Source organism: Bufo bufo, chromosome 2, assembly GCF_905171765.1.
Source record: "Bufo bufo chromosome 2, aBufBuf1.1, whole genome shotgun sequence".
Taxonomy (NCBI): domain Eukaryota; kingdom Metazoa; phylum Chordata; class Amphibia; order Anura; family Bufonidae; genus Bufo; species Bufo bufo.
In genome coordinates, this window is record NC_053390.1 from 39,882,177 (window position 1) to 40,026,355 (window position 144,179).

Consider the following 144,179-nt stretch of genomic DNA (forward strand, 5'->3'; position numbering starts at 1 on the left):
GGAGAGGCGTGTCCCTTCCTCTTCCTCTGATAGGCTGCCGGCCTAGTACCTGCAGCCTATCAGAGGCCGGCGCAGGCGGCGCAATGACGTCATCGCGCCGCCTGAGCTATATAGCGAGGGACACAGGCCGGAAGAGGCCTGCATCGCATCGCTGACATGGAGGCAAGTATAAGTGTTTTTTTTTTTTACAATAGTTTTACAGGCACATTAGGGGGACTCTTGTTACTGGCACGTGATGGGGGGGCTTATTACTGGCACGTGATGGGGGGGCTTATTACTGGCACGTGATGGGGGGGCTTATTACTGGCACGTGATGGGGGGGCTTATTACTGGCACGTGATGGGGGGGCTTATTACTGGCACGTGATGGGGGGCTTATTACTGGCACGTGATGGGGGGGCTTATTACTGGCACGTGATGGGGGGGCTTATTACTGGCACGTGATGGGGGGGCTTATTACTGGCACGTGATGGGGGGCTTATTACTGGCACGTGATGGGGGGGCTTATTACTGGCACGTGATGGGGGGGCTTATTACTGGCACGTAATGGGGGGGCTTATTACTGGCACGTGATGGGGGGCTTATTACTGGCACGTGATGGGGGACTTATTACTGGCACGTGATGGGGGGCTTATTACTGGCACGTGATGGGGGGCTTATTACTGGCACGTGATGGGGGGCTTATTACTGGCACGTGATGGGGGGCTTATTACTGGCACGTGATGGGGGCTTATTACTGGCACGTGATGGGGGCTTATTACTGGCACATGATGGGGGCTTATTACTGGCACATGATGGGGGCTTATTACGGGCACATGATAGGGGGCTTATTATGGGCACATGATGGGGGGGCTTATTACTGGCACATGATGGCGGGGCTTATTACTGGCACATGATGGGGGGGCCCTTGTTACTGGAACATTGAGGGGCTCTTGTTACTGGAACATTGGGGGGCTCTTGTTACTGGCACGTGATGGGGGCACTTATTACTGGCACGTTATTGAGGGCACTTATTACTGGCACATTATTGGTGGGCACTATAGGGGCATCTACTGAGGCCACAAAGAAGGGGTATTTTATATGGGGGGCTCTGTACAGTAGCATTTTATACTAGGACACATTATGGAGGGTACTATGGGGAAAGGGGAGAGGAGTACTATGGAGTCATCTACGGGGGGCACTAAGAAGGGGTATTTTATACTTGCAAATTATGGGGGACACTGAGGGCATCTACTGGGGCATGATATATGGGGCATTTTATACTGGTACATTATGGGGGGCACTAGGAGGAAGGGGGGAAAGGAGCACTATGGGGGCACTATATAGGGGTATTTTATACTGGCACATTATGGGGGACATTAGCTCAACTGGGGGCATTACAAGGGGGTATTTTTTGCATTGTCACAGGAGAATTATTTCTACTGGGGGGGGGCATTATGGTGGGCTTTATTACTCCCCCAGGGTATGAGCCCCCAAGTAGCAGCACCAGCCTCTCTCTGCTCTGCTATCCCTCTGCCCATTCTCCAAATCCTTATTATGAAATCTTTCTTATTAGGATAAAACACAACATCAGCTCTGCCGAGCCCCCGGCCAAAGTGTTGAAGTGGTGTCCGAGATCCCCAAGGGCCAAGCCAAGTAATTGTACGTTTTAATGTGAAATATGTTTATGTTATACACATATAGCATACACTGTGCCACACAATATACAGTATACCGCTACACTGTGCCACACAATGTACAGTATACCGCTACACTGTGCCACACAATGTACAGTATACCGCTACACTGTGCCACACTATGTACAGTATACCTCTACACTGTGCCACACAATGTACAGTATACCTCTACACTGTGCCACACAATGTACAGTATACCTCTACACTGTGCCACACAATGTACAGTATACCTCTACACTGTGTAGTCTGTTCTATAAGCACCCTTGTTCTGTGGTGGCGGACAGAAAATAATCTGGAAGTGCCCCTCCCGAGACCAGGATCTGGATCCGCCACTGGTCTGGACCGCTCACAGGAGTGTACATTTCTTCCAAACTGTAATCCGTATGCTCTGACCTGCAGAAATCAGCATTCGCTCGGTAACTAACAGGCAGTACCTGTAGCCTGGCCCTGTTACTGAAGCTAGCCGAGTGGTGTAAGGTTAAGGTACTAGTAGAGATGAGCGGCCGCTTAATCCTGATTTAAAGTTAAAGTTACTGCAGGATATGGATTACAGTTTAGAAATGTCAAATGTACACTCCTGTGAGAGGCGGGAAGGGAGATCTGTGGATGACACTGTTATGGACGGGGAAATGGGGATGACACTGTCATGGGGTGGATCTGTGGATGAGACATATAGCATAAGATTCTATATACGGTATGTGTCATCCACAGATCCCCCCCCATAGCAGTGTCATCCACAGGCAACTAGGACATGTTGAAATCGGAGTGATTTTTTTTTTAAACCACAGACAGCAGGACTTTTCTTCCCTGTTGCGGTTTTAGGTATTGGGTAAAAGTATCGCAGCATTTCTAAGCGTACTTGTGTAAATGTATAGTTGTTATAGCTGCCCCCCCTACTTTTGTCCTGGCCCCCAGTGTGCCCCCCCAAAATTTGAAAGCTAGAGACGCCACTGTCTGGATATAATTTTTTGACTTGTTTCTTGGGCTTTAGTAGACACATTTTATATTTTTATCTGTTTTCGGATTTATAAATTTAATTTTCACTTCTAAGTCTTTCTCACACATTCTGAAATGCCTATTTGTATTTTGGCACTTTTTGTATTTTTTATGTATTTTTTCAAATACAATTTCAATTCTCTATCAGTTCTAAAATACAATTTTTTTAGCTTTAGCATAATTTTTATTAAAATGTATGATAAGGTCATCTTTCTTGATATATTCAAATATTTTTTTGAAAATTGGAACCAAAAACAATGTGACAACAAATTATATTCTTTTATAATCTATTTTTTATTGAAAATATACCTACAAATTACAATTCTTCAATCCACACTGGGTACATGAAAACAGAACCAGTAAAGTACATGTGGAAAGAAATTTCTATTGTACCCGATTCATGAAAACAGTTAGTTATATGACAAAAAGACAAATTATTGTTTTAAACATTTTTAACAAATAAATGGCAAATTTCCACATTAGGACTTCACAAAATTCAAAAACATAGTTACTCTCTACAGTTAAGTTTTGTACATTGTTTTGCATCTAATATAAAAATCTCTAGTTAAATTTTATAAGATCTGTGTTTCTCTAGTCATATTAGCAAAATATAACATTTATATTGTACTGTATATCTCTGACTTGCAATGCCTGTAGATTTTTTTTTTTAAGTACCCAGTTAAAAATTTCTAGCATATGAAGATAGTATATACTCTGCACTTTAAAAAAATGATCTCTTATTTCACACATTTTATATACACAGGTATTATATAACTTTCAACAGAGACTGAGATACATTTGGGTTCAATGTCTGGTGAGTATTTGTATCACACTCCAAAAAAAAATGTTAAAGGGATTTCTCCAGGATAATAAAAACATGGCAACTTTCTTCTAAAAACAGTGGCACCCAGTTCACAGGTTGTCTGCTGTAGTACAGCTCTGTACTATTCACTTCAATGGAGCTGCAATATCCCACTTGTGTATATATATATCATGTCTTGGATTTCAATAAGGGCTCATGCACCTGGCGATTATAGGGTCCATTTTTTATTAATTCGTAAGACGGTGCCCATAAACTACCTTACACCCAAAATGTCTGATTTTATACATGGGTACACACAGAGGTTTCATGCAGAGAGGATTCATGCCGTTTTAAGGAGATATTCTTCCCTGTGCATAGACCATCTCATTAATTTTGTAACCATAAGGCTACGTGTACTAGGGGCTCTTATAATAATACATTCATACCCACATGTGGGTATGGCAGGTCAAAATTGCACATGAAGGACACATGCTTTCTTCTAGATTCTATTTTTCCACTGTGTTGCAGTCTACGTGAAAAATAATATTGCAGCAAAATTGCAGTGGTCACTGAATAAGGACTTGTGAATTCTAAGGGTTCATAGACATAACTATACTCAAGGCAAAATTAAGGTTAGTGTAGGCCCCTTGGCAAAAATAAAAAAAATTGTTGTGGGCCCCAATTCTACCTCTGGGACCCAGAGTATCTAAGCTTCCTATCTCAGCCACGTATAAGAAAGGGGGCTGTGCATGACTTTTGACACTGAAGTCTATGGGAGTAATGGAGACAGGTAAGCAGGTCACTCTCTTAGACTTCAAAAATAAGTCACACTCGTGTGGAACCACTGAACCACCTATATTTGCCTGGATAGGATCAGCAAATGACCATCGGTTAGGGAGGTGGTGGATGGACCTAGTTCTACATGGTTGTAGAGGCCCCAGGCCTTGTGCCCTCCCTAAAATATGGCCCTTGCTTTATATCAGATTGCTATTGACCCATACTGCATCTCTATCAGGATTCATATATAATCCATGAGAAATGGTGGCAATTTCAATGTGTAGACAACCATGGAGGTGTTCTCCCATATGGTGGCATATGTAGTCTAGAACCAGAGGACTGTGTGTGACCCCATATAGGGCACGTGGCATGACGTTGTTGGGTCCTCCTACTTCACCAACATCACACATCTAACCATAATGGTAAAAACTACCTTCAAAAACATTAATATGAGGTCACATATGAATATGTTCAAAAAATATTTCTACATGGATCCAGTTGGCATATACACAATAAGAGTCAATTATCGAAAATTTCCCAATTTAGGACCAAGTCGAGGCCTAAGAGGTCGATGTGTGGATTCTGTATGAAAACTCATCCTAATGGACTGGTGCAAAGTTTGAGTCTCATATATATGATTAGGATCCAACATGATTAGGTGAACACACACTACAATAATTTTGACTGAGAGCAGCATCAATATATCAAAATTAAAAAAAATATATATATAAAAATAGCAGTAGCCTTGGCTGTCAACAAGTGTTATTGTACTCTGTAAGGAAAAGACAGAGGAGTGTGAAGCCTTCAAGTAAATATAGTAGAAATTAATAAAATAAAATCCAGCCTCCAAGTAAATCTAGTAGAAATTAATAATAAAAAAATTCCAGCAATAATACAATAGTAATAAAATCTATTTTTATATTCGAGGACCCACAAGTGTGTATCCGATACGGGGCATTTCGTTTAGCAAAAACCTAGTATATCCCTTTTAAATGTGTACAATTCACAGTAATAGTAGCTCACATTTAAAGGGGTTGTCAACAATCCCTTTTGATTGGAAGAATCAGCTTATCAGAATAAGCTTATCACAGTGTGTTCTAATGCTCCAGGAATCCACCAACAAGTGTTCAATTCCACAGCAGCACCACCACAGGTGAAGCGAAGCATTGCACATTACCTATAAAAATCTGTGGAGTTCTTCTGTCATGTAGGGACGTGCTGGGTCCTCCAAAGACAGATACACTCTTTAGAGCCAGCCAATTGGTCAGGGTCCTAAATGGTAACATTTTCTCACAGTAACACTTAAAAGTTTGGTCCTCGAAATGTATTCTCATTTGTTACATTTAGAAGAATTACTTCAAAATACTTTTGACATCAGAGATACCCTGTCTAAGGGGCTATCAGTGTTAGCTCCCTCTTTAAAATCTAGGGGGTACTTTGTAATTAAAATTTAGGTAGCCCAAAACGTTAGGTCAATTAACCAGACTTAGGAAATACAGTTTTTGAGAGAACAGGGGTCTATGTAAAGAAGATGTGACCCTATAGCAAAATGGGGCCACTTCCATGCCTTGACCCCTACCATAAAATGGTATCAAGAGTGGGGTCAAGAGTGCTTGTCCTAGATTGTTAGGTTGTTAGGTTTGATCTAGTGTTCTACTCCTTGTTTGCTAATGTTGAAGAAAAAAAAGAGCCCTTTTCAACTTCACTCCACCCATTTGGGAAAAGTTGGATGGGACCCACCTCCCCATTTTCTCCCATAGAAGTTGTATTGACAGCGTCTATGGCATGCAATCATTAGAGAGTAAACTTGAATTTATTCCCAATAAGTCCCACCCCTCACATTCCCAAGAGAGGCAACAGTAACAGGCCCCTGCTTATCATGTGACATTTAAAATACTGGTGTCCCATTAAGAGGCAGGGCCCAGGTGTGATTGCTTCCACTGCCCCCCATAGCTACACCTCTTGTTCCCAAATCATATAAAGACATAAAAAAAACATAATAAAATAAAACTCTTATACAAACATGGCAATATCATCACCTGGTTAGCACAAACTGGTCAAAGCCACGTTGGCAAAATATTATTTAAAAAAACGGGTATTGTGGCACCTGTGTTTGGTGGTTGTCTGGATACACCCAGAGTCACACTGGCACCAGACGATATGTTTGAAAGTTAAAACAAAATGGAATGGATGCATTTCCAGTCAGAAGACACTGGAGGTCACCTACATCTTAGTTTCACTGTCTAAGGGTTTCTCGGTTTCGTTTTCCTGGGAGACCAGCTGGTATGGTTTCTTCATTTCATTTTCCTCAATCACTGAGTTGCCCATTTCTGTATCAGCCTGCTTCAGCTCATGCCTGGACAGATGTTCCACTATTCCAGCACCAAGAGAGTCCCCAAGCACGTTTGTGGTGGTACGGAGTCGGTCCCTGTAATTATATATGCAGGCTATTAGAGACAAGACTAATATGTACTTTATATATACACACAAGACAAAAGTAATTCTCAGTCTTTCAGCAACATATTTTTAGTTCCCACTTCGTCCATCCACTTGCAGACAAAGCTAATGAGTTCTGCTCCCCAACCACTTACAGAGAAAGCCTGAGTCCTGCTTCCCCTGACCACTCAGAGAAATCCTGTGAGTCCTGCTTTCTCCACCCACTCATAGAGAAAGCATGTGAGTCCTGATTTCTCCACCCACTCATAGAGAAAGCATGAAAGTCCTGATTTCTCCACCCACTCAGAGAAACCCTGTGAGTCCTGATTTCTCCACTCACTCAGAGAAAGCATGCGAGTCCTGCTTTCTCCACTCGCTCAGAGAAAGCCTGTGAGTCCTGCTTCCACCACTCACTTATGCCCACATGTTAGTCCTACTTTCCCTACTCTTCTGTTGCATATGTCATGTCACAAACACTACTATATAACTCTGGAAAGGGCTGGACAAGATCATCCTTGCTGGTGTTCTGAAAACTTGGGCTATTATTGCATGCTACAAATTATAGTAAGTTGTCTGGCCGCAGGTGAGGCAGAAATTTGGTCACCAGACTGAAGCTCCTCAATTTTACATATCAAAGTTTCTACCATCGCATACGGCTGCCAGTCCCCAGAGTTGAAGAATGGTATGATGGTATGGAAGCCTATGTCTACCGTTGCATACGTTTTTTCTTAATGCATCTATAATATAAATAAAAATGAAGTAACTTTGCAAATAGTTTTGATTACATAATATCCGACTACCATGGGGACATGCGTGTCTGTATAGGAGCTGTAGACAAAGTAGACTATTTGCAAAATATTTGTCATTTTTACTTGATATGCATGGTTGTACAGGTGGTCTTGGGCTGTAGGATTAGTATGACTTCTTTTGGGGTGGTTTAGAGGAGGGCATGGTGGATAAGACCATAGATAAAAATATTCCATGGATATCCTTGAGGTTTGATACTAATCTCGTTGTCACAGTCCTTGATCCTGCGAATTAAACTTTGGTACTTACAGAAACCAATCAACTGCAATGATCAATGTGATGTCTTCTGTTGGCAATCCCACCGACGTCAGCACAATAACCATGGTGACAAGGCCGGCTTGTGGGATTCCAGCGGCTCCAATACTTGCAGCTGTGGCTGTGATGCTACAAATGGAGAACAAATACATTACATACTGGGAACATTGCCACAAAATGATGGTAAATCACCTGAAACCAGAAAATACATTACTGGTCAAAATGCCATGTAAGAGGAGTGCTTCGATATTGTGACAAAGTTAGGCGTTTTGTAATTTATCTGTGTTTCCTCCATAATGTCCGGAACCCTACTACTTGTCTCACTTGTTACTTTGTTGATGTTGTTTTTTTGTTTTTTTTATCGTTTAAATGACGCTGTAAGAGCTCCAATCTGAGGACAGCATATATTTGGGGGGGGGGGGGGGTGAGGTGATTTATTGATACGAGTTAGTGATCTGATTTAGTGGTTTCATTTAAAAAAAGTTGTTTAGCTGCTACCAGGACTCTTAGAGAAAGCTCGAGAGTCCTGATTTTCACATCCATCAGAGAAAGCCTATGAGTCCTGCTCCCCCCTGCCCACTTATAGACAAAGCCTACAAGTCCTGCTTCCTCTAGCCCAACAGAAGACAAAATCTGTTAATCCTGTTCACCCATTTTAATCATAGAGAAAGTCTGTGAGTCCTACTTCACCCACCCAATTTAACATAAAAAAAGCATGCAAGTCATGCTTACTCCACCACTTATAGAGAAAGCCTGTGAGTCCTGTTTCTCCCACCCACCCATTTAGAACGCCCGTTAGTCCTGCTTTCCCCCACTCTATTATTGCTAAAGCCTGAAAAGCATGAAAATACTGAATCAAATCCTAGATTCATCCCCTCCCCAACTATTCTATGCTGCCTACAGGTATAGACCTGACAGAGCCACTTAAAGGGGTTATCTGGGATTTACATATGGATGACCTATCCTCAGGATAGATCATCAATATTAGATCGGTGGGGTCTAACTATCAGCCCCTACCTTCAAAACAGGACAATTTTTTGCTCACACTACAATCAGCCTGTGTAGTATAAAGAAGGAGTTGCTTGTACATTATAAACACCATCCTTGGGCCACCTCTTCTGCAATATCCAGTGATTGTAGCCTAATGTTCAACAGGTATTACTCAAATAATGGATGACTATAGCCAATGAGTTATTTCTTATTAGTTATTAAATTTGGCATGTTTGCAAGGAATACTGAGAGATTTCTGCTCTGAAGTGTGCAAAATCGTAAATGCCTCTCTAAAGCTGGCATGAATTACCTGATTGTAATAATCTGTCCAAAATTAAGGTCATAATTGTTGACTTGAGCAATGAAAATAGCAGCTAGGGCCTCATAGAGGGCTGTGCCGTCCATATTGATTGTAGCTCCCACTGGTAGCACAAATCGGGTCACCCTCTTATCCACCTTATTGTTTTCTTCGAGACACCTAAATGTAACCGGTAAAGTTGCTGAGCTGGAAAAAAAAAAAAAAAGGGAACATGTGAGTAGCATGGCATGAACTGTATTTATAAACTGCTGAGATTCCACAATTTGTGAACATATTGCATTTTTCACTGTAATTTTGTGTAAATCACAAGAAAAGAATCGGATATGACTAAAATCAATGAGGAAACCAACAAAAGAAAATAGACATCTCTTTTAGATTGTTCCACTTCCGATCGGTCTCTAGTGTAGACCTTGCACAGTGGAAGGGTTCTTTTCTTCAAGCTGCTACCCAACCAGTGGCTTAGCACCCTAAAGGTGCCCATTAGATGGACTTAGGCTGAACCAGCCAATTTCAGAAGGACTGGCCGACCATCTTAGGGTGTCTCAACTTTCCCTATTACTTCAGATGTTGGGGGAAAGAAGGATTGGGCATCTTCCCCACATTCCCCTCTTCCCACTGAGAACTCACATATGCTTAGCCGAGCCCATTGCACATGTGTATTGGGGCACTGGGATGAATAGCTAATAGCCAAATGAGTGGATGGAATTTCATTTGGTCCACCAGAGGAAATTAATCTGGAGGCCTACCCTCTGGTAGACCTTAGCAGCCCTGTTTTATAAAGGGCCCATTAATGTGTCAGAGCTTGGGCCCATCATAGGATCCTCAGGTACTTCTGGTCAGTCCGACCCTGGTCAGAAGCGAAACTTTAAGCTCTTGGGGCCCAATGAAAAATCTTCAACAGAACCTACCACATGCCATAGTGGTGTCTTTTTATGTGGCAAAGGAGCCTTTTGGTCCCTTCACCACCTTGGCCTGGATGTGCCTGCTACCTCTGCACCCCATATAGCTACGTCCATGGAAGTAGGTCATGACCTACTATTGGGCCAAGTAGGGTGGATTTTACATAGAGTCTGAAACTGGCTTTGGGCCTTTGCCATTTGAGGTAGTATGTGACGGGTGCCAATGGGAGTGTGGGACCTTTATGGCTGACGTATGGCTTTGTGGGTAGTGGGTAACTTCTGGAGGTCTTATAGGGCCCTGCCTCCACCATATGCTTCCAGAGACACTGTACCCATTGGATATTAGGAGGACAGGAGTAGAAGTAGAAAGAAGGCTAGTACTTTTACCTCGATGAGGTGCCCAGAGCTGTGATTAAGGCTTGAATCAATCCTCCGATGAACACCCAAGGGTTTTTACGGGTGACAAGAAAGTAAAGGAGAGGAAGGACAATGACGGCGTGGATAAGCAAGCCTATAATAACAGTGATGGTGTACATGCCAAGCTGTCCTCCAACCACCCCCATATCTTCCATCTCAGCAATCTTCCCAGCAATCAAGAAGAGGATTCCCAATGGAGCATACCTAGGAACAAAGCGATCACAGATTATACACCAAGTTCACAATAAACCAACAGAACCTGTAAAAAAGGCTGTAAGGTTTGACCAAGTCTAAGGGGTGAAACTTGTAGACCAATCACATTCATTGTTATGCAGCAGTGGGGTCCCAGGACATCAGCATGCAGTAAAACGACTAAATGATGTACTCTAAGAGGGCTGTACAAGGCCGGAGAACCTTATAAATACGCAGCCATTTTTTATTTAGTGTAAATTATATGCAGAAAATAACCCCAACATTTCTATACAGAATGAAAAAACCCCCATAAAAAACAGCATTCTGGGGACAAAATCTGAACTGGAATTTGGAATAATCCATATTTTAAGCCTCATACACACCAATCCTATAGAAGATCTATGTGCCTCCAATTTTACACGGAAGTAATCTATGAAAAAGGGAGAATGCAATGTCATGTGCCAGACGACGCCAGCAGGGGGCACATGCAAAAATGAGGCCCTTATACAATAGCCCATTATAGAGCACTCCTCACATACAATCATAATTAAAAAAAATTATCTAATAGACAGCGAGAACTTGCTTTTAAGTTGCCAGTGGGTCCATTAGGGGACCTCTACCCCTGCAGTGTTACACTTTTGGTATGTCCACCCTAGTCCCATGACAAATAACAGAGGTATCTTGTAGAAGTATTGCTTCTAACAGAGGACATACTGTAGTTCCCCATGGAGGTGCCATATGGTGCCACATGAAGAAACTACACCATAGATATCCATGCTATCACCATCAGTCCTCATGTATCATCATATCACCATACAAATCGATACTCACCACATAATTACGGTAACCAATCTCATAATTGCCTCATTGAGGCAGTCAAAGAAGTCCTTTAATGGTTTGCCTTGTTCTTTCATGTTTCCAATCACCAGACCAAAGCACATGGAGAACACCACAAGTCCCAGTGCATTTACTCCATTCACTGCCCCCGGAACGGGCACTACCTCCTCTCGAAATGTGGCCAATGACGCCATGGCATCTGAGACGTTGTTCATGACTTCAGTGAAAACTGATTCATTTTTCGGCACATAAATCTTGAACTGTTTCTTCTCGTAGTGTGTCTTGAACTGACCAACAAAAACATCAACGTTTAGGAATACAAAAAAAATAAAAAATCTAAATCTAAAAATGTGTGTATCCTAGGAAACATAACTACAGATAATCCTTTTTTTTTAATTATTGTTCCCTTGTCTCGAAAATTAAGCAATTGTGGATGAAGAAAAAGTATATTTTTTGGGTCTATAGATCCTATTCAGAACTGAATGTCTCCATGGTGACAGACTACCAAAAATCTTGGTGTAGTCTGATTGTGCAGCAACACTCCCATTCATAAACCCTACGTCCTGCTAACACATTGGGTGATACATGCAGATGCATACAGAAGCTATGTCAGACCCATACATTGGCATGGTATATGTGCTCTTAGGCAATAACCACAGTTCCAAAAATTTATCTAAATAAAACCCAAGCTTTTATACCAGATAAAACCCAAGCTACTTTAGGATAGAAATTATGAGATCAAGATGAGCTATCGACTATATTATGCACAATTGTTTTAATTATTTCTATGCTATATATTTTTACTATATATCACAATTGATTTTGAAGTATTCCTTTAAAGGACACACACCATATAGGATTATGTCTCTACATAAATTTGTATGGGTTTTGCTATCTATTATGGGGGTATATCCCCCCTTCTTTCACTATTTGTTCATGCTTATCACTTTTTTCACTTTTTCCTAAAGATAGCAATGTTGTAGATCTTTTTCCTTTATCACATAGTCTAATTATAGTAGTGTGGATATAAAATATAGAAAACGCACATGAAGATTAGAAACCAAAACGCAACTAAACCGCAAGGATCAACTTTTGCTCCAGTCCTGCTTTTGAGTACTACTGGGGGGGCTATAAAAGGATATGACAGACTAACGGGGGTAGAACCACTGAGGAAGGGGAAAGAAGTCCCCGAAACGCGGCATGATCCACCCCTGCACCTTTACTAACCGGAAACATCGATCAACATTCTCGGATGGACTGATTAAACAACAAAAATTGGAGTGCTCCAAAGTTTTACGTCTCTAGGACTGTCCTACCTATAACTGGAATCGAAAGGCTGTTCTCGCGATCTTTGACGGAAACCATGTGATATCCAGTGGTGAGCGAGGATGCCGATGGGGGGGGGGGGCATACAGTCGCATTGGTGTGGTGAGTAGAAGTTTGCGGTACGTAACCAACAGTCACCGGCTTTGATATTCTACCGGTAAGACATATAGTACCACTCTACTTAACACCTGCACCCGATCGCCAGTCACAGACTTGGCGCAAACCAGCCCTGATAACAGAAAATGTATTGTGCCCGATGGACTGAATTGTTGCATGTTTGGACGAACATAGGTTCACTGTGCACTCCCTGTGGACTGATTGCCTCCCCCAGGTGAATATCCGGAGAACTGAACATATTGCTGTCAACATATTGTTGTCCACAATTAGATATCCTCAGAATTGAGAGGAGGACTTTATACTACAATTGTAGGATCTGCTCTTTTGCACAGCTATTTAAGAGACTCTATACATACGGTTTGAGAGTCTACTGGGATTCATCTTTCTTTATCTCTCTGTCCCTGTGCAAGCACTCTGCCTCCACTTTATTTTAGCAACAGATATGTATCATCATCTTGAATTGTGAAAGATTAGAGGTGGCTTAAGTGGAATCACGCAGTATCACTTTCATCTTTTTTATTTTATTTTTACTGTCATTTTTATTGTCAGTTTTTATAATATCAAATTTTATTACATTTTCATTGTCGAAAAATATACATTAATAAATTGTGATCTTTTGTATATGACCCACATAAATTGAGTGCCAGTCTTATATATTTTTTCTATTTCTTAATTATCTTCTGATTGGGTGATCAGCTAAGACTAGAGCACCTATTCCATACTGAGAAGGTGGTGAGCTATCCACGCTAATTACATCCATTCCACATTTGCAATTTGGTCTTGATGAAGAAATTACCGTAACTACCATTTTGTGTCTACAGATTTTATGGAGATCTGAATGCCTCCACGGTGACAGACTACTAAATAATCTCTATGTAGTCGATCTGTGCAGCAACACTTCCTTCCATACCCACTACATCTTTCGAACACATTTTTGGTAATTCAAGACGATGCATACAGAATATCAGACCCATACGTTGGCACGGTATATCTGCATCCAGGCATCAACCAATATGGCCACCATTACAGTTCCAACAGGGCTTTTCACGCAACTTCCAACATCTAAATATCAGATAAACAGCCAAGAATACAGATCATTAGAAATCTCATACCTGTTTGAAGCAGGCTTCCACCATATTTGGAGGGAACATGTTTCTGTCAGAGAAGAAGACGACATAGCCAAATGTTACAAAATGCAAAAACCTACTTACCACAAACAATGTCTAAAGCTTTCAAGTCATGTCTGAGGACCAGGAATTCTATAGAATTTTGCTTAGCAAATTATATCTCGCTTATTTTGTGGGGGGTTTTGTGTGCGTATTTTTGAAGAATTTTGGGGGTCAATGGACTTTCTAAAAGGACTTCAAAAATTCCTGGAAAAACTCTAGCACAAATTAAAAAAACTAAGTATAAAAAAAAAAGTGCTAAAACCTGAAATACAGACATAAAAGTGTGTAAAAGGGAGCAAAAACTAAGCTAAGGGGTGTACCAGCCACTGAGGCAGACCATATGAATGCTATGGGTGAGGGAGGCCCAACTCTGAACTGCTTCCCCTGTTCCCAACATACATTCAGGAAGCCACATATAGGGAGACGTCAGTGCAAAGAAATTATTTACAGCTTCCATTGATATCAATGTTAACTGTATAAATTCGTATGCACTGAGCTCCCTCTTGTGGTGGCTGCAGGCAGACAGTTTTATATTATATTGTGTGAAGGAAAGCAGGAGATTTATCATTAAAATATGGTGGTCAGAATGAGTATCTTATTTATAGAGCATCTGTTCCAATTTTTTTGCCATGCAAGTCAGATAAAGTTTGCCCATAATCTAGGGAGTCACGCTTTGTTTTCCAGAGTGGGGTAGGTGGGCCCATACCATGTTTGCTATGGGGCTCTAAGACATCTGTGGATGCTTCTGAGTAAGATATAATGAAATTCCTTTAATATGGTGTCCAATAATCCAGAAATCCAGCATTTCTTTTGGGGATTATTTTTTCCCCACACACTTAGTTGTTTTCTATACATTTTTATGACTGTCCCATAATTCAGAATAATGTGAAGAATCCCACCAGTGCCGACTTTAACTTTGCCAAGAAAATGGCAGATGCTTAAAAATATTAACGCACCTGATTAAATCCATAAAAGCATCGGCAGCTGTAACTGGTTCGATTTTTCCCTCTCGATGCATATTTTCTTTGGTGCCCTTTCCGGGGTGGATGACGACGACGATGATGATTCCAATGATTACAGCGATGATCGTTGTCGTCATGTAGTAGACAACGGCTCTTAATCCCATTTTCCCAGAAGCCTTACTGTCCAGGGCGGCCATACCTAAAAGTAAAAAAATAAATAAAAATTGATTACCTATTAGTAGTGTACAGGGTGCAACCGGGCCCTGAGCGGCCCCAAAGATCCTTTTGTCACATAAAATTACACCAGTGTTATAAATGCCACATTGGCAGGTGGGGGCCCTGAAATAAAAATTCTTGGACCCCAGGGCAAATTCTATTTCCTTTGATTTTTGTTATTTTTGCACATTTTTTAAAACAAGGGAATGAGATGCTGGTTGATATTTCAGATTTTTCTATCCAATACAGAAGAGTATTGTGTTGGTTTTCTCCTCCACAAGATTTCTATGACATTTTGGCCCCATCTCTATGCCCTTCCCTTATTTCCAACAATGTAGGTCCTCTGGGGAGGGAGTTTTGGACAGGTCCTCCCTCCCATTAGCAACAAGCCCCTCCCTCCAAGGGCAGCGGCCTTTATAGCAAAGGCCTTCCATCCAGCTTTTCACCCAGCTGGATGAACTGCTCCACCTAGTATAATAACATTTTACATAGCAGTTCTCATATTACATATATGAACCAGGAAGCTAAGGATGAACAGTGTTCTAGGACCTTTCCAGATTGATGCAGTGGGGAGATAAAAAAAGATCTATGTGAGCCTTGACTAGCTATCTTACTGGACTGCAAGAGCACATATCAAGGTAGGCTGCCTGTCAACCAAGATTGAAGGTTTGCAATTTTGTGTTTTACAGATTTAATGCATACTGAATTTTCGTTGCGTTTTGCCACAGAAAAAAAACAGAATTACCTTGAGATGTCCACAGTCTCTAAAGTGCAAATGTGTGCAGGACCTTTATTACTGCTGAAGGACCTCTGATCGCATGACCAAATGTCCGTAGGTCCTCAAGTTGAGCTGCAACACTGCACAGAGACAGCATGAGCTGCTATGTAAGTGTCTGGAATCTGGTCTGGGGGTCTATATTTTTTTAGGTAATCTAGAGGGCTTGGATTTAAAGTGTCTGGCTATGTTTCTGTATTTAAAGGGCATCTGTCAGTAGATTTGTACCGATGACACTGGCTGACCTGTTGCCTGTTTGCTTGGCAGCTGAAGGCATTTGTGTTGGTCCTATGTTCACATGTGTTTGAATTGCTGAGAAAAATGATATTTTAATATATGCAAATGAGCCTCTAGGAGCAACGGGAGCATTGCCATTGCACCTAGAGGCTCCGCTTTCTGCAAATGCAGCCCCATCTGCACTTTAAATTGACAGGACCAGGCAGTGAATTCTTTGTCACGGCAGGCCCTGTCAATTGATGGTCTTTTTATTGTGGGGTCAGAAATGGGTTTTGTATATATGCATACTTTATATTCACGGGTTTGGCACGAGGGATGTATTTTTCCGGGGGTCTGTATTTATTCAGGGTTCTGTATTTTGGGATCTAAACTGAGGTATGAATTTATTCTGAGATATATTTATTTAGGTCTCATCTGGGTATCATATTTTAAGGGGGTCTGGTCTGGGGCATGTAGGCAATTTTTGGGGCCTGAATGTATTCTGAGGTCTACATTTATAAATCGAGGTCTGGTCTGAGGTCTGCATTTATAAATCGAGGTCTGGTCTGAGGTCTGCATTTATAAAATCGAGGTCTGGTCTGAGGTCTGCATTTATAAAATCGAGGTCTGGTCTGAGGTCTGCATTTATAAAATCGAGGTCTGGTCTGAGGTCTGCATTTATAAAATCGAGGTCTGGTCTGAGGTCTGCATTTATAAATCAAGGTCTGGTCTGAGGTCTGCAATTAAAATCATGGTCTGATCTGAGGTCTACATTTATGATTGAGGTCTGATCTGAGGTTAGCATTTATATTGAGGTCTGGTCTGAGGTCTGCATTTATATCAAGATCTGGTCTGAGGTCTGTAGTTATATTGAGGTCTGGTCTGTGGTGTGTATTTATATTGGTGTCTAGTCTCAGGTCTGTAGCAGACCATGCAGCTGCTATGTGGACCTAGGAGGACAACCACTTGTTGGTCCCATCCCCTTTTTTACTGGGTGCGACAATCTGTGCAGGACTCCCTTCTACAGGGGAAGTGCAAAAAATGTGAGAACTGATCCAGTAGAAATGGAGGGGAAACTAAACACTAGGCCCTTTTGTTTCTGCCGACAAATGGGGCCCCTTCATGCAATTTACTAACTAGACTAAACATACTAACTTTTTGGGATATTTTCATTGATACACTGAAGCGCTGGGTAATATGGTTGTTTGCCTGCAATTTACCATATGGGCGGTGAACACTCAAGGGCTGAGAACTCTTAGGCGAGGTCGTCCAAATAGAAAAACATTCTGTTCAGTTTCTATTCATCCGGCTTTTGTTCTGGGCTGATGTAGAGTAAAACTGGATTTTTTCCCTACCCCGCAGCCCCCAGAAAGGGCTTGTTATGTCTTTATCTCGGCACAGTGTGACCATTTCACACTCGCTTAAGGAGAAAGGGGCCAGGAGCCGAATAGAAAGAGAAGGGATTGAGGGAGATTTTTCTTGTTTGCAAGTTCTGTTTGTCCCTTCACGTCATCCCTTTCACCATTTGAGTGTGTGTGAGGCAAAAAAAAAAGTCGCCCGGGCTTCATTTGGAGTTGCTGTGGCAACAAGAGAGGCATCCTTGTTTGTGGTGCCCATTGGCACTGCAAGTTTCCCAGGGCCTGACACAGACGAGAGGGGGTGGGAAGGTGGGGGCCACCGTGCATGGCGATGAATACAATATTAGGGATGTGGGAGAGAGAGATTTGCAGGGGATTAAAAGGAGAACATACATCTACTCACAACAATGGAGGCTTTTGCTCGCTGCCTGTGAAAGAGTGAACGACGGATACAAAGGTCCATGACACATGACGGATACAGAACTAACTTTATTGCACCTCCATCAAGTATCCGTGTCAGGTATCCATTCAGCGCTGACCGTGATTAGTACCACATAGAACACTGGGCTTCTGTGACAGTCGCAGGCACTACACAACTCCGAGTTGTCCGCCACAATATACAGTACAATGTGCAGGGACTTATTGATGGGCAGGTTTAAAGGGAGGTTCCGGTTTTACGCATATAAAACATGATCATTAAGCACTAAAAATATAAAGCAACTTTATAATGTAGTTCGTTTTTTAAACCTTTTCAGTGAATAAGAAGACCCTTGTTTCCAATCACAGGCAGTAATCCGGTCCATAGCCAGTCCTGCTCTCAGCTGAAAAGTGGATACAGTTGTGTCCAGTCCAGACAATGCTCTGTGAGCTAAACAGCCCGGACTCCAGACTGATACATTGTAACAAACTAGTACAGTTGTGTCCAGTCCAGACAATGCTCTGTGAGCTAAACAGCCCGGACTCCAGACTGATACATTGTAACAAACTAGTACAATTGTATCCAGTCTAGACAATGCTCTGTGAGCTAAACAGCCCGGACTCCAGACTGATACATTGTAACAAACTAGTACAGTTGTGTCCAGTCCAGACAATGCTCTGTGAGCTAAACAGCCCGGACTCCAGACTGATACATTGTAACAAACTAGTACAGTTGTGTCCAGTCCAGACAATGCTCTGTGAGCTAAACAGCCCGGACTCCAGACTGATACATTGTAACAAACTAGTACAATTGTATCCAGTCTAGACAATGCTCTGTGAGCTAAACAGCCCGGACTCCAGACTGATACATTGTAACAAACTAGTACAGTTGTGTCCAGTCCAGACAATGCTCTGTGAGCTAAACAGCCCGGACTCCAGACTGATACATTGTAACAAACTAGTACAGTTGTGTCCAGTCCAGACAATGCTCTGTGAGCTAAACAGCCCGGACTCCAGACTGATACATTGTAACAAACTAGTACAATTGTATCCAGTCTAGACAATGCTCTGTGAGCTAAACAGCCCGGACTCCAGACTGATACATTGTAACAAACTAGCACAGTTGTATCCAGTCTAGACAATGCTCTGCGAGCTACACACATCAGCAGAAGCTGCACACACCTCTCTGCTAGTTTGTTACAATGTATCAGTCTGGAGTCCAGGCTGTTTAGCTCACAGAGCATTGTCTACAATGGTCTCCACTTCTCTGCTGAGAGCAGGACCAGTTAAGGACAGGATTACTGCTTCTGAATGGAAGCAATAATGTGTTCTCATCCACTGGCAGCCAACAAAGATTTCCAGGACATCCTATGGCAGCACAACTTTCGTGACTGTAATGCCTACGGACTACAAGAAATACATTTTCATTTTTGATAGTAAGCCAAGATCTTGAAAGTTGGGTGAACTGAAACAAAATGTATTTTGCCGATTCTACAGTAAAAGCAGTGCTGCAGTACCGTTCATGGCCACTACCCAGCGTATGGAACACAAGAGCAGCTGATTGGCAGGTGTGCCGGACTGCCACCGATCTTATACTGAAGACCTATCCTAAAGATAGAAAAAAAAACTTCAAATAATATTATTATTATTTATTATTATTATTAATAATAAATTATATTTATGGACTTCTTATTGAATTCAGGAGGAGCTGTTACAAAATTCACATTGTCAACCAATGCCTTATAATGGGATCTGTTGGGGTCTCCTTTAGCTTATAAAGGGGTCTGTTGAGTTCTGCAAAGGAGTATGTCATTTTGACCGAAAAAAACCCAGCTATTTATTTTCATCAAAGGTGGCGCAATGTGTGACGGAGCCTCATACGCAGATGTAAGCAGAGCGTACGTCCTCAGTAAGCTCTCCTATTGGCAGCTGTTATTTATTAGCCATATTATTCTTGTGCCTATTATCTACAGTATTCAGTCTTGCTAGTATAGGTCGTGTGAATACACAGAAGTCCCTAGAGCATTTAAAATGTCCTGAGGATAGATTTTAGATTCTTTACACATCTGTGCTATGGGGTTCCTTGCTATCAGGTAGTTATCGGTTCAGCGTTGGTTGAAAATAAAAACTTTGGTTTCCCATGTGTGTCCGAGTATTTAATACGGATGACCTAACCTATCGGCCTAAGGCCGATGAGCACCACGGCCTCTTAGCCATGTAACATCATGTTCATCCTTCACATGGCCTAGGTACAGCCCTGTCCATTCAAGAGAATGGGGCTAAGCAGCAATACAATGGACGGCGCTGTGCTTGGTATGCTGTTAGGAGGCCGCAGTACCTCTCCTGAGGATAGGTCATCAGTATTAGACACTCAAAAAAAAATAACTATAATTTACTGGGTGACAACTCCAAACCTGCATAGCTGTGTGAATTCTGCAGTAGTCTCTTACAGGGGGTTCTCTGAAAGAATTGGCCAAAATGTTTGTTTCTGTTCTTCCATCTCTCCAATAGCTTATGTTTTGTTTCCTTCTCTCTGCATCTTGTGGGGTCTATCCTGCGCTCTTGGTTGCTTAAATGCCAGTTTTGGATGCTTCTAGCGAGAGCTCCCACCATCCAAACCTTGCAACCCTAGTACTGGACTTGCATCCCCCCACTAGCTCTGCCCATCCCAAGCTTCTCCGAGCAGCCTTCCTGTCTGCAATGCATGCAATGTCAGTGACGATGCCCATACACTGCAGGATGCTGCTACCGGATCGGCACATCGCAGGATGGTCCAGAATCCAGCATGAAGGAAGAGGGCACTTTGGAAAGGTAAACATTTTTCTACAGTGCTTCCTTTCACAGGTCTAATAAAACAAACTATTAACCCATTGGGCACAGAGAACCACTTAATCTCCTCCATGCTGCTTCCGGTTTCTTGTAGCTGATGTCAGGCTATTGCCATCCTAACATCTCGGCCGCTCCCTGCAGCAGGATAGAGAGTTTGCACCCTGCATGCGACTTGCTGCACAGTGCGCAGTCTACAGCCTCTCCTGGGCTTTACACCAGAATCTTTAGCTCTTCAGAAACCTCATCATTTGGAATCATTACATCTTCTAAAAGTTATTATCTGGCCCGACCCCCCTATGTGATGCATGGAATTGTGGGAAAAATAGTGGATATTACAATGGACCAAATGGTGGAATCTCCATGTTCTATGGCACAAAAATGTATTTGAGGGCTTGGGTTCCTGATTAGCAACGCGCAAAGAGGCAAATGGGTGATGCTGATTTTTATGCTCCTGTGAAGAGTCACTCCACCAGCTTCTCTGCTCCTCTGTGTACTTCATGGAAAGGTGGCCACTGATAGTGTGGACATACCTACCAATAATTTTGGTAAATTTGGGCCATTTAAGCCCCACCCTGAGAATGTCAAAACCCACCAGAGATGCCTACTTATGGACAGGCTTATATAAGCCCCACCCATTTTGTCCGGGACAGCCCATGCAAATTCAGGACTGTTGGCAGCTACGGTAGTGGAGCAGTATGACAGATACCGACTCCCCCGATACGTTCACCATCATTCATAGACATTTAATCTTTACTTCATTTCTTTAACAATATTTTGGCTGCTGAAAATTCCATTCACCCCCTCACCCTTCAAGACGTCAGCAAGAACGTAAGACAAGGACTATCTCCTCCCGAGACAAAAATAAGTTTGGGATTAGTCACGAAAAATAAATCAGCCACTCCCATCATCCTCTATTTTCATGCCCTTGTGATCAACCTAAAAACACTTTGAGTCAATTCTACTAGGAGCAGGCATATACATTATATAACTTGGTCATCATTGCGTACATCATGCCCTCGGCACCGAGGAAGAGATGTCCTGGAAAGTAAATACCATGGGCAAATCTGGAGAGGCAAATTTTATCTGAAGAAACCTCCATGATGGTCTGGGGACGAGCAGAAGAGAATGGGGCTGAGCAGCAATACCGCTGAAGTTGCGGTTAGATGCTCCTTTCTCCTGCAGCGGCCACTAGAGGGGAAAAGTGGTATTACATGTATGAATGTCTACATCCATCAGCCATAATGTTAACCACTGACAGTTGAGGCGATGGAAGCAGGAAAAAGGGGAAAGACTAAAGAACTGAGTAACTGTAACAAGGGCCAAAGTGTCCACCGCCGAAAGGGTCTACAATAGGCGTGTGAGCATCAGAACTGGACCATGGAGCAATGGAAGAAGGCAGCTAGTTCTGATGAAACACGTTACATCATGTGGAAGGACGGGTGCATGTGCATCACTTACCTGGGGAAGAGATGGCACCAGGTGCACTATGGGAAGAAGGCAGCCTGGTCTGATGAATCAGGTTACATCATGTGGACAACCTGGTGAGTGGGTGTCACCTACCTGGAGAAGAGATGGCACCAGGTGATCTGGTCTGATGAATCACGATACACCATATAGAAGGACGGGTTTTTGGTATTGTCAAAATGAGACTAAAAGAGTTGACACTTTTACAGAGGCCATAGGGTAGGGCGGTCGTTTTTAACGCGGGTGCCCCACACTAAAAAGGTAAAGAATTATTGCCTTAGATGTCACCTGCCTCCCAGTGACGTGTCCATACCCCCCCTGCCAGCCTCCTCTTCTCCATCCTTCTCCCATGTCTTGTACTTCTGTCTCCACTTGGTTATTTTTCTGTAAATCCGTGCTTTCCCTGCAAACATCTCTATTTCTTTTACAAATGTTAGCTTTTAAAAAGCCAAGCAGACATTTGTAATTCTCTTGACATGTGGACAGTAAGCCATAGTTCTATACACTATGCACGAAGGTGTCATCCCAGTTCTGCAGAATGTGGTTGTTTGAAATTAGGATCAGATTAAACAGCGTCGCTCATAGGCTCAGTCCGGTACTGCAGCTCAGCTCTACTGGACACCATATTGTGTGGGGGAATACATAATGGGGGGCCGTATTGTGGTGGAGGTACAAAAGGGCACAATAATGTGTTGGGGCACATAAGGGGGCAGTATTCTGTATTTTGGTACATAAGTGGGCAGTATTCTGTATTGGGGTACATAAATGGGTAGTATTCTGTATTGGGGTACATAATTGGCCATTATTCTGTATTTTGGTACATAAGTGGGCATTATTCTGTATTGGAGTACATAAGTGGGCATTATTCTGTATTGGGGTACATAGTTGGGCATTATTCTGTATTTTGGCACACAAGGGGGCATTATTATGTGTTGGGGACACAAGGGGGCACCATATTGTGTTAAGGATACATAAGGGGCACATAAGGCTGGTATCAGACCAGCAGATGTGCCAGACGATTCTTGGGAAGGAAGCGTTCGTCAGAGGAGGATACCGCTGCTATTACATGCAGCAATATTGATTGCCCAATGAACAAGCGAGTTTGCTCGTTCACTGGATAATCAGCGGCACGTTTAGGGCTGTATTACACAGCCAGTTCCTATGAACGCTCATTAGCGATGATTTGCTAGACATCTACAGGTCTAATATAGGCCTAAAGGGATGCCATATTGTATTGGAGGTGCAAAAGAGGCATATAAAAGGGCACAATATTGTGTTGGGGCACATAAGGGGGCATTATTCTGTGTTGGGGCACAAGAGCCATTATTAAGTGTTGGGAACATGAAAGGGACCATATTGTGTTTGGGGGGGGGGGGGGGAACATAAGGCGGCATTATTCTGTATTGTTGCAGACAAGGGGCATTATTATGTGTTGGCGACATAAGGGGCACTATATTATATTGGAGGTACATGATAGGTCATTATTCTATATTGTGGCACACAAGGGGCATTATTATGTGTTGGAGACATGAGGGGGCATCATACTGTGTTGGGGGGGGGGGGGTAGACACATAAGGAGGCATTATTCCGTATTGGGGGCACATAAGAGGACATTATACTGTGTTGAGGGTATATAAAGGGGGAGTCATACTATGTTAAGGGGGCATTATACTTTGTGAGGGGCACATAAAGTATTACAATATTAGCAGTGTAATGGGGTGGAGGTTAGCAGTACTACAGGACAGACCTCAGTGGTGTGACAGGGGCACCCAGACATCCGCTTGGGGCGCCAGAAATGCCAAATCTGACTTTGCATGCACATTAGATAGAGACTGTGGGAAGATTGGATGACTATGTTCAGATGGTTTCCATGAGACATGAATGATATTGGTCCGGCCAAAGAGAAGATAATGGTCCATGGAAATGGTCCACGTTACTTATTTGACCAATCACTGTCCATTCACCGCACACATATTTTCATGCAAATGACCGCCGACGGACAATTTGTCACAATTTCTTCTGTTTTTTTTGGCCGGTGGTCAGCTGGTCAGATGTTCCTGAAGTCAGAAGATAATCAAAGGCAAGAGAGACACCGATTGTCTCCTGTGCCTCCGGAGGTTCAAACATGTATTTCAATGAAAAAGTAACACACTGTAGAAATTAATTACAAATACATTTTATACAAGTTTCTTTTATCCACATCATTATTTTTCCACATAACCAAGCTCTAGACGTGAATGCAGGTACGCCAAGAGTGCGGCACCCGAAATAGCCATGGCCAGAAATAACTAATTGTGCTTTGTCAACTGTTTGTGTTCAGTGATCCAAAACTAACATGTGGCAGAGGACCCGAATGGCAATGTTCCGAAAATTCACATAATGTCAGGGCGCAAGTGGAGGGAGGGGGGTTATATCTCATGCGCTTGCTGGAACTATATTTACATTATTGTAATTTTATCTACGTTACTAGGGGCAGGGGGTAAGAGCCGACCAGGGCTGCAGCCACAGAAGGGGCAGAGGCAGCCCTCGCCCCCCAGCATCCTCCACCAAATAAGACTCCAGCATTAGAAAAGATGCACCATTCATTCTTATATTTTTCCATTTTTGTTTTTTTACTCCCCTTCTTGCAAGTGCCACAACTTTTTTTTTTTATTATTTTACTTTTGTGGGGCAAGTTGCACTTTTTAATGGCACCGTATAATATTCCATACAAAGCTGGAAAAAATATAAATGGGGTCGAATTGAAAAAAAATTCAAATAAAAAACACAATTGCTCCATAGTTTTCCGAGTTGCGTTTTTACAGCATTCACCGTTCAGTAAATGACATGTTAATTTCCTTCCCCGACTCAGTACGATTACAGTGATAGCTAATTTTTATGGGTTTTATTGTATTTTAAATCTTAAAATAAATTTAAAAAAATGTCCTCTTTGTATCAACATGTTCGGATCACCAAAACTTTTTATATTTGCGTCTACGGAGCTGTGTGAGGATTCGTTTTTGCGGGCTGATCTGTAGTTTTTACTGAAATAATTTTGGGGCACAAATGACTATTTGATTACGGTTTATTCAATATCTTTGGGAAGGCAAAGTGACCAAAAAAACTGCAATTTGGACCTTTTTTCAGTTTTTTTCTGGGATAAATTCTTTTATACTTTTTTAAAAATAATTTGGACATTTTCCTGCTGGAGAGAGTAATGATCTTTATTTTTTATTGCTTTTTTTAATTGTAAAATGGGGAAGGGGGGGGATGTGTGAATTTTTATTAAACTGAAATTTACATTATACTTTTAGCATTTTTTTTAGCCCCCCTAGGGTGTTTAAACATGAGATTTAATAGATCACTTAGGCCCCTTTCAGATAAGCGAGTATTCCGCGCGGGCGCAATGTGTGATGCGAACGCATTACGCCCGCACGGAATCCGGACCCATTTATTTCAAAGGGGCTGTGTACATGTGCGTTGGTTTTTACGCATCACTTCTGTGTTGCGTGAAAATCGCAGCATGTTCTATATTCTGCGATTTTTATACGCAACGCTGGCAAGCAAGTGCGGATGCGATGCGTTTTTCACGGATGGTTGCTAAGAGATGTTGTTTGTATACATTACGGTTTTTTATCACGCGCATGAAAAATGCATCAAAACGCATTGCACCTGCGCAATAAAAACTGAACAACTGAACGCGATCGCAGGCAAAACTGAATGACTTTGTCTGCGAAATCGCGCATTTTTCACTGAACGCATTCGGACCTAATCCGGACACGCTCGTCTGCAAGGGGCCTTATACTATTGACTGCAGTGGTTTCTTATGTTCCTATTAAACAGCTGGTCTTCGAATGCTGTACTCAGCTATCTCTGGCACTCCAATGGAAATGAATGGAGCGCCTTTCATATGTGTGACAAGCTGCTCGGAATACCCCTTTAAGGGGGTTTTCTGACTTTTTTTATACTGATGATCTATCCCCAGAATAGATGCTGCTGTAGGCAGACTGGGCATGATGGGATTTGTAGTTTTACAACAGCTGGAGAGCCGCAGTTTGCCCATCCCTGGCCTAGGGTAATCAGCAAGAAGGCTGCAAGGCTGAAGTGGCCTTCTCAAACAGCTGATCAGTATATAAAAAATAAAAAAAGTTACAAAATCCCTTTAATAGTAACTTAAAGGGATTTTTCCCATGACAAGAATCTTACACACTAGATAGGCAATAAATATCTGATCAGTTGGGGGTTCAATCTGATCAGTTAGGAGATAGAGAAGTTGTACTATGACAGAGACGGCTAACCTCTGGCACTCCAGCTGTGGAGTTCTGAGAACAGCCAAGCAAATGTACTGCAAAAGTGCCAGAGGTTAGCCATCATAGTCCTATGACATCAACTTCCATTGCCATAGCAGTCAAATGTTTCCGAGATCTCATCGCCGGGGGCCTATTTGGTTACCGGGAACAGCCCACTCCCGGTAAATGACTGCTCAGATGCTGTTGTCACAGCTGACCAAAGCTTCTGAGTGGTCAAAAGTCCATGATTGGAGTGGTCTCCTATCATGGACTTTACCAGTAGGTGTCTGTAGGCTATGGTGCCCACTCAGCTCCTGAGCAGGCTCCATCTTTAAAGACCTGACATCCCCTATATAAGCCTGACAGATGCCAGGACGAGGTTGTCATTGTGTTGTCATTGCTAGCTCTTGGGGTAGTAAATTAAGCGCCAGGAGACACTTCAGACGTGTTCATATATTTCAGTAACCCAACAGAGGCCTAAAGAGTGTCCTTTTGGCCTGTGTTGGGCTAGTATATGTATACTATCGGGCTGGTACTTTGCTTTCATTATTGAAATATGAACGGGTGGGTGGTGTTTAAAGGTTTATTCCAGTTGTTTGATGTTATTCTGTGGATAGGAGATAACCATTAGATCGGTGCAGGTCCTACCGATGGGACCCCCACTGATCACGAGACTTTCGATTGTGTGGAGTCACCCGAAATGAACAGAGCGGCTGGTTGGGCATGCATACAGCTGTCCACTCATTTCTATGGGAGTTCTGGAGAGAGCAGTGCTTGGCTATCATTCATTTAAGGTACGAGGTCCCCGATCTCGCGATCGGTGGAGGTCCCAGCAGTAGGAACCCCGATCTAATAGTTATTGCCTATACTGTGGCTAGGGGATCATTTAAGAAAAACTTAATCAGCATTGGATTGAAGTCCCATGGGCCCACCCCTTTAGGACCTTCCAAAGACATACTGATAGGGAATTTAGATTGTGAGCCCCATTGGGGACAGAGTGATGATAATGTCTGTAAAGCGCTGCGGAATATGACCAGCTCTATATAAGTGAGCAAAATAAATAAATATATAAATTAAGGGACCATTTTTTATTAGGGGTCCATTACTGTCAGAGCTTGGATCACCAGAAGATCCTCTGGTACTCTGGAGGGCCTGTCCAACCCCTTAAGCAATAGTCAAAAACAAGAAATTAACTGGTTTTCAGCAGACGATGACCACAAATGGAGCTGAGGTCAGGGGTATAACTATGAGGGTTTTACAGGTAATAAATCACCTCTAGGCCCCAACATTTTGGGGCCCGTAGTCAACCAAACCACATGAAAGAGCACACAATGGAGGAAATTTACTGCATCAGTAAAGGTTTTGAGAATTGTGTCAAACATTTTTTTGGGGGGTTTAAAAAAGGTTCTAACATTGGAGAAAAGTGTGAGCCAAGAGAGGACGTAAGGAAAAGTGTCTGACATGCTTTGCAAGTTGCACAAAATGTATAATTCCATGGATACAATTTTGATACATTTTGGGCAACGGATACCATTGCATTTTACAACATTGATAAAATTTAACCTAATGAGAAGTAGATATCTAACTATTCAAATATATTTTATCATTTCTATCTAAAACATGCTCTTACTAGATTCCAGGAAAAAACCTGTTTTTCACACTCAAGAACGAAGAGCCTGGAGTCATATTTGTCTTCACTTAGAAAATAAAGCAAAACATTGAGATGTGCTTCTCACAATGTCTAGAATCCCCTGGAACCTCCCTCTGTGTCTTTCTCCTCCGTAAGCCTCCGCTTGTCGCAGTATTCACCTAGAGCCTTCCCCTGGTCACTCCCTGGGTGATCTCCTCTTCTGCAGCCTTCTAATGGTCACTCCTTGGGTTTCTTCTCCTGGAGGCTTCCCCTTGTCCCTCTAGAGGCATCCTTTCCTACAGCATTCCTCTGGTCACTCCCCAGCTTTCCTCCTCTGAAGCCTTACCCTTATCCCTCTCTAGATGCTTTCCTCCTCTGCAACCTTTCCCTCATTCCTATGTTCCTTGTTCTCCTTCTTTATGACCTTCCCTTGTCCCTCCTTGGATGTAATCTCCTAGAGACTACCCATATTCCTTCCTTGGATGTCTTCTCCTTGTTCCTCTTTGGGCGTCTTCCTCTTTGGCAGCCTTGCCCTTGTTGCTCCTTAAACATCTTCCCTAGAGCAGAGTTTAGCAACCTCTGGCATTCCAGCTGTTGCGAAACTACCATTAGTCGAATGCACGCTTTCTTGATTTTTCCCAAAACTCCCACAGAATTGAATGCAACATGCTGGGAGTTGTAGTTTAACAACAGCTGGAGTGTCAGAGGTTGCTGACCCCTCCCCTAGAGTTTTCCACTTTTCTCTTCCTAGATGTCCTTCTGTGCAGCTTTTCCATTATTTCTCCCTGGGTGTCCTCCTGCTTCATGAACTTCCACTTGTAGCTCTTTGGAGGTGTTAACCTAGAGCAGTGATGGCGAACCTATGGCACGGGTGCCAAAGGCGGCACTCGGAGCCCTCTCTGTGGGCACCCGCGCCTTGGAAAAAGTCTATGACGTACCAATATGCTTTAGAGACTTTTCCTGCCATTCATCAGCACAGGACGCACTATGAACAGCACAGGCAGCACACTGAATGTAGGCTATTAAGCTATTATAGCTAAATGATAAAGTACATGGAAGATATACTATATTGGTATTCAGGTTAAATTGCCGTGTTGGCACTTTGTGATAAATAAGTGGGTATTTGGTTGCATTTTGGGCACTCTGTCTCTAAAAGGTTCACCATCACTGCCCTAGAGGCTTCCTCTTGTCCCTCCTTGGATGTCTTCTTTCTCTGCAGCCTTCCCCTTGTTGCTCCTTATAGGTATTCCCCTAAAGTATTCCACTTTTCCTGCCCTTGACGTCCTTCTCTGTAACATTCCCCTTGTCCCTCCCTAGGTGTCCTCCTCTTCTACAACCTTCCTCTTATTGCTCCTTAAGGACCAATTACTCGGGCTTACATGGGTTCATTGGAACACTCATTAGAAATTATCTGGCGGTGTAAATGTACCGCTGATTAACTGAAGAACGGGTAATCCAATGGTTTGTGTGTACACAAAAATTATAATTTGCCGGCAGTAGATTATACTGTGTAAACACGATCTGTTGTCGGCAAACAATGAGTCAGTATGGCGAAGAGCGATGGCAATAGCGATCACTTCTCCCCATAATTTGGAGGAGATCGCTGCATGTAAATGCAGCGGTCTCCTCCACCAGCAAGCAGCAGATTGTCGGGAAGGAACACTTCCTTTCCGATAATCTGCTGCACTGTCATCCCATGTAAAGGGACCTTTAGAAGTCTTCCTTAAGCCTTCCCCTGGTCCCTCTCTGGGTGTCCTTCTCTGCAGCCTTCCCCTTGTCCCTCCCTGGGTGTCCTTCTCTGCAGCCTTCCCCTTGTCCCTCCCTGGGTGTCCTTCTCTGCAGCCTTCCCCTTGTCCCTCCCTGGGTGTCCTTCTCTGCAGCCTTCCCCTTGTCCCTCCCTGGGTGTCCTTCTCTGCAGCCTTCCCCTAGTCCCTCCCTAGGTGTCCTTCTCCGGGCCTTTCCCTAGTCCCTCCCTGGGTGTCCTTCTCCGCGGCCTTTCCCAGTCCCTCCCTGGGTGTCCTTCTCCGCAGCCTTTCCCTAGTCCCTCCCTGGGTGTCCTTCTCTGCAGCCTTCCCCTTGTCCCTCCCTGGGTGTCCTTCTCTGCAGCCTTCCCCTTGTCCCTCCCTGGGTGTCCTTCTCTGCAGCCTTCCCCTTGTCCCTCCCTGGGTGTCCTTCTCTGCAGCCTTCCCCTTGTCCCTCCCTGGGTGTCCTTCTCTGCAGCCTTCCCCTTGTCCCTCCCTGGGTGTCCTTCTCTGCAGCCTTCCCCTTGTCCCTCCCCGGGTGTCCTTCTCTGCAGCCTTCCCCTTGTCCCTCCCTGGGTGTCCTTCTCTGCAGGCATCCCCTTGTCCCTCCCTGGGTGTCCTTCTCTGCAGCCTTCCCCTTGTCCCTCCCTGGGTGTCCTTCTCTGCAGCCTTCCCCTTGACCCTCCCTGGGTGTCCTTCTCTGCAGCCTTCCCCATGTCCCTCCCTGAGTGCCCTTCTCTGCAGGCATCCCCTTGTCAATCCCAGGGTGTCCTTCTCTGCGGCCATCCCCTTGTCAATCCCAGGGTGTCCTTCTCTGTAGGCAATCAAAAAGAGTGAGAGACTGGAAGTGGAGGCAGGAGGAGCAAGGATGCACAGTGGCTTTGGCCCACCCTCAGTGCATCTAACTGCTCAATCGTTTATGGATTTTAAGTACTTTTTCTCTAGAATGAAAAGAATCTTTACATTTATCAGTGCTACCCCTACAAGACATAGTGCCTGGTTTATCAATTTCCTGATGACCGACAACCATTAAGGTCCAAACAGGCCCAGGCCTAAAAGAGTCAAAATCATTATATTATAATAATTCAAAACAAAAAAAATGAATATGTAAATAAAAAACAAAAACAAAAAACAAACACATTGTAACCAACTGAATACAAACTACTCAAAATAAAAAAACAAAAAGTAAAAATGGGTCTCGGTGGCTGTGGCGTATCTTAGGTCTCACGATCCAAAACGTATTTCATTAAAAGCATGACTGCCACATTACATCAATGGAAAGAGATCCAACCAAGCGTGCAGAATTTTTTTTTTTTTATATAATTGTCACCCCTCGGATGTTAAGATTTACTCAAATAAAAGCTCAGTAGGAGAAACTGTAAAAACTCTGGCTCCGTCCACGGGCGATTAATCATTTCAAAGAGCCGTGTTGTCATCGACAAAAACGCCGGTTATTTCCTGAATCCCAAATTTTACCAGTGGGGGGGGGGGGGGGGGGGGATCTTCATATTCAAAACTTAACTTATTGAAATATCCTAATATTAAAATGGGGACATTTTTTTGGGGGAAAAAAATAAAATAAAAATGATAATAATATGTGCGGTCGGGGGGGGGGGGGGGCAGTGGTTACTCATTTCCTTATTGGAATAAAAGAGAGCGAGCGGGGCACTCTCAGCAAGCCGTGATTAGTAACAGCTGACAGTCTCAGGCAAAGACTTTTTTTTTCTCTTTGGTTACCTCATTGGAATCACGGAATACAATGGAATGACTGTCCCCAAGCCAGGAATTAAAATCCTAAGAATACAAAAAAAAAAAAAAAAAAAAGTAGCAGCGCAGATTCCTGTAACGAGATAGCGCCGCTACTTGAACAATGGCGTCCCCAAATGATACCTTTTTATGTATTCACGCTACCCGAGATACACAGGCTTTCCTGAGGCTACGGAAGCCATTGGTGATTGAATAGACTTATTATCCTGCGGTATATTAGACCCGACTTCTTAATTATTTGCAGAGCAGATGAACGGAAGTGTATGTGTCTTTTGTGGCGGGCCGTGCACGCATTGGCGCAATGGAGCCTGTAATATCGGATATTATATTTCAGGTTTGCTCTCATTTTTCGGGGGCATTCATATATTAGGCTCCAAGCAAAAGGGATCTGGAAATCATGGAATGCAGAAGAAAAAGGGTTAACCGTAACGCCAACAAAAGTAAATTGGAGAGAAATTTAAAGTTTTCTGTAAATAAAATCGTAATCTCTGTATAAAATGTTCTACAATTTTCCTATGCATTTTGTTTCGTGTTTTCCACTTCCAATAGGTGGTGCTTGTCCCATGTTCATATTGAGAAAAATTAAGTTTTAACATATACAAATGAGCCTCTAGGTGTAATGGTAACGCCCCCTTTGCTCCTAGAGGCTCATTTGCATATAATAAAACATAATTTTTCTCAGTAATGCGGGCACATATGAACATGGGACCAACACAGATGCCTTCAGCTGCCAAGTGCACATGTAACAGGTCAGCCGGTGTCATAGGTACAAAACTGCTGACAGATGCCCTTTAAGGAAATAAAGCTTAAAGGAGTATTTGATACATTTCTGATAGATGTTTGTCCCAGAAGTCCCACATGTATCTCAATAAGGGTATGGTTACATGGCAACATTGCTTATAATATGATGCAACAGTTGCCAAAAATAATCTGAATTTTTTAAAAAAAAAAATCAGTCGTGGCATGTCATATGTCACATTTCGACACCATTGAATGACATTACATGAAATGTTATATGACTTTATCACCATGTAGACATACCCTGACAGAGGTCTTCAAAAAAAGTGACCAAGCTGTGAAAGCAGAGGGGCGGCCAGGATTGAGGAAACGCTTTCGCTCTGCTATGCTGGTTACATCACATTTACTTCTATGGCACAATGCGCTTGGCTGTTTCTGTAATCCCAGCCACCTCTGCTTTCACTTACAGCCTGGATGTGTCTGCAGCCGCTACCTGGACAGGGATGGGGGACCTCTGTTCTAAAGCGTTAAGGGTCCCGGAGGCGGGATACCAATCTATAATTTATGGCAAATGTGATGAAAACTTTGGTGAGGTCCCACAAAAATGGGTGGAGTTTATTAGTAGGGATGGACGCCCTGCAAAATGACTGGCGGAAATTAAGAATGGACCCCACTCATCACCACTATTACCACCACTTGGAAGAGCTCAATGCATATGGATTTATACAGCCACCACTAGGGGGAGCTCCCTGCATATGGATTTATACAGCCACCATTACTGCAAGCTCACTACACCTAGATTAATACAGCCACCACTAGGGGAAGCCCACTGGATATGGGTAGATACAGCCATCGCTAGAGGAAGATCCCTGCATATGGGTTTACACAGCCACCACTAGGGGGAGCACACTACACAGATTTATTCAGTAACCACTAGAGGGAGCTCACTACATATGGATTTGTACAGCCACCACTAGGGGGAGCCCACTACACATAGATTTATACAGCCAGCACTAGGGGGAGCTCACTACAAATGGGTTCATACAGCCAGCACTAGGGGGAGCTCACTACACATGGATTTGTACAGCCACCACTAGGGGGAGCTCACTACATTTGGGTTCCTACAATACTGAACTCAATTGCAGCTATTTAAATTCTGTATGCGCCCCCGGGTAAAGACTGAAAGGGCTAGAGGACGAGGCAGTGCAGTGTTTGGTCCTCTTACCACCGGCCCCATATCAATCTGATGCCCCACCTCCACTGGCGCTGTGCCAGAAAAATACCATGTGTAACCAAAGACTATTGGACATGAGAAGTGAGCGCGACTCAGCACAGGGACGCCCCACGTGTTCTGGCAGGGGAAGCTCTCTAGTGGCTGCAGCATGGAGGATACATTAGTCACGGCTCTCTGTACCTCATCCATATGTTTTAGACTTATAGAAAAGCGCTTTAACCCTATTACGGACGGTCATGGATCTTATTAGTGTGTCCCGTGCCCCTCAATGCTGCTGTTGTTAATGTATGTTTGTTTCCGTGACCCTTGTATGAAGCATGAAGGCCTCGCTGGTGTCTGATGGCGCAACAACTTTACCACATGCAACGCAGCTCCATACTACTCAGCCATAGAAACTGCATGTGCCACCACCTGCTTTTTACTATCAAAGGCCAGCGTCCACTAGGCCTGGAGCCTATGAGGTAGTGTATTTGGTCTTAGGAGTTTGTGATGACGTCATTGCACCAGGACAGGTCGCTATAAAGTAATCCCACCATCTATGTCCTGGTGCAATGACGTCATCGCAACTTCCTGGTAACTCAGGTCACAGGCTGGAAGAGACCTGTAACCGGCTTTGGAGCAATACAGGAGAGCACTATAGAAGTGCCTTATTATTACTGGGGGCACTTTAGGGGGACTTATTATTTATTTATTGTATGCACTTATACAGCGCTACTATATTCCGCAGCGCTTTACAGAGATTAGCATCCAACTGTCCCCAATGGGGCTCACAGTCTAAGTTCCCTATCAGTATGTCTTTGGAGTGTGGGAGGAAACCGGAGAAAACCCACGCAGGCACAGACTCCATGCAGATGTTGTCCATGGTCAGATTTGAACCTAGGACCCCAGCCGTCAACGCCAGATCTCTGAGAAGTTTTGACAGACGTTCTTTAGTACCTCTTGCATGATGTTTTGTTTTGGTTTCGTTTCGTCATCTCTCCTCCCTCTCCCAGCTGTCATCTATTAGCAGTGATCGCCTCCCTTTATATTCCCTCCCATACTGCTTCACTTTGCGGTTTATACCATTTCCTGGATTGTGCTCACTGCTAGATGCTACAACTGCTGGTTCCTCAGATAAGTCTATTCCTTTATTTGTGTTTTCCTGTTGGCTTGATTCTAGGTGACCCTGACTCCCTCCGTATTGAGTGCAGGGAGCCGGTGGTCATGTCCCCTCACTATTATAGGGTTTTCAGGTGTTACTCAGTCTAGGTACGGGGGCATGCAACTTTCTATCATTAAGATCTTTGCATGGGCTGAGCAGTCAGGGAGAGCTCTAGGGCTTTTTGTAGGGCTCACCCATATGTTCCTTAGTTTGGGATCAAGTCAGTTGGGTCTTTATTTGTGACTTCTAGTTTTCTGCAACACCATCCGTGACACCAGCGCTGCAAGGCACCAGTGCTAACCACTGAGCCACTAGTCCGTGCACTCTGGGGAGCTTTATCACTACTGAGGGCACGATAGGACATTATTACTACTGGTGGTATCGTGGGTAAAAATATGGAGAGAACTAATACTAATGTGGGCACTCTCTAGGAGCACTATTACTAATGTGGGCACTCTCTAGAAGAGAATTACTACTACTGGTGGGTCTTTGGGGAGCACCACTATTATCTGGAGAACTATCCGTATGGTACTGTTTTTGTAGTATAGTATTTAGGGGCATTGGGGAGCAAAGTGGGCACAGTAATGGCGTCAGCGGCAGGATAACAATGTTTGGTCACCAGGAGGAATGGAAGAGTGAGGAACCTAAGATGTCAGTGTGATAAACTCTGCAGAGACGAGGCGATGCTGAAAGATCATGGTTGTCTGCTCCCAATAGAAATGATATGGAAATGTCCACATTAGAGGAGAAATCACTGAATGTAAGAGGCGCTGTGTTCTCCTGTATGTTTGGTAGTGCTGAATGTAAGGTCCATCCAAATGTGCCATTAGCACTAGGGCGGTTGGGGGAACACAAACATATTTCACATTCACCACACAGTAAGTGGGCCTGGGTTGAATTTCAGTCCCAGTCTGGCCCCCAATTAGAAGCTGTGCATTGAAAAAAGCAGATACCCCCGGGAGGTTTCCAAACTTTTGCTCGAGCCCTTTCACTTGGCTAGTAAGGCTTCTTTCACACTAGCGTTAGGCTTGTCCGGCAGGCTGTCAGATCCGTACTAACGCTTGCACACATGTGAATGAAGCTGGGCCGGACTTCCGGCATCACACGTGTGCAATCGTTAGTACGGATCCATCAGGCTGTGTGAAAGAAGCCTAAAATATGGTTTAACTGCTACAGAGCTTGATACTGTATTATCAGCAGCTGCACTTGTCCTGAGGTGTGCTACAATGTATCCGTGCAGGTACAATGTATCAGTCTGGACTCCTGATTGTGCTGCTTGGAGGATTGTCTGCTATAGATTTGATGCAACTGTAACAAAGCTGTGAAAAGTATTAGGTCTATACGGGTTGTCGGCCTCAGGATGTATACATGAATGCTTGCATTCACTAACAGCAAGCAGAGATCTTAGTGAGGATTCGAAACAAAGCATAGTTTTGCAATTGAGTAGGAAACTATTCATCCTACAACCCATCCTATTACATTACACTCCGATCCCAATGAAAGTTGACAAGGAGAGGTGGGGGCAAAGGAATCAGCTTACATACGTGACTGTAATATATAACTGTATGGGAGAGATTTTACTTCCCTAAGCGGTTGGCAATCTGCTATTGTACGGGAGCGATGTGATACCTGGACACCACGACAGCTGCTGAACGGCCTCACTGTAACATTGGCATTTATATGACACAATGCACTGCTCTCCAGGAATTATAGAGACAGGTTTGTACACTACTTCTGGGCTGTGAGAGCCCTTACATCTAGTCACAGTGAGAGTCCTGATTAGAATTAAACATTTCTTCTTCTAAATATGTCCAACATTCTGTGCTGATAAAATGTATAAAGTGGTTAGATCTCCATTTTCAGATATAGAGCTCCAAATCCCCTGCATAAAGTTACATGACCCATTTTTGTCTACCTACAACCACCACTAGAGGGAGCTCAGGAGATTACACTGATAGAGGGCGTTCACTGCATACAGATATATACAGCCAACTCTAGAGGGAGTTTAGGAGCTTAATGCTTACAGATATATACAACCACCACTAGAGGGAGCTCAGGAGCTTACTGCATACAGATATATACAGCCAACACTAGAGGGAGCTCAGGAGATTACTGCATACAGATATATACAGCCACCACTAGAGGGAGCTCAGGAGATTACTACATACAGATATATACAGGCACCACTAGAGGGAGCTCAGGAGATTACTGCATACAGATATATACAGCCACCACTAGAGGGAGCTCAGGAGATTACTGCATACAGATATATACAGCCACCACTAGAGGGAGCTCAGGAGATTACTACATACTGATATATACAGCCACCACTAGAGGGAGCTCAGGAAATTACTGCATACAGATATATACAGCCACCACTAGAGGGAGCTCAGGAGATTACTACATACTGATATATACAGCCACCACTAGAGGGAGCTCAGCAGATTACTGAATACAGATATATAGAGCACTCCTGCTGTTGTGATACTACAACAACTCCCAGCTGGAAGTTGCTGGCCCCTGGTCTATACATTGAACTCAATAACAACACAGTATACAGACAGTTATACACAACCTCCTAAACCACAATAAATTGCAAAGGTAATATGCTGTATAGTGGCCAACTAGCAGTGCTCCACAAAGCAACCTCTCCCTACACTGGCAAAACACATAATGTAAAATGGCTGCCACATCGGGTTCTGTGATAGTTTGGGGGTGTGTCCATGTGCTGAAACGTCTCAATTGGCTGTCCTGTCCCACCTGATGGATGTGTCATGGATCAAAGTTCGGCGCAATGCAAGACAATATGGCGCCGGCGGACATCGCCATATGTTCGGCGAACGCGAAACGACTGCCGGGCGAATTGCAAGGCCATCTCTATTGATCGCGAATGTTCTAATCGCAAATTTTTATCGCGAATATCGGCACTTCAAGAAGATGTAGAATATAGTGCTATTTATTCGTAATCGCGAATATTCTATTTTTTTTTTCCCATCGGTAACCTCCCTTCTTGCTTGTGGGCCAATGAGAAGGCTGCAGTATCTTTGTCAGAGCTTAGCAACATCCCTAGCAACCAATAGGAAAGTTGCCTACTCCTTTACTATATAGGAAACTCCCCAGCAGCCATTTTCTGCAAGAGAGAGAGAGAGAGAGAGAGAGAGAGAGAGAGAGAGAGAGAGAGAGAGAGAGAGAGAGAGAGAGAGAGAGAGAGAGAGAGAGAGAGAGAGAGAGAGAGAGAGAGAGAGAGAGAGAGAGAGAGAGAGAGAAGTGACATTGCTGTGCTCTGTGCTTTCATCTGGATCCTATTCCCTATCCAATTACATTAGATAGTTAGTTACCTCATATATATATAATACAGATAGTTAGTGGGAGATAGTCAGTGTAGGTTAGATAGCGATATAGTGTAGCTGATAGGGATTACTGCAGGGAGTTAGGTAGTGCGATAGGGACTACTGTTTCTCTGCTGTCCATACATACATGCTACAGACATAGTGCTGTGATGTCACAACAATACTGCAGCACCAATCAGACCTGATAAAATGTGAAGTTGCATGTATTGCGCAAAAAATATGCACATCAAATCGTGCCGATTTGCGCAATCGCGAAAATAATGAATATTATGCGACAAATTCGCGGAAACGAATATGGCCCATGCCGCTCATCACTAATGCCAACGTCCATTCATTTCATGAAGAAGAAAATGGGACTTATAGGAGAAGACCGCCCATTACCAATCAGCGGAGGTCCAATTCCGATACTGCCATGAAAATTGAAGCCTTTGTTATCAGAGGAGCAGTGACCGTCCGTCTGCTCTGGAGCCACGTACACAGTAGGGGGTCACTGAACTGCTTGTCGGGTAGCCCCTGGTTCATTTCAGTGGTGAGCAGTAGTGTGTTGGTCCACCCTGGCGTGGAGCTTCACCTCTCACATCAATGGCACTTGGTGCTCCACAGTTTCCATGTCTCATTCACAATGCTGCCATTTGTCCACCCAGAAATACTGCCACCTGGGGCCTGGAAGCCGATTATCATCCCTTCCTGCAACTCTGATTAATCACTCCTTTTACCCATGACAGCAGTGAGGGATATGTGTGCAGACAGCCTATTACACACCGAGCTAGCTCAGCACACCTTATATGCCTAGTGAGCCAGTTCACCACACCCTATATACCCACCGAGCCAGCTCAGCACACCTTATATACCCAGTGAGCCAGTTCACCACACCCTATATACCCACTGGGCCAGCTCAGCACACCTTATATACCCACCGAGCCAGCTCAGCACACCTTATATACCCAGTGAGCCAGTTCACCACACCCTATATACCCACTGGGCCAGCTCAGCACACCCTATATGCCTAGTGAGCCAGCTCAGCACATGGGATGTCCTTCATGAGCTACACGCTGCCAATCTCAAAAGTAGAAAGTGGTCAGAATAATGGAAATCACACCCAGTTATCTGAGGGGCCCAAAAGGTCCTTCTCCCACATAAGGCAACAGTATTAGGGCATGTGCCGGCTGGGCCAGTGCTGTGTACCACAAATTACAGTCCGCAATTCATGGGCACCAGCTGTGTGCCCACCATCTGCGGACGCGATCTGCATCCGACGTTCCGCACCGCAAAAAGAATAGTGCATGGGGTTCCGTGCCTCCGTTCTGCACCGCACCTTCCAAATTGTGAACCCATTTAAGTGAATGGGACTGCATCCGTGATGTGGTGCACAAACGACCAGTGCCCGTATTTGCAACCCGCTGTTTGCTGACCGCAAAAGGGGCACGGCCGGGCAACAGATGTGTGCATGACCCCTTATAAATGGCACATGGCAGGGGGGGGGGGGGGCCCTGATACAGATTTTACATTGGGGTCCAGAAGCTTCATGTTACGGCTCTGGTGTGTGTATACCAGGGGTCATCAAAGTATTTGTCAGCCATAGACCCGCACATGCCGCCAGGAATCCGCAGGATTGTACCACTGCAGCATCATCCCCATCATATACATTTCACATATTTGGCAATGGGTATGAACAGCTGATGCTGAAACGGATCCAAGGGTCTTCACTATAGCTACATATGGATCACAGCTGGTGTCTAGGGTCTCCATATAATGTTACATACATCAATTCTAAGCAACTCAGGCCCGAATATATAATATGTGATCGTATAGGGATTTCTGCATAAGAAAAACATTTCAAAATCTATTACAAAATTCGAAGAGTACCCTAACTTAGGACCCTAATCTATTTGCCCCAGCAGAGAGAGTGACCTCAACAGGCTCTGGAGGACCCATCACATTTATGCATTACCCAGAAAGCCTATTCATTTCACTGGACCTGATGTAATACTTCATTTACCCTGTGGTGGTGCTATAGGGACACTTGCTACTGGATTCCACCACAGATTACAGCTGATCGCCGAGGAACTCAGAAACAGGACATCCTTCAGGTCCTACTAACAGAAGGGGATTGTCTATAGTAAGAGGCAGTGTGTGCTCAGTGTGGCTAATGTGGCTGAAGCAAGGGCGATGGGGCTTTACCCCAAAATGTGAGGTCGGGATATGTGGTTGAAGTTGTCAGTAACTATGGGTATACAAGTCAGTGGCATATAAAGAGGAGAGCGGGTTAAAACCATAGAGGCCCATCTAGGTCCACGACCAGTAGAGATGGCCTTGCGGTTCGTCCAGCGTTCGTTTCGCGGGGAACTTTACACATTCGCGATTCGCAGAACATATGGCGATATTCTCACGCGCCTTTTTTTTTGCATAGCGCCGAACTTTGACCCATGACACATCCATCAGGTGGGACAGGACAGCCAATTGAGAAGTTTCAGCACATGGACACACCCCCATCCCTATAACAGAACCCGATCTGGCAGCCATTTTACATTCTGTGTTTTGCCAGTGTAAGGAGAGGTTGCATTTTGGAGCAGGGACAGGCTGTTAGGGACACCAAACGCTAGCTAATAGGGCCACAAAAGTCCTTTTAAGGACTGGTATAGGTGTGCTATCGATAGGTGTGATATACTGAGGGGTGTGATATACTTATAATATACTTTCTAACATAGAAATTATGTTAGTGTATTTGTATTGTGCAGCAGTTGTGTGCGGTTCTGCTGCGATACCGCAGGTATATAGAGGGACAAACACTATTGGAGTAACTAATTGCAACGGGTGTGATATGTACCTGTTGCCCCAAAAAAATACTGATTGAGGGTTGCGATATACCTTCTTCCACAAATACTGCTCTTCTCTACGTACTTAGGCAGAGGGTCATTTAGAAAATGACAGGCAGAGGAAGAGGCAGACCATTCCGCAGGGGTGGTAGGGTCGGGCAGGTGCACCAGGCCGGAGCCTAAGTGGGATGTTGGAGAAGGCGTGTGCAATTACTTCAGAGGGCGCACCAGAGTTGGTTGAGTGCCTCACTCAGCCTTCGGCTTCTGCACCCTCCTCATCCTCTGTATCTGGAGGTCACATCTTGCTCTCCCAGGACGCTGGCACATGGCTCCGCAGTGTGGGCTTTTTTTTAACATGTCCGCTGCTGATAATAGTGTTGCCATCTGCAGCCTGTGCTGTCAACGCATAAGTCACGGTAAGCCCAACACTCACCTAGGGACGACCGCCTTAAGAAGGCACCTGGCCTCCCATCACCGAGCCCAGTGGGAGCAACGCCGTCAGAACCCACAAAGTCACACTCCTGCGCTCCACGTCCAGCCTCTTCTCCTTCTCTCCTCCCATTTGTCCTCCACTCCACCGTGCCGTCGTCGTGTTCATCTGGCGCAAGGCAGGCTTCCGTGGCCCAAATGTTCGAATCCGATTGAGCATGTATTTCACTTGCTGAAGACAAAACTGAAGGGAAAATGCCCCAAGAACAAGCAGGAACTGAAGACAGTTGCAGTAGAGGCCTGGCAGAGCATCACCAGGGATGAAACCCAGCGTCTGGTGATGTCTATGCGTTCCAGACTTCAGGCTGTAATTGACTGCAAAGGATTTGCAACCAAGTATTAAAAAGTGAAAGTTTGATTTATGATTATTATTCTGTCCCATTACTTTTGGCCCCTTAACAAGTGGGAGGCACATATGCAAACTGTTGTAATTCCTGCACCGTTCACCTGATTTGGATGTAAATACCCTCAAATTAAAGCTGACAGTCTGCAGGTAAAGCACATCTTGTTCGTTTTATTTCAAATCCACTTTGGTGGTGTATAGAGCCACAAATGTTAGAATTGTGTCAATGTCCTAATATTTATGGACCTGACTGTATTTATCCTGTGACCGCCTAATGCACCTCCAGCCACAGAATCCAAAGTTCATTGCTGTCAGGTGAATGCCTATTGCCTAATTTCTGGGGCCTGTACTGGCCGACAGTTACATTTTTTATCTCTAGCCGCATAATCACACCCCTGTCTCACTCCTCTGCCTCTCATTATGGTGGCATATGAAACACATTCACCATAAGGACCTTTTAGTGTCATGTGACTGTGTTCCCCACCCCGTACTGTGCCCCCCACCCCGTACTGTGCCCTCTTACCACACCCTGTACTGTGCCCTCTTATACCCTTGTATCCGGTCACTCTACAGAGATGTTATCCGGCCAGTGTATGGCGGTGGTATCCAATAACTGGATGGCCATAACTGTATCCCTTTCCCTGCCCACGCCATCCTTTTTTAGACCTGGCATGAGCAGGAAAAATATGCAGATTGCGGTCCTAAGGACCTTTGCGCCACAATCTGTGTCAGAAATACGCCTAACAGATGTATTTCTATATAATAAATGACCACCTAATTGTATTATTATTCGGGGGTAGGGCTAATATCTTTATATTATATAGATTCTAGTGTATTATACTGTGCCCTGTATTTCCCAGTAGAAAATTATCCTTGGGAGACACAGTCCTCATCCCTGACCACCAGGACCAGGTAGCGCTCTGTCAGTACATGGCGGCCTCCCCTCTCCGCCATGCTGCTCCGCTGTGTACTGGGGCTTAGTCTGACACTAGGGCTGGGTTCACATCACATTTTTGCCGTCCATTTAATGCATACCAAAAACGTATGCGTTAACAGATGCCTCAGACTGATGCCGTACAGTGGCGTCCGTTCACCATACAGTTCCATGGTAGAAAAAATAATGTACGTTAACGTATGCATTTTTTTTATGGACTCTGCAGGATACAAAAACGTGGAGTGCTGCACATTTGTATACATCAAACCGATAGGAAATAACATTTTTCTAGGCTCCAGCAGGGCACATTTTTGAGAGTTTCCCTTTAAGACCCCGATTAAAAATACATATTTTTTGTGGGAATTTTTGCCAATGATCCCCCTCTGGTATATCACTGTCCATGTTGTGGGACTATTTGCGCACTTCTAGGAAGTGTTTGCTGGCTGCAAATATGACATGAAGGTTTTTCAGGTTCGCCTGCCATTAAAGTATATAGGGCCCGCCGCGAACGCGCGGTTCGCCAACATTTGATCACAAACGCCCGTTCGTGAATCGTCCCGGCCGATGTTCGTCCATCACTAATGACCAGACGCCCCTTTGCCGAAGCAGGAAGGCCCAAAGGTGTCTTACTGCCCATCCCTTCCTTTGTAGACGAGAAGGCCTCTGTGGATAACGTCTCCCTTGCTTTCCAAGGTTGTCACATAGGCGAAGGGTCAAACCTGAGCCTCGGCCCCATCCTTTCCGTAGGTGCCCAGTGCCCGCCTCTGTGGGCGGTACCCCCTGGTACTATACGAAAGTACAAACAGAATTATCATAGTCTACAACACGTTCATTCATAGCCAGGATCAAGATAAAGCGTGTGTGGGCACCCCGCCTCAATCGCTACTATTGTAAATCTAGTCATTTTTTTTTTTTTTTTTAACGGTAGTTTGATACTTTTGTAAATACAAAGGCAGACCGAAACATTCTGGGTCCCAACGGCAGCCAGCTAATCAGAGTAGACCACCAAGAGGGTGGTAAGGGGTTAAACCTAGACTGTAACTTATCATAATATAGCGTTTCATTTAGTTACTGTGTAATCTTAGTCCTGATTTAGGCAGTTTCCTTCCAAAAATGGCGCCACCCCTATCCACTGGTTGAATGTGGTACTGCAACGCATGCCGATACACTTCAATTGAGGTAAGCTGCAGTAACGGACGCATCAGACGAACAGGGGTGGCGCTGTGCTCGGGAAAAAAAGCAGCCATGTTCTTCTAACCATGTACAATTCTTTTACATGGTAGTCACCCAGACAGGAAGTGAAGTGGTTGCTAAGCAACTTCAATGCACCACATTGTAGAATGTAAAAAAATAAAATAAAAACCATTGACAAGAAGTAAACTGAATTCTGCAAAAAAACAATGACATTCTAATAAAAAGGGGGTATTTTCACACGAGCGAGTTTTCCGCGCGGGTGGAATGCATGACGTGAACGTATAGCACCCGCACTGAATCCTGACCCATTCAATTCAATGGGTCTGTGTACATGAGCGTATTTTTACGCATCAGTTCTGCGTTTCGTAAAAAACACAGCATGTTCTATATTCTGTGTTTTTCACGCAGCTCTGGCCCCATAGAAGTGAATGGGGCTTCAGTGAAAAACGCATTGCATCCGGAAGCAAGTGCGGTTGTGATGCGTTTTTCACTTATAGTTGCTAGGAGATGTTGTTTGTAAACCTTCTGTTTTTTTTATCACGCGTGTGAAAAACGCATCAAAACGCATTGCACTCGCGCGGAAAAAAACTGAACAACTGGACGCAATCGCAGACAAAACAGACTGAACTTGCTTGCAAAATGGTGCGAGTTTCACTGAACGCACCCTGAACGCATCCGGACCTAATCCGTCACTCTAGTGTGAAAGAGGCCTTAGACAAGTGGTCCAACCACTGAGACCCCCACTGACCACGTGAATGCTTATCAAGGAGGTACTTTTATTAAAATGAAGAGATATGGTAACAGCCAAGCGCGATGACATTTCTTGTTTTCTGCAGCTCATTTGTTCACTTTGCTGCAAAGACTGGGAGAGAATGAGCAGAGTCATCTCCGTAACATTAGAAGGAGGGGGGGGGGGGGGGGGGGCAGATTAAAAGGGTTTTCCAAGACTTTTAGGCCTCATGCACATGACCGTTGCTTTGGTCCGCATCCGAGCCGCAGTTTTTGCGGCTTGGATGCGGACCCATTCACTTCAATTCACGCAACGGATGCGGACAGCACACGGAGCGCTGTCCGCATCCGTTGCGTGGCCCCACAAAAAAAAATAAAAAAATTTATATTATATATATATATATATATATATATATATATCTCTATCTATCTCTATCTATCCTGTCCTATTCTTGTTCGTTTTGCGGACAAGAATAGGCAGTTATATTAATGGCTGTCCACGCCGTTCCGCAAATTGCGGAACGCACACGGACGCCATCCGTGTTTTGCAGACCGCAAAACACACAACGGTCGTGTGAATGAGGCCTTATACTGATGACTTATCCTCTGGATGGGTCATCAGTATCTGATCGGTGGGGGTCCGTCACCCGGGATCCCCGCTGATTAGCTGTTTAAGGCGGCACCGGCGCTTGCAGTAGAGCTGTGGCCTTCTCTCTGCTCACCAAGCACATCGTCCTACATTCTATAGTGGCTGTGGTATCGCAGCTCAGCCCAATTCACTTCAATGAGTGAGCTGCACCTCGGCCACGTGACTGATGACCGTGACGTCAAATGGCCTAGGAAATGCTGCAAGAAGGCCACGGCACTACTGCGAAGCCAGTGCTTACCATTGATTATACAGGGAGATGTGCTGCTGATCCTGATAAAATGTGCAAATCAGTAGACAAATGAGCGGCTGACGGGTGGTACAATTATCGTAAGCGAATGTTCCTATGGATGCTTGATCCCAATACCTGACCTGAAAATCATCCTGTCTAATACACTATACACACACACACACACACACACACACACACACACACACACACATATACAGGGAGTGCAGAATTATTAGGCAAGTTGTATTTTTGAGGATTAATTTTAATATTGAACAACAACCATGTTCTCAATGAACCCAAAAAACTCATTAATATCAAAGCTGAATATTTTTGGAAGTAGTTTTTAGTTTTAGCTATTTTAGGGGGATATCTGTGTGTGCAGGTGACTATTACTGTGCATAATTATTAGGCAACTTAACAAAAAACAAATATATACCCATTTCAATTATTTATTTTTACCATTGAAACCAATATAACATCTCAACATTCACAAATATACATTTCTGACATTCAAAAACAAAACAAAAACAAATCAGTGACCAATATAGCCACCTTTCTTTGCAAGGACACTCAAAAGCCTGCCATCCATGGATTCTGTCAGTGTTTTGATCTGTTCACCATCAACATTGCGTGCAGCAGCAACCACAGCCTCCCAGACACTGTTCAGAGAGGTGTACTGTTTTCCCTCCTTGTAAATCTCACATTTAATGATGGACCACAGGTTCTCAATGGGGTTCAGATCAGGTGAACAAGGAGGCCATGTCATTAGATTTTCTTCTTTTATACCCTTTCTTGCCAGCCACGCTGTGGCGTACTTGGACGCGTGTGATGGAGCATTGTCCTGCATAAAAATCATGTTTTTCTTGAAGGATGCAGACTTCTTCCTGTACCACTGCTTGAAGAAGGTGTCTTCCAGAAACTGGCAGTAGGACTGGGAGTTGAGCTTGACTCCATCCTCAACCCGAAAAGGCCCCACAAGCTCATCTTTGATGATACCAGCCCAAACCAGTACTCCACCTCCACCTTGCTGGCGTCTGAGTCGGACTGGAGCTCTCTGCCCTTTACCAATCCAGCCACGGGCCCATCCATCTGGCCCATCAAGACTCACTCTCATTTCATCAGTCCATAAAACCTTAGAAAAATCAGTCTTGAGATATTTCTTGGCCCAGTCTTGACGTTTCAGCTTGTGTGTCTTGTTCAGTGGTGGTCGTCTTTCAGCCTTTCTTACCTTGGCCATGTCTCTGAGTATTGCACACCTTGTGCTTTTGGGCACTCCAGTGATGTTGCAGCTCTGAAATATGGCCAAACTGGTGGCAAGTGGCATCTTGGCAGCTGCACGCTTGACTTTTCTCAGTTCATGGGCAGTTATTTTGCGCCTTGGTTTTTCCACACGCTTCTTGCGACCCTGTTGACTATTTTGAATGAAACGCTTGATTGTTCGATGATCACGCTTCAGAAGCTTTGCAATTTTAAGAGTGCTGCATCCCTCTGCAAGATATCTCACTATTTTTGACTTTTCTGAGCCTGTCAAGTCCTTCTTTTGACCCATTTTGCCAAAGGGAAGGAAGTTGCCTAATAATTATGCACACCTGATATAGGGTGTTGATGTCATTAGACCACACCCCTTCTCATTACAGAGATGCACATCACCTAATATGCTTAATTGGTAGTAGGCTTTCGAGCCTATACAGCTTGGAGTAAGACAACATGCATAAAGAGGATGATGTGGTCAAAATACTCATTTGCCTAATAATTCTGCACGCAGTGTATATCTCTGTATCCTTCTTCCCTGTAACTCCCTGTCTAAGCACACTTACATTTCCAGTTTCTGAAAACCGCAACCATCTTTCTCTAACCTTGTGCAACCCATTTAAAGGGAACCTGTCACCTGGATTTTGGTTATAGAGCTGAGGACATGGGTTGCAAGATGGCTGCTAGCACATCCTCAATACCCAGTCCCCATAGCTCTGTGTGCTTTTATTGTGTAAAAAAACCGATTTGATACATATGCAAATTAATCTGAGATGAGTCCTGTACGTGAGATGAGTCAGGGACAGGACTCATCTCAGGTTCATTTGCATATGTATCAAAACGGTTTTTTTACACAATAAAAGCACACAGAGCTATGGGGACTGGGTATTGCGGATGTGCTAGCAGCCATCTAGCAACTCATGTCCTCCGCTCTATACCCAAAATCCAGGTGACAGGTTCCCTTTAAGTCTATGTTTCAATGTCTTCTAGCTAGGTCTGTCTTGGAAGAGAACATCTGAAGCAGAAGTATAGAACTTGATTGATTGTCTGCAAGTTTTTGAAGTCAGTCTGTCCCTTTTTCACCCCTTTATCCTTAAACAACTCCAATTATAATGTGATCAGTAGTACTTGCAATTGATAGCGGGTGGCAAATGTGGGGGGCGATCCTTGCTTTTCTGCTCTGTCCTTGTATTCAGGATGGTACAAAAAAAAAAAATTCACACGGTCTAAATCATTGTGAAGAAAGATCCGGACAATGGGCATTCCTGAGTGAGTCACCACCACCTCCAGTAATGGGGCCCCAATTCAGCTTTGCTTTCCCGGAGCACCAATTGCAACCGCTGTTCATTGGTGAGGACCATTCAATGTGGAGGTCATGACTTTACAGCTGGTTAAGCTCCTGATGAGGAGGTCACGTAAGATCAGAGGTCAGGTAAAGTTTTTCTTATGAATCTTGGTAAGATGACGGATGATGCAATGCTATCGGAATGCTTTTCTCCTTTGTTGCAACATATTATATATTTTTTTCATTATGGCCACCATGACCTGTCCTGGGCTCTGGAGTGTGTATTTGCTTAGCTGGTCTGGTCTCCGTATTGGTCTGGTCTAGACTATTTAGTTAGAGTCCAGTCTCGAGTCTGTATTTGTTTAAGGGGTCCGGTCGGGAGTCTGTATCTGTTTAAGGGGTCCGGTTGGGAGGGTCTGTATTTGTTTAGGGGGTTTGGTCTGGAGTCTGTATTTGTTTAGGGGTCTAGTAAGGAGTCTGGATTTGTTTAGGAGGACAGGTCTGTAGCCTCTGTTTGTTTAGGGAGTCTGTATTTGACTGGGGGTCTGGTCAGGTGTCTGGATTTGTTAAGGGGGTCTCGTCTGGAGTCTGTACTTATTTTGAGCTGTGACAAAGGGGCTCATAGGAACCACTTAAATGGCACAGGTTGAGGATGTGCCCTATAAACATAAGGTAAATAATGCTATGCTTCGCCTCACTTAGCGCCTTCTTGATGTTCCTTCTCAAAGGTTGGCAAGTACTGTGTGTGTACTGGGATTGTTACCCAGTTTTCCCAAACTTATAGACTATGGGGGAGATCTATCATCTCCTTGCACCACTTACCTGGCATTAAAAAAAAGTTGCGAACCTCATGCTTGTGACTTATTAAGCGCCTCTTGCAACCAATTTTGCTGCAAGTGGCGTTCCTGCACTGCCCTTGACACTTTCTGAAAAAGGGGCCGTGGTGAGGGTGAGCCAGGGAGTCCGCCACATTTATCTTCATTGGTGCCTCTTTTCAGAAATGTAAGGCAGCTCCGACCTGCGCATGGACAGCTGATGGATGTACCCAACATATGACAAGGCTGACCAGGAATAATGCTATGTTATGACCTGCTTTACAACGGGCAGGTTGTTAGATCACGACTATTTGCCACATCTGTCCACAGGTTGTATGTGGTATTGCAGCTCTGCCCCATTCAGTTTCCAGTGAGTCTAGATGCAATATCAGGAGACAACCTGTGGACAGGGGTGGCGCTGTTTCTGGAAGATAGTGGGAATAAGAAGATGAGGGAGAATTTTGTTCCTACCTGTAACCAAACTGGATACAATGAGAGGAAGGACGAGCATTTGGAGCATTCTCATCAGCAGCTCTCCAGGAAAGGAGAAGTACTTGATCTCCCGGAAGGACATTTTATACGATCGGACAGAAAATCCCAGGATGATACCTGCAGGAAACAACGAAATGAGTCACGCTGAAGAACTGCTCCTTATATTACCCAAAAAAATAATAATATATCAGATCTGTGACTGAAAATAAAACTTCTGCATAAATATCCTCAAGATATCGTCATATTTATAAAAAAATAAAAAAAATTCATAATGGGGGATGGTCATAGTCGCTTACAAGAAATGGTAAGAAAAGCCCCTTTAAAAAAGGATCTTGTGTTACAGGACGCCTTTTAAAGGGGTTAAAATATCATCTGTCTATGCCAACCCCCATGCTGCATTCAATGGGTGTTCCAATCTTACCCGTGAACGGCAGAGATTAGAATCCCCCTTTAAGCTTACTTACAAAGATCTGCAGTTAGCAAAGTTACCTTATAGTATTTTTGATGCAGCAGTCAGGGAACTACAGAGGGGCCCTGGAAGCCGAGATATGAGGAGTGGTTTGAAAGTCCCAGATAGATCTGCTTATTTGAGACATATGTCCCCTGTTCCATCCTACATGGTACTGAAAAGCCGCTGCAGAGACAACCGCATTCACAGGTATGCGGCTGGTGTGCAGTTTGAGAAATCACAGCAACAACCCCATTAGTTGTCAACAGTCGTCAAGTCTGGATCACTGTGTTTATTATACCTGTACTGTGACATCACTGTGTTTATTATCCCTTACTGTGACATCACTGTGTTTATTATCCCTGTACTGTGACATCACTGTGTTTATTATCTCTGTACTGTGACATCACTGTGTTTATTATCCCTGTACTGTGACATCACTGTGTTTATTATCCCTGTACTGTGACATCACTGTGTTTATTATCCTGTACTGTGACATCACTGTGTTTATTATCTCTGTACTGTGACATCACTGTGTTTATTATCCCTGTACTGTGACATCACTGTGTTTATTATTCCTGTACTGTGACATCACTGTGTTTATTATTCCTGTACTGTGACATCACTTTGTTTATTATCTCTGTACTGTGACATCACTTTGTTTATTATCTCTGTACTGTGACATCACTGTGTTTATTATTCCTGTACTGTGACATCACTGTGTTTATTATTCCTGTACTGTGACATCACTGTGTTTATTATTCCTGTACTGTGACATCACTTTGTTTATTATCTCTGTACTGTGACATCACTTTGTTTATTATCTCTGTACTGTGACATCACTGTGTTTATTATTCCTGTACTGTGACATCACTGTGTTTATTATTCCTGTACTGTGACATCACTGTGTTTATTATTCCTGTACTGTGACATCACTGTGTTTATTATTCCTGTACTGTGACATCACTGTGTTTATTATCCCTGTACTGTGACATCACTGTGTTTATTATCCCTGTACTGTGACATCACTGTGTTTATTATCCCTGTACTGTGACATCACTGTGTTTATTATCCTGTACTGTGACATCACTGTGTTTATTATTCCTGTACTGTGACATCACTGTGTTTATTATTCCTGTACTGTGACATCACTGTGTTTATTATTCCTGTACTGTGACATCACTGTGTTTATTATTCCTGTACTGTGACATCACTGTGTTTATTATCCCTGTACTGTGACATCACTGTGTTTATTATCCCTGTACTGTGACATCACTGTGTTTATTATCCCTGTACTGTGACATCACTGTGTTTATTATCCTGTACTGTGACATCACTGTGTTTATTATCCCTGTACTATGACATCACTGTGTTTATTATCCCTGTACTGTGACATCACTGTGTGTATTATTGCTGTTATCATGAAAGTTACATATTATCATAATTTAACCTTTAAAAAGTGTCATTGGCTTAGAAATTAGAGCAGGGAGGTGACACAGAAAACAGGTACACAGCCACATATCAAAGCAGGTGTTAGCAGCAAAATACAAATGTCATATATGGCAGTCAGTATTATGTCAATGCTGTTCCTACAGGGACTGGCTCTAGGAACCCGAAGTTTCTAATTACTTCTTTGGATAAGCAATTTTTCCTCCCTGCTTTTGCTTGAAAAATCTGTGTGTGGGCAATTTATCAGAACTGGGGGGTCGTCAGCAGTGAAAGAGCTGTCCATCATAAGCAATTAGGTTGTAGCTTTCAATTCCCAAACGTAAGTAATGACAGCCGATATCTGATTGGTTGCTTTGAGGTCCACTTTTTTTCTTGACTTGGTCAAAGCTGATTTCAGCAGAATATGGTGCTGTTGATAACAATCTGTATCCTGTGAATGGCTTATTTATAGGGATGAGGGGACCCGTGGATGTTCCGGTTTGCCGTTTTCGGACGAACTTCGGGTTCAGGACCCAAACCCTATTGAAGTCAATGGGGACCTGAACTTTGGTGCACTAAAATGGCTGTAAAATAGTCGTAGTAAGGACTAGAGGGCTTAAAAAAGGAAGCAAAATGGGGGTAAGAGCAGGAAAATTGCCCTGCAAACAAATGTGGATAGGGAAATGACATAAAATAATCTTGAACTAGGAGGCGAGGGTCAAAGTGGAGTAGGAGGTTGAGGTGGAAGAGGTAGCCAACACTGTTTTTGTTGTTTTTTTATTCCCCCCCCCCTTATAAATTTGGGAAGATCCCAAAACATTGGGAAATAGAAAAGAGAATGCAAAGAGAAAGTGCGCTGCAGTATAACAATGGCTGGGTGCGGCCGGTATACTTGTCTACTCTGCACAAGGTACGGACAAGTCCTGTGGGATCCATGCCTGGTTCATTTTAATGAACATGAGCTTGTCCATATTGGCTGTGGACAGGCGGCTGCGTTTGTCTGTGATGACGCCCCCTGCCGCGCTGAATACACGTTCAGACAAAACGCTGGCCGCCGGGCAGGCCAGCACCTCCAAGGCGTAAAGGGCAAGCTCAGGCCATGTGCCCAATTTGGAGACCCAGAAGTTGAAGGGGGCAGACCAGTCATTCAGTACGTGTAGGCGTGTGCACATACTGCTCCACCATGTTGGTGAAATGCTGCCTCCTGCCAAGACGTTCCATATCAGCTGGTGGTGCTGGTTGTTGTGGCGTGCTGACAAAGCTTTTCCACATTTCGGCCATGCTAACCCTGCCTTCTGAGGTGCTGGCGGTGCCCCAGCAGTGCGTCTACCAGCGTGCGCTTGCACTCACGCATCTTCCGATCACGCTCCAGTGACGGAATTAAGGACGGCACGTTGTCCTTGTAGCGGGGATCCAGCAGCGTGGCCACCCAGTAATCAGCACTGGTTAGAATGTGGTTGTTGTGCAGACACAGTAATCGCTCATGTGTGCCAGGCTGCCCAGAGGCAACGACAAGCTGTCCTCTGTGGGAGGCGTATCGTCTGCGTCCTCTGTATCCCCCCAGCCACGCCCCAGTGATGCCCATGAGCTGCTTTGGGTCCCACCCTGCTATGGACACGGTTCTTCCTCCTCATCCTTCAGAACTGTGTCCTGGCTGGACAGTTGTGTACCTGGCCTCTGTTGGTGCAGGAACCCACCCTCCGAACCACTTGTGAATGAGTGGCCTGATAACCGTGGAAATGATCCCTCTTCCTCCTGTGCCACCTCTTCTTCCATCATCGCCCGAAGTGTTTTTTCAAGGAGACATAGAAGTGGCATAGTAACGCTGAGGACTGCGACATCAGCACTGGCCATGTTGGTGCAGTACTCGAAACAGCGCAACACGGCACACACGTCCCGCATGGAGGCCCACTCGTTGGTGGTGAAGTGGTGCTGTTCCGCAGAGCGACTAACCTGTGCGTGCTGCAGCTGAAACTCCACTATCAACTGCTCGCACAGTCTCTCCAGCATGTGCAAGGCGGAGTTCCACGTCGCATATGAGGCGGTGAGCGGGAAGGTCGAAGTTACGCTGCAGCGCAGACAGACGAGCACCAGCAGGCTGAGAAGGCCGAAAGCGCGCACAGACGGACCGCACTTTCTGCAGAAGCTCTGACATATCGGGGTAATTTTTCAGTAAGCTCTGCACAACCAAATTCAGCACATGCGCCAGGCAAGGGATGTGCGTTAAACTGGCTAGCCCCAGAGCCACTACGAGATTTCGCCCATTATCGCACACCACCAGGCCGGGCTTGAGGCTCACTGGCACCAACCACTCATCGGTCTGTTATTCCATGCCTGTCCACAGCTCCTGTGCGAGGGGAGTGTCAAAACAGCCTGCTGTCGTTTCCCCCTGGCTGTGCTGAAGGTGTTACGCTGACCGGATGAGGAGCTGGTAGAGGAGGAAGCAACAGGAGGCAACGATAAGTGTTTTGCAATCCTCGGTGGCGGTAGGACATGTGCCAAACTGCTATCCGCCTCAGGCCCAGCAGCCACTGCATTTACCCAGTGTGCAGTTAGGGAGATATAACATCCCTGCCCATGCTTACTGGTCCACGTATCGGTAGTTATGTGGACCTTGCCACAGATGGCGTTGCGCAGTGCACACCTGATTTTGTCCGCCACTTGGTTGTGCAGTGCAGGGCAGGGATGGCTCGCCTAAAGTAGTGGCGGCTGGGCATGACGTACTGTGGGACAGCCACCGCCATAAGGTTTTTAAAATCCTCTGTCTCCACCAGACCAATTGACAGCATTTCAAAGGCCAGCAATTTAGAAATGCTGGCATTCAGGGCCAGGGATCACGGGTGGGTAGGGGGGTACTTCCTCTTCCGCTCCAGTGTTTGGGGGATGTACAGCTGAACGCTTCTATGGGACATTGTGGAGATGCTTGGTGACAGTGGTGGAGGTGTTGGTGTTGCTGGCAGGTGCCACTGTCACTCCAGAGGTGGATGAAGAGCCGAGACTGCAGCAGAAGAGGGACCAGGAGGAGCCTGAGACCTTTCGTGGTTTTTGAGGTGTCTACTACACTGCAGCTCATACTTTGCATTTAGATGCCTGGTCATGCAGGTTGAGAACATTTATGCCTCGCTTCAGGCTCTGATGGCACAGCGTGCAAACCACTCGTGTCTTGTCTTCAGCACATTGTCTGAAGAACTGCCATGCCAGGGAACTCCTTGGAGCTGGCTTTGGTGTGCTCGGTCCCTTGGTGCGGTGGGCAGCAGCAGGCGTACTGTCTAGGGGACGGCCGCTCCGCTTTTGCACCCTGCTCCCTCTTTTGCTGTGCGGCTGGCGCTGTGTGACCACCACCTCTTCCTCCGAACTGCACACTTCACTCGCATGACCTTGATTCCATGTGGGGTCTAGGACCTAATCGTCCTCCACATCATCTTCCACCCACTCTTCACCTCTGCCCTCCTTGCCGGTCTGCACACTGCAGAAAGCCACAGCAGTTGGCACCTGTGTTTCGTCATCATCCGAGACGTGCTGTGGTGGTCCTCCCATGTACTCATCCTGAAACATAAGTGGTTGGGCATAGGTGCACCCAATCTCTTCCACTTCTGGGGCAGGGCTATGTGGATGGCCCTTGGAAACCCTTCCAGCAGAGTCATCAAAAAGCAGAAGAGACTGCTGCATGACTTGGGGCTTAGACTGCTTGGCTGATTTGCAAGGGGGGAGGTGAAAGACTGATGCCCATGGGTGCCAACTCTGAAGTTTCAGCAGGAGACAATGTGAAGGAACTGGAGGCACTGTCAGCCATCCAATCTACTACCGCCTCTACTTGTTCTGGCCTCACCATTCATACACCGGTATTCGGGCCTACAAAATAACGCTGAAGGTTCTGTCGTCTACTCGCACCTGAGGAAGGTGTTTCATTTTGGCGTGTAGCCGGCACAGATCGACCACGTCCTCTCCCTGCAACAGGAGCTCCACCAGCACCACCACCACGACCTGGACCACGTCCCTTATTTGATGCTCTCCTCATTCTTTGAGGTCACCCACCGAACTAACAGACGGATTAACCATATTAATTTCCCTGTCACGTATGCAGTGCAGGTCTACCTCACACAATAAACGAGTATATGAAGTGCACCTAACTAACAGACCGATTAACTATTATATTTCTGTGTCAGGGGTACAAGGATGGTGCACTGCACCCACAAAAAAATAAAAAATAAAATCACTATAGGTCATCCACAGAATTAACAGCCAGATTTTTTATTATATTTCTGTGTTAGGGGTGCAAAGCTTGTGTATTGCACCCACAAAAAAAAAAAATAGCCAGATTCCTAGCACTGTCCCTCACTTCAGCTGCCTGCTTCCTGTCCCTGCACTACTCAGAGCTGATGGGCGGTGCTACAAGTGATCCAGCTTGTATAGAGGCTGGGTCACATGATGCACCGGCCAATCACAGCCATGCCATTACTAGGCATGGCTGTGATGGCTTCTAAGTGCCCACAGCTTAAAAGCTTGTTGATAGGCTGCCCTGCAGCCTTTCAACAAGCTTTATTAAAATGCCCGAACATCGAACTAGAACCCAAACTTTTCTGGCAAAGTTCGGGTTCGCTCAACACTACTTATTTAGAAGGGGATCACAGATGCAATAATAGTCATCAGAAAATGGTGCAGCCTGTATTCTGTAAATGGAGCATTTAGAAGGGGATCTGAGACCAGGCTCGGGCTGGCCCACAGGGGGAACAGGTAAATGCCCCAGTGGGCCCCTGAGCAATGTCGGCCCCTAGTCCCTCACCTCTTTTACAAGTGGCACAGTAGACTAACAGCACTAGATATAGAGAGGCAGCATAGAGCATCTCAACCAGCCTATGTTTATATGAAAACATGGGCACATTATTTAACAAAGCACTCGGTTTATGCTCGACACGTTGGGTGGCTGAGATGACTTTTAGATATAGAGTCACGCTAATTATGTCCTCTTTCTCCAGGAACCTGCCCTCTCGTAGTCACTGCATGGGCCCCCATAATAATATTGTAGCGTCTTGCTGCTGCTGCCACTGTATGGGTGGTTAGTATTCGCATGTAGCTTTATAGTGGGCCCCCAAAATGAATTTTACTGGTGGGCCCTGGGCACCCCAGTCCGACACTGTCTAAGACGCACTGACAGTCATCAGAATATGGTGCCAGCCTGTATTAAGGCTTCACTTTAATCCGCAGTAGTGCAGCAGTCAGACGACCGAGGAACTACTGTGCCCAAGCCTTGCAGGCAGACATTCATCACTGGCCTCAACATAAAATAGCATTTCCAGACTAGTAAATCCCACATTTCACAAAAAAAAAAAAAAACACAGGGCAAAGTAAATCCCACAATACACATGCGCCCCAGTCCTGAGCAGGCCCAACATTCCCATTTTGTTATTCTGCAGGGAGAGATAATCGGCTGCTGGAGATTTTTTTTGCAGCAGCTTAAGGTCCCTCTCGGTTTTTGAATAAGCATGGTCAGATGTCAGGTCATGCAGTTTTAAAGCCAATAAGAAATGCAGCTTTGGATGGGACTAGTGTATAAGACACAATGCGATTGTGAGATGACTGCATTTTCTAGTGAATGAGGCTCTTCTCTCTTTCAGTGAATTAACTTTGGCCGCACAAAACATTAAAAAACATCATAAAACATAAAAAAGGAAACCTAATAAGCTGGCATTGTGACGGCCGCCTGCAGCGAGAGCCACAGGACTTACAGAGTAAAGAGACAATCTACCATTTTACTTGCTGGCTACTTTTGTACATAGTCTGGATGTTTGCATAATATTCGGGGGCACTCTGAGTCATTATGGGTCTGCATTAGGACCTGTAAGTGCTCCATGTGCTACCTACCTGTATAAGGCCTCCACAAGGGACTATATCATCCCCCAGAACTAACATTTTACACTGGGTTCAGACCTGAGCGTATTTGATATGCGCGTTTAACACTCATTTTTGTCGCGCATTTTTGTCCATAGTCAACGCGCGTATTACGCGCGTTTGTGTGATTGACAGCAGTGTCCTATGGCCGCAAACGCGCGACAAAACGCCCCAAAGAAGCTCAAGAACTTGTTTATGCGTCATGCGTTTTTCAGCGCGTTCGAACGCGCTGTAAAATGCAAAAATGTGAACCAGTCCCATAGGGAAGCATTGGTTTGCATCGGTTATGCGTTTTACAGCGCGTTCGAACGCGCTGTAAAACGCGCAAGTGTGAACTTAGGGTTAGAGAAAGGCTTTATAATGCACGACCCCATGGCACATGTCTGCATACAGTAGATATGTAGCGGTGCCGTGTTATGTATCTGTATCACAGCAGTGTGCATGAGGCCCAATAATACTAATAAAAGTCCCTACACAAGCATACATGTCATATTATGACCTGCTGACCTATGGAAGGGGCGAGGGGTCCACTATGGCTCTTGAAAATGGAGGAACCCCGAGTGTCACTGAATGCAATGGTTAGTAGATAGAGATCTAGAGACAGACAGCTATTCTAGACAATGCTCTGTGAGCTCAACACTCCGGACTTCAGACTGATACATTGTAACAAACCTGCAGAGAGATCTGCGCAGCTGTTGCTGATGTGTGTAGTGCACAGAGCATTATCTAGACTGGATACAGCTCTGCTAGTTTGTTACAATGTATCAGTCTGTAGTCCGGGATGTTTAGCTCACAGAGCATTGTCTAGACTGGATACAACTGTGCTAGTTTGTTACAATGTATCAGTCTGGAGTCTGGGCTGTTTAGCTCACAGAGCATTGTCTAGACTGGATACAACTGTACTAGTTTGTTACAATGTATCAGTCTGGAGTCCGGGCTGTTTAGCTCACAGAGCATTGTCTAGACTGGATACAACTGTACTAGTTTGTTACAATGTATCAGTCTGGAGTCCGGGATGTTTAGCTCACAGAGCATTGTCTAGACTGGTTACAATTGTCTCCACTTTTCAGCTGACATCAGGACCAGCTATGGACAGCTTTACTGCCTCTGGAAACGAGGGTATTTCAATTCATTGACAGAGAGCAGAGATCCTGGAAAGTGTGAAGAACTGAAATACAAAGTGTACTAGAAAGCCGTGGAGTTTGCCATTTATACAGAGATTAACCTTTAGTTATGTAAACATCAGAAGATCCTACTCACCGACAATGACAGCGATGACTGTGAACAGGACAAAGCCATTCTTCGCGAAGAAACGTTTCACGTCGTCCTTCGTGATGTTCTGCATCTTCTTCTTGGCCAACATGGAGCGTTGGCGCACACCTTGCTGGAAGCGCTCCATCCTGTTCCCAGATCTCGGGTCTTCTCCGTTGCTTTTAGTCATCTGTGCCAGTCATAGACCACTCTCCTCCCAGTCTAATGGCCACTGGAAATTCCAGTGGATGATCAAAGGCAGCAGGTCGAGCCGGTGAAGTAGAGCTGTAACACAAGACGTGAATGAGCTTTTATAGGGATCCAGACACAAATCTGAGCCCTGCCATCTACCGCAACCAGGCTCCACCGCAGGGACAAGACCGCTGGGCAGTGAAATGTGAAGGAAGACATGAGATAGACTTAAGTAACCGTCACCTCTCCGAACTCGTCTGACTAAATATTTACATTCCCCATGAAATAATAATTCTGCAGCATCTTTTCTGTTATTTTTACTAGAAATGTATTAATATGTTGGTAACTGGGTGTTAACCTCTTATCACAGGGGTGGGCAATGTCAGCACTGATTGTTTTCAATGTAGTCATACATTTCCAGGAGGAATAACAGAGGAACGGCACAACGTAGCATTATCAAAATAGATGATCTGCAATTGTTATTTTATGAGGAATACAATGATTTCCTGAGACAGACATGTCAGGAGAGGGACGGTCAACGCACCTGTTGTTATAATTAGAGGGTCAGCACCGAGGATATTTTAGAACGTTCCATCCTTCCATGGATAGAGTCGTTTCTAGTCTTGCACTGTAGCCCTCCCGCTGTAGCAAAACTACAACTCCCAGCATGCCCTGACAGCCACATACACCCCTTAGGCTCTAGTCAGGAGTTTGTCAATTGGCTTTACATAGGACTGCAGGAAAACCTACTAGACAGCGGAAAGTTGTCAGGCTCCAACAGTCCAACCTGAAGGGTTAAACATTTGCTGAGATGCGGCAGAGCTGAACGTGCATTTGCATAGCGCTCTACGTTAGAACCATGCAGTGCGCCTCACGTCCAGCATTATAGGAGGATGACCGTCTGAACTCTGCTACATCTCTACACATGTGCAATTCATAGGAGATGTTTGGCTTCAAACCAAAGCTTCGTTTTCATTCAGAAAAAATAATATGTAGCAACACGAGTGACGTGATCATCGCCTGGAGCTCTCCAACCGAGCACACGCTGTCTTTTTCATGGAGCTCATGTAGCAGAGCCGAGTGATCACAGCCTCCTGCCTTATCTTATCATGACTGCCTTGAGGTGACAAACTCAAGCCTGCTACACCAGCAGAGGCGGTGGCCCTCATCAGCAACACAGGGCGGATTGTTTGAGCTTGAGCAGCAGATTTCAAGCAAACTGTGAAGGAATGTGCGCTGCGCTTTGATCTGCTAAACAACTGATGAATGAACATGGGGGGGGGGGGACCTATTTATTATCATTCAGAGTGAAAATAGATGCAGATGTAGCAGAGCCAGTTTTGTCATTGCACATTGTAAAGTGACTTGCAGTTTCTGCAGACTCATCACTACTACATCTGAAAAAAATACAAATAGAAATCGCTGCCATTCCTGTCACCTTGTGAACAGGGGCTGGGCGTCCAAAAAAAATCATGAAATAAAAAAAAAAAAAAGTAAAACAGTAAAAATAAGCAAGTAAGTAATCTAGAATATGGTGCAATGATACAAGTATGTGTAAACTGGATACTTTGGGGGTCAGGCTGTGAGCACAGGAGCTTGCAATCTAACCCATTCTTACATCACAGTCTTCTGCTGAGAAGGAATTTGCCTCCTTTGTCCACCCATGAAGTTCTTTTTGAAGGATTTGGACTCACCTCTGTGTGCAGGAGGCTGGAGAAGGGGCGAAGAACCCTCCAAGGAGCAGAAGTCTCACAGAGTGGAGTTAGGGAAGGAGCATGTGTTCTCCAGCAGCTCCGTCTGTCTGACTTAAGACAAGGGGTGGAGACCGCTCAGCCAACGAGAGGGGGAGAGGCTGCAGCTGAGGAGGAGGCCCGGCCTCCACAAGGCTCAGCAGCCTTCCTGCCCCTCGCTTCTAGCTTCACCCCCTCCAGGGTGTCAGGTCCTGGGGTGTCAGATCCTGGGGTGTCAGGTCCTCGGGTGTCAGATCCTGGGGTGTCAGGTCTCGGGTGTCAGATCCTCGGGTGTCAGGTCCTGGGGTGTCAGATCCTCGGGTGTCAGGTCCTCGGGTGTCAGGTCCTGGGGTGTCAGGTCTCGGGTGTCAGATCCTCGGGTGTCAGGTCCTGGGGTGTCAGATCCTCGGGTGTCAGGTCCTCGGGTGTCAGGTCCTCGGGTGTCAGATCCTCGGGTGTCAGATCCTCGGGTGTCAGGTCCTGGGGTGTCAGGTCCTGGGGTGTCAGGTCCTGGGGTGTCAGGCAGTGGTGGCCCCTGCAGGAGGCACACACTACAGGCTGCTCAGCAATACCCCTGATTTCACCCAAATATGCAGATTTATCAGGGACTGGAGGGGCCGGTTATTGGGGAGAGGCCACAAATACATGGTAACTAATGTATCTAAAATATGCAGGGGGGATACAATGTATCCATCAGAGAGGTCTATAGACTGCAGCAATGCTAATATCTGTCTGTCTAATTATCTATTTATATATCTTTCTTTCTATTAATTTCTAAAATATCTATGTAATGATCTATCTCTACACATATCTATCTGATATCTTTCCATGTCATATCTATCTATCTATCTATCTATCTATCTATCTATCTCTCTCTCTATCTCATATCAATTTTTTATCGCATATCTATCTATTAGGCCTCATGCACACGACCGTTGTTTTACTCCGTGTCCGTTGTTCCATTTTTCGTGATTTTCTGCGGACCCATTGACTTTCAATGGGTCCGTTGAAAACTCGGCTAATGCACCGTTTGTCATCTGCGTCCGTGATCCGTGGTTCCAGTCCGTCCAAAAAATATAACCTGTCCTATTTTTTTTTCATGGAAAACGGTTCGCGGACCCATTCAAGTCAATGGGACCGTGAAAAAACCCGGAGGCACACAAGATGGTCGTCCGCGTCTGTTTTTTTCCTATCATTTGCATGGCAAACTTGACTTAGACTTTTTTTTACTTTCCTTTATGTCTGGTGATCCTCCAAAAATAAAGGAAGACACACGGAAACAAAAACGGAAACGGATCACGGAACAACGGAAGCACGTTTTGCGGAACGGAACACAACAACGCTCGTGTGCATGAGGCCTTAATCTATCAAATATCTGTCTATTTATCTAATTATCTATCTCTACACATATCTACCTCATATCTATCTATCAAATCAAATCAAAAAAGCTTTATTGGCAGGTCTAAAATTATACATTAGTATTGCCAAAGCATATGGGAAATAGGGGGTTGAGAAATGGGGACACACCCATCTATCTATCTATCTATCTATCTATCTATCTATCTATCTATCTATCATCTATCTATTATCTATCCATCTATCTATCTATCTATCATCTATCTATCTATCTATCTATCTATCTATCTATCTATCTATCTATCTATCTATCTATCTATCATCTATCTATTATCTATCCATCTATCTATCTATCTATCTATCATCTATCTATCTATCTATCTATCTATCTATCTATCTATCTATCTATCTATCATCTATCTATTATCTATCTATCTATCTATCTATCTATCTATCTATCTATCTATCTATATCTTTATCTATCTATCTCATATCTATCTATTTTCTATCTATCTATCTATCTATCTATCTATCTATCTATCTATCTATCTATCTATCTATCTATCATCTATCTTCTATCTATCTATCTCATATCTATCTATCTATCTATCTATCTATCTCATATCTATCTATCTATCTATCTATTTATCTATCTATCTATCTATCTATCTATCATCTATCTATCTATTATCTATCTCATATCTATCTATCTATCTAGAGATAGAAAATCAGCCAGCAGCACTCCAATTTTGCAAGGAAAATCGTATAGTTTATTGACCCAAAGTCAAGCGATTTTTCTCAGCTGCAGCCGCTCTGGAACACAGAGGACTGAGGAGTAGTCAAGTGATACCGATGCACATTTCATTTTTAGGGCTCATGCACACAAACGTAATTTTCTTCAGTTTCCGTTCTGCTTTTTGACAGGTCCGTATGCGGAACCATTCATTTCAATGGGTCTTCAAAAAAAATGTTCCGCAAAGGAAAAAAGAACATGTCCTATTCTTGTCCGTTTTGTGGTCAAGGACAGGCACTGTTACAATGGATCCACCAAAAAAACGGATGCAACGCCGACGTCATCCGTTTTTTTTTTTTTGTGGATCCATGTTTTGCGGACCACAGAATACATACGGTCGTTTGCATGAGCCCTTATTGGCATATTTATACAGTGAAATATTAGTATCTGCAGGGCCCCCAGCCGCTCATTGCACCCCAGGATCGGGTTGTTTGCTGCCACAGGGTTTATGTGACAATTATTGTATATTATTGATCTATTTTAGCATTTTATTTTTATTATTAAACCATTTGTCCCAGTATATGTCTACAGAGCCTAGATAGATAGATAGATAAACCTTGGAAAACGAGGAGGCAGCACACTGTAGAAGCGAGGGGTGCACGTCCGGCCAGTGAGGACCAGCACCTAGGTCCAATGAACTAGAGATAGAAAATCAGCCAGCAGCACTCCAATTTTGCAAGGAAAATCGTGTAGTTTATTGACCCAAAGTCAAGCGACGTTTCAACAGCTTGTTGCTGTCTTTATCAAGCCTCGTGCACATGTGTTACAAGCATGCTTTATATAGGGACATTGATCAACTAGTAATTTAACACCAATTAATAGAACATAGTGAAAAGCAATACATATAGTGATGCAAGCAGTTACATGGATATATAAAAATCACTGTCACAATCTGACAAGTATAGTGAGGATAAATGAAAATTCATTATTACAACATCCTTTACGTTGTGTACAAAAGATCTTAATAAGTGCAGGTGAAAACAATAATTGCGTGAAATTAAAACACTCACTGTCAGCTGGGTGACTGTATGTAGTTCGAATCGTGTGCTCCGCGCCGTTCCCATTCACTAACCGCGCATGCGTGAGAAAAACAAATATCGCGTTTTTTCTGGCATCTAAGAACTCACTGGCAACCACAATCAGGATGGCCGAGACAGCCTCACAAGTGGTATGCGCATGTCGAGACCGTAGTAGGAGCCGCCCATCAGTCTCTACGTAATCGTAGTCGCATACATAAATAATTAACTAGGTATAAGGAACGGGATTACGAAAATATTATTTAATGAAGGAACTTGTATAGGAGGTAAGGTCTAGGACACTGTCAACCCGTGACCTACATGGTATACATATAAAGTCGCTGGATTGAGCGTCTTATCAACCTATGGAACGGATATAAGGAGGCTGTGCAAATGGTGAAAAGAGAAAGATACCCAACACTGGCAGGTCACGTTAGTGATCCATCAGTGTGAGAATGGCAGAGAAGTAGGCGTCGCCAGGTTGATCCCACGAACCGCCACTAGTCATACATAAGGGTGCATCACTCTACCACCAATGCATTTCAGTCTCCCAGCTGTATGTATAAAAAATATTACAAAGAATTCAAGTACCCTAAAAAATATATATATAAATATTTATTGAAGATATGAAGACTGTTTGGGCGGACAACTAGTACAGGAAAGACAGCATTCCGCATTGATATTGCAACAGCAGTCCAAGCATCATGATGTGGATCCAATGTGTACAATGTGGGTAGCCAACTGGAGCCGCAATAGACTTTGCATCATACAGCACCACAGTTATGACCTTGAGAGTATTCTTTATCTAAAAACAAAAAGAGAGAGAAATTATATAAAGTTCTCATTAAAAAAAATTTTTTTGCTTGGTTAAACGCTTTAATGTATATACATGTGCATTCACCATACAATTGGGAATATGGATCAAAAGATTAACGGAATGAGGCAGTACTAATCAACCCTAAAGTCGACATTTAACCCATTGGGTTTTAGAGTCTTTAAAGTGTAAATCCAATATAATTCACGTTTTTTGAGGAGAGCTTGTCTATCTCCTCCCCGTCTCCCTAGTTCTATCTGTTCCAAAATACGAAATTTCAGATCATTCTGCGTGTGTCCTGCATCTTTAAAATGTTTGGACACAGGCAAGTCCATTTTCTCCTTCCTGATGGAAAAGCGATGCTGATTAAGCCGTGTCTTTACATCCCACGTGGTCTCGCCAACGTACCACTTTCCACAGGGGCAGGTCAGCTGGTAGACCACGTAGGAGGAGTCACAGGTAAGAAATTGAGTGATTTGAATCACTCCATTAGTGGCCGGATTAAAAAATGTGTCTCCCTTGATCATGAGTTTGCAGTTTATGCAGTGGTAACAAGGATAGCACCCAGTGCGAGTAGAACCACACATTTCTCTCACACTAGTTTTGGCACTGCCCACGTCCGCTTTTACTAATCTGTCTCCCAGATTTCGTCCTCTACGATATGAAAACAGAGGGGGTGTATTAAATTCTACAATGTGAGGAAAACTATTACCTATCAAGCTCCAATGTTTCCGAATGATAGTAGCGATTTGCGAGCTATCAGTGGAAAATTGGGTAATGAAGGGAATGCGTGGATTTTTGGGGGCAACCTGAGACTTGATATCACTGGAGTGATTCTCTACTCTCGTAATGGTATCCATAACTAATTTTTTTGGGTATCCACGTTTGACAAATTTGTGGCCCATTTCTTTAAATCTGGTATATCTCTTTTGTTCATCCTTGACTATCCGCTGAACACGGAGGAACTGGCTGAAAGGTAAGGACCGGATCATGGGACGAGGATGGTGACTCTCATATCTCAACAGAGTATTTCTATCAGTTGGTTTCACAAACAGATCTGTACTCAGACCTCGTCCCATGATCTGGACCTCCGTATCAAGGAACTGCAGTCTATCCGTGGAATAAACCACGGTAAACTTCACGGTTGGATCGACCTCATTGAGATATGCGTGGAAGGCGAGGAGGCCCAACGTGTCGCACGTCCACACCAAGAAGATGTCATCAATATAGCGCCACTACCCCAGAACATGTCTGAAGTGGTGGCTGCCATAGATAGAAGACTCCTCAAGGTGGGCCATATAGATGTTAGCGTAGGAGGGCGCCACGTTGGACCCCATCGCCGTCCCACGCAATTGAACAAAGAAGTCGTCCTGGAACAAGAAGTAGTTTTTAGTCAAAACAAATCTGAGCAATGAAAGCAAAAAAGCCTGGCAAGATTCGGAATATTCAGAATTGGCAAGACATGTCTCAACCGCCCGTAGGCCAAGCTCATGGTCGATCGACGTGTATAGACTACACACGTCGAACGAAACAAGAACTGCGCCCACAGGGATCTCAAGATCGTTGATCTTAGATAAAAAGTCACTTGTATCTCTAATGAATGATTTGGTGGAGATAGCAAAACAGCGCAACATCTTATCAAGGAAGATTGCCACATTATAAAAAAGGGACTCTCTGCCCGACACGATTGGACGGCCGGGAGGGGGCATCACCCCCTTATGGACTTTAGGCAGTGTGTACAATATGGGTGTGATAGGTTTATCTCGATATAAATAACAAAAAAGTTTGTCATCAATGATGTCAGCCTGACGGGCCTGATTTAAAATATCACGCAGTTCCCTCAACAAATTAAATTTGGGGTCCTGTGTTACCCGTTTATACACCTGTGTGTCCTCAAGTTGGCCATGGATCTCCCGGATGTACTCTCTGGTGTCCATCACCACAACCCCACCACCCTTGTCCGCAGACTTGATGGTGAGGCTGTGGTCGGAGGCCAGAGAGCCCATCGCGGCGATCTCATCAGAAGAAATGTTACCAAATCAGAGATCATTGTTCTCAGAATCATATTTTAATTTGTCGAGGTCCCTTCGTATGGCTAAAGAAAAAGCTTCAACACCAGGATGATCAATTACAGGGTTAAAGTTACTTTTAACATATAATCCAGTGTTAAACAAAGATAATTCCGTTAGCTTATCACCATCACATCTAGAGGCTTGACTCTGTGTTGAGAACCAAATCTTAAGCCTGATACTCCGTAAAAATCTATGTAAGTCCAGCTCCATGTTAAACCAATCCGTCCTGGACACAGGGCAAAATGAAAGGCCCCTGTTCAAGACAGATTGCTGTGCTTCATTCAGGGTAGTAGAGGAGATATTTACCACTATATCGTCTATGTCCTCTTTCTGTTCACAGTTTTCTGACGCTGGGGTCTGAGTTGTTTGTTTCTTTCCTCGCCATTTGCGGTGGCGCTTACCGCCCCTCCTGGTTCTATTGGATCCGTGTCCAGTCCTAAAAAAGGTTTCTGGGTTGTAGCTTGTGAATTAGCCTCTCCCCGTTCCTGACTCTTACTTTGAGATTGTGAACGTGTGTATCTTTTAACAGAGGAGTGATTCTGTCTCCTATCACCTCCTCTAGAATTCTTAGGGTCACGTTGCCACACGTATATAAAACCACGTGTGTAGTCCTCCATATCTCGAGACCATTTTTGACGTTTCTTGTCTTGCAATTCGGATCTTAGTTTCTCAAAATGTGGTACACAAGACAAAGTATATGTTTCATGCTCGTCAGTGGACATTAATTCAATCAATAGTGATGTAGTTTTCTGGAGAGATTCTTGTATCAGCAATATCTCTTTCTGTAAAAACTCAATGTTAAGCAATATCATGTCAAAAGAAAATTTGTTACAAATCTGGGAAAACCTAGTACAAAATTCAACGTTATTGGGAAATAAATCCGGTCTTAGCTGTGACCGCATGCCACGTGGAATCCTGTGGTTTTGGTGGTATTCGCATAAAGTGAACATATGGAGCTCCAGGTTAATAAGACGTCGAGAGTCATATTCAAATTGTTTCTTAGTGTCCAGCAATGAAGGGGTGAACAAAAAAGTAGTGTCTCTATCCGTACCTCGCAGGATCCTCAGTTCGTCCTCCCTGCTGTAAGTGAAGACATCTGGGTCCAGGTTTTCAGACGGTGTAGCCATGTTAGGTGCAAAGCGTCCTCTGGTGCAATAATGATAAACCTTGGAAAACGAGGAAGCATCACACTGTAGAAGCGAGGGGTGCACGTCCGGCCAGTGAGGACCAGCACCTAGGTCCAATGAACTAGAGATAGAAAATCAGCCAGCAGCACTCCAAATTTGAACAGGTGCCTTTCATTTTGCCCTGTGTCCAGGACGGATTGGTTTAACATGGAGCTGGACTTACATAGATTTTTACGGAGTATCAGGCTTAAGATTTGGTTCTCAACACAGAGTCAAGCCTCTAGATGTGATGGTGATAAGCTAACGAAATTATCTTTGTTTAACACTGGATTATATGTTAAAAGTAACTTTAACCCTGTAATTGATCATCCTGGTGTTGAAGCTTTTTCTTTAGCCATACGAAGGGACCTCGACAAATTAAAATATGATTCTGAGAACAATGATCTCTGATGAGATCGCCGCGATGGGCTCTCTGGCCTCCGACCACAGCCTCACCATCAAGTCTGCGGACAAGGGTGGTGGGATTGTGGTGATGGACACCAGAGAGTACATCCGGGAGATCCATGGCCAACTTGAGGACACACAGGTGTACAAACGGGTAACACAGGACCCCAAATTTAATTTGTTGAGGGAACTGCGTGATATTTTAAATCAGGCCCGTCAGGCTGACATCATTGATGACAAACTTTTTTGTTATTTATATCGAGATAAACCTATCACACCCATATTGTACACACTGCCTAAAGTCCATAAGGGGGTGATGCCCCCTCCCGGCCGTCCAATCGTGTCGGGCAGAGAGTCCCTTTTTTATAATGTGGCAATCTTCCTTGATAAGATGTTGCGCTGTTTTGCTATCTCCACCAAATCATTCATTAGAGATACAAGTGACTTTTTATCTAAGATCAACGATCTTGAGATCCCTGTGGGCGCAGTTCTTGTTTCGTTCGACGTGTGTAGTCTATACACGTCGATCGACCATGAGCTTGGCCTACGGGCGGTTGAGACATGTCTTGCCAATTCTGAATATTCTGAATCTTGCCAGGCTTTTTTGCTTTCATTGCTCAGATTTGTTTTGACTAAAAACTACTTCTTGTTCCAGGACGACTTCTTTGTTCAATTGCGTGGGACGGCGATGGGGTCCAACGTGGCGCCCTCCTACGCTAACATCTATATGGCCCACCTTGAGGAGTCTTCTATCTATGGCAGCCACCACTTCAGACATGTTCTGGGGTGGTGGCGCTATATTGATGACATCTTCTTGGTGTGGACGGGCGACACGTTGGGCCTCCTCGCCTTCCATGCATATCTCAATGAGGTCGATCCAACCGTGAAGTTTACCGTGGTTTATTCCACGGATAGACTGCAGTTCCTTGATACGGAGGTCCGGATCATGGGACGAGGTTTGAGTACAGATCTGTTTGTGAAACCAACTGATAGAAATACTCTGTTGAGATATGAGAGTCACCATCCTCGTCCCATGATCCGGTCCTTACCTTTCAGCCAGTTCCTCCGTGTTCAGCGGATAGTCAAGGATGAACAAAAGAGATATACCAGATTTAAAGCAATGGGCCACAAATTTGTCAAACGTGGATACCCAAAAAAATTAGTTAAGGATACCATTACGAGAGTGGAGAATCACTCCAGTGATATCAAGTCTCAGGTTGCCCCCAAAAATCCACGCATTCCCTTCATTACCCAATTTTCCACTGATAGCTCGCAAATCGCTACTATCATTCGGAAACATTGGAGCTTGATAGGTAATAGTTTTCCTCACATTGTAGAATTTAATACACCCCCTCTGTTTTCATATCGTAGAGGACGAAATCTGGGAGACAGATTAGTAAAAGCGGACGTGGGTAGTGCCAAAACTAGTGTGAGAGAAATGTGTGGTTCTACTCGCACTGGGTGCTATCCTTGTTACCACTGCATAAACTGCAAACTCATGATCAAGGGAGACACATTTTTTAATCCGGCCACTAATGGAGTGATTCAAATCACTCAATTTCTTACCTGTGACTCATCCTACGTGGTCTACCAGCTGACCTGCCCCTGTGGAAAGTGGTACGTTGGCGTGGGATGTAAAGACACGGCTTAATCAGCATCGCTATTCCATCAGGAAGGAGAAAATGGACTTGCCTGTGTCCAAACATTTTAAAGATGCAGGACACACGCAGAATGATCTGAAATTTCGTATTTTGGAACAGATAGAACTAGGGAGACGGGGAGGAGATAGACAAGCTCTCCTCAAAAAACGTGAATTATATTGGATTTACACTTTAAAGACTCTAAAACCCAATGGGTTAAATGTCGACTTTAGGGTTGATTAGTACTGCCTCATTCCGTTAATCTTTTGATCCATATTCCCAATTGTATGGTGAATGCACATGTATATACATTAAAGCGTTTAACCAAGCAAAAAAAAAAAATTTTTAATGAGAACTTTATATAATTTCTCTCTCTTTTTGTTTTTAGATAAAGAATACTCTCAAGGTCATAACTGTGGTGCTGTATGATGCAAAGTCTATTGCGGCTCCAGTTGGCTACCCACATTGTACACATTGGATCCACATCATGATGCTTGGACTGCTGTTGCAATATCAATGCGGAATGCTGTCTTTCCTGTACTAGTTGTCCGCCCAAACAGTCTTCATATCTTCAATAAATATTTATATATATATTTTTTAGGGTACTTGAATTCTTTGTAATATTTTTTATACATACAGCTGGGAGACTGAAATGCATTGGTGGTAGAGTGATGCACCCTTATGTATGACTAGTGGCGGTTCGTGGGATCAACCTGGCGACGCCTACTTCTCTGCCATTCTAACACTGATGGATCACTAACGTCACCTGCCAGTGTTGGGTATCTTTCTCTTTTCACCATTTGCACAGCCTCCTTATATCCGTTCCATAGGTTGATAAGACGCTCAATCCAGCGACTTTATATGTATACCATGTAGGTCACGGGTTGACAGTGTCCTAGACCTTACCTCCTATACAAGTTCCTTCATTAAATCATATTTTCGTAATCCCGTTCTTTATACCTAGTTAATTATTTATGTATGCGACTACGATTACGTAGAGACTGATGGGCGGCTCCTACTACGGTCTCGACATGCGCATACCACTTGTGAGGCTGTCTCGGCCATCCTGATTGTGGTTGCCAGTGAGTTCTTAGACGCCAGAAAAAACGCGATATTTGTTTTTCTCGCGCATGCGCGGTTAGTGAATGGGAACGCCGCGGAGCACACGATTCGAACTACATACAGTCACCCAGCTGACAGTGAGTGTTTTAATTTCACGCAATTATTGTTTTTACCTGCACTTATTAAGACCTTTTGTACACAACGTAAAGGATGTTGTAATAATGAATTTTCATTTATCCTCACTATACTTGTCAGATTGTGACAGTGATTTTTATATATCCATGTAACTGCTTGCATCACTATATGTATTGCTTTTCACTATGTTCTATTAATTGGTGTTAAATTACTAGTTGATCAATGTCCCTATATAAAGCACGCTTGTAACACATGTGCACGAGGCTTGATAAAGACAGCAACAAGCTGTCGAAACGTCGCTTGACTTTGGGTCAATAAACTACACGATTTTCCTTGCAAAATTGGAGTGCTGCTGGCTGATTTTTCATTTCCAGTTCATTGGACCTAGGTGCTGGTCCTCACTGGCCGGACGTGCACCCCTCGCTTCTACAGTGTGCTGCTTCCTCGTTTTCCAAGGTTTATCTATCTATCTATATATCTATCTAGGCTCTGTAGACATATACTGGGACAAATGGTTTAATAATAAAAATAAAATGCTAAAATAGATCAATAATATACAATAATTGTCACATAAACCCTGTGGCAGCAAACAACCCGATCCTGGGGTGCAATGAGCGGCTGGGGGCCCTGCAGCTACTAATATTTCACTGTATAAATATGCCAATAAGGGCTCATGCAAACGACCGTATGTATTCTGTGGTCCGCAAAACATGGATCCACAAAAAAAAAAAAACGGATGACGTCGGCGTTGCATCCGTTTTTTTGGTGGATCCATTGTAACAGTGCCTGTCCTTGACCACAAAACGGACAAGAATAGGACATGTTCTTTTTTCCTTTGCGGAACATTTTTTTTGAAGACCCATTGAAATGAATGGTTCCGCATACGGACCTGTCAAAAAGCAGAACGGAAACTGAAGAAAATTACGTTTGTGTGCATGAGCCCTAAAAATGAAATGTGCATCGGTATCACTTGACTACTCCTCAGTCCTCTGTGTTCCAGAGCGGCTGCAGCTGAGAAAAATCATGGTAATAAGTTAAGCTTGTAGCCAAGTCTTTAAATGTTTCTCCTTAAGATGTTACAAATTAAAGTTTCGCCACGTTGGGTATGTTATTTGACTCACCGCTCCTCATGCAGGATACATTGGCATTCAGCGTCTCCCGTCAGCGAACGATCCAGCACTTGCGTAGTGAGGCCTTGGAGCTGTCTGTGCACTCTAGTTGTACGACTGTGCTTGTAGAACTGCAGAGCGTAGCCAGCTCCACAGCCTCACTGCGCAAGCGCAGGCTTCCTTCGAGATGCCGGCAGGAGACGCTGAATTGTGCTCCACGTCAGGAGCGGTGAGTCAAATAAGATACCCAAAGTGGCAATACTTTAATACATCACACCTTAAGGTCTCATGCACACGACCATATTTTTGATCCGTGTCTGATCTGCATTTTTTGCAGTTTGGACGTGGACCCATTCATTTCTATGGGTCTTCAAAAAGCGGACAGCGCACGGATGTGATCCACATGCGCGTGGCCATGCCACAAATGATAGAACCTGCCTTATTCTTGTCTGTTTTGCACGCAGCATTTCTAGTAATGCTTGTCAATGGTGTCACAATACAACACACGTCGCTTTTTATGTTGCGTTACTTTTTTGCGTCTTGCTGTAGCCGAACCCGAATTCTCTCTGTCCAATCTCGATATGTGGCCCAAATCTGAAGAAATAAGCTTAAGCTTTCATTTTTTGCAAATTAGCCCTTGGTGCTATGAGGGCGTTACCGCTGCACACCTTTGCACCTGAGGCTCCGCTCATTTTACTCTCCTCTTTGACTGACAAGGTAGTGTAGAGGTAAGTGCGCCTGGCCATGACGCCTTGTGGCTGCACAAGTTCATCCGCCCAGTGACCTTCAGTACTGCCCAGAGATAGAGGGACAGGCACAGACGCGGGATTTCAGTGCAAGGATTAATTTTGACTACCCCGCCGGTCCTGTCAGTCAAAGCGGTGGGGTGCGTGTCCAGCAAAGAAAATGACTGGAGCCTCGGGTGCAACGGTCACACTCTCATTGCACCAATGTGTTAATTTGCATAAAATTGAAAGGCTTTTTTTCTCCGGATCTGGGCCACGTATTAAGATGGGACAAAGAGCATTAGAATCTGCTGACAAGGACAAGTCTGCTGGATTTATTTCAAGGTACGTGGTGACAGATTTCCTTTAAGGAGAAACATTTATAGAGTTGGCAACTTATTACCATTGGTTTTCTCAACTGCAACCACTCTGGAATACGAGCGTGTCCAGTGCGGAAAACACACGTGGTGACATGGTGTGGGAGCCTGACTTCCCGTTACGGACACTGCTCCTTGTAATGATTTATAATGCTGTGTGTCTCTGCCCGACCTTGCATCTACTGAACTGTACTGACATAAATTGTTTGTCCCAGTATATGTCTACAGAGCCTACTTGATTGATTTTTGTAGCTTACTAGCAAGATGACCCGGCTTCGCATGGATATACAGTACAGACCAAAAGTTTGGACACACCTTCTCATTCAAAGAGTTTTCTTTATTTTCATGACTATGAAGGCATCAAAACTATGAATTAACACATGTGGAATTATATACATAACAAACAAGTGTGAAACAACTGAAAATATGTCATAGTCTAGGTTCTTCAAAGTAGCCACCTTTTGCTTTGATTACTGCTTTGCACACTCTTGGCATTCTCTTGATGAGCTTCAAGAGAATGCCTGTGCATCTTGGCAGCTGCACGCTTGACTTTTCTCAGTTCATGGGCAGTTATTTTGCGCCTTGGTTTTTCCACACGCTTCTTGCGACCCTGTTGACTATTTTGAATGAAACGCTTGATTGTTCGATGATCACGCTTCAGAAGCTTTGCAATTTTAAGAGTGCTGCATCCCTCTGCAAGATATCTCACTATTTTTGACTTTTCTGAGCCTGTCAAGTCCTTCTTTTGACCCATTTTGCCAAAGGAAAGGAAGTTGCCTAATAATTATGCACACCTAATATAGGGTGTTGATGTCATTAGACCACACCCCTTCTCATTACAGAGATGCACATCACCTAATATGCTTAATTGGTAGTAGGCTTTCGAGCCTATACAGCTTGGAGTAAGACAACATGCATAAAGAGGATGATGTGGTCAAAATACTCATTTGCCTAATAATTCTGCACGCAGTGTATATATATTCACATGAGCCATTCACTGGATCACTATATCTGGATATGAAATCATTTTGAAATATTAATCACTTTTTATACTTTGTTAAATCATGTTTATTTCTGAATTGATGCCAATTATGCAATTTTTGATACACAGTCCTATATACACTCACCTAAAGAATTATTAGGAACACCATACCAATACGGTGTTGGACCCCCTTTTGCCTTCAGAACTGCCTTAATTCTACGTGGCATTGATTCCACAAGGTGCTGATAGCATTCTTTAGAAATGTTGGCCCATATTGATAGGATAGCATCTTGCAGTTGATGGAGATTTGAGGGATGCACATCCAGGGCACGAAGCTCCCGTTCCACCACATCCCAAAGATGCTCTATTGGGTTGAGATCTGGTGACTGTGGGGGCCATTTTAGTACAGTGAACTCATTGTCATGTTCAAGAAACCAATTTGAAATGATTCGAGCTTTGTGACATGGTCCATCCGCCTCAAGGTTGTGCGTGTTGTGGCTTCACAAATGCTTTGCTGCATACCTCGGTTGTAACGAGTGGTTATTTCAGTCAACGTTGCTCTTCTATCAGCTTGAATCAGTCGGCCCCTTCTCCTCTGACCTCTAGCATCCACAAGGCATTTTTGCCCACAGGACGGCCGCATACTGGATGTTTTTCCCTTTTCACACCATTCTTTGTAAACCCTAGAAATGGTTGTGCGTGAAAATCCCAGTAACTGAGCAGATTGTGAAATACTCAGACCGGCCCGTCTGGCACCAACAACCATGCCACGCTCAAAATTGCTTAAATCACCTTTCTTTCCCATTCTGACATTCAGTTTGGAGTTCAGGAGATTGTCTTGACCAGGAGCACCCCCCTAAATGCATTGAAGCAACTGCCATGTGATTGGTTGACTAGATAATTGCATTAATGAGAAATAGAACAGGTGTTCCTAATAATTCTTTAGGTGAGTGTATATATGTATTCAGAGCACTGTGGTCACTGCTTGACAAAGGCTCCATTGAGATGAGCTGGAACGTTGCATTTGCATTGGGTGTAATACAGATCCACTTTTTTTCACGGAACACCGGAGTGCGGCCTTGTTATCTTCTCTAGATAGATAAATATTAGATAGATAGATAGATAGATAGATAGATAGATAGATAGATAATAGATAATAGATGTATATGATATAGATAGATACTATATATAAATATGAGATAAATAGATATGAGATAGATAATAGATATGAGATAGATAGATAGATAAATATGAGATAGATAGATATGAGATAGATAGATAGATAGATAGATAATAGAAAGATAGATAAATAGATAGATAGATAGATAGATACTGTAGATAGATAGATAGATAGATAGATAGATAGATAGATAGATAGATAGATAGATAGATAGATAGATAGATACTGTAGATAGATAGATAGATAGACAGAAATTATCCTTAATTTTTGCTTTTTGTTCTGGATTGTTATTCATGTGCCCATGGTCCTGTTACGTAGTCCTGCGGCTCCACCGCCACTATGTATGACTGACTGAGTTTCTTGATGTGGAATGTTGTCTTTGCTTTACCCCGGACATAATGGGAGCAGTGTTATCCTGAATTCCTTCTCTCCATGGACCATTATACAACGTTCTCTGGGGATTATCCAGGTTTTTATTTCAATTGTTAGATGACCCATGTGCCATGTTCTTCTTCCTCCTTGTTATTCTCCTATAATTCCCACATCGCCCGTTTTCTTCTGATGTTGTGTCATCAGAAGAAGTGAAACCAGAAGTTCCTGGGCCTCAGAAAGATCCATAATGGCCCCCAAAATATGAAGTGTCTCCTCAGGTTTCAGAGTTTCCCTCTGTACCGCCTATAGATACAAACCTGGTCATGAGCTGAAGGTGAGGGGGCTGCAGGTCTTCAGATGCTTTTCCGGTATATTTGGAGATTTCTGAGGTCAGTAATTGCTGCAGATCTATATGTCTGCTGTAAAATTATGCAATTGTAATTAAAGGGTTCTTTGACAGTAAGTTGATCACAAAGCGTCCTCCTGCTGGAATCCCCACCAATCTACTGTAATCTTTGGGGAAAGCTGGCAGTAAGGGTTCCATTTCCCCTCAGCTGTCTATTCAATTCAATAGGAGGACACGTCCTCCAGACTGAGACACTTTCTTTGTAACCGCTGATCATGAGATGAGGAACCTGAACAGGAGCCATTATTACTTCATGACTGTATTAAAGGGTGTATCCAATGATTAATGTAATGAAATCAGATATCATATAGGAGATGACAACCTCTTTCTAACAAAGCTAGAACCAACCCTGTCTCTAACATGGGTCCAGAAATCTCCACATTAATATCCCAAGTTGTTCTGCTAGATTTACAGTGCATTGAAAAAGTTTTCATAACACCTTGAACTTTTCCACATTTTTTCACTTTACACCCAAGGTGATAGACCAACACAAAGTAACAAGTATGTGTGAAGTGAAAAGAAAATGATACAAGGTTTTCAACATTTTTAATAAAGAAAACTCTGGAAAGTGTCACATGTCAACACTTTGTAGGACCACCTAAGGGCTCTTTCACACCTGCGTTCTTGTCTTCCGGCATAGAGTTCCGTCGTCGGGGCTCTATGCCGGAAGAATCCTGATCAGTTTTATCCTAATGCATTCTGAATGGAGAGAAATCCGTTCAGGATGCATCAGGATGTCTTCAGTTCCGGAACTGAACGTTTTTTGGCCGGAGAAAATACCGCAGCATGCTGCGCTTTTTGCTCCGGCCAAAAATCCGGAACACTTGCCGCAAGGCCGGATCCGGAATTAATGCCCATTGAAAGGCATTGATCCTGATCCGGCCTTAAGCTAAACGTCGTTTCGGCGCATTGCCGGAGCCGACATTTAGCTTTTTCAGAGTGGTTACCATGGCTGCCGGGACGCTAAAGTCCTGGCAGCCATGGTAAAGTGTAGCGGGGAGCGGGGGAGCAGCATACTTACCGTCCGTGCGGCTCCCCGGGCGCTCCAGAGTGACGTCAGGGTGCCCCAAGCGCATGGATGACGTGATCACATGGATCACGTCATCCATACGCATGGGGCGCTCTGACGTCATTCTGAAGCGCCCCGGGAGCCGCACGGACTGTAAGTATACCGCTCCCCTGCTCCCCGCTCCTACTATGGCAACCAGGACTTTAATAGCTTCCTGGCTGCCATAGTAACACTGAACGCATTTGGAAGACGGTTCCGTCTTCAAATGCTTTCAGTACACTTGCGTTTTTCCGGATCCGGAGTGTAATTCCGGCAAGTGGAGTGCACGCCGGATCCGGACAACGCAAGTGTGAAAGAGGCCTTACAGCTACAGGACTTTTGGGGTATGTCTCTACCAGCTTTGAACATCTTAGAGGCTGACATTTTTGCTCATTCTTCCTTGCAAAAATCTTGCGCTCCGTCAGATTGGAGGGAGAGTGTCTGTGAACAGCAATTTTCAAGTGTAACACATGAATATGCTTTGATTTAAACCCTTCCATTGTAGCTCTGGCTGGATGATTAGGGTTGTTGTCCTGCTGGAAGGTGAACCTCCGCCCCAGTATCAAGTCTTTTGCAGGTTTTCCTCCATGATTACCCTGTATTTAGCTTCATCCATCTTCCCATCAACTCTCACCAGCTTCCCTGTCCCTGCTGAAGAAAAGCATCCCCACAGCATGATGTTGCCACCACCATGTTTCATGGTGGGGATGGTATGTTCAGGGTGATATGCAGGGTTAGTTTTTATCCACACGTAACGTTTTGCGTTCAACTTTGGTCTCATATGACCAGAGCACCTTCTTCCACATTTGCTGTGTCTCCTACATAGCTTGTGGCAAACTGCAAAGGGATTTCGTATGGCTTGCTTTCAAAAATGGCTTTCTTCTTGCCACTGTTCCATAAAGGCCAGATTTGTGGAGTACAGGACTAATAGTTGTCCTGTGGACAGATTCTCCCACCTGAGCTGTGGATCTCTGCAGCTCCTCCAGAGTGACCATGGGCCTCTTGGCTGCTTCTCTAATTAGCGCTCTCCTTCCCTGGGCTGTCAGTTTAAGTGGACGGCTATGGCTTGGTAGGTTTGCTGTTGTGCCATACTCCTTCCATTTTCGGATGATGATTTGAATAGTGCCCTGTGAGATGTTCAGAGCTTAGGATATATATTTTTTTTATAACCTAACCCTGTTTTACACTTCTCCGCAACTTTATCCCTGACCTGTCTGGTGTGTTCCTTGGTTTTCATGATGCTGTTTGATCACTAATGTTCTCTAACAAACCTCTGAGGCCTTCACAGAACAGCTGTAGTTATACTGAGAATGCATTACACACAGATGGACTCTAATTAGGTGACTTCTGAAGGAATTTGGTCACATTGGATTTTATTTAGGGGCATCCGAGTACACGGGGCTGAATACAAATGCACACCACACAAATTTATATTTATTACAATTTTTTGAAAAGCATGAATCATTTTCTTTTCACTTCATTCATACTTGTTACTTTCCCAATCAAATAATTCAAGTTTGTGGGTGTAACGTGAAAAAATGTTCACGGGGTAGGAATACTTTTTCAAGGCACTGTATCTGCATGTCCTTTCTCAGGGGGTGTGTCTTGTTGGCAGTTAAATGTAGAAGGATGGCACGTGTGTCAACCTTGACCATCCTGCAAAGTGTCTTTGAGTGAATCATAGAGGAATGTGTAGCATTCAATGATCAATCACCAAAAGGTACACTACCCAAAAGTAGCCTCTGAGAGCTGGGATTTTTGTCAGTGAGTGTATGTGTGTGTGTATTGTGGGGGGTTAGCTCTTCTCCGGGGGTGATTCACACAAATATCGTCGCCAGACACCAAGTTTCTGGTCCAAACATCACTTTATTTGGCTCCTCAGCAATCCAAACATAAATGGTACAAAATAAACACCTGCCCGGCTGGGCTCTAACTAAACATATAATATCCTGACTCACCTAAAGTCACAGTTCACACCCTGTGAACACATGCGGCTTTGTCAGCCAATGTCCCACTGCAGCGTACTCAAGTTGTGTGCAATAGGTGTTTCTGGGTGATGTAGTGCAATAGACACTAACCTGGTACGGCTGACTCTCTGCAAGGGCAGGTATAGGTAGAAATAGTTCGTGACGCCAGTGCCAAGTAAACGGTGGCACGCCGTTTGCGGATGCAGGAATAAATTGAGGAAACGTAGTATTAAAACAGAACTCCAACTTTAGTAGTTTTCAAGCAGAGACAATATTGGAATCGCAGTTCCTTGGCATACAGTCGATTTTGCAATTCGGTCGATGCAGGCAATTCAGTTACAGCAAGGTGATTACAGAGTGTTGAACACAGGACTTGCAGCACAGGAGCTTGCACTCTAATTCTGTCTGATCCTGGAATATAGCATATCTTCACCAAGGCCCATTAACCTAGTTCTGGCTTTATATCCTTGGCTATGGCTTTTATAAGTACCTCCTCTGTCTTTCTGAGTACCTCTTGCTTTCCTGATCTTTGCCTCTGTCTCTCTCAGCTGCTGGAAACTTCCTCAGGTTCTTGATCTAAGATATTCCTGTTTCTGCATATGGGAATTCAGGAGGGAATCTTCTCCTGAACAGCAGGCTTCAGGCCTGGACTTGTCTCAGACATTGTCTAATCTCCAACTGTAGATTACAGACACTAGACTCCGTCTGCCTTGCACTTCCCTGACTGGGCCTTATATAAACTAGGGCTCCCTAGCTCCCTCTAGCGACTAGAAGCTGGAATGACACCCCTGCAGGCCTGTACATGCAAGTTTCAGTAACAAGAAAATACATACATTACATGACATTTTATAAAACTGACATATACCAACTTCTCCATAATTAGGAGGGATGACAGCACACCAAGTGACACTTTGGTAGTGACGGGTATTACAGTTCCCGTACACTACATACCCCACTGCTTTAAGCTGAGTACGACCTCGTACTCCATCATGGGTCGCCCAACTGGAATCTCTACCTGAAACAGAAAAAAGAGACATGCAGGCATACATACATGTAATTCATCTGCATTTACATTTACATCAGGTCCAATTGGCAAAAGTGAAGGGTAGTGACAAGGGGCGTCGTTCTCTTCTCTCAGGATAATGAATGGAACGGGGGCGCTGACCTGGTACAGCGTAACATTATAACCAGGATAGTCCATGACAATGAATAAGTCCATGATAGAACAGTAGAAAACGGCATAAAAGTTCTTGGAGGCTCAAAGAACAAACATGAGTCCGTACCCAGGTTATTTCTTATTAAATCACAGAGGCTCTCATGCGGTGGAGTCCATCCCTGGGCACAATACTTTTAAAAGAGTAAGAATCTCAGAGGCTCAGGTACTTTTGAGTCTGTCTCCGGGCACGGTTCCTTAATATGAAGTTGCACAATAAAAGGACAGCAAGAAAAGTGCTGTAATACCCCTGATCAACCTGAAAAGGGGGTAAAGGGTAAAAGGTGCAACAAAGGAACAGGCACAACTTGGCGTGGGTAGCAAAAGCAGGCAGGGGGTCCTGGAAACAAACTTGGCCTTGTTAGCTTTGTGATATCAGTGGCCAACACCTACCACTGAGCCGTGGACAAACTGGCAGCCGCAACAAAGGACCAGAAACGTAGGACTCCTGTCCTGGAAGGGTTAACATCAAAACTTCTGCAGTGAAACAAATCAAAGGCCTAGCAGGCTGATTACAGTGGCATATCATATCCACTTGGCTCCGCTGGCAGGTATCGTCTATAGTATTCTTCTACAGGAGGGTGTGCCCACATAACTGTGTCAGGGGGCAGCTGTAGGGTAAAGGGGCCCCTAATAGGTATTGGCCCCATAGGCCTAGGGGTGAACCCTCTGGTGGACCTTGCCGGTCCTGACATGATCACTGCAGGGTGTAACGTGCTTGGCACCGCCGCAGCAAGCGGTCCGGTGCTCTGGGTGCAGCAGTTTACGGCAATCGCGGGTCCGGTCTGGGGCACTGACGGAGCGGTGGCAACAGAAGGCGGTTTACGGGTGGTGACAGGCACCCTTACCTCATCCTTCCTCGGCGGTGTCTGGATCCTGGCGGTGTATGTCTTGCGCAACTCCCGCAACTTCTCCTCCAGCCGGACGATCTGCTCACCGATGCTCTCTGTGTCGGAGTCGCTGTCCTCTGCTGGCGTCGCCGGCGCAGGTACAGTCACCGATGACGCGGACTCGGCCTCTGCAGGTTCTGGCGATGCGTCTGGTCTCCGTCCCATCCGGATGTTCTGAAAGGTAGCACTAAGTCCTTTTAACTGCTCCAGCTCCGATATTGTCTTCTCCCGACGAGGCAGTTCGGGGGAAGGATAGGGGCTCACCCATTTTTCCAACACGGTTGGCTGCCAGAAGACGTTTGGCCCAATGAAGGAGCTCCGCTCCTGAAAGGCGTGATGGGCCGGCTCTGGAGAGCGTTCCGGTTCCCGCTCGCAGCCAGAGTAGTCTTCTCCTTCTTCTGCCTCCCAGTCCTCAGGACCTCGCTTGGGACGGGTCACGGCAGTTGCATAAGGGCCTCGTAGGCTCTCGGCAGGGGTGTACTCCACTTCCTCTCCCTCGCGGAGGCTGTGCTGGTACGAAGGGAGGTAGTCTCTTTTGACAGACCTTCGATTAACATAGAGGTCTCTGCCAGTTAGATAGTCCTGAATAAACCCGTAGCCCCGGGGTTTGTCGAATGACAGCACCACTCCCTTTCTCCTTTCCAGGCGGGGTTGGGTGTGCGTATGCTTCTCATGTATGGTCTTGGTTAGTTCCTCATAGATGATTTTGGTCTTTGTATTCCGCTTGATAGCGGCCTCTCGGATCTCCGCCATCAGGGAGGACCATTTGAAAGATGGTTGGAAAAAGTCCCTCCACGAGCCATAGTAGGGCTCGGGTTCTTTCTCCCTTGGGCGGCAGGCGGGTTGCTCCGGTCCCGGAGAGTAGGCCGGAGGAGCCTCTTCTGGCTCTACACCGATGTCAGTCATCTTTGCAATTTCAGGTGCGGACGCTGCAGTAACACTCTGCTCACTATCCAACATGCTCGATCCTTCTGAGGAGAGCGACAGGGTTGCGTCAATTAGAGTAGCCAGCTCCTCCCACTGCACTGGGAGGCCGCCCCCCAGGTATTCCAGTATATGGAAGGCGGTGTCCACGCTGGCAGACATGCAAATGTCCAGATAAGCCGTGGCGCCTGCCCTTGACCTTCTTCCCGCTTTTTCCTCAGAAAGGCGCCAATTTTTCCCGCCTTTTCGGGATGAAGGTGACGCAGCAGTAAATTCAGCCAGCTCAGCGGCCATCTTTGGGTACAAACGCTGTCTATTCACTGACAGCAAGCAGGATTGTAAAAAGTCCACAAAACCAAACTCCAATGTGGCGATTTTCTTCCTCTGTGTAGCGCAACACTGCACAGCGCTTTTTGGAGGTTTTTGGTACACTTTGGGTATGATTTTCAGTCCACAAAGTCCACTTGCAATAAACAGGCAATTTGTCACTTTGGTCACAGGGCAACTGTATAAGGCACAAAGTTCACGCTTCTTGCACTAGAAAGCGTGCGTATCCTGTTCGTGACGCCAAAAGAGAGGTGCAGCGTACTCAAGTTGTGTGCAATAGGTGTTTCTGGGTGATGTAGTGCAATAGACACTAACCTGGTACGGCTGACTCTCTGCAAGGGCAGGTATAGGTAGAAATAGTTCGTGACGCCAGTGCCAAGTAAACGGTGGCACGCCGTTTGCGGATGCAGGAATAAATTGAGGAAACGTAGTATTAAAACAGAACTCCAACTTTAGTAGTTTTCAAGCAGAGACAATATTGGAATCGCAGTTCCTTGGCATACAGTTGATTTTGCAATTCGGTCGATGCAGGCAATTCAGTTACAGCAAGGTGATTACAGAGTGTTGAACACAGGACTTGCAGCACAGGAGCTTGCACTCTAATTCTGTCTGATCCTGGAATATAGCATATCTTCACCAAGGCCCAATAACCTAGTTCTGGCTTTATATCCTTGGCTATAGCTTTAATAAGTACCTCCTCTGTCTTTCTGAGTACCTCTTGCTTTCCTGATCTTTGCCTCTGTCTCTCTCAGCTGCTGGAAACTTCCTCAGGTTCTTGATCTAAGATATTCCTGTTTCTGCATATGGGAATTCAGGAGGGAATCTTCTCCTGAACAGCAGGCTTCAGGCCTGGACTTGTCTCAGACATTGTCTAATCTCCAACTGTAGATTACAGACACTAGACTCCGTCTGCCTTGCACTTCCCTGACTGGGCCTTATATAAACTAGGGCTCCCTAGCTCCCTCTAGCGACTAGAAGCTGGAATGACACCCCTGCAGGCCTGTACATGCAAGTTTCAGTAACAAGAAAATACATACATTACATGACATTTTATAAAACTGACATATACCAACTTCTCCATAATTAGGAGGGATGACAGCACACCAAGTGACACTTTGGTAGTGACGGGTATTACAGTTCCCGTACACTACACCACAGCCTCCTGGCTGTACAGAGCACAGTACGCCCACTGTCTCCAGTTCAGTATTTCTTGTGGGGGATTGGGGCTCAGTAGTCCTCCTGACTATGGCCCTGCGACCCTCCCAGGCGTCGCTGTGTCCCCCAACTCCAGGCTATCTCCCAGCCTTGTGGTCCCTCAGCTTTGCCCAGCTGAGACCACACAGACAGAGCCTCCAGGCCTCTGTCCACAGGTAACACACTACCCCCTTTCTGACACTCTGGGAGGTGCCTTATGTCAGGCCGATTACCTCCAGCTTGTCTCACCTGAGGTGGAACAGGGGTGTGGACCACACTATCCACCCCTTCCATGCCTCTAACCTGAGTGAGACCTGTCACTGTCTCACATATCCCCCCCCCTTTGTTCAAGCCCGTGAGGGTGAACACCTGCATAACCACGGGAGGCTGGTGAGAGGGTATCGACCTGGCCTGGACGTGGGGAACAGCCACCCACCCTGCTCTTTGGCTGCTCCCAATAAGAACCGGCCCAGATTGGCTTTACAGCCACACTAAGTAACCCAGTGTCAGCGAGCACTAGCTGCCGCTGACACAGAAAATTACCGGTTCTTATTTCACCGAGGCCAGGAACCTCAGTGACACGTACCTTCCCTTTGTTCTGCCAGACCCACGCCAGCAGAGCTTGGTTTATCACCAAAACCAACATCTTGCCTAACCGAAACTGCCTAAAGGCCTCATGTGCCCATCTCATGGCCAGATATTCTTTTCCTACTCTTTCCCGAGTCATAATGATGCGCTGTCGTATATTTTGATCTCTCTCTCTTTTTAGATCTTCTGGCTCCTGTACATGCACCTCACGTCCTTTCTTGGACTGCTGCAGCTCTTGCCTGAACTGTTCCGAGTCATGGTCATATCCCGACACTTTCTCCTTTGCTTTGCAGGGCTCCTTCTGCAGAGCATGCTTGCCCCTACTCGCTTCTTTTACGTGCATCTGGGTCACTTCTTCCTTCTTTCCAACAGTAGTTACGCTAGCTACTATGACAGTTTTAGAGACCTCTGCTTCTTTAGCGGCTTTTTCCACTTCGGCCGCGGCTCCCTTTGGCTTAACTTTGGTCTCTGTAGAACCTGGGGACTTCATGTCAACCAACATATCGGCTTTAACTTTTTCAGTCTTTGTCTTCTTGAAGTCTCCAGTCTCTTTGACCGCCTTCTCATCCTTCTCGGACATGGCACCATACACTTGCCCTGTTAACCCCTCCCCCTCATCGAGGCAGGAGGCACCAGGGTCTTCAGCAGACTCCTCGTCTTCTGTCATTTTCTCCAGAGGCTCACCCAGGACCCGGTTCTCATTTTGTGGAGGATTCAGGAGATACAGCCCATTGTAATAGCCCGGATCCGTAAACTGATCGTTCACCTCCTCGTACTTCTTCCCCAGCAGGCTGCTGGCTATTTGGAAGGCCTTGTATGCAGAGGGGACGTCTTCCAGGCCTAGGCTACACGCTACCACGGGTCTGTGGTCTTCGGCATCCACATCAGCCCCATCACCTGGTTTAGCAGAAGCATCTTCCATCTTCTCTGCCACAGCCAGCACCACAGTGCCACCCTCTCCAGTCCCATTTTTAACAGGCTCTGGCTTCTTGACATCTTCCAGAGAACTCTCCTCTTCAGGTTTCTCACCTTCCACCTGCTGTTTGAGAGCACACTTAGATTTCTCCAACTCATCTTTTAAGCTCATGAGATTTTCAGTCTCTGCTCTGAGTTGCTTGTTCAGCCTCTCCAATTCAGCATGCTCCTCAAGCGCTTTTTCCAGGGCTTTAGCCAAGGAGAGGGCCTTGGTCTCCTTTTCCCAACCATCAGTCTCTGTTTGGTCACGTTTTTCACCATATCGAGCCGAGATGTATTTCTCTTCAGCTAGGAGCCAGTCACACTTCTCCTGTTTCTTCGCTGGATTAGACATAACTTGCTTCTGGTGGTCCAGGTCTACCATCAGATCATCCAATCCTCGCTGAAGTTTGTTCTTGGTTTTCTCCCCCTTTTTGTATGTCACACCCTGTTTCTCCAGGCGCTGAACCACCAACTCCATGTTTTTCAGCAGTTTCTTTTCAGCTTTTTGCACAAGCTTGTGGGAAGTGCCCCGCTTTTGGGCCTCCGGTTCCAGCTGCTCCTTGCTCGGCTCTGCTGCAGCAGATGTAGGAGTATCACCATTCTCTTTCTTTGCCCTTTCTGAAATTTTCTTCAGTTGCTCTGTGAAGACAGCTAGTCCCGTCTCTAACGTTTCTAGGGAGTGTGAGGAGAGAGAGAGAGATCATTCTCCTGTTTGCAGTTGTACTGTCGTGTCAGGTCATCTACAACTGTCTGGATATGGGCTTCAGACCCTAGGATGACGTCACCCGACTTAATTCTCATCTCGTCATATATAACTGTCTGGTCGCTACTAGTAACCACCTTTGTTTCACAGGACCTTGACATGGTAGCTTCACTCTCTGGGTTGCTATCGGTCACAGCACATACGTCACCTATACCGCTTGTGTCATTATTAATTCTGACCTCTAGGGGCACCGATGAGCTAATCCCCACCTGGGACACTTCCTTAGTAACCAACCAACATTGTGGGGACTGCATTTCCACCTCTGGTCCGTGCGGTACACCCTCTAGCCCTATCATATTTTCCTGCACCTTCAAACACTGAGCTGGAGCTGGGCTTTGCTCCACACTACTTATATGCATGTCTTCAAACCTTTCGATTACGACATATCGCGCTTCATGGAACATAGCAGATGCAGAAAATAAAGCTTCATCATCATTTACATTTTTACCACCAGGGGGCGCTTCTCCCCTGACCACAACCTGCAACGGAAAAGTTATATCACTGTCACCACATATTTCATCATATGGCATCATATTTTCCTTATGCATTTCCGCACTTTTGTCACCATCACTTTGCACTTGACCAGCCCCATTGTTTCCAATGGTCAATATTCTTTCCCCATGCAGGTCAAAGTGCAGCTCCCTTAGATCCTCACTTAAAGGGACAGGTACAGGTTCTGCAGGAGTTTCGTCACTATCTGCAGAAGTGTCTCCATTACTCCACAGAAACAACCCGATATCACGGCCCAACACTCCCTCATGCATGAGCGTATCTGTAACACCAAATTCATCAGTCTCTGTTCTCATTGGAGTCTCACGCGCAGTGAAAATCTGCGGATAGTCCTTTATCGCACGACTGTCCAGCACCTTTAATATTTTACCAGTCTCAGGTTTCAATATTGTGCTATCTCTTACCCGGGCTAGCATGGGATCCCGGATCCTTGTCATCCCAAAACTAGCTTTGGTCATGGGCAACTGAGGTAACACAGAAACCTTCTCCCCTGTAGATTTCTGCGAGGGAGCGATCACAGCAGGCTTATCCGCCTGTCCAGACACAGACTTATTACCTACCGGCCCAGCAGGTATCCCCTGCCACCGGCTCACTGTCACTGGCTCTGCCACATAGTTAGTAACATGAACAGTCTTACCCTTTGTAATCAACCATTCTGGTAAAGCAGTGACATTCTCTCCCGCAGACTCATCAAGGTTGTGGTTGCTCCTAGCAACAGCTTTACTGCACCTCCGCCCTTCCTCTCTAGGACTCCGGACACAGTCGCAGGGAAGATATGCACTCCTGAGAACCGCGCCGCTCTCCACCTCTTTGTCTTCCCGACGGTTGCCCTTGGCAACGGCATATCTTTGCCTTTTATCAGGAACTCCGCTCCACAACTGCCCAAACAATGGAAAGTCCTTGCCCAGTACAAATTCCACTTCCAGTGTCTCACATTTTAACAGCTCCCATTGCACCGAGCCATAGTCCGTCACAAAGGTCAGTGACACCGTAGTTTTGGTCTCTGGCCCCCTTGTTACAAAGTCCAGAATTCCAGGCAGGACCCGAGACACTTGCTGGCGGGAGTCTAGAATGACCCCCAGCGGGATTCCGCCGATCACTAACTCGCAGGATTTCTCCCACGGGCTATACCATTTTGCAGCCATTTCCACTGCTCAGTCTCTTGTACTGGGCTTCTGGCCCTTTAAATCCTGCACTGTTTGCACCACAGAAAAAAAAAGTCCAGTTTAACACCAGCAGTCTCTGCTCTGCAAACTAGCAGGATTCCAGCATTTTTACTTATCAGCAGGGACACCTGCCCGCATCCTCCACCAATTGTGGGGGGTTAGCTCTTCTCCGGGGGTGATTCACACAAATATCGTCGCCAGACACCAAGTTTCTGGTCCAAACATCACTTTATTTGGCTCCTCAGCAATCCAAACATAAATGGTACAAAATAAACACCTGCCCGGCTGGGCTCTAACTAAACATATAATATCCTGACTCACCTAAAGTCACAGTTCACACCCTGTGAACACATGCGGCTTTGTCAGCCAATGTCCCACAGCCTCCTGGCTGTACAGAGCACAGTACGCCCACTGTCTCCAGTTCAGTATTTCTTGTGGGGGATTGGGGCTCAGTAGTCCTCCTGACTATGGCCCTGCGACCCTCCCAGGCGTCGCTGTGTCCCCCAACTCCATGCTATCTCCCAGCCTTGTGGTCCCTCAGCCTTGCCCAGCTGAGACCACACAGACAGAGCCTCCAGGCCTCTGTCCACAGGTAACACACTACCCCCTTTCTGACACTCTGGGAGGTGCCTTATGCCAGGCTGATTACCTCCAGCTTCTCTCACCTGAGGTGGAACAGGGGTGTGGACCACACTATCCACCCCTTCCATGCCTCTAACCTGAGTGAGACCTGTCACTGTCTCACAGTATATATATATACACTCACCTAAAGAATTATTAGGAACACCTGTTCTATTTCTCATTAATGCAATTATCTAGCCAACCAATCACATGGCAGTTGCTTCAATGCATTTAGGGGTGTGGTCCTGGTCAAGACCATCTCCTGAACTCCAAACTGAATGTCAGAATGGGAAAGAAAGGTGATTTAAGCAATTTTGAGCGTGGCATGGTTGTTGGTGCCAGACGGGCCGGTCTGAGTATTTCACAATCTGCTCAGTTACTGGGATTTTCACGCACAACCATTTCTAGGGTTTACAAAGAATGGTGTGAAAAGGGAAAAACATCCAGTATGCGGCAGTCCTGTGGGCAAAAATGCCTTGTGGATGCTAGAGGTCAGAAGAGAATGGGCCAACTGATTCAAGCTGATAGAAGAGCAACGTTGACTGAAATAACCACTCGTTACAACCGAGGTATGCAGCAAAGCATTTGTGAAGCCACAACACGCACAACCTTGAGGCGGATGGGCTACAACAGCAGAAGACCCCACCGGGTACCACTCATCTCCACTACAAATAGGAAAAAGAGGCTACAATTTGCACGAGCTCACCAAAATTGGACTGTTGAAGACTGGAAAAATGTTGCCTGGTCTGATGAGTCTCGATTTCTGTTGAGACATTCAAATGGTAGAGTCCGAATTTGGCGTAAACAGAATGAGAACATGTATCCATCATCTGATGGCTACTTCCAGCAGGATAATGCACCATGTCACAAAGCTCGAATCATTTCAAATTGGTTTCTTGAACATGACAATGAGTTCACTGTACTAAAATGGCCCCACAGTCACCAGATCTCAACCCAATAGAGCATCTTTGGGATGTGGTGCAACGGGAGCTTCGTGCCCTGAATCTGCATCCCTCAAATCTCCATCAACTGCAAGATGCTATCCTATCAATATGGGCCAACATTTCTAAAGAATGCTATCAGCACCTTGTGGAATCAATGCCACGTAGAATTAAGGCAGTTCTGAAGGCAAAAGGGGGTCCAACACCGTATTAGTATGGTGTTCCTAATAATTCTTTAGGTGAGTGTATATATATAATATAAAAATTAATTTCTGTCTGTTCTTTTTGCACGGCCAAACCACTGGATTAAGCTGCACCACATTTGGCACACAGGTACATCAGCTGTCTAGGACACACTGTTCTTAAGATATTCCCAAAAAATGCAAATATGGCACCATAGAAACTCGCAGGTCTAGGCCACACACAGTTTTACACCAGGTTTACATAACAACTTAGACATTTTTCTTCAATGCTTTAGGTCACTGTTAAGGGAGCCATGAGCTGCGGAGGTGACTGTCAAGGGGCAGGGCTCTGTGGAGGTCACTGTTAAAGGGTGGGGTGCAATGGAAGTCACTGTTAAAGGGTGGGGTGCTGTGAAGGTCACTGTTAAGGAGGTAGTGTTGTGGAGGTCACAGTTAAAGGATCGGGCCGATGTGAAGGTCAATGTTAAGAGGTGGGGTGCTGTTGGGGTCAGTGTTAAGGAGGCAAGCCCCTGTCGAGGTCAATGTTAAGGGGACAGGGTGCTATGAAGGTCACTGTTAAGGGGGCAAGGTGCTGTGGGGGGTCACTGTTAAGGAGATGGGCCACTGTGGAGGTCAATGTTAAGGCAATGGGGTGCTGTGGAGGTCACTATTAAGAGGGCGGGGTGCTGTAGGGGGGGAAGGAGGTCACTGTTAAGGAGATAGGCCGCTGTGGAGGTCAATGTTAAGGAGATGGGGTCCTGTGGAGGTCACTATTAAGAGGGCGGGGTGCTGTTGGGGGGTAGGGAGTCACTGTTGAGGGGACAGGCTGCTGTGGAGATAAATGTTAAGGGTATGTGGTTCTGTGGAGGGCACTGTTAAGGGGGTGGGGCACTCTGGATGTCACTGTTATGGGGAACACTGTGGATATCTTTTAATCCCACACATAAACATTAAATGAAATAGATGAAATACAGTACAGACCAAAAGTTTGGACACACCTTCTCATTCAAAGAGTTTTCTTTATTTTCATGACTATGAAAATTGTAGATTCACACTGAAGGCATCAAAACTATGAATTAACACATAATTAGTAGGCAACTTAACAAAAAACAAATATATACCCATTTCAATTATTTATTTTTACCAGTGAAACCAATATAACATCTCAACATTCACAAATATACATTTCTGACATTCAAAAACAAAACAAAAACAAATCAGTGACCAATATAGCCACCTTTCTTTGCAAGGACACTCAAAAGCCTGCCATCCATGGATTCTGTCAGTGTTTTGATCTGTTCACCATCAACATTGCGTGCAGCAGCAACCACAGCCTCCCAGACACTGTTCAGAGAGGTGTACTGTTTTCCCTCCTTGTAAATCTCACATTTGATGATGGACCACAGGTTCTCAATGGGGTTCAGATCAGGTGAACAAGGAGGCCATGTCATTAGATTTTCTTCTTTATACTCTTTCTTGCCAGCCACGCTGTGGAGTACTTGGACGCGTGTGATGGAGCATTGTCCTGCATGAAAATCATGTTTTTCTTGAAGGATGCAGACTTCTTCCTGTACCACTGCTTGAAGAAGGTGTCTTCCAGAAACTGGCAGTAGGACTGGGAGTTGAGCTTGACTCCATCCTCAACCCGAAAAGGCCCCACAAGCTCATCTTTGATGATACCAGCCCAAAATAGTACTCCACCTCCACCTTGCTGGAGTCTGAGTCGGACTGGAGCTCTCTGCCCTTTACCAATCCAGCCACGGGCCCATCCATCTGGCCCATCAAGACTCACTCTCATTTCATCAGTCCATAAAACCTTAGAAAAATCAGTCTTGAGATATTTCTTGGCCCAGTCTTGACGTTTCAGCTTGTGTGTCTTGTTCAGTGGTGGTCGTCTTTCAGCCTTTCTTACCTTGGCCATGTCTCTGAGTATTGCACACCTTGTGCTTTTGGGCACTCCAGTGATGTTGCAGCTCTGAAATATGGCCAAACTGGTGGCAAGTGGCATCTTGGCAGCTGCACGCTTGACTTTTCTCAGTTCATGGGCAGTTACTTTGCGCCTTGGTTTTTCCACACGCTTCTTGCGACCCTGTTGACTATTTTGAATGAAACGCTTGATTGTTCGATGATCACGCTTCAGAAGCTTTGCAATTTTAAGAGTGCTGCATCCCTCTGCAAGATATCTCACTATTTTTGACTTTTCTGAGCCTGTCAAGTCCTTCTTTTGACCCATTTTGCCAAAATCACAACAAAATCACACAAAAAATAAATAAATGGAAATCAAATTTTCCAACCCATGGAGGTCTGGATTTGGAGTCACACTCAAAATTAAAGTGGAAAAACACACTACAGGCTGATCCAACTTTGAAGTAATGTCCTTAAAACATGTCAAAATGAGGCTCAGTAGTGTGTGTGGCCTCCACGTGCCTGTATGACTTCCCTACAACGCCTGTGCATGCTCCTGATGAGGTGGCGGATGGTCTCCTGAGGGATCTCCTCCCAGACCTGGACTAAAGCATCTGCCAACTCCTGGACAATCTGTGGTGCAACGTGACATTGGTGGATAGAGCGAGACATGATGTCCCAGATGTGCTCAATTGGAGCATCAATGCCTTCGTCATGCAGGAACTGCTGACACACTCCAGCCACATGAGGTCTAGCATTGTCTTGCATTAGGAGAAACCCAGGGCCAACCGCACCAGCATATGGTCTCACAAGGGGTCTGAGGATCTCATCTCGGTACCTAATGGCAGTCAGGCTACCTGTGGCGAGCACATGGAGGGCTGTGCGGCCCTCCAAAGAAATGCCACCCCACACCATTACCGACCCAATGTCAAACCGGTCATGCTGGAGGATGTTGCAGGCAGCAGAACGTTCTCCACGGCGTCTCCAGACTCTGTCACGTCTGTCACATGTGCTCAGTGTGAACCTGCTTTCATCTGTGAAGAGCACAGGGCGCCAGTGGCGAATTTGCCAATCTTGGTGTTCTCTGGCAAATGCCGAACGTCCTGCACGGTGTTGGGCTGTAAGCACAACCCCCACCTGTGGACGTCGGGCCCTCATATCACCCTCATGGAGTCTGTTTCTGACCGTTTGAGCAGACACATGCACATTTGTGGCCTGCTGGAGGTCATTTTGCAGGGCTCTGGCAGTGCTCCTCCTGTTCCTCCTTGCACAAAGACGGAGGTAGCGGTCTTGCTGCTGGGTTGTTGCCCTCCTACGGCCTCCTCCACGTCTCCTGATGTACTCGCCTGTCTCCTGGTAGCGCCTCCATGCTCTGGACACTACGCTGACAGACACAGCAAACCTTCTTGCCACAGCTCGTATTGATGTGCCATCCTGATAAGCTGCACTACCTGAGCCACTTGTGTGGGTTGTAGACTCCGTCTGATGCTACCACTAGAGTGAAAACACCGCCAGCATTCAAAAATGACCAAAACATCAGCCAGGAAGCATAGGAACTGAGAAGTGGTCTGTGGTTACCACCTGCAGAACCACTGCTTTATTGGGGGTGTCTTGCTAATTGCCTATAATTTCCACCTGTTGTCTATCCCATTTTCACAACAGCATGTGAAATTGATTGTCACTCAGTGTTGTTTCCTAAGTGGACAGTTTGATTTCACAGAAGTGTGATTGACTTGGAGTTACATTGTGTTGTTTAAGTGTTCCCTTTATTTTTTTGAGCAGTGTATATATATATATATATATATATAGTACAGACCAAAAGTTTGGACACACCTTCTCATCCTAAGAGTTTTCTTTATTTTCATGACTATGAAAATTGTAGATTCACACTGAAGGCATCAAAACTATGAATTAACACATGTGGAATTATATACATAACAAACAAGTGTGAAACAACTGAAAATATGTCATATTCTAGGTTCTTCAAAGTAGCCACCTTTTGCTTTGATTACTGCTTTGCACACTCTTGGCATTCTCTTGATGAGCTTCAAGAGGTAGTCCCCTGAAATGGTTTTCACTTCACAGGTGTGCCCTGTCAGGTTTAATAAGTGGGATTTCTTGCCTTATAAATGGGGTTGGGACCATCAGTTGCATTGAGGAGAAGTCAGGTGGATACACAGCTGATAGTCCTACTGAATAGACTGTTAGAATTTGTATTATGGCAAGAAAAAAGAACCTAAGTAAAGAAAAATGAGTGGCCATGATTACTTTAAGAAATGAAGGTCAGTCAGTCAGCCGAAAAATTGGGAAAACTTTGAAAGTAAGGGCTATTTGACCATGAAGGAGAGTGATGGGGTGCTGCACCAGATGACCTGGCCTCCACAGTCACCGGACCTGAAACCAATCGAGATGGTTTGGGGTGAGCTGGACTGCAGAGTGAAGGCAAAAGGGCCAACAAGTGCTAAGCATCTCTGGGAACTCCTTCAAGACTGTTGGAAGACCATTTCAGGGGACTACCTCTTGAAGCTCATCAAGAGAATGCCAAGAGTGTGCAAAGCAGAAATCAAAGCAAAAGGTGGCTACTTTGAAGAACCTAGAATATTACATATTTTCAGTTGTTTCAAACTTGTTTGTTATGTATATAATGCAGCCTCAAGTAATGTAATCGCGCATGCGCCAGAAAGCGGAGAAAGCTGGCGCATGCGTGATTACACTACTTGAGGCTGCTGCCAGGACACCGCATGCGCCCGGACGTGAGTAACATCAGCGCATGCGCGAGACTATGGCGCACTTAGAAAAAAAAAAGACGAGGACAGCAGTGAATAATTAACAGCGGGGCGGTGGTGGGCTTGGCGATAATGGGCGCGGCTGGGCACAAACGGTCGGAGGGACAACCTCTTGGGCACGTTAGGAAGGTAATTTGCATATAAATAAAAAAGATTAAACTTGACTGACACACTGTCGGGCGCCGGGCCCCTTGTCAGCCCGGGCCCCGAAGCAGCCGCTTCCCCTGATTCCCCGGTAGTTACGCCACTGTGAAGCCCCCATGGGGTTACATTATTATCTGTTATATTCTCCATGATGTACACATTTTTTTAACTTTGGCTGCATTGGCATAGCGGACCGCAATTGATGATAATTATATAATTTTTTCCCCTTCTTCTTTTATACATTCTCTTGTCTGTCCCAGATAGCCGACTCCTAGTTGAAGGACGGGTGGCTCTTTATTGCACCACTCGCCCTTCTCTGGGCTTCTTTTGGGGAGCATTCCTTGCAATGACGGGTCTCCTCCCCATTAGGGTCGATTGGAGGGACAGTAATACAATGGTCTCCATCCATGTAGTATTTCTGGGATGTGAGGGGTGGGGTTTGGTGACACTGACAATGTCCCTATTCCTCATTCCACAAAAGGGTGGACACAGTTCCCAGTTTAAACTGGTGGCTGGGTGTCTCCCCATATAGACATCCCAATTTACAATATATTAGGATGGTTATATTTTAACATTTGCTGCTGATGCCACTTTAAATGAATTTTTTACTCGATGATCACCTTGGTTACAGATAGATAAATATTTTGGTCTGCATGGTCATGCGCACTTCACAAACCGTACCCAGCGAACCATCTATAGTATGGGCAAAGACGTGCGCGGGGATGACGCCGTGTTCTCACGTTAGCTGGTTGTACGATTATGTTAGCACAGGTGCATTGTACATCATGGGACGCCTGTTTAATCGCGCATGGCTGGAATCATGGTGGATGTATGACTTAGGGTACTTTCACACTAGCGTTGTTGGATTCCGGCAGGCAGTTCCATTGCTGGAAATGCCTGCCGGATCCGTCTAACCGCATGAAAACTGATATTTTTTCACCCCACGGATCTGTTAGTTAGTTGCCGGAAATATCTACCGGATCCGGCAAACCGTATGTAAACGGAGATCATTTTTACCGGATCCGTCAGACGGATCCGGTGAAATAACGGATCCGTCTCATCCGTTTTCAGATGGAATAACGGATCCGGTATTAAAATTTTATAACATCAAAAGAAACAATTTCACATGCAAATTCTACAGTGGCTATAAAAAGCCAAACGAAGGTCACATACCCCTCAGATAGCAAAGATGATGCCGGACCACATTCACTTTGGATTTCAGGCTCTAATCCTTGTTTCCCGCTGGAGAAGACGTCTTCGAGCCAAACGTCGCCGTCGCTATTGGGGGCATCCGATTACTTCTGCCAGAACGAGAAGGGGAGCATTTGAAGTTCTATTTCCCGAACTGCTGACAAGTTTCATAACTACGGTACTTACGGATGAGCGTCGACAGTTTTGACGATCTGCTATAAAGAGTGTCTCGCTTAATGCTCGCTTAGAACGCTTAATGCTGACCATAAGGTCATTTTATTTTATTTTTTTATATTTTGATATTAACTGTTATTTTAGCATAATTTTTTAACGTAGCTTTTCCAGGTTCAAAGCTGAAACCTGACATATTTCCCTACCCCATTGATACTGTACTCTACCTACCGCTGCTCTTGATTGCGCAGGCCAAGGGCTATGGAGGCTCTGCACTAGTATTGTTCACTGTGACTTCACCGGCTCCTATGGTCAGGATTTACCCCTATCCCGACCATTAGAGACGTTGACAGCACTGTGAGCAATGCTAGCCAGAAGCATACGCCTATCGTTCCCCGGGGAGAGCCCGTTTCATCACTGGATTTCCAAAAAATGTCCTTTGCCCTGTGAGAATGACCACAGAACGAAGGAAAGTATTTGAGCATTTAACGGTGGTATGTCCAGTGTAAGGTCCCAAACAAGGGCAGCCAAATAATATAGCTCGTATTGTTTTTTTTTTGTAATTTATTTTACATATTTGGTCATTTTTATTTACACTTATTTTTTTTTCTTCTGATAGATTTCTGGCAACAGGAGAAAGTTTGACGTCCCTCCATTATCAGTTTCAGCTAGGAATATCCACAGTTTCCTTGATTGTTAAGGATACGTGCCGTGCTTTGTGGGAGCAGTTGCATGCGGAATTTATCCCACATCCAAATAGGCAACAGTGGATGGAAATTTCTGAAAAATTTTGGGAGGTGTGCCAGTTTCCAAACAGTCTTGGGGCAGTAGATGGAAAACTTATCCGTATTAGCAAGCCCCAAGGCACTGGTTCAGAGTTTTTTAAATGCAAAAAATATTTCTCAATCATATTAATGGCCATCGCTGATGCCCAATACCGTTTTGTGGCAATCGATGTCGGGGCTTATGGCCGAATCAATGATTCCATGGTCTTCAAAAATTCTGACATGGGGCGAAGGGTATACAATAGACAATTAGATTTTCCACCACCTCAACCACTATCAGGTACAGATGCTCCCCCCATGCCCTTTGTGTTGGTTGCTGATGAGGCCTTTCGGATGTGTGGCAATCTCATTAAACCGTATTCCAGCCGTGGATTAAATCGGAGAAAACGCATATTTAACTACCGCCTGACCAGGGCTAGAAGAATGGTTGAATGCACATTCTGCATTCTGGTAGCTAAATGACGAATTTTCACCAAACCAATTCAACTGAATATAGAAACTGTTGATGAGGTAGTAAAGTCAGCTGTCGTGTTACACAACTACCTCCTCATAAAAGAACCGCTACATGTCGAGCAGATACTTGAAGACAGCGAGTTGGCCAGTATAGAAAATTTTGGACCGCGGACCACTGTAGCAGTTTCAAGGATGAGAGACTCATTTGCTGAATATTTCTGCTCCGATGCAGGAAGAGTAGACTGGCAGTGTAGCGTACCAAACCACAGGGGAAACATGTGAGGCTCACGGTGGACCGATGGGTGTAATAGTTCATGTACTCACGGTTAGCAGATGCCTCCCTGGGCTGGTGTACAGTGGATGGGAAGACAGCACAAAATCCTTCGGGGCACTCTCTGTTGCAGGGAACACCATCCAGATGTTGGTTGAGGTGCCCTTGATGGTAATGGGTGTAAGGTGCTTTGGTGGCTGGGCCACTGGTTCGTGATGCCAGCAACGCTAGGTGCAAATGTTGAGTGTAGTAGTAGTAAGAATGAGGAGTCGGTTGTTGTAAACCAGTTGAACATTTACTGAAAATCAATAGTCTCTGGACAGTTGGTACAGTTCATCAATGGAAAGCTTTTTGTATAGCACAAGTAATAATAAGTTCAATTGCAATCCTATTATCAGGTAGTGGCAGTTGTCAATAGAGGGATTCTTCTAATGCTGATACTCTACAGGCAAACTGAAGATTAACTTTATGTTCCAACTCTAGCACTCTGGTACTGGATATGATATTTGCTTACTTTATATTTAAAGTTATCCAATAAGGGCGTTCCCCTCGCGGCAGGCAAAAACTTCTGCTTCATTATTTGCAGGATGCTGAATCATAGAATTTAGGGTCCACTCTATCCCGGAAGTCTTTGTAGTGGTAAAGACAATTCTGCACATTAATTATCTATTCGTGTCCCGGCACTCGGAAAGTTGCTCTCAGGCACTTGTGCTAATGAGGTCCATAAGCTAGATTCAGCTGTAACCCTCACTAGGCTTACTTCATATTTAGACATGGACTTACTGTCTGGTGCTTGGCTGCTGTAGATAAATGTTAGGTTTACTCCCTTAGCCTGGCCATGACCAAGGGGTAGAAATAGCAGACTACATGTTGGACGATGCCTGTTTCTCTCCTCCATGAACTTGCTTCTCCTCGCTAACTACTCCACTTCAACCAACCTTATTAACACACCCCAAAGCTATATATAGTATGGTGCCAGCACCACCTAGGGGAGACTGGGTGTAATGACATTGCCAGCCAGATAATAGGAAATACCATACAATGCAAATACATAGGCAGATGTTTAAAGTGTCCCATTTACACACTGATGTGGGACGCTGCAGCAGGACCAAATGATTTAAATGATTTGTGTTGTTTTTTTTCTGGAAAAATTTATCTAATTTGAATTTATTCTCAATGCGGTTTTGTTGCGTGGTTATGTGGGTGGGTACAGTAGGGTGTATTGATTTTGAAAACCTGTTTTGTAAAATTAGTTTGTTTTTTTAAAACCATACTTTGAGTCTTGTTGCATATATTGATCTGTCCACACTGGAGTAGCGAAAAATACGTGTGTCGCTCCGCCAGCGCTGGGAGATTATGTCAGGCCTCTAATCTACACACTACTCGTCAACATAATCTCCCCACGCTGGAGGAGCGACAACTACTTGTGTCGCTCCTCCAGTGTGGGGAAATTTTAAGTGTTCCAAAAGAAGACATTTTGGATCCACTTTTTTTAAAAACCCTTTAAAAAAAACAACACAGACATTTTCAGACACAAATAACATTTATTAAGAATAAATCCAATAAAAAAAAAAAATTACATAAAATTTTTGAAAACATAAGTTATAATTGCCTATAAAAAGGCCTAGGTGAAGTGGAAGGGTGGGGTATGGAGGGCAGTGAATGGTTTGGGGCCCCTCTGTCCGGTTGTTCTTCTGCCACTGTGGACAAATAAGTGCGTGTTGGGGAAGGTGCCACACAGGGAGTATTTAACGTGATTGGGCAGGAGATGGAGTTTCCCGAGCTAGAGTAGAGGGAGTGGTGAAAGAGGTTGGAGGATAGTAATGAGGAGGAGATGGAGAAAAGTGGTGAGAAAATAGCTCGGGGGTTTGGGACTGGGATGGGGTATGGGAAGGGGGATGGGGAGGCTGGGAAGGGGGATGGGGAGGCTGAGAAGGGGGATAGGTGTGGGTTTGGGGATAGGTGTGGGATGGGGGATAGGTGTGGGATGGGGGATAGGGCAGGAGCAGGGGATAGAGCAGGAGCAGGGGATAGGGCAAGAGCAGGGGATAGGGCAGGAGCAGGGGAAAGGGCTGGGGCGGGGGATAGGGCTGGGGGGAAGGGATGTGGGGCAGTGTTGCACTTGCCACAAGAAGCAGTCCACTTGTCTTCTGGCCTCAAACAGTTGGTCTGGCGTGAACTGTTCCATCACGGGGAGCAATGATAGCAAATAGTGATGCACCGGAATCATTTGCAACGTCAACACCGCCCCCTCCTGAAGACGCCGCAAATTATTCTCCAAAGCGGCAACTCTATATGTGAATCCCATCAAGGACTCGTAAACGAGCCTTGTGAGATCCTTGTAGTCCGCCTGACGGCTCCTACCTGTCCTCTGGTGACGCATGAGGGCCTCAAAAAGTGGGGCTAATGTGGCCATCGTTGCGTCGCCAGAGGACACAGGTAGGGGAACATTGAGGTCCTGACCAGCTGCTTAAGCTGAATGAGAGGGACCCGAGGTGGCCGGCTCATCAGGGACCGCCTCCTGGGGAACTTAGGGCGGCCGAGTACTGCTTGCTGTTCTGTAAAGCAAAGAAGAATAAAAAAACAGAATTAACAATTGTATTTCGGTGGAGAACCTCTGGATAGAGGTAAGCAAAGGTACTTCTGATGCTACATAGGAAGTTGCATTGCAAAAAAATTTCATACAAAAAAAATATATATTATATTTGCACTTTACAGAAAAAAACAGACCCCAAAAAATATTACTTACTTGTCATTTTTTGAAAAAAATAAAAAATAAGGCGGACGGCCTAAATAATCAGTCTGTCTGGCAGGCAGGCGGGCGGGTTTGCGGGCGGGCTAGCAGGCGGGGGTGTGACCGTCTGGCTGGTTTTTAGTTATTTTTTTATTTCTAAACAATTTATAAAAAGGAGTGGTAAGTCATAATTTTGTATGTAAGACTACTACTCCTGGCATCCACTATGTACTTATACCAGCTGCAGTCCCTAAGTACTTTTGCATAGGGACTGCAGGTAATATAAGTTCATAGTGGATGCTAGGAGTAACAGTACCAAGGACTACTCCTCCTAGCATCCACTATGTACTTATACTACCTACAGTCCCTATGCAAAAGTACTTAGGGACTGCAAGTAGTATAAGTACATAGTGGATGCTAGGAGTAGCAGTACCAAGGACTACTACTCCTAGCATCCACTATGTACTTATAACATACAGCTCCTATGTACATAGGAGCTGTTTTTATTTAATTTTTTTCTTGTTCCAACAAGAGACAATCCGGATATCACTTGGTATATATGTATTTTCATACAACTCACATAAGCCATTCACTGGATCCCTATATCTGGATATGAAATAATTTTTTAATATGAATCACTTTTTATACTTTGTTAAATCATGTTTATTTCTGAATTGATGCCAATTATGCAATTTTTGATACACAGTCCTATATATATGTGTTCAGAGCACTGTGGTCACTGCTTGACAAAGGCTCCATTGAGATGAGCTGGAACGTTGCATTTGCATTGGGTGTAATACAGATCCACTTTTTTTTTTACAGAAGACCGGAGTGCGGCCTTCTTATCTTCTATACATTCATCCTTTTTGTTGTCCAATAACTGGCAAGGATTTGCACCTGGCACCTAAGGAGTGCTGCTATTAACATTTTATTTGTTTTATCTATCTATCTATCTATCTATCTATCTATCTCATATCTATCTATCTATCTATCTATCTATCTATCTATCTCATATCTATCTATCATCTATCTATCTATCTCATATCTATCTTATATCTATCTATCTATCTATCTATCTATCTATTATCTATCTATCTATTATCTATCTATTATCTGTCTATCTATCTATCTCCTATCTATCTATCTATCTATCTATCTATCTATCTATCTATCTCATATCTATCTATCTATCTATCTATCTATCCCATATCTATCTATCTATCTATCTCATATCTATCTATCTCATATCTATCTTATATCTATCTATCCCATATCTATCTATCGGACTGTAGGTAACATTCACTACAGTATCTGTACACAGAGAAGGATCACTTTATTATCCGTAGCCTTACATAGAACTGCAGGACACATCTACTACATTTTCTTCACTCTGGTCATAAAGCTACATGACAAATATACCACAGCTAATGTAATATGAAGTATCTGCAGTCCTATGTAACACCAGAGATAATACAGTGATCATTCTCTGTACAAATAATGTAATATATCACCTGCAGTCCTGTGTAACACTACACAAAACACACTTATTGTACTCAGAGTGATCACTGTGTTATCTGTTACATAGGACTGCAGGTAGCATCCACGTTACCTATACTCCGAAAGTTATCATTGTGTTATCTGTGGAGTTACATAAGACTGCAGATACATGATAATACAGTATCTGCACTCTGTTCATGAAGCAACATGACATGTAATTTGTCATGTAGCTTTATTACCAGATAATGTAGTACATGTCACCTGCAGTCCTATGTAACACTACAGATAACACAGTGATAACTCTCTGAGTACATATAATGTAGTAGATGTTACCTGCAGTCCTATGTAACAACACAGATAACAGGGATAACTCTCTGAGTACATATAATGTAGTAGATGTCACCTGCAGTCCTATGTAACACTACAGATAACACAGTGACAACTCTCTGAGTACATATAATGTAGTAGATGTCACCTGCAGTCCTATGTAACAACACATATAACACAGTGATAACTCTGAGTACATATAATGTAGTAGATGTCACCTGCAGTCCTATGTAACAACACATATAACACAGTGATAACTTTCTTGGTACAGGTAACATTATAGATGTTACCTGCAGTCCTATGTAACACCACAAATAACACAGTAATAACTCTCTGAGTACAGTTAATTAAGTAGATGTTACCTGCAGTCCTATGTAACACCACAGATAACAGTGATAGCTCTCTGAGAATAGATCATGAGGTAGATGTCACCTGCAGTCCTATGTAACACCACAGATAACACAGTGATAACTCTCTGAGTACAGATAATGTAGTAGATGTTACCTGCAGTCCTATGTAACACCACAGATAACACAGTGATGACTTTCTAAGTACAGGTAACATTATAGATGTTGTTGTAGACCAGAAGCACAGTGCAGAAGATAAGCCCAGCTGAATGATGCAATAGCCGTCCACGTGACTGCGGACTGTCCGTCATCTACGAGGCTAGCTGAGCTTATTCATATCACACGCCTCTGTACAAGGTGAGCAAATATTGTATTTTTCTATACATAAAGGTCTTTGATAAGGGCCCTCACACACAATTTTGCTTGGGGCGTTAGAAATACCAAGCCAGTCCCCTATCTATCTATCTATCTATCTATCTATCTATCTATCTACCTATTATCTATCTATCTATCTATCTATCTATCTATCTATCTATCTATCTATCTATCATCTATCTATCTATCTATGTATTATCTATCTATCTATCTATCTATCTATCTATCTATCTATCTATCTATCTATCTATTATCTATCTATCTATCTATTATCTATCTATCTATCTATCTATCTATCTATTATCTATCTATCTATTATCTATCTATCTATCATGGGACAACGCTGAAGATCTGACACTTTGATACAATGTACAGTAGTCAGTGTACGGCTTGTATAACGGTGTAAATCTGGTGTGCCCTCAAAATAACACACAGCCATTACTGTCTAAACTAGTGATGATCGAGCATCTGGATGTTCGGCACATGGCGCTACTCGGCCGAGTACCGCATGTGCTCAAGCGTAATGCTCGAGTCTCCTCCCAGCTGCCACGCAGCCAAAAAACGTGCGCGGAGGTACTGGCACGCACTGTAATGCCATACTAATGCCGTAGTCTGTCGCTTTTTTGAGTGTGGACGACAAAAGAATTGTAATTTGCAACCTGTGCCGTACAAAAATGAGCAGGGGCGTAAACACTAGCAACCTCACCACCACCAGCATGAACCGCCACATGGCATCAAAGCACCGTAATATTTGGGCGAATGCCTGGGTCCACAATCAGTGTCTGCTGGTCACACCACTGCCTCCTCTTCCCCTGTGTTACATGCTGGCCAATCCCCTGTCCAAGACGCAGGCCCGGATGCATCCCGCCATGCACCTGGACCTTCGCAAGCACCATCAGAGACCACATACACTTCCATGTCTCAGCGCAGCGTACAGATGTCCATACCCCAGGCATTTGAACACAAGCGAAAATACCCAGCCACCCACCCACCCACAGGCCATAGCACTAAATGCGCAGCTTTCCAAATTACTGGCCCTGGAAATATTGCCATTTAGCCTTGTGAGCACTGAGGCCTTCCGCAGCCTCATGTCAGCGGCCGTCCCGCGTTACGCAGTGCCCAGCCGCCACTATTTTTCAAGGTGTGCCGTAAGCGCCTTACACCAACATATGTCCCGTAACATCACACGTGCCCTGACTAACACAGTTACTGGGAAGGTCCACTTAACCATGGACAAGTGTATTCGGCCAGGGACGCTACATTTCCCTGTTGGCACACTGGGTGAATGTTGTGGAGGCTGGAAGCGAGTCGTACCCTGTGATGGCACAGGTGCTACCGACGCCAAGGATTGCGGGCCCTACGTCGATCAGGGTTTCCGCCAGCACCTATGTTAGTGGCTCCAACTCCCACTTCTCCTCCTCTGCCTCCTCCTCCTCCACTTCCACCTCCGAATTATCCGCGTGCAGCACCAGTCAGTCATCAGTCGGTAGCTGGAAGCAGTGTAGCACTGCAGTGGGGAAGCGGCAACAGGCCCCGCTGAAGCTGATATGCTTAGGGGACAAACAGCACACCACCACAGAGCTGTGGCAGAGGATAAGGAACCAGACTAATCTGTGGCTCTCGCCACTCAACCTAGAACCAGGCATGGTTGTGTCTAATAATGGCCGTAACTTGGTGGCAGCTTTGGAGCTCGGCAAGCTCAGACACATCCCATGCCTAGCCCACGTGTTCAACCTTGTGGTCTCAAAACCTACCCCAATTTGCCTGAGCTACTGGTGAAGGTGCGCCGTGTGTGTGCACATTTCCGCAGGTCATCAACAGCTTCAGCCGATCTGTCAACGCTGCAGCAGCGCTTGAAATTGCCAGCTCACCGGCTGTTGTGCGACGTGAGCACGCGCTGGAACTCCACGTTCCACATGTTGGCCAGGCTTTGTGAGCAGCAGAGGGCAGTAGTGGGATACCAGATGCAACATGGTCATCTCCTTTCCAGTCAGCTTCCACTATTCACAACAAGTGAGGAGTGGGCATGGATGTATGACCTCTGTGAGGTTTTAAGAAACTTTAAAGAATCAACACAGAAGGTGAGCAGCGATAACGCTATTATCAGCCTAACCATCCCACTTCTGTGTCTACTCACTCGCTGCTCACAATTAAGGATGACGCTTTGCATGTGGAAGAGATGGAAATGGGGAATACATTACACAGGGTGATAGCCAGACCACCCTCAGTTCGTCTTTTCAGCGCGAATTGGACAATGAAGAGAAGGAGGAGCAGGAGACGGTTGCATCCGCTACAGAGGGTAGTACCGATGGAAGTTTAATTCCATCTGTTCAGCGTGGGTGGGCAGAAGAGGAGGAAGAGGATGAGGAGATTTAGAGTCATCCTCCTGATGACGACAGCGAAGTCTTGTCTGTTGGTACTCTGGCACACATGGCTGACTTCATGTTAGGCTGCCTTTACAGCGACCCGCGCATTATATGCATTTTAGACAACATGGATTACTGGTTGTTCACCCTTCTCGACCCCCGCTACAAAGAGAACTTCTCATCTCTCATTCCTCAGGTGGAGAGGACGAGCAAAACGGTGCAATACCAGAAGATCCTTGTTGAAAAATTGCTCCAAAAATTTCCATCTGACTACGCTGGCAGCAGAGTCCATACTTCCTTGGCCAACCGAGGAGGGTAGACAAGGGGAACACAGAGCAGTTCCAACAGAGGCAGGGCAACACTCTCCAAAGCCTGGGACAGTTTTATGACACCCCGCCAGCACCCTCACCCTGATGCTTGGCCTACTGTCACAAGGAGGGAAACATTTTGGAAGATGGTGAAGGAGTACATAGCAGACCGTGTCAGCGTCCTCAATGATCCCTCAGTGCCTTACAACTACTGAGTGTCCAAGCTGGACACGTGGCATGAACTGGTGCTCTACGCCTTGGAGGTGCTGGCCTGCCCCGCCACCAGTGTTTTTTCAGAGCGGGTATTTAGTTGTGCTGATGGCATTATAACAGATAAGCGCATCTGTCTGTCAACTGAAAATGCTGACAGGTTGACTCTTAGAAAAATGAACATGGCCTTGATTGACCATGACTTCTCGGCTCCACCAGAGAAAAGCGGCTGAACATAAAGGCACTTTAAATGTGTTGTTTATAATGTACTGAATACACTGTATTCCCTTGCACCCCTTCCACCACAAACATGGGTATATGGTTGAATCTTCCTTTTCTCATCCTCCTTCTCCTCTTCCATCATATCAACATGCTTATTCGTCACATATAATGCCCTCGCATATATGCCCTTCGTATATAATTTTTTAGAGGGTCAGCTCACCAGCATGCCCTTGCATATAATTTTTTAGAGGGTCAGTTCACCAGCAGGCCCTCACCTACAAAGTTTTACAGGTTCAGCTCACCCGAAGGCTCTCGCATATAATGTTTTACAGGGTCAGCTCACCTGCAGGCCCTCGCATATAATTTTTTAGAGGGTCAGCTCACTAGCAGGCCCTCAACTACAATGTTTAACAGGGTCAGCTTACCAGCAGGCCCTCGCATATAATCTTTTACAGGGTCAGCTCACCTGCAGGCCCGCACCTAAAATCTTTTACAGGGTCAGCTCACCTGCAGGCCCACACCTAAAATCTTTTACAGGGTCAGCTCACCTGCAGGCCCTCACCTAATTATACCTAATAGGTAATTTGCGCGCATGATGCCTTCCTTGGATGGGGTAGCTGTAGCTTTCTCAGGCTCCCTCTCCAGAATCAAACCCTGATCCCCCGTTGATAGGGCAGACATCCGAATGGATCGTCGCCGTCACGGGGACGTGCGATCGGCCCCAGGTTATCTAGAGTCACCAATGCGGCAGAAGGCCTTCACTCATAATGTTTTAGATGGTCAGATCAGCAGGCCCTTGCTCCAAATGATTTTGAGGGTCACCAGCAGGCCATCAATCATAATTTTTCAAGGCTGCGTATGATGCCCTCCTTTATGTGTAATAAAGGGTGTATTGGAGTGCCGGTTCCTTGTAATTTTTGGCAGCCCTTTCACTTAGTGCATAGGATTTATGAGTGTAGGAGTCCCACTACATGAACAATTGTACCACAATGTGAATGAGGCCCTCCTTTATGTGATATACAGGTTGTATCGGAGTGCCTCTTCCTTGTAATTTTTGGCAGCACTTCCACTTTATATATAAGTAAATATACAGGGGGTCTGAGTGGTTCGACCTACATATTGCTGTCCACAGGCGCATTCTAGGAGATAAATAACATAACTTGAGGAACAGTTCATGAGGCTTTTGATAGAGAATTCCTCCCCTGTAACATTGCTTTTGAAGGTCGTTATCTGGTTATTGATATTAGCACAACACTTGCATAGGTTGTGGCTGCATTTAAAACTCCCTTTAGGGTCAGGAAACCACTTAGATGTAGTCATTGTGGTACGTTTTATACTTTTTAATTTGCTCGGGGCTAGTGCATTCTTTAGTGTGCGGGCCCTCCTGAATGTGAAGTGGGGCTTGGAGGAAATAGTTTCTTTAACCCCCTAAGGACGCATGACGTACCGGTACGTCATAGGTTTAAACCGCGATTGCGGCGCGGCGGGGGTTAACCGGAACAGGAACAGGATGCCCGCTGAAATCATTCAGCGGGCATCCTGTCACAACGCTGGGGGGGTCATGTGACCCCCCTGTATCGGCGATTGCCGCAAACCGTAGGTCAATTCAGACCTGCGGTTTGCGGCTTTTTTTTTTTAATAAAGATGTTTATTAGTATTGTGTCATGATCATAAAAAGATATCAATACAGTATCATCCATCATACAATAAAGATTACATTTCCATAATCTTCTATATCATGCATTTTAGGTGACATATCCTAGTTCAGAGCTGACAACACAATACTATGCATTTTTTATATTCCCCCCCCCTCCCCCCCCCCCATGTAATCCAACAAATAATAACAGATCAAAGTATATCTGACAAGGGTAAACACATCTCTCTGAGCGCCAACTTGTTCGTCATCACCATTAATACTCTTTTCCTGATACCCCTTTGTCTCCTCTTACTTGTCCTGTCTTATATCTCTACCGATCACATACTTTAAGCCTACCTAGCCGTCCTTTGATGTCTTCCTGCAGGTACCAAGCTGTTAGGGCAAACGGTCTCATGATTCTAACTGATTCTGCCTCCTCCATGAAGTTTAACATGAATTTTTTCCATATCCTGTACAATTTTTTCCCAGCCGCTTCCTTTCTACCTGTTGCTTCTAGCTACTCCAAGTGTAGCATATGCCTCAGACGTCTCAAAAATTCTGCCTTTGATGGTACCTCTGATTTAAGCCATGCCGACAACAAACATCTCTTTGCTTCCAGAACTATCCTATGTCCCATTGCCGTGAGGCCTTTTTTCTGCCCATTTTCATTTTCACCTTCATTAGACTCCACCTGTTTTCTTGCATGCAGCATTACTATTTGGATGTCGAGTTCCTCTTTAGAATTACTGCCATTTCGTAAGATCGTTCTCACCATATTCCAATAATCTTCTAATTTTGTGCAGCTCCACAGCCCATGTAGCGGTTTGCGGCTTTTTACCTGGTGCGGCAGCTGTGGTCAGCGGTGCCATCGGGTCCCCATGCGGCTGTAGGAGGGACCCGATGGCATGGAAGGCAGCGCGATGTCTAAGGAAGGCATCGCGCTGCCTTCCGGTGAACAGACTGTGAGATCCAGCCCCCTGGATCTCACAGGCCCCGGAAGCTGTATGAGTAATACACACACAGAAGTATTGGAATGCATTGTAAAGGAATATACCCCCCAAAGTTCAAGTCCCAAAATGGGACAAAAAATAAAGTGAAAAATAAAGTTGAAAAAATAAAGTTTTCCCCCCAAAAAATTTAAGTTTCAAGTAAAAATAAACAAAAACGTCATTTTCCCCAAATAAAGTAAAAAAAAAATTGGTAAAAAATAGAGGGAAAAAAAAAAGTATACATATTAGGTATCGCCGTATCGACCGGCTCTATAAACATATCACATGACCTAACCCCTCAGATGAACACCGTAAAAAAAAAAAAAAAAAACAGTGCAAAATAAACAATTTTTTTGTCACCTTTGTCACAAAAAGTACAACAGCAAGCGATCAAAAAGGCGTTTGCCCGAAAAAAAAAAAAAACTATGGCTCAGAATATGGAGACACTAAAACATCATTTTTTTGGTTTTAAAAAAGCTGTTATTGTGTAAAACTTACATAAATAAAAAAAAAGTATACATATTTGGTATCGCCGCATTCGTATCGACCGGCTCTATAAAAATATCATATGACCTAACCTCTCAGATGAACACCGTAAAAAAAAAAAAAAAAAAACTGTGCTAAATAAATCATTTTTTGTCACCTTACATCACAACAAGTGTAATAGCAAGCGATCAAAAAGTCATATGCACCCCAAAATAGTGCCAATAAAACCGTCATCTCATCCCGCAAAAAATGAGACCCTACCTAAGATAATCGCCCAAAAACTGAAAAAATTATGTCTCTCAGAATATGGAAACACTAAAACATGATTTTTTTTTTGTTTAAAAAATTATTGTGTAAAACTTACATAAATAAAAAAAAAGTATACATATTAGGTATCGCCGCGTCCATATCGACCGGCTCTATAAAAATATCACATGACCTAACCCCTCAGATGAACACCGTAAAAATTTTTAAATAAAAACTGTGCTAAATAAACCATTTCCCTTACGTCCTACCAGCAGCACAGATGGGGTTAACTGTCCCCTGTGGACTGGTAGGACCGGCGGAATTTTTAATGAGCCCAAAAACCAATAAGCTATCTTCAGCTCCCTGAAAGGGAGGAGATCGCCCCCCAGCCCACCGTGTTTTTTTCTGTCCTTTGGACAGGTGGACTGGCGTGAGGCTTCCCTTTTGGGGAGCTGAAGTGTGTAGAGGGAGCTCTCTCGTTCTTCTAAGAGATTGCCCCTTTGCCTCTTTCTTTTCTAGCTTATTGCGGCGCTATATTTTACAGTTTGTACCTGGGGGGGTGCCGCCCCTTCTTCCTCCGACGCTGGTTTCGGAGGCGCAGCTGTGCCCCGTCTGTTCTCGCTGCGCTAGCATCTTCCGGAAGTGACGCACATGGGCGCAACGTCACTTCCGGTTTCTCGTTTCTCCGGCGGCGTGGAGGTTTTTTCCTCACCGCACGGTCTGTTTTCTTCCAGGAGACATCCTGCACAGTCTAGGATGGTTAAAGAGATGGGTGTGTGAAGGTCTGAGCCTATAATAAGGCTCCATTAGAGTGTTAGAACTTTGGGCGTAGTTCTCAGTGGCAGTCCCACCCAGGGGCGGAGCTTCCCCTTCTTAAACTCCCAGAGCCTGTCATTCAGTCTCTGGTTGCGTTGCTTTGACAAGCTAGCTCCAGAGTCCCCTGCGCTTGGCATATTTTCATTGCTATTGTGTATTTTTTCCAGCTCTATTTTCTTCAAGTGCTGGTGGGCGTCCCATATGGTCTCTTTGCACCTCTGTGTGTTTTTTTGTTGGAGTTATGACCTGTCTTTTTCTGTTACAGTGATGGCTTCCCCTAGGGATTCGGATCAACAGCGGAAGTCTGGGGCCAAGAGAAAGCACTTGGCCTGTTACGACTGTAACACACCCTTGGACGACAACTGCCCTTACTCCAGGTGTGAAAGTTGTCGCACACAAACAGCCACGGAACCCACGATGCAGGAGATGTTCCAGTGGACCAAGACCTATGTGGACGATTCCATAAAGGGAGTAGTGCGCCTACTTAACGAGAGGCTACCAGGACCCTCCCAGGCTCCTATGGAAGTGGCTGCACCAGTCGAGAGACCCACCCCCTGTTCGGTGGGGTCATCTTCTGAGGAAGAAGAACTAACTTCTTGTTTCTTTCCACCAGAGAAAACACAGAAGTTGCTGAAGTCCATCAGGTCGGAGGACCAGGATGTTGACATGGGGGAGTCCTCCGATCCCGCCGGCCGGACACAGCGTGTCTTTAGGGCGGATGAGACCCTTCTTTTTGTGATGCGCACAGAGTGGAGAAAGCCTGAAAAAGGTCCAGTCCTCACCAGGAAATTTAAACTTATGTTCCCGATGGCTAAACCCTTGGTGGAATCGTGGGGTTCCATTCCCAAGGTGGACATGGCGATAGCCAAGTTGTCCAGGCGCACTCTGGTCCCAGCAGACGATGGGTCTAGTCTGCAGGACCCTCTAGATCGGAGGGCAGAGTGCACCCTGAGAAGGGGTTACGCGGCGGCCGCTGCCTCCGCATCAACATCCATTGCGGCCACTGAAGTTGCCACTTTCTTACGCTCCAGGCTGAACCTGATTCAGACAGACGTTGACCAGAGCGTTTCCCGGGATGACATCTTGACTGCATTCAAATCAGTCAATCTGGCCATGGATTTTCTGTGCGATACCACTCAGATGCAGTTAAAGCTGGCAGCCAAAACAATGGCCCTGGTCTCAGCTGCCCGTAGACCACTATGGCTGAAACCATGGAGCGGCGGACAACGCGTCCAAGTTTAATTTATGTGGGCTCCCCTTCGAGCCGGACAGGCTGTTCGGATCCGAGTTGGATAAGATTATGGAGGGACTCTCCGACAAGAAGGGGAAGAGTCTTCCCCAGCAGCCCTTTCGGGAACGCACCAGGCAGGATCGCGGAGGCCGTTCAGGGCAGCAGGCTAGGCGTAGAGATTGGGGGGGGGCCGTCTCGTAGATTCTCGAGACGCCCCCGCAAACCCACCAGGGAGGCGAAACCCTCCTGACTATGGGCCTCCCAGAGGCTCTTGGTTAAACCCTGCTGCCCCTGCTGTGACTCCTCTAGATTTTCCCGTACCCCCCCTCTGATTCCCGTGGGGGGCCGTATCTCCCACTTCAAACATATTTGGGCCCAGCAGATTGTAGACCCCTGGGTTCAGGGTATAGTTTCTGCCGGTTACCGGGTAGATCTCATCTCTCTCCCCCCAGAGAGATTCATCGCCACGCGAAGTCTCAGGCCTGCCAAACAGAAGATCCTAGAGTCCTACATACAGGACTCTAAGGGAGCTCTGGAGGAGGTACCGGCAAGGGAGAGAGGCCTAGGGATTTATTCTCCAGTATTCCTGGTTCCCAAGAAGACGGGAGATCTCCGGATGATCATCGACTTGAGATTCCTCAATCGATTTGTAAGGAAAACCAGGTTTCGGATGGAAACCATAAGGTCAGTCAGCCACATCCTCAACCCGGGGGACGTCATGGCTACTCTGGACCTCAAGGATGCTTACCTCCACATCCCGATCCATTCCGCCTCCCGGAAGTTCCTCAGGATCACGGTCCGGATTTCAGGGGTTCGCAGGCATTTTCAGTTTGCCGCTCTTCCCTTCGGAATCTCTTCTGCCCCTCTTATCTTCACCAAGGTGGTGGTGTCGGTGGTGGCAGCTTTGAGACTTCAAGGACTGACTATTGTTCCTTATCTGGACGATTGGCTTTTCATAGCCTCTTCAGTTCCGATCCTTACCCACCATCTTCAGATCGCAATCTCTTTTCTCCTCCGCCTGGGCTGGATTATCAACTGGCAGAAGTCGAATGTGAGCCCATCGACTTCAATCCATTATTTAGGATTCGTGGTCGACTCTGTGGAGATGTCCCTCCAGTTGACTCTAGAAAGGAAAGCGCGCATTCAGGACCTGGCAAGGGTCCTTTACGTCCCTCGTCGAGTCTCCATCCGGACTCTCATGAAGATGCTGGGGCTCATGTCAGCAGCTGCGGACGCAGTCCCTTGGGCGCTATGGCACCTCCGTCCTCTTCAGTTGGAGGTCTTAGACTTATGGAACGGCAGCCCTGCGGGGCTAGATTCCCTGTGCTCCCTGTCCAGTCAAACCCGGAATTCCCTCAGATGGTGGTTCCATCTGCCAGCAGGGAAGTCTATGACCCAACCAGATTGGCTCATATTGACTACAGACACGTCCCTTGTAGGCTGGGGCGCTCACCTGGACGGATCCCCAGTGCAGGGATCTTGGTCTCCTCTGGAGCGGCGTCTCTCTTCCAATCTTCGCGAGATGCGAGCTATCCGGCTAGCCCTCCTTCACTTCGCCCCTCAGATCCGGGGCAAAGCAGTGAAAGTCCAGTCAGACAATATGACTGCGGTTCTCTACATAAACAAGCAGGGAGGCACAAGATCATTGCCCCTTCTGTCAGAGATCGGGGTAATTCTTCGGTGGGCAGAGATGAACCTTTCCAATCTATCTGCCACTCATATTCGAGGCTCCCTCAATATGATTGCGGACCGCTTAAGTCGAGGATTACCGACCATGGAGTGGTCTCTGCATCCGGAGATCTTCAGGCAGTTAGTTCACAGATGGGGTATGCCAGAGGTGGATCTCATGGCGACCAGGTTCAACGCCAAGGTGCTGAGGTTCTGTTCCCTGTACAGGGAAGACAACCCCCTGGCGATAGATGCTCTGTCGATACCGTGGAGGTTCAGGCTGGCTTACATCTTCCCTCCGTTTTCCATAATACCGAGGGTATTGACGAAAATCCGTCAGGATCAGGCCTCGGTAATAGCCATCATACCGTTCTGGCCCAGGAGATCCTGGTTTACCCAGCTCATTCGGATGAGTCGGGGACAATACTGGAGGCTCCCCCCGGAGCAGACCCTGGTGTCGTGGGACACTCACCTCTGCCCAGATCTGCACAGGTTCAACCTGACAGCCTGGAGGTTGATCAGTCCCTTCCCAACATAGAAGGGCTTTCCGAGTCGGTCCTGAGAACTTTGTCGCATTCCAGAGCAGAGTCTACGAAGAAGGCCTACTCCAGGATCATGAGAATCTTCGTGTCATGGTGTGATTCCAAACAGGTGGCGTCTGCAGATCCGCCCCTTCCTGCGATATTACAATTCCTTCAGGATGGACTAGATAAAGGTCTCTCTCCAGCTACCTTGAGAGTACAGATATGTGCCATCTCGGCCTGCCTTAACAGGCCACATTCTCGGGACCCACTCATCAAACGCTTCCTGAAGGGAGCTGAAAGACTAAAGCCTACTATACTGAAACCTATTCCCCAGTGGGATCTTTCAGTAGTGCTCAGGGGGTTAGCATCTCCCCCCTTTGAGCCATTGGAGGAGGTGGAATTAAGATTTTTGACCTTTAAAGGTGTTTTTTCTTCTGGCTGTAGCTTCAGCCAAGAGGATCTCTGAACTACAGGCCTTTTCTGCAATTCACCCTTACATCATCTTCTTGCAGGACAGAGTACTCCTGAAGTTTTTACCCTACTTCAGGCCTAAGGTTCCAACCTTCCAAAATATTAACCAGGTAATCTCTTTACCAGTTTTGTTTTCAGCCTCCTCCTCTGATACTCCAGCCAGACACCTGCTGGATATTTCGAGGTGCCTCCAGGTCTATGTGGATAGATCCAGAGAGTTCAGGATAGATGAGAATCTCCTCATCCTGTTTGCCGGTAAGTCTAAAGGCCGTAAAGCGTCTAAAGCTACCATTAGTCGCTGGATCAAGGAAGCCATTAGGGAGGCTTTCGTCTCCCAATCTCTAGATCCTCCGGAGTTTGTGAGGGCCCATTCTACTAGGGCTGTCTCCACCTCTGTTGCGGAGAAAAGACTTCTCCCCTTAGAGTTGATCTGTAAGGCAGCTTCCTGGAGCTCTGAGTCAACCTTCATCTCCCATTATAGGATAGATGCTAGGGTGGCAGAGTTTTCGGCTTTTGGGCAGACAGTTCTTAGTTCTGCCAGGCATGAGGACCCTCCCTAGAGGATTCTTCTTGCTATCTCCCCATCTGTGCTGCTGGTAGGACGTAAGGGAATCGTTAATTTCTAATGATAATTTGTTTTCCCTTAGTCCTAACAGCAGCAAACAAATTTCCCACCCTAGGTACATTATGCTTGTTACAGACACGGTGGGCTGGGGGGCGATCTCCTCCCTTTCAGGGAGCTGAAGATCGCTTATTGGTTCTTGGGCTCATTAAAAATTCTGCCGGTCCTACCAGTCCACAGGGGGCAGTTAACCCCATCTGTGCTGCTGTTAGGACTAAGGGAAAACAAATTATCGTTAGAAATTAACGATTTTTGTCACCTTACATCACAAAAAGTGTAATAGCAAGCGATCAAAAAGTCACACGCACCCCAAAATAGTGCCAATAAAACCGTCATCTCATCCCGCAAAAATCATACCCTACCCAAGGTGATCGCCCAAAAACTGAAAAAATTATGGCTCTCAGACTATGGAAACACTAAAACATGATTTTTTTTGCTTCAAAAATAAAATCATTGTGTAAAACTTACATAAATTAAAAAAAATGTATACATATTAGATATCGCCGCTTCCGTATCGACCGGCTCTATAAAAATATCACATGACCTAACCCCTCAGATGAACACCGTAAAAAATTTAAAATAAAAACTGTGCTAAATAAACCATTTTTTGTCACCTTACATCACAAAAGGTGTAATAGCAAGCGATCAAAAAGTCACACGCACCCCAAAATAGTGCCAATAAAGCCGTCATCTCATCCCACAAAAATCATACCCTACCCAAGGTAATCGCCCAAAAACTGAAAAAATTATGGCTCTTAGACTATGGAAACACTAAAACATAATTTTTTTTGCTTCAAAAATGAAATCATTGTGTAAAACTTACATAAATAAAAAAAAGTATACATATTAGGTATCTCCGCATCCGTGACAACCTGGTCTATAAAAATATCACATGATCTAACCTGTCAGATGAATTTTGTAAATAACAAAAAATAAAAACGGTGCAAAACAGCTATTTCTTGTTATCTTGCCTCACAAAAAGTGTAATATAGAGCAACCAAAAATCATATGTACCCTAAACTAGTACCAACAATACTGCCACCCTATCCCGTAGTTTCTAAAATGGGGCCACTTTTTTGGAGTTTCTACTCTAGGGGTGCATCAGGGGGGCTTCAAATGGGACAAAAAAAACAGTCCAGCAAAATCTGCCTTCCAAAAACCGTATGGCATTCCTTTCCTTCTGCGCCCTGCCGTGTGCCCATACAGCTGTTTACGACCACATATGGGGTGTTTCTGTAAACTACAGAATCAGGGCCATAAATATTGAGTTTTGTTTGGCTGTTAACCCTTGCTTTGTTACTGGGAAAAATTGATTAAAATGGAAAATTTGCCAAAAAATAGAGATTTTGAAATTGTATCTCTATTTTCCATTAATTCTTGTGGAACACCTAAAGGGTTAACGACGTTTGTAAAATCAGTTTTGAATACCTTGAGGGGTGTAGTTTCTTAGATGGGGTCACTTTTATGGAGTTTCTACTCTAGGGGTGCATCAGGGGGCTTCAAATGGGACATGGTGTTAAAAAAAACAGTCCAGCAAAAGCTGCCTTCCAAAAACCGTATGGCATTCCTTTCCTTCTGCTCCCTGCCGTGTGCCCGTACAGCGGTTTACGACCACATATGGGGTGTTTCTGCAAACTACAGAATCAGGGCCATAAATAATGAGTTTGGTTTGGCTGTTAACCCTTGCTTTGTAACTGGAAAAAAATTATTAAAATGGAAAATCTGCCAAAAATGTGAAATTTTGAAATTGTATCTCTATTTTCCATTAATTCTTGTGGAACACCTAAAGGGTTAACAAAGTTAGTAAAATCAGTTTTGAATACCTTGAGGGGTGTAGTTTATAGAATGGGGTCATTTTTGGGTGGTTTCTATTATGTAAGCCTCGCAAAGTGACTTCAGACCTGAACTGTTCCCTAAAAATTGGGTTTTTGAAAATTTCTGAAAAATTTCAAGATTTGCTTCTAAACTTCTAAGCCTTGTAACATCCCCCCCCAAAAAAATATATCATTCCCAAAATGATCCAAAGATGAAGTAGACATATGGGGAATGTAAAGTAATAACTATTTTTGGAGGTATTACTATGTATTATAGAAGTAGAGAAATTGAAACTTGGAAATTTGCAATTTTTTACAAATTTTTGGTAAATTTGGTATTTTTTTATAAATAAAAAAGATTTTTTTTTTACTTCATTTTACCAGTGTCATGAAGTACAATATGTGACGAAAAAGCAATCTCAGAATGGCCTGGATAAGGCAAAGCGTTTTAAAGTTATCAGCACTTAAAGTGACACTGGTCAGATTTGCAAAAAAATGTCCAAGTCCTTAAGGTGAAATAGGGCTGAGTCCTTAAGGGGTTAAGATAGGGATCGGCCTTCAAGATGTGCCAGTATTTGATTATGATGTTCCTTAGTGCCCCATGGTTGGGATTGAAGGTGGTGATGAAGGAAGATTTGGATTTCATGAGGTTGACCATTGCATTTCTCATATCCAACGCTACATCATGCCTTTCTGTTCCAGCCACCACCTGAACCGCCTCTTATATAGGTCTATTTACCTTATCAACAGCTAACCACTCACACAATTCAAGTGACGCTATAGTGGTATTGTACCACCGTTTCTGCGCTTTTTAAGACTGATCAAGTACGCGCAACTGAATTAATAATCTTTTATTGCATATGAATTTTTATTGCATATTAATTTTATATGTATACGCACTTTAGAATAGTTATTTATCACCATGCTCGTATAAACCCCTGCTTTTACTTGAACTGGCGTTTTTTTTATTTTTATCCACTTATTCATGTATTCATCCATTTATATTTATATCCAAGTTTAAGCTTGAATGACCGTCCATGTGACGGTCATATTATTACTATTATTATTATTCCTTTTATTATGTGTTTTGATCATTTTACACCCATCATTGTGGTCCTATTTTATATGACTGTGTGTATGTTTTTTTAGACTTGAAAAAGGGGTCCGCAGAACCCCGAAACGCGTTGTCACAATAATAATAAAAAAAACGATTGGTTTGTAAATCAATAGTTGCGTCTTTACGCCTATGGTCCACCCCTCCACTCGACCTCGAGTCCAGTGGAAACTTACCACATTTACTTTACATTGTATCAAAGTGTCAGATCTTCAGTCTTGTCCCATGAAAAGATATAATAAAATATTTACAAAAATGCGAGGGGTGTACTCACCTTAGTGAGATACTCTATCTATCTATCTATCTATCTATCTATCTATCTATCTATTATCTATATCTATCTATCTATCTATTATCTATATCTATCTATCTATCTATCTCGCCCTCTATAATATTAGTAGTAGCTGATAATATTCCCGTCACACATGTGTCAGCTATTCGGGATATGAATGAAGGAGTCATGAATGATGGTGCGGAGCTGTGTGATGGGGTTGGTTCGCTGTATTTGGTAAATGACCCCTAATGACATCAGACAGTGGAGACCTCTGGGGTCCTCTGCCTATAAATATCCCCATACATTCAGTACAGGCCTATTCTTCTCTCCAGGACTCATGGCTCTTATAACCGTCCACACGGGATTTTCTCACCCTGAGCTCTGGAGTCTGATTTCTTATTGTCCGCACAGGTCAGCTCCTAGTATCATGTCCACAATGGACAGCCATAGGTCACTGAGGAATGTCATGGCAGGTTAATGAAACAAGGGCCATTTCATCACCGAAGGGCAGACTGGCAGCCCAACCACTAAGAGGGTCTTTAGGCCACATCTCTCACTAGCAGACTGTGAAGCCAATTGTGGCATTAAAGGGAAAGTGATTGTTTGAAACCACTTTTATTTTATTGCCCACTAAATCTAAAAAAAAAAAAAATATATATATATATTTGTAAATATTTTTCTATAAAATTCCTACTGCCTTATGACTATAGTTCCTATGCAGGTCTATGTGTCTCCATGGTAACAGACAACAATTGGATGCTGTGTAGTCTCATCTTGCAATTATAATTTCTTCCTTTTTTTCCGTCAGTGTTTCTCAATGTTTCCAGATAAAGTACCTCCTACTCAAATAATTGAGTGTTCCCGAGTCTAATTATGCACAAAGTACAGTGTGAATACCCTCTAGAGAACTGGTGTGTATCCTCAGGGTTACCTATACCACAAGATGAGAACCTATTCAGTAAGCCTGGAATGAGAAGCAGAAAAATAAAATAATAAATAAAAAAGTGGATCAGACTACACAGCATTTGCTTGTAGTCTGTTACCATGGAGACATAAAAGATCTGCATAGGAGCTGTATATAGAAAACAAAAAAAAGAAAATTATGTTTGAATGCTATGAGCAAAATTTTACATGCAATTGAGCAAAATAATTAAATTGGTTTCAAAGGTGGAATGGTAAGAATATATTTTTTTACATTCTTGCCACACATTTCGCATTCTCACAGCTTTTGTTTTGTATTTTGTTAATAAAATTATTGTTTAGCTTTTTTTGTTTTATACTATATATATATATATATATATATATATATATATACATACAGCAAAAACGAAGGCAGCACTCCAAGTTGTGAAAAAAAGTGGAAGGTTTATTCACCCAACCAGCAGCAACGTTTCAGCTCTCTCTATGGAGCCTTTGTCCAGCTAGCTGGACAAAGGCTCCATAGAGAGAGCTGAAACGTTGCTGCTGGTTGGGTGAATAAACCTTCCACTTTTTTTCACAACTTGGAGTGCTGCCTTCGTTTTTGCTGTATGTCTACAATCTGGACCTTGGTCACAGGTCTCATAAGGAGGACTTTTTGCACCCGCATTTATTTTTTGAGTGCTGCTTCTTTTCTTTTCTCTTCTATATATATATATATATATATATATATATATATAGTGGTGATGTGTACAGTATAAGTGCTGCCTCAGCTGGGAGAGAGAACTAAAATCCAGAAAGCGGCAGTGGTTTCAGCAAAGTGTAGTTTGCTGAGACAGTTTTGTCTAGATGTTGTTCTGGGCTGGATTTCATGTGGACTGGGGGATAGGTTTGGTAGTGGGATCTGCCAGTCTACACCCTTCCACTACATGGCTTTTGCAGGAGGTGATCGCAGGTGAGGCCTGCTGCTGTAATCACGGAGGGATAAAACAACCATCTGTGTATGACTTGGGGGGGGGGGGAGAAAGGCTTAGGAAGCCTGAGAGGCTCTGTGTGGTCTCAGCCAGGAGGGCTGAGGGCCATGATGCTTTGTAAAGCCTGAGGTTTGGGGGGCCCAGCGACGTGTACGGAAAGAGGGTCGCTCGGTCAGTTTAGAGGACTTCTGGACCATCTCCCCTAAGGGTGCTTGTGTGGTCACAGCCTAGAGGACCATATATAGCTGAGGAAGCTAATCCCGAGTGTGAACTGTGCTCTATAGGTGAGGTAGAGACAACATGTGTATTAGGTAGAGCCCAGACGGGCAGGTGTTTATTTTCGATCTTTATGTGTGTGATCGTGCTGAAGTGCCAAAATAAATCACCTCTTGGACTTGAATCCCGTTGTCTGAGGAGAAGTCTGTGATTGCGACCCCCTGAGAGAGAGCAATCCCTTACAATTGGTGGAGGATGTGGCAGTGTCCATGCAAAAAGGGCAACAGCAGGTTGCTAAGGGCATTTGTCCATGCTAAAAGGGCACAATGTTGTTGCTAGGGGCAACAGAAAGTTAAAGTTAGGGGCGACAGTATGACAAAAGAGCATGTGCTGCTGAAAGTTGTATTGGAGAAATTTAAAGGGGCGGAAGCCCAATGTCTGGATAAAGCTGCTGTTGCAAATCTGGACACTTTTGCTGTATTGCATGGAAATCTTGCGGTAATTTAAAGGGCCGGAAGCCCAAGTGAAAGAGACTGACCTTGTCATGCCCGACATTCTGGACTTTCTGAAGAAGGGGCCAGAGACAGATACCACTGTGTCTCTGACCTTTGTAACGGACTATGGCTCTGTACATTGGGAGCTCTTGAAATGTGAGACCTAGGAGGTGGAATTCATACTGGGCAGAGACTTTCCGTTGTTTTGGCAGCTATGGATCAGAGAAAGTGCTTCAAATTGTGCGGTTGGAGAATCTGAGGAAAAGTCTTCAGCAGAGTGTGGGACTCGTCGGCTTAGGAAGGAGGACTGGCTTCAAGGCCAAGGTGTTTCGCATGGCAACGGTTACACGGAGGAGCCTGTATGTGGTCGTGTGACCAGGAACCAAGGGCTGGAGGTTCCTAACATCTAGAAGAAGGATGATAACCGCTGTAGGGAGAGGTACGTATAGCACTTGGGAGCGCCGAACCCATGACGCCTGTAGGTATGAGCATTCTTGTTATGGTGTGTGTGATGGAAAATGTGATACTGAGCAAGGCTCTGGAGGTCGGGCATGTTACTAACCAGTGCCCGGGTACCTCAGAAGCCATGAACTGTGGTGTGAGCTGGCGGCAGTCGCTTATACAGGATGTAATGTTGGGCCGTAATTTCCCCTTGTTCTGGGAGTTGTGGGGAAGAGGAGACACTTCTGCAGCAAGTGACAAAACTCCGGCAGTATCTGTCCCTTTAAATGATGACGTAAGGGAAATGACCATTGAAAACAATGGTGCAGATGAGGTGCAGAATGAACATGTGAAGTTAATTGAAATGCATAATGAAAATGTTGAAGTATGTAAAATATATGATGATGATGATGACACCCCTTTTCCTTTGCTGGCTGTGATTGGGGAAGAAGTGACCCCTGCTGGTAAAAATGTATGTGATTTGACCATGCTGATTGATAATGTTGGTAGCACACAGCTGAGGGAACCCACTGTAGTAAATGTGCAGGAAAGTGTGGCAGTTGTAGAAGGTGTTCCACACGAACCAGATGCAGATAAGCAGTTTCCACAGTGTTCTATGGATTATGAGCTCATGTGCAGTGTTGACGAAGGTAACGTGACATATGAGGTGAACCAGGCCGATGAAGTAGTGCCTGGGTGGGTTCATGACGTGAACCGGATTGAGTACCGGAAGGATCGGGAATCATTGGTGGGCACACATAGTGAGATTGAGAATGTGTCGCAACCAATTCCCACTGAGAAATCAGAAGAGGCGGTTCACGGCCCGAAATCTGCTCTGGGTGAACACCAGTCAAGCACCTGAACCGAAGGCTAACTCCCATAAAATACTGGTTATGGGGTACAAAACTGATTTTTGTGACAAACCGAGCTCTGCTGGCTTGGGTGTGGCAGAATAAAGGAAAAAGTGTGACACTGGCCACATCTTCCGGAGGACACGGTGCGATGTGGGAAAATGCTCAGACCTCCAGTCTGAAGAAAGAAGGGGGGGATTGTGTGGTGATGTGTACAGTATAAGTGCTGGAAGGCATGTATATCCCACCCAGATACCTCAGCTGGGTGAGATAACTGAAATCCAGAAAGCTGCGGTGGTTTCAGCAAAGTGTAGTTTGCTGAGACAGTTTTGTCTAAATGTTGTTCTGGGCTGGATTTTATGTGGACTGGGGGATAGGTTTGGTAGTGGGATCTGCCAGTCCACACCCTTCCACTACATGTATTGTCTTTTGCTGGAGGTGATTGCAGGTGAGGCCTGCTGCTGTAATCATGGAGGGATAAAACAACCCTCTGTGTGTGACTTGGGGGGAGAAAGGCTGAGGAAGAGGGGAGCCTGAGAGGCTCTGTGTGGTCTCAGCCAGGAGGGCTGAGGGGCCACGAGGCTTTGTAAAGCCTGAAGTTTGGGAGGGTCCAGCGATGCCTACAGAAAGAGGGTAACACGGTCAGAGTTGGGAGGACTTCTGGACCAACCTCCCCCCAAGACAGGGTGCTGGTGTGGTCACAGCCTGGAGGCTGCTGGCTCTGGAGGCTGCTGGATCTAATCCCATGTGTGAATGGCGCTGTTTAGGTAAGGTAGAGACAACACGTGTATTAGGTAGAGCCCAGACGGGCAGGTGTTTATTTTCGATGTTTATGTGTGTGATGGTGCGGAAGTGCAGAAATAAAGCACTTTTTGGACTTGAACCCCGTTGCTAGAGGAGAAGTCTGTGATTGCGATTTGCGACCCCCTGAGAGAGAGCAATCCCTTACAATAGATAGTAGAGTGGATATAAAAAGTCTACACACCCCTGTTAAAATGTCAGGTTTCTGTGCTGTAAAAAAATGAGACCAAGATAAATCATTTCAGAACTTTTTCCACCTTTAATGTGACCTATAAACTGTACAACTCAATTGAAAAACAAACTGAAATATTTTAGGTAGAGGGAAGAAAAAATATTAAAATAAAATAATATGGTTGCATAAGTGTGCACACCCTTAAACTAATACTTTGTTGAAGCACCTTTTGATTTTATTACAGCACTCAGTCTTTTTGGGTATGAGTCTATCAGCATGGCACATTTTGACTTGGCAAGATTTGCCCACTCTTCTTTGCAAAAACACTCTTGGTAGACTCCCAGACCAGTTTTCTTCTCGTCTTTGCATCAATTTTGGAGGGACGTCCAGTTCTTGGTAATGTCACTGTTGTGCCATATTTTCTCCACTTGATGATGACTGTCTTCACTGTGTTCCATGGTATATCTAATGCCTTGGAAATTCTTTTGTACCCTTCTCCTGACTGATACCTTCTAACAATGAGATCCCTCTGATGCTTTGGAAGCTCTCTGTGGACCACGGCTTTTGCTGTGGGATGCGACTAAGAAAATTTCAGGAAAGACCAACTAGAGCAGCTATACTTTATTTGGGGTTAATCAGAGGCACTTTAAATGATGGCCGATGTATGTTGACTCCTATATAACAGGATTCTGAATGTGATTGCTTAATTCTAAACACAGCTACATCCCCAGTTATAAGAGGGTGTGCACACTTATGCAACCACATTATTTTAGTTTTTTTGTTTTCTTCCCTCCACCTAAAAGATTTCAGTTTGTTTTTCAATTGAGTTGTACAGTTTATAGGTCACATTAAAGGTGGAAAAAGTTCTGAAATTATTTATCTTTGTCTCATTTTTTTACATCACAGAAACCTGACATTTTAACAGGGGTGTGTAGTACCGTATACTGTCTATTACCATGTAATGTTCTATGTTTTTATTCCCTTTTCATTTTTGAAATTTAATAGTTCTAAAAGCTTTTGTAATTTTATGGTGCTCCCCAAACCTCTTCCTTGGCTGGAAGAAACATATTGGGCTAGGAAGCCTTCAAGATATATGGAATTTTTATTATACACAGGTGTCATCCTTCTTGGAGATCAGGGGGAAGTTTACTCTCCCTTCTAACACATTGGGGGACATTTACTAAGCATGTTGCGTGCAGAATTATTAGGCAAATGAGTATTTTGACCACATCATCCTCTTTATGCATGTTGTCTTACTCCAAGCTGTATAGGCTCGAAAGCCTACTACCAATTAAGCATATTAGGTGATGTGCATCTCTGTAATGAGAAGGCGTGTGGTCTAATGACATCAACACCCTATATTAGGTGTGCATAATTATTAGGCAACTTCCTTTCCTTTGGCAAAATGGGTCAAAAGAAGGACTTGACAGGCTCAGAAAAGTCAAAAATAGTGAGATATCTTGCAGAGGGATGCAGCACTCTTAAAATTGCAAAGCTTCTGAAGCGTGATCATCGAACAATCAAGCGTTTCATTCAAAATAGTCAACAGGGTCGCAAGAAGCGTGTGGAAAAACCAAGGCGCAAAATAACTGCCCATGAACTGAGAAAAGTCAAGCGTGCAGCTGCCAAGATGCCACTTGCCACCAGTTTGGCCATATTTCAGAGCTCCAACATCACTGGAGTGCCCAAAAGCACAAGGTGTGCAATACTCAGAGACATGGCCAAGGTAAGAAAGGCTGAAAGACGACCACCACTGAACAAGACACACAAGCTGAAACGTCAAGACTGGGCCAAGAAATATCTCAAGACAGATTTTTCTAAGGTTTTATGGACTGATGAAATGAGAGTGAGTCTTGATGGGCCAGATGGATGGGCCCGTGGCTGGATTGGTAAAGGGCAGAGAGCTCCAGTCCGACTCAGACGCCAGCAAGGTGGAGGTGGAGTACTGGTTTGGGCTGGTATCATCAAAGATGAGCTTGTGGGGCCTTTTCGGGTTGAGGATGGAGTCAAGCTCAACTCCCAGTCCTACTGCCAGTTTCTGGAAGACACCTTCTTCAAGCAGTGGTACAGGAAGAAGTCTGCATCCTTCAAGAAAAACATGATTTTCATGCAGGACAATGCTCCATCACACGCGTCCAAGTACTCCACAGCGTGGCTGGCAAGAAAGGGTATAAAAGAAGAAAATCTAATGACATGGCCTCCTTGTTCACCTGATCTGAACCCCATTGAGAACCTGTGGTCCATCATCAAATGTGAGATTTACAAGGAGGGAAAACAGTACACCTCTCTGAACAGTGTCTGGGAGGCTGTGGTTGCTGCTGCACGCAATGTTGATGGTGAACAGATCAAAACACTGACAGAATCCATGGATGGCAGGCTTTTGAGTGTCCTTGCAAAGAAAGGTGGCTATATTCGTCACTGATTTGTTTTTGTTTTGTTTTTAAATGTCAGAAATGTATATTTGTGAATGTTGAGATGTTATATTGGTTTCACTGGTAAAAATAAATAATTGAAATGGGTATATATTTGTTTTTTGTTAAGTTGCCTAATAATTATGCACAGTAATAGTCACCTGCACACACAGATATCCCCCTAAAATAGCTAAAACTAAAAACAAACTAAAAACTACTTCCAAAAATATTCAGCTTTGGTATTAATGAGTTTTTTGGGTTCATTGAGAACATGGTTGTTGTTCAATAATAAAATTAATCCTCAAAAATACAACTTGCCTAATAATTCTGCACTCCCTGTATCAACTGTTTTCTCCAAAATTTTCACCATAAAGAATGCATCAAGCCAGAAATGAGTTATAAATGTTAGCGGGGCTATCAAATTGGAGCAGATTACGCCTCTTATTGGCAGAAATGGCTTAAATTGTTGCGGACAATTAAGCCAGCTTATGTGGTGGTGTTTTGTGTAAAAAGTCGCATTTATGAAAAGAAAAAAAAACTCGTCGTGGGAAGAAGTGATTGGTAAGTATTAAGGCAGGACACAGTTATTTTTATCTAATAAACTGTAAATGAGCTAAAAACATGGTTTTGTCATTAATTGACATTCAACAAAAACGTCCTGAGTCTGAGACAAAATTCATAATTTACCACTGTAAATGTCGCAAATATGTTATAAAAGTCTCAAGTGTGGTCTGGCAGGGGTGGCCTTTAGCATTAAAATATCGCAAATTGAGAGAAATAGGCAAATAATCAAGTTTATAATTAAAAAAGTCACACTTTAAAAGTGTTGATATATGAGGTGAAAGAAATCACCACTTTTGATTTGTAATGTTAGTATTTTTTGTGACGCAAATTATGCCTTTATTGATAAATTGTTTAATTTTTTGCAAGCCTCTAGTTATGCCCACAGGGTTCTACGACAAGTCACACCCCAGGAAAGAAAAGACCTTGTGCTGAATCTTATGGTTAGAATGAAAGATAAGACAACTGGTCTGATTTCTTTATATTATAATTTTATTAGAACCCTGCTGGAGAACGCTAAACGAAAACATGGTATCTGGCTGCAATCTTTTCCTGACCTTTTCACGAAAGATATAGCTGAATCCTTATATAAAGCACACCCCTACGTCTCAGCTGCCTCCTACTGGGATATGGCAATCAAGGTCGCCCATAAAACTTATATTTTCCCACATTGCAATTCTCTCATGGGATGGACTCCTACATTGGCATGTCTGAAATGTAATGCCTTAGATGCAGATTGCAGGAATGGCTGTCTCCCAGGAAATTTAGCAGGAATGACTGTCTCCCAACCCTCCATCCAGGGGTGCGCATCCAATGAGGCCAGTTGAGGCAGCTGCCTTAGGCGGCGAGACCTAGAGATAAGATGGGGCAGTGGCAGGGAAGTGCTAATCTCTCTATTTTCATGTGTATCACAGTATGCCTTTAACAGTAGGGCTGGAGGGGGTGAGGGGCCGTTTCAATTTTCACCTCAGGCAGCAGAAAGGCTAGGTGCACCCCTGCCTTCATCCCTTAGACTTTTTCTCCAGAAATTGATGTTTGCATTCCGCATGGATTGGATTGATGCTACACTGCAAAAAGAACTTAAAGGGCTTCTGTCACCCCACTAAACTCATATTTTTTTTTTTGTGTACTTATAATCCCTATCCTGCCATATTGCCATACATTATGTTATTAATAATTTTCGTTCAGTAGATTTAGCAAAAAACGTACTTTTATGATATGCTAATTACCTGTCTACCAGCAAGTAGGGCGTCTACTTGCTGGTAGCAGCCGCAGAAAACCGCCCCCTCCTCTTGTTGATTGACAGGGCCAGCCGCGATCTCCTCCTGACAGCCCTGTCAGCATTTCAAAAATCACGCGCCTGTGTTGATTCGGCGCAGGCGCTCTGAGATAAGGAGGCTCGCCTCCTCAGCACTCCCTCAGAGCGCCTGCGCCGATGACGTCTTCAGTCGCGCGATTTTTGAAATGCCGACAGGGCTGGCCGGAGGAGGAGATCGCGGCTGGCCCTGTCAATCAACAGAAGGAGGGGGCAGTTTTCTGCGGCTGCTACCAGAAAGTAGACGCCCTACTTGCTGGTAGACAGGTAATTAGCATATCATAAAAGTACGTTTTTTGATAAATCTACTGAACGAAAATTATTAATAACATAATGTATGGCAATATGGCAGGATAGGGATATAAGTACACAAAAAAAAAAAAAAAGAGTTTAGTGGGGTGACAGAAGCCCTTTAAGGTTCAAGCTCTCTTACAATATGGGACTCTTTTATGCAAACGCTCCCGCCCAGAATTAAGCAGAAACTACGTACCTGGTACTTACAGCAATCTCTTCCTGTGGATCCATTGTGACCATTACATTATATGTCTTTACCATAATGGTTGGTTTTTCTCTTTCTGATAAGAAACGCTATTGGGAGATGGTTTCCTGTACCCCTTACCGCCCTTCCTTGTCCTTTCCCCTCTTTTCCTGTCCCAAATTATTTGATATAACTTCAGGATTAATAGTCTATACAATGCTCTGTGAGCTCTAAACAGCCCGGACTCCAGACTGATACATTGTAACAAACTAGCACAGTTGTATCCAGTCTAGACAATGCTCTGTGAGCTCTAAACAGCCCGGACTCCAGACTGAAACATTGTAACAAACTAGTACAGTTGTATCCAGTCTAGACAATGCTCTGTGAGCTAAACAGCCCAGACTCCAGACTGAAACATTGTAACAAACTAGTACAGTTGTATCCAGTCTAGACAATGCTCTGTGAGCCAAACAGCCTGGACTCCAGACTGATACATTGTAACAAACTAGTACAGTTGTGTCCAGTCTAGACAATGCTCTGTGAGCTAAATAGCCCGGTCTCCAGACTGAAACATTGTAACAAACTAGTACAGTTGTGTCCAGTCTAGACAATGCTCTGTGAGCTAAACAGCCCGGACTTCAGACTGATACATTGTAACAAACTAGCACAGTTGTATCCAGTCTAGACAATGCTCTGTGAGCTAAACAGCCCAAACTCCAGACTGAAACATTGTAACAAACTACCACAGTTGTATCCAGTGTAGACAATGCTCTGTGAGCTAAATAGCCCGGTCTCCAGACTGAAACATTGTAACAAACTAGCACAGTTGTGTCCAGTCTAGACAATGCTCTGTGAGCTCTAAACAGCCCGGACTCCAGACTGAAACATTGTAACAAACTAGTACAGTTGTATCCAGTCTAGACAATGCTCTGTGAGCTAAACAGCCCAGACTCCAGACTGAAACATTGTAACAAACTAGTACAGTTGTATCCAGTCTAGACAATGCTCTGTGAGCTAAATAGCCCGGTCTCCAGACTGAAACATTGTAACAAACTAGTACAGTTGTGTCCAGTCTAGACAATGCTCTGTGAGCTAAACAGCCCGGACTTCAGACTGATACATTGTAACAAACTAGCACAGTTGTATCCAGTCTAGACAATGCTCTGTGAGCTAAACAGCCCAAACTCCAGACTGAAACATTGTAACAAACTACCACAGTTGTATCCAGTGTAGACAATGCTCTGTGAGCTAAACAGCCCGGACTCCAGACTGATACATTGTAACAAACTAGTACAGTTGTATCCAGTGTAGACAATGCTCTGTGAGCTAAATAGCCCGATCTCCAGACTGAAACATTGTAACAAACTAGCACAGTTGTGTCCAGTCTAGACAATGCTCTGTGAGCTCTAAACAGCCCGGACTCCAGACTGAAACATTGTAACAAACTAGTACAGTTGTATCCAGTCTAGACAATGCTCTGTGAGCTAAACAGCCCAGACTCCAGACTGAAACATTGTAACAAACTAGTACAGTTGTATCCAGTCTAGACAATGCTCTGTGAGCTAAATAGCCCGGTCTCCAGACTGAAACATTGTAACAAACTAGTACAGTTGTGTCCAGTCTAGACAATGCTCTGTGAGCTAAACAGCCCGGACTTCAGACTGATACATTGTAACAAACTAGCACAGTTGTATCCAGTCTAGACAATGCTCTGTGAGCTAAACAGCCCAAACTCCAGACTGAAACATTGTAACAAACTACCACAGTTGTATCCAGTGTAGACAATGCTCTGTGAGCTAAACAGCCCGGACTCCAGACTGATCCATTGTAACAAACTAGTACAGTTGTATCCAGTCTAGACAATGCTCTGTGAGCTAAACAGCCTGGACTCCAGACTGATACATTGTAACAAACTAGTACAGTTGTATCCAGTCTAGACAATGCTCTGTGAGCTAAATAGCCCGGTCTCCAGACTGAAACATTGTAACAAACTAGTACAGTTGTGTCCAGTCTAGACAATGCTCTGTGAGCTAAACAGCCCGGACTTCAGACTGATACATTGTAACAAACTAGCACAGTTGTATCCAGTCTAGACAATGCTCTGTGAGCTAAACAGCCCAAACTCCAGACTGAAACATTGTAACAAACTACCACAGTTGTATCCAGTGTAGACAATGCTCTGTGAGCTAAACAGCCCGGACTCCAGACTGATCCATTGTAACAAACTAGTACAGTTGTATCCAGTCTAGACAATGCTCTGTGAGCTAAACAGCCTGGACTCCAGACTAGTGGCATAGCATGAAGGGGGGGGGGGGGGGGCAGGGGGGCCGTTGCCCCGGGCACTAAATTGCAGGGGGCGCCATGCAGCAGGCAGTAAAATGAGAGCGATGGAAGCCTATGGCTCCCGTTCCCACTGTTATGTATCATATCAATGTATCAATGTATCATAGGCTTCAGGCCACTAGGCCTGAAGGCTATGAGGCAGTTGAACGACGCAGGAGATCACGAGTCGGATCTGGCGAGATGACGATATGACGCGGCACAGGAGGGCAAGGTGATGTGTTCGTGACCGCCTGCTCCGGGACGCCTGAACACAGGCCACAAGCGGTGACGGAGTAAAGAAGAGAGGTGAGTATTTATTTATTTTAATGTATGCATCCTAAGGCAGGCAGCACTAGGGGCACCATGGGGGTGGGGAGGATGGAGGAGGATTACTATATATAGAGAGAGCGAGAGAGTGGGCCATAATGATAAAGAGGGGGCCAATACTTCATATACAGAGGGGGCCAATACTTCTAATAAAGAGGGGGCCAATACTTCTAATACAGAGGGGGCCAATACTTCTAATAAAGAGGGGGCCAATACTTCATATATAGGGGGTAATACTTCATATACATAGGGGGGTAATATTTCATATACAGAGGGGGTCATTATACTATTAATACAGAGGGGGCCAATATACTAATAATACAGAGGGGGTAATTATATATAATAATACAGAGGGGGCACTGCCTTGGGTCTTTATAAATAGTGGGGCTACTACAGGGGTCTTTATAAATACTTGGACCACTGTAGGCGGTATTATAACTACTGCAGACACTGTAGGGGACTTTATTACTATTGCAGGTTCTTATATGGGTACCTTATAGAGGGGCCTTGTTACTGCTGGGGGCACTATAGGAGGCCTCATTTCTACTAGGAGCCCTATGGGGGCATTATTAATACTGGGGTGCTGAGTTTTTTTTTATTATTGAGCACAATATGGAGGACATTACAACTAATAGGGTTGCTATTGAGGGTGATGCAGGGAACACTATTACCATGGAGGACAGTTTGGGAGTGTATTATGGGGGACTCTCTGATGGTACTAGTATTGGGGGTAGCAGCAGGATGACAGTGTTGAGGCAACAGGAGGGGGAGGATGAGAGTAAAGTGAGGAATCTAAAAGGAAATTTTCTGCAGAGATGAGACACGGCTGAAAGAAGGTGTCATGGCGGTCTTATCTTCGAATGAAGATGTTAAGGAAAGAGTGTACCTCAGAGGAGACGTGGCTGGATGTAAGAGGTATGGGGTGCTATATTCTACTGTATTTTATTTGTACCAATATATGTAATGTCCATCCACATATTTCTTTCATGGTAGGGTTGGGGGGGGGGGGGGACTTCAGGCCACACTGTGCGTGTCCTGGACTCTAGGGCCTCACATCCATCTACCAGATTATCTGTACTCACTGTTACGTGTGGTGTTACATAGGCCTACATTATCTGTAAAAAAGGGGCGTGTTGACAGGTTGGGGGGGAAAGCAATAATTGGCTTGCCCCGGGTGCCGGCAACCCACGCTACACCTGCTCCAGACAAACTAGCAGAGTTGTATCTCTCATATATTTCATTTTTTATTACTTTGTTTAATTTTACTTTTTTATAGTCTATATTTTAAGAGTTTGATAAACTCATTATTTGTATTATTTTTTTTTTACAACGTTTTAGCACTTAAAAACTCTAGGACCATTACTGCGGATTTATTAATTTGGATGTAGCTGTATTCGGCCAGGGGTTATGTCACAGATCTGAACAGGGCGTTTGTTTCAGTGTCAGCAGGTAGCACATAGCACAGGAACTGAACTATAGAATGAAGTACTTGTAAAGTGCCAATGAAAATATTTGGTTTTTGTTTTCTTTTAGTTATGCTTACATGGCACGTGACCTTCCTATAGACAGTAAGTAGTATGTGATTTCATCGGGTTTTCCCAGTGGCCTCCATCGGGCTGAATGGAAAGTTCACATCCAGCTGTTGTTAGACTACCTGCCATTTATTCTGCTTCCTGCGGTATCATAGATGCTCAGCACAGATTGCCCAGAATGAGATCTTTATGAAAAGAGAGAAAACTAATTTTGGAAAAAAGTTTGTCTCACAGATAGACCTGCAGTTTATGGATGAATATTGCTCCACATCGGATATGGTTCTTGAAGCTCCTGGGCCCCAATGAAAATTTTGTAATGGGCTCCCATCTACCTTGTGGGATATATAATATTAAGATCTTCTTGTGACAGGGGGGATTTTGGATCCCCTGAGGCCTTGTAAGTGTCTCATGGATGAGTGTCCTTGGATTAAAATTTCCGGGCGCCACTATTTTATTATATTGTGGCACATATACTAATAAAATTGGGATGAACGGGGTCACCCTGTGGTATGGAAATCTCTGCAGAATAAGATTCTATAATTTGTGGAAGGATTAGTTATTCTGCCCTAAAAGCATTACAAGTTTTTATCACATGTCCTAGAGGGAGGTGCCCAGCTCTGGTTCGTCCTGTGCCCGTCGCTGCTGGGTGATAACAACCTGTGAAACACTTCCCTCCCTTGAGGACCTGCATATATAGGGGAAAAGGGCACAGTCAACCAGCCAACTTAATTGGAGTCCATTGCTAGTACAGTCCATCCCCCAGAAACCAGAGAGTGATAGGGAGCTGCATACATAGACCTATCGATGTGTATAATGTTACTATCCTGCATTATCTAGACCTCCAGAAGTACCATAGAACTGTGATTTCCCTCCTGTCCTTTAATGATAATGAGATGACTCTGCTCATTCTGTCCCAGTCTATACAGCAAAGTATTATCGATGTGTATAACATTATTATACTTCATTATCTAGACCTCCAGAAGTACCATAGAACTGTGATTTCCCCCTGTCCTTTAATGATAATGAGATGACTCTGCTCATTCTGTCCTAGTCTATATAGCAAAGTATTATCACTGTGTATAACATTATTATACTTCATTATCTAGACCTCGAGATGTACCATAGAACTGTGATTTCCCTCCTGTCCTTTAATGATAATGAGATGACTCTGCTCATTCTGTCCCAGTCTATACAGCAAAGTATTATCAATGTCTATAACATTATTATACTTCATTATCTAGACCTCCAGAAGTACCATAGAACTGTGATTTCCCCCTGTCCTTTAATGATAATGAGATGACTCTGCTCATTCTGTCCCAGTCTATACAGCAAAGTATTATCAATGTGTATAACATTATTATACTTCATTATCTAGACCTCCCGAAATACCATAGAACTGTGATTTCCCCCTGTCCTTTAATGATAATGAGATGACTCTGCTCATTCTGTCCTAGTCTATATAGCAAGTATTATCACTGTGTATAACATTATTATACTTCATTATCTAGACCTCGAGATGTACCATAGAACTGTGATTTCCCTCCTGTCCTTTAATGATAATGAGATGACTCTGCTCATTCTGTCCCAGTCTATACAGCAAAATATTATCAATGTCTATAACATTATTATACTTCATTATCTAGACCTCCAGAAGTACCATAGAACTGTGATTTCACCCTGTCCTTTAATGATAATGAGATGACTCTTCTCATTCTGTCCTAGTCTATACAGCAAAGTATTATCACTGTGTATAACATTATTATACTTCATTATCTAGAACTCGAGATGTACCATAGAACTGTGATTTCCCTCCTGTCCTTTAATGATAATGAGATGACTCTGCTCATTCTGTCCTAGTCTATACAGCAAAGTATTAGCAATGTCTATAACATTATTATACTTCATTATCTAGACCTCCAGAAGTACCATAGAACTGTGATTTCCCTCCTGTCTTTTAATGATAATGAGATGACTCTGCTCATTCTGTCCCAGTCTATACAGCAAAGTATTATCAATGTGTATAACATTATTATACTTTATTATCTAGACCTCCAGAAGTACCATAGAACTGTGATTTCCCTCCTGTCCTTTAATGATAATGAGATGACTCTGCTCATTCTAACCCAGTCTATACAGCAAAGTTTATCAATGTGTATAGCATTATTATACTTTATTATCTAGACCTCCAGAAGTACCATAGAACTGTGATTTCCCTCCTGTCCTTTAATGATAATGAGATGACTCTGCTCATTCTAACCCAGTCTATACAGCAAAGTTTATCAATGTGTATAACATTACTATACTTCATTATCTAGACCTCCAGCAGTACAATAGAACTGTCACTACCCCTTATACTTTATTGATAATGAGATGACCCTGCTCATTCTATCCCAGTCTATACAGTAAAGTATTATGGATGTGTATAATGTTACTATCCTTCAATATCTAAACCTCCAGCAGGGAAATACAACTGTCACTACTCCCCTGACTTGAGAGGACTGCTCACCTGGCCGAGTCTATACAGCAAAGCTAACAAGTGAACTACAGAAATTGCCAGAATACTGTGACCGTATTGAAAGCTGAAATATTAAAGTTTTTTATTTTTTGCATAGTTGTTGTCTAATGATACATTCTATGATACATTCCCTTTATCTGCACTGGAAAAATTAAACAGTGCTACAGATAATGGTGAATTGTTCTCTGAGGCACAAGTTCTTTCATGAGATCCAGATTGATGAGATGTGAAATGTATTACTGATATGTGAATTTACGCACTGATGATAGGACACACAAACACAGGGGCGGAAAATGCAGATTTTTATTTTTTTTTTAAAGTATCCTAAATCAGGTTTTAAAACCTAAAGGCTTTGAGGCTTTGGCAAATATTTAATTGTTGCATTCTATTCATTTTGTGCTAAGATAGTTTTTTTCAGTGGCTCAGTCTATGACCCTTATCTCGGAACTCCTCACAGCTGCTAAACACTCATTATAGCGAGGAAAAAATTAGGCAGTAGGGAAATCCCTGCTGCTCCTAACAAAACTGGGACTGCTTCTGTTTCTGTATTAGGGCTCATGTACACGACCGTATGTATTTTTGCAGTTCGCAAAAAACGGATCCGCAAAAAATACGGATGACATCCGTATGCATTCCGTATTTTGCGGAACGGAACAGCTGGCCCTTCATAGAACTGTACTATCCTTGTCTGTAATGCGGACAATAATAGGACATGTTCTATTTTTTTGCGGAACGGAAATACGGTCATACGGAAACGGAATGCACACGGAGTAACTTCCATTTTTTTTGCTGACCCATTGAAGTAAATGGTTCCGCATATGGTCCACAAAAAAAACGGAACAGACACGGAAAGAAAATACGTTTGTGTGCATGAGCCCTTAACGTAAGGGGATGGTGTGGAGTCTGTATTCATTTTGGGTCATATGCTCTAATGGCTTCCAGGTGGGGGCATGTCCTTTATTTCTGTCTTGGACTTTTAAAGAAAAATCACCATTTGGAATCGTGTCTCTTCTCAAAATTTGGATAGATTTGACATGTTATATACACATGACTGTTGTGTTGTATTCCTGATGCAACAATGTATCGGTGTGTCGCCTCAGCTTTGCACATAACCTGATAAGTAGTAACAGCTAAACATAAATCACACGGTGGCGACTGTCACTAGCTATAGATAAAACCACAATGAATTTCCCATCCAGTTATCCGGTCACGAGAAAGGAGGAAAAGCTTCTTATGTTGGACGACTTACACTAACCTACACATGGGAGACAAGAGGGGGCTTGTCTCACGTGGGCCCCATTGTACAGGAAAAGCTCTCACCCCCCCCCCCCCTTTATGTGTGTGTAAACAATCGGGGTCTTTGTATCTGCAGGGAAGTTTTACTGCAGGCAGCGAGTAAAGGAAGTGTGCGCTGAGGAAGACGCTTGTCCTCAATCAGAGGCCTCCAGCATCTCCGACGCATTGTTATTATCAGAAGAACTATATTATCTGTCAGCTTTCCTCGATATGTCAGTCATACTTGCTTCAACATCAGGACTTCTATATCTTTTTTGGTTTTGCCTCTTGCATTCCATCAGCCGTAACTTTTTATGTCTATGTAGCTGTTTAGATCTGGTTGATATTTTTATTATCATTTTCTAATACGTATACGGCAGCATTTAATTTCTATACAAGGAGGAATATATATTTTATTAAATTACGCCATAGGTTATTATTTTTTATGCTGTTTGGAGAGGAGTCGTCCAGTTTATAAAGCCCATTGTCATATACCCTATTAGAGGGATTCCCTTTTAGGGAATGTGGAGCCTTACCGCATTCCCACGTGCATGTACGTGATGTGATGGGGGGGTGCAAGAGCTGCACCCGCCCAATCTGCAGCACGGGCCTGGCTGTTACTGATAGCCGGGCCTCTGCTGCAACCCGCCGGCATCGCTGTATGCGGTGATGCCAGCGGAATAACCTTTCACATGCCGTGGTCAGCGCTGACCACGGCACGTGCATTATTTACAGAGGGAGGGGGCTCCCTCTGACTCCATCGGCCCCCCGCGCTGCACTGACAGGGGGCCGATGGTTGCCATGGCAGCCCTGATGCCTTACACAGGCATCGGGGCCTGCCAGCTACGAAAGCCCAGGAGATCCAGGCAACTGTCAGTGTCTAAGGGTCCATTCACACGTCCGTTTTTTCTTTCCTGATCTGTTCCGTTTTTTGCTGAACAGATCTGGACCAGATCTGGACCCATTCATTTTCAATGGGTCCTGGAAAAAAACGGACAGCTCAATGTCTGATTTTTTTCAGGACCCATTGAAAATGAATGGGTCCAGATCTGGTCCAGATCTGTTCAGCAAAAAACGGAACAGATCAGGAAAGAAACAACGGACGTGTGAATGGACCCTTACTCTGTAAGATGCTGACAGTTCAATTCAGTACAATACAGAATGTATTGCACTGAATTTAAACATGGATCAAACCCTGAAAAGGTGAAGTCCCACAGTGGGACAAATATAGTAAAAAAAAAATATATATAATTTTTTATTTTATTTTTATAAAAAAAATAAATTTAAGTTTCAAGTAAAAAAAAAAAGGCCCCCTCACCATAAAATAATGTTTAAAAAAATAAATATATAAATAAAAAACAGACATATTAGGTATTGCCGCGTCCGTAACGACGTGCTCTATAAAAATGTCACATAAACTACCACCTCAGGTAAACGCAGTAAAAAAAATAAAAAAAATAAATACTGAGCAAAAAGTGCCATTTTTTTTTTGGGCACCTTACATCACAAAAAGTGTAATTCCAAGCGATCAAAAAGACATATGTACCCCAAAATAGTAACAATCAAACTGTCATCTCTTCCTGCAAAAAATGAGACTCTACCTAAGACAATCGCCTAAAATATGGCTTTCAGAATATGGAGACACTAAAACATGATTTATTTTTCTTCAAAAATGCTGTTATTGTGCAAAACAGCAACCGAAAAAAAAAGGTCAACCATCAATATCCCTAAAAAAAACTGTAAAAAATGATTTTTTTCAGCCACAAAAACATGGAAGCAAAAAAGAGGATGTAGGGGAGGGAAACTCACCAAAAAGAAGAAAAAACAGAAAGTAAATAATCATGAGGCAGAGGAGGATTCAGCCCAAAAAATCTATAACATCAGTAAACACATACTCACCATAGGAGAGACCAGTATCTTGAAAAAGGGTCTCAAGTTTGCCCCCACTACGTTTTTCAATAAATTTGAAGCCTTCGTGAGCATTAGAAAATTCATGCGGAAGCTGGCCTTAAAAAAGTACTTTATAAAAAAAGAAAGCAAAATAAATAAAAATAGACAAAATCAGGTAAGGGAAAGACTAATGTCAATATAGACGCTTTCATTCACACTGACCTAAAACCTAAATCAAAATATAACCCCCTACAAGAATACTCGTCTGCATTTAATACTTTTATGAACCAAACAACTAGGGAAATTAGGAAATTCAAACTACCAAAAAATCCACAGTACATGAGCAATATATCGCAAGAGGAGAAGAAGGCCATCATTTCTATGCAGCAAAATAACAATGTCATTATCCGCCCAGCTGACAAGGGAGGAGGCATTGTTGTTTTGGACAAAGAGCAATATCATAATGAGGCCATGAATATATTGAATGACAAGAGAACGTACCTACGTTTGAAGCATGATCCCACAGAATTATTTAAGAAACAGCTTAAAGAACTTGTTCAGAAAGGGAGGGCACTAGGTATTTTACAAAAGAAAGAAGCTACTTTTATACATATACAACAACCGAAAATTGCGGCGTTTTACTATAATCCCAAAATTCATAAAGATCCCATAAATCCACCGGGTAGATCCATCGTGTCTGGGATAGATTGCCTTACGAGTGCATTATCCAGATACGTGGATCAATTTCTACAGCCATATGCACAAGCACTCCCCGCATACATCAAGGATACGAAAAATACCCTAGAAATATTGAATAATGTAACATGGAAGGACACCTACGTAATGGGCACATTAGACGTCAAATCTCTGTATACCATAATTGAAAACCGGAAAGGATGTGAAGCAACGGAATTCTTCCTAACCGCCAAAGGCGAAATGACAAATGAACAAATTAAATATTTGGGGGAATGTATTATGTTTATGTTTATTATGGGAATTTTTACCTCCAGACATGGGGGACCGCGATGGGGACGAGGTTCGCACCGGGGTTCGCTAATCTGTACGTGGGACAGTGGGAACATCAATCAGTCCACTCCGGCGGACTCCGGTCGAACCTCGTCCTGTTGTATCGCTTTATCGATGACATAATTTTTATTTGGAAAGGGGGGGAAGATACATTACGGGAATTTTTTAATGATCTTAAAGTAAGACACAAATTAACTTTTTAGACTTGACAATATTTATTGAAGATGGCAAAATTTGCACAAAAACATATAATAAACCCACTGATGTGAACAGCTTCATCACCATTCAGAGCTGCCACCTGCCTCGGTGGCTAGAAAACGTACCGAGGAGTCAGTTTATGCGAATATAAGGAGAAACTGCACAAAAAAGGACACTATGAAGAAGAAGCAAAATGTATGCAGAATAGGTTTGAACTGAAGGGATATGACCAGGGAAAACTAATAAGATGTAGAACAGAGATAGGACATTTAGACAGACATAGATTTCTGGAGGACGGGAAAAGAAAAAAGGAGTATCCAGAGAAAGAAGAAATGTGGATTATCCCACCAATAATTATGCCTTATAACAGCCAGATCTCAAAATTCAAGAAAATAATTAATAGGTATTGGGAAGTCCTAAAAGGAGATAAAATAATAGGAGACTTTATCCCAAAGGCCCCAAGATTCACCTACCACAGAGCTAGAAACATCGGGAACACCATAGCACCAACTAGTAAATGCATTGGCATGAACAAAATAAAAAGGAATGATATAAATTTAAAAAAAGACGGTAGAATAGATGGTAGATTAAAAGGCTTTTTTCCTTGTAAAAAATGTCCGGGATGCAAAAAATCCCAAAAAATGAAAAAACAAACACAGGTGAAAAACACCGAAGGGTCGTATGTACATGACATAAGAGATTTCATTTCATGTAACAGTTCAGGCGTAATTTATGCGATTACCTGTCCCTGCGGAAAAATGTATATTGGTCGAACGAAGAGACTCCTCTAAAAGAGGATAGGAGAACATATATATAATATCGAGAGAAAATATGAGGGGCACCCTTTATCGTGACATTATAGGGATAAACACCTTGGGAAATTCGCAGGATCAACTTTTTGTGGGATAGAGATTGTCAGAAAAAACAGAAGAGGTGGGGATTATCTTAAGGAGATGTCCAGATCAGAAATGAGATGGATTTTTAACATGGATACACTGGCCCCATCAGGTTTAAACATGGAAAAAGAACTTTTCGCATTTGAATGAAAATAAAGAACAGAAGCTTAACAGATGTTAATGGAGGAAACATAATAAGCGGCATGCGTAGGGTTAAATCAGCAGGGATACAGCAGGCACATATAAGGAAGGGGGAATATGCAGGATTAGTCATCCATCTTTCCTGACGAAGCATAGCGAATCTATCCGAAACGCATAGAGAGGTCTTGTGGTACCTGTGACTCTCCGTAGTCATAGTAGTGATGTCACTCTCGCTACGTGCGAGCGCGAACCACTGTAGGGTTTCAAGAGCCGCGCCACCCGACCTGTGCCTGCAAGATCCAAGGATCACCCACCGCACCCTGTGTTATATGAAGCCCATCCACCAGGTAACGCACAGTTTACTGAGTTTGTGGAGTGCCTTTGTACTAGGAGGTGGGGATATTAGGTCTTGCGATTCATACTAGTTAGAGCGCAGTAGCATTGATTTTATCAAAATAAATAAAAAAAGGATACATATTAGGTATCGCCGCGTCCGTAAGAACCTGCTGTATAAAAATATCAGATGGCCTAACCCCTCAGGTGAACACTGTAACAAAAATACGTGTGTCAAAAAAGGAATTTTTTGTCACCTTACATCACAAAAAAGTGTAATGCCAAGCTATCATTAAGTCATATGCACCCTAAAATAGTACCAATAAAACCGTCATCTCATACCGAAAAATATGAGCCCCTACATAAGAAAGTTAAAAAATATGGAGACACTGAAAAATCATTTTTTTCAAAAATACTTTATTATATAAAACTGAAACAAACAACCAAAAATAGTAGTCATATTTGGTATTGTCGCATCCGTAACAACCTGCCCTATAAAAATACCACATGATCTAACCTGTCAGATGAACATTGTAAATAAAAAAATTAATAAAAACGTGCCAAAACAGCTATTTTTTGTTACCTTGCCTCACAAAAAGTGTTAATATAGAGCAGTCAAAAATCATATGTACCCTAAAATAGTACGAACAAAACTGCTACCTTATCCCGTAGTTTCCAAAATGGGGATGCATCTTCAAATGTGACATGGCAACTTAAAATTATCCCAGTGAAATCTGCCTTCCAAAAACCATATGGCATTCCTTTCCTTCTGTGCCCTGCCGTGTGTCCATACAGCAGTTTACGACCACATATGGGGTGTTCCTGTAAACTACAGAATCAGGGCAATAAATATTGAGTTTTGTTTGGCTGTTAACCCTTGCTTTAATACTGGAAAAAAATGAATTAAAATGGAAAATCTGCCAAAAGTGAAATTCTGAAATTTCCTCTACATTTAACTTTTATTCTTGTGGAACACCTAAAGGGTTAAGAAAGTTTGTAAAATCGGTTTTGAATACCTTGAGGTGTGTAGTTTCTAAAATGTGGCCATTTATGGGTGGTTTCTATTATGTAAGCCCCACAAAGTGACTTCAGACCTGAACTAATCCTTAAAGTGGGTTTTGGAAATTTTCTAAAATTTCAAAATTTGCTTCTAAATTTCTAAGCCTTTCTAACATCCCAAAAAAAGAAAATGTCATTTACAAGATGATCCAAACATGAAGTAGACATATAGGAAATGTAAAGTAATAGCTATTTTAGGAGGTATCACTATCTGTTTTAAAATCAGAGAAATAGAAATTTAGAAAATTGAAGATTTGGTATTTTTTTTATAAATTAATTTAAAAAAAATTTTGACTCAAATTTACCACTGTCATCAAGTACAATATCTGACGAGAACACAATCTCAGAATGGCTTGGATAAGTAAAAGCGTGTGGGGATTTGCTCTGGTAGTTACGATTAGCGGGTGCAGCACAGAGGCAAAGTACAAGTTCTTGGTTCAAAACATCAGTGTTTATTCACACGTAAAAGCAAAACAAAACCGCAAGTTGCTTGGTGATCGTTCACACACATGAAAATTTCATATACGAAGCAATCACCTTTGCTCCTGGGTGTTACTTCACACCTTGTTGGAAGTTCTGCCTTGTCAAGTCCACAGGCAGACGTTCGCCCTCACAGGGGTCTGAGCCCTCATGCCTGGCTCAAGCCGCGGATCCCAACACAGCCCTCAGATCACAGCACACAGACCTCCTGAACTTTACTGTCAGACGGAGGAACTCCTCATCACCTGGCAGTGCTGGCTGGTTTTTATGCCTGGCAAAACCCAGCCTGGAACATGGGGAGTAGTCACCCACCCAGCACTTTGACTACTCCCAGTAAGAGCCGTCCCAGATCAGCTATTACAGCCATACTAAGTATCAAAGTGTCAAACAGCAACTGCTGCTGACACATAAAAAACGGCTCTTACTCCACCGAGGCCAGGAACCTTGGTGACACGTACCTATCATCCACAATGATTTCTTGTACCTTCTTACATACCTCACCCCTTTGTTCAACCCTTAGGGGGTGAACACATGCCATACAGTATACTCGGGACAGGGCATCCGCCTTTCCCTGTAACCAGCCTGCCCTGTGTTCTACGGAGAACTTAAAGTTTTGTAAGGACAGGAACCACCTGGTGACTCAGGCATTTTTCTCTTTGGCCTGGCTCATCCACTTGAGAGGGGAGTGGTCAGTCACCAGACGAAATGTTCTTCCTAACAAATAATAGCGGAGAGACTCGAGTACCCACTTGATAGCCAGGCACTCTCTGTCCACTATACTGTACCTGGTCTCGGCTGGGGTGAGCTTGAGGCTTAGGAAGTCAAAGGGATGCTCTCCCCATTGACTTCCTGAGACAGTACAGCACTGAGGCCTACTTCGGAGGCGTCCGTCTGTACTATGAATTTCCGCTTGAAGTCAGGCGTCACCAAAACTGGGGACCCACACAGGGCCGACTTCAAATCGGAGAAAGCCTCTTCCGCCCGGTCGATCCAGTGAACCATCACTGACTTGCATCCCTTCAATAACCCTGTCAATAGTGGGGAATAAATCTCATAATAGCCTATCATATATAGGAATGACTTTACTTGTTTAGTGGTGACAGGTCGGGGCAATTTCTTATCGCTTATGCCCAATGACATACCCCAGGTATTTTGTCTCCTCTTACCCTATTTTTTGGGGTTAGCGGTTAGTCCAGCTTTTCGAAGGGAGTCTACTACAACCTGCACTTTGAGCAGGTGACTTTCCCAGTTGGTACTGTGGATGACAATATCGTCCAGGTAAGCCAAAGTGTACCGACAATGTGGTCGCAGCACAATGTCCATTAGCCTTTGGAAAGTGGCGGGGGCGCCATGCAGACCAAAGGGTAACACCTTATACTGGTACAGCCCCTCCGGTGTGATGAAGGCCATTTTCTCTTTGGCAGCCTCCATTAAGGGTACCTGTCAGTACCCTTTGGTGAGGTCCAAAACAGAAAAATACCGGGCTTGTCCTAACCTCTCAATCAGCTCGTCTACCCGGGGCATGGGATACGCATCGAACTTGGAGATTTCATTTAGTTTCCAGAAATCGTTACAACATCGTAACGACCCATCCGGCTTTGATATTAAGACTATAGGACTGGCCCACTCACTTTTGGACTCCTCAATGACGTCTAGTTGCAGCATTAGCTGCACTTCCTCTGAGATGGCTCGTCGCCGAGCCTCAGGTACCCGGTATGTTTTCAACCGGATTTTAGCCTGAGGCTCAGTGACAATGTCATGCTGGATTATGGAAGTGCGTCCAGGGAGGTCTGAGAACACGTTCGTGTTCCTGCTGACAAACTCCCTGGCCTCCTAAATCTGTTTACAGGAGAGGCTGTCAGCAATCTTCACTGTGGCAACTGCTTCCCTTACATCAGACTGAGGGGCCGGAACCTCTCCTCCTAGAAAACTTTGCCACGGACGATCGAGAATACTGGTCTCCCTATCTTTCCAAGGTTTGAGCAAATTCACATGGTACACCTGCTCCGGCTTCCGCCTCCCTGGCTGGTGTACCATGTAGTTTACTTCCCCTACCTTTTCGAATACCTCGTAGGGTCCCTGCCACCTAACCAGTAACTTACTGTTTACTGTCGGTACCAGGACCAAAACCCGATCTCCCGGGTTAAAGATCCAGACCCGAGCCTACCGATTATACACCCGACTTTGAGCTCGCTGAGCTGCCTCCATATGTTCCTTTACCAGCAGCAACACGGTTTCCATACATTCCTGCATCTGGGTAACATATTTAATAACGCTTTTATATGGTATGGGTTGTTGCTCCCACGCCTCTTTGGCTATGTCCAACAGACCACGTAGATGTCTTCCATATAGAAGTTTGAAGGACGAGAACCCAGTAGAGGCCTGGGGCACTTCTCGCACTGCAAACATAAGATAGGGCAGGAGGAGGTCCCAGTCCTTCCCATCCTTAGACACTACTCATTTTAACATGGTTTTTAACATTTTATTAAACCTTTCTACTAGGCCGTCAGTTTGCGGGTGATAGACGGACGTCCTTATCTGCTTGATGTTCAGCAACTTACAGAGTTCCCGCATGACCTTGGACATAAAAGGGGTCTCTGGTCAGTCAGAACCTCTTTAGGTAGCCCCACTCTGGAGAACATCTCCATTAACTCCTTTGCTATGAGTTTGGCCGATGTACAGTACAGACCAAAAGTTTGGACACACCTTCTCATTCAAAGAGTTTTCTTTATTTTCATGACTATGAAAATTGTAGATTCACACTGAAGGCATCAAAACTATGAATTAACACATGTGGAATTATATACAGGGTGGGCCATTTATGTGGATACACCTTAATAAAATGGGAATGGTTGGTGATATTAACTTCCTGTTTGTGGCACATTAGTATATGTGAGGGGGGAAACTTTTCAAGATGGGTGGTGACCATGGCGGCCATTTTGAAGTCAGCCATTTTGAATCCAACTTTTGTTTTTTCAATAGAAAGAGGGTCATGTGACACATCAAACTTATTGGAAATTTCACAAGAAAAACAATGGTGTGCTTGGTTTTAACGTACCTTTATTCTTTCATGAATTATTTACAAGTTTCTGACCACTTATAAAATGTGTTCAACGTGCTGCCCATTGTGTTGGATTGTCAATGCAACCCTCTTCTCCCACTCTTCACACACTGATAGCAACACCGCAGGAGAAATGCTAGCACAGGCTTCCAGTATCTGTAGTTTCAGGTGCTGCACATCTCGTATCTTCACAGCATAGACGATTGCCTTCAGATGAGCCCAAAGATAAAAGTCTAAGGGAGTCAGATCGGGAGACCTTGTCGACCAATCCACTTTCCAGGAAACTGTTCATCTAGGAATGCTCGGACCTGACACCCATAATG

At 44.3% G+C, this 144,179-nt stretch overlaps 1 protein-coding gene across 2 annotated transcripts; it reads right to left on the reverse strand.

Moving 5' to 3' along the window:
• Window positions 1-2,952: 2,952 nt before the first annotated feature.
• SLC1A3 (solute carrier family 1 member 3) lies at window positions 2,953-60,349 on the reverse strand. Of its 2 annotated transcripts, XM_040420965.1 has the most exons (10): window positions 60,250-60,349; window positions 58,373-58,648; window positions 49,327-49,464; window positions 14,971-15,175; window positions 13,958-14,000; window positions 11,397-11,689; window positions 10,344-10,577; window positions 9,049-9,243; window positions 7,743-7,877; window positions 6,474-6,678 (listed from the first exon to the last, which is right to left on the reverse strand). In XM_040420965.1, the coding sequence occupies exons 2-10, from the start codon at window positions 58,551-58,553 to the stop codon at window positions 6,474-6,476; spliced, it is 1,629 nt and encodes a 542-aa protein (XP_040276899.1). In that variant the 5' UTR covers window positions 58,554-58,648; window positions 60,250-60,349. The 2 variants fall into 2 exon arrangements, with proteins under 2 accessions (XP_040276900.1, XP_040276899.1); XM_040420966.1 differs by lacking the exon at window positions 60,250-60,349 and having other exon boundaries at window positions 2,953-6,678; window positions 58,373-58,553.
• Window positions 60,350-144,179: the final 83,830 nt, after the last annotated feature.

Excerpts from the sequence above, each read along its gene's own strand:
- SLC1A3 (XM_040420966.1), bottom strand. The coding sequence starts at position 58,553 with ATGACTAAAAGCAACGGAGAAGACCCGAGATCTGGGAACAGGATGGAG. Across the intron at positions 15,176-49,326 it reads TGTATCCAGTTTGGTTACAG|GTATGGCCGCCCTGGACAGT; the intron begins GTAGGAACAAAA and ends TTTTACTTTTAG. Across the intron at positions 7,878-9,048 it reads GGACAGATTATTACAATCAG|CATCACAGCCACAGCTGCAA; the intron begins GTAATTCATGCC and ends CTCCATTTGTAG.